The sequence below is a fragment of the Suncus etruscus genome, chromosome 16, assembly GCF_024139225.1.
Source record: "Suncus etruscus isolate mSunEtr1 chromosome 16, mSunEtr1.pri.cur, whole genome shotgun sequence".
Taxonomy (NCBI): domain Eukaryota; kingdom Metazoa; phylum Chordata; class Mammalia; order Eulipotyphla; family Soricidae; genus Suncus; species Suncus etruscus.
This window is the reverse complement of record NC_064863.1, coordinates 11843271-11987449: the sequence shown is the minus strand read 5'-3', so window position 1 is coordinate 11987449 and position 144179 is coordinate 11843271. Positions and strand designations below refer to the sequence as shown.

Here is a 144179-nt window from a genome sequence, read left to right as displayed (position 1 = left end):
CCTTCCCTGCCTCTCCACTGTCCTGGGATTGGTAAACAGAAACAAGCTTCCAGCCTAGGAGATGTAGATCAAGTCCATATGCTCCAGGTGGGCAAGCAGGAGAGCTCTAAGGAACGGTGACAGAGAAATATCTGAGACCCTGAACGTAAGAGGACAGTGCTCAGTTGTGGATACCCCAGCTGTGACCTTTGCAGGCTGAGTAGAATATCTCAAAGGAGAGTGGTCACTACTGATGTCAATCATGTAGAAGAGGAGCATTCTGGAACCGGAAGTAGCTTGGAAGGCGGGCCTTAAACTGGTGAGGAGGTACCATCTTCTCTGTGGGTCTCCTATGTGGGATCTTGGATCTGGAGCTTGACAGACAGGGGTCCTAGGGGCTGTTGGTAGGGTGCTCAGGGGAGGTGGAAGAAGACAAGGGACCTAGAGCAGCCACCAAGGATGCTGTGGGAAGCCATACTGACAGTTGGCAGTTGTCCCTTTTGAAGTGCTCTCACTTTTTGTGCTCTCCCTTCTGGAAAATTTTGCACAACAGTCCAGACCTGGGCTGGGGCAATCGTATATGTGCTTGCCTTGCACGAAACTAACCTCATTTGATTCCTGGTATCTCATGTAGTCTCCCTAGCCCTTCCAGGAGTGACCCCTGAGTATCTCGGGGTGTGCCCACCCCACTCCCCAAATATATATTCTCAGCCAAACTAGGGAAAATGAGTGAGGGGGTAGTTCAGGTTTCGGTCAGGTGAATATGTGAGTCCAGGGCTCTGATGGTGTCAAGATATCCTTACTCCACCCAGTTCTACTGCCTCAGTTCCCCCAACCCCCTCCCAGCTTGGTTGCCAACTGTGGAAAAAGGGGTGCCTGCATGGGAATGCACTCCCCCAAATCCAGTCTCTGCTTTGGGTTTCGTGCCCAAAGTCAGTGTCCATAATTGGATAGGGAGTCGAGGGGCAGCATCAGGGGTCGAGGTATCTGTACAGATAAGGGGTCCCCTTATCTTTTTTTTTTTTTTTTTTTTGGTTTTTGGGCCACACCCGGTGACGCTCAGGGGTTACTCCTGGCTATGCGCTCAGAAGTCGCTCCTGGCTTGGGGGACCATATGGGACGCCGGGGGATCGAACCGCGGTCCGTCTCCTAGGCTAGCGCAGGTAAGGCAGGCACCTTACCTCCAGCGCCACCGCCCGGCCCCATGGGTCCCCTTATCTTGACCCCCAAACACTAGGAGAATCAACATGGGAGGGTGAGAGAGCAGAACCTGGAGCCTCACCTCTTCATACCACTGAGAGACCCCAGAAGCCCTGCAGCTTCGTGCAAGGTGGGGCCTATTTTCCTGGAACCCTTTTGCCATGTGTGCTTAACATTGTGGGCTCGATGCTCGTTTCTCCCCTCACAGAGGCACGTCTGAGAGCCCGGTGGTCAACAGCAGCCCCTTCTGTCTGTCCCCAACATGGTTTCTCTGCTCTGGTTTCTTGAATTTCATAAGATGTTTGTTTATTTGGTTCTGCATTGTTTGTCCTGGTAGAATATAAGCCCCAGCTAGGCATGAAACACCTTCTATGAACTTAGCTGATAGTCTGTGTAAGAGTTACTTATACAGAGGATAAGTAATAAGTAGTAATTAGTATAATAATTATAATAAGTAATAATTATACTCTGTATAATTAAGAGAAAATTAGCAGGAGTAAAACATGCTGAAAAGAGTGTAAAGCTTCCTGCTGTGGATACTTCTTTGGGTCACATGCCTATGTGGATTCTATACATTTTCAGTTTGGTTTCTGAGTTTGGGTATCATAATTTCAGTGTTGTTGACTTTGGGGTGTGGATATATCCATATGATATATATATACACACACATAATATATCTATTTGATATATCACACCCCACCCTATTGTTGTGCTTGAACTCACTGACCCCTGACCCTGTCCCACCTCTTCTTACTCACTCTTAATTTCTCTCTTTCCTTGTCCTTCTCATTTCTATAATCTAGGACCCATGGTAATCTAGTGTCCTCTGATATCTGGCATTCTTTTTTTTTTTTGGGGGGGGGTCACACCCGGCAGTGCTCAGGGGAAATTCCTGGCTCCATGCTCAGAAATTGCTCCTGGCAGGCAAGGGGGACCATATGGGACGCCGGGATTCGAACTGATGACCTTCTGCATGAAAGGCAAACGCCTTACCTCCATGCTATTTCTCCGGTCCGATATCTTGCATTCTTGTGTCCTATAACTAGATAAATGAAATCACCAGTATTCATCCTTCTTCTGACTGACTTCACTTCTTTCTTCCATGCAAGTCTCAGCATACACTTCTTTCTTAAAACAAAACAAAACAAAACAAAACAATGAGGAAAACAGATGTCTATGAAGAGCTGAAAAGAGGAAAGTGGTCTTGGGTTTTTAAAAACCAAGTTGTAAGGTGGGTATATGTGGTCTTCTTGGCCTGGATTCTCTGTCTCTGATGATGGGGCCTCTCTGCTGGCTGTTACAGGAAGGGTTGGCTCCCAGGGAATTTATCTGTTGTTGTCAGTGAGACAGAAGAGGCTCACAAAGTTCTTTGCACACCAGCTCTCTTTTAAGGAAGATTCACTCAAAAGAATAACCATAACAAAGTAGATTACTTGGTCATGGCTTATCTTGAACTCCACTAACTCCCACAGATTGAGCTGGGCACACAGTGAAACCTAGAAGGAATGTTTTTGTAGTAAATGAACTAGAAAGAACAAATGTCTACTTAGCATTGATTAGAGCTCTGAGAGTTGATTTATCAGTTTGACTCAAGAGGGGATCTTTGGAACTGTCTCCCCCATTTCTGTCTTATTTCTCATTTTTGCCCCCGCTTACCTATCTCTCTCATTCTCTCCCCTCTCTCCCTTCTTTTTTCTCTTCTCCTCTATGTCATCCTCCCATTTGGTCACCTCCCCTAAACATCCATTTTTGTCACGGTATTTTTCCTTATTTATGGGACATGTCCAGTTGTGCATAGGTGACCATGTGCAGGGATAAACACCAAGCCTTTTGCATCAAAGTGTTTGCTTAACATGGTCATAGTATTTCTTAATACATCTCACACTCATATCTATAACCTATTACTTCCTTATCACCCGTCATAGATGATAGATGATTGTAGAAAGAGCATTCATTTATATATCTATCTTGTATCTATATATCCATCATGGATCTAACATCTATTATCTCTCTGTTTGGTTTGTTTGTTTTGGGACTACTCCTGATAGTAATTAGGGACCACTTGTGGGGCTACTCGGGGGACCAAATGAAGTGCTAAGGATTGAACCTAGGTCAGCTGCTTACAAGGCAAATGCTCTACCTGCTGTACTATTGCTCTGGCCTTAGCTTTTAAAACAATACAAATAAAAAAAAGATGGACCCAGCATCTCTTCTTAATATTTTCTTTTTGTTCTTTTCATGTACCCCTTTCCCCTCTGGTTCTTGGTTAGTTGTCAGTGTCCGTGAGTTTTCTTCATGTCCAGTTTTATTTTCTAACATTGCATACATAATTAGAATCATTCAGTCCTTGTTTTTCCCCTGGGTTGCATATTTTTGGTCATAGCTTGTTTCATAGCTTCCTCTTGGTTATACTGTGCCTCCTACCCATTTTGTCCCAGCTCTGCCATCATGCCTTTGTTTGTCTCTAACAGTGTTCTTACTTTGGACTTTCTGCTTTTTTTTTTTTTTTCCAGGACAGGAATGGTTAAGCTTTAAGGGCCAACTAGGTTCTTGTAGTTTTTTGGAAGGGAATTTAAAAATCCTATCATATTATTTTTTCCTTAAATCCAGGAGTTCTTTCTGTCTCATTACAATTAAAGCAGTGTTCAAGTCAAAACCATAACAACATTATCAGGGTTCTGGCCTTTACATTTTTTTAAATTAGATCACTATGAGATTCAGAGTTAAAAAGTTACTGAGTTTCAATCATGCAATGTCCAACATCCATCCCTTTATCAGTGTTCATTTTCTGCCACCGTTTCCCCAGTTACCCTCCTGACCCTCCCCATCCCAGGCTGCCTCTATAGCAGACATTCTTTTTCTTTCTTTCTTTCTTTCTTTCTTTCTTTCTTTCTTTCTTTCTTTCTTTCTTTCTTTCTTTCTTTCTTTCTTTCTTTCTTTCTTTCTTTCTTTCTTTCTTTCTTTCTTTCTTTCTTTCTTTTCTTTCTTTCTTTCTTTCTTTCTTTCTTTCTTTCTTTCTTTCTTTCTTTCTTTCTTTCTTTCTTTCTTTCTCTTTCTTTCTTTCTTTCTTTCTTCTTTCTTTCTTTCTTTCTTTCTTTCTTTCTTTCTTTCTTTCTTTCTTTCTTTCTTTCTTTCTTTCTTTCTTTCTTTCTTTCTTTCTTTCTTTCTTTCTTTCTTTCTTTCTTTCTTTCTTTCTTCTTTCTTTCTTTCTTTCTTTCTTTCTTTCTTTCTTTCTTTCTTTCTTTCTTTCTTTCTTTCTTTCTTTCTTTCTTTCTTTCTTTCTTTCTTTCTTTCTTTCTTTCTTTCTTTCTTTCTTTCTTTCTTTCTTTCTTTCTTTCTTTCTTTCTTTCTTTCTTTCTTTCTTTCTTTCTTTCTTTCTTTCTTTCTTTCTTTCTTTCTTTCTTTCTTTCTTTCTCTCTCTCTCTTTCTCTCTCTCTGTCTCTCTCTCTGTATCTCTCTCTCCTTTCTTTCCTTTTATAATTTGCAATACTATTATTGAAGAGGTATCAAGCATATCACCTTACTTTCTTTCACTTCCCAGTATTGTTCAGAGGTCAGGAGTGATCATTTCCAACTATTATTGTTATAGTAGACACTGGCCTTTTTAAAAGATGCTGAAATTCTTGGCCAGGAATGTAATTGAATGATAGAGCACACACCTTGCATGTGTCAGACTCTACATTGATTCCTGACATCACACACACACACAAACACACACACACATTCTTAGAGGGGTTCAAATGTTGGCATGTTCAGTGCTTTTCATATAAGTGATCCATTAATATTTTCTTGCTTGGATAAAATTGACATCCTCCAAGAATAATCTGGAAAAAGGAAATAAATGTCAATGTGCACTGGGTATCATAATAATGGGTGCTAATAATGCCATCACAGTCTTTATTTTCTCTAGATTCTTCCTTCCCCAACCCAGAAATCAAACAGGATGTATATTGGAATCCCTGTTTCAGAAGAGAGGGTCAGAGTGATGGTAAAAGTTGCCCAGGGTCACACAGCACTTATTAGATTTTACATACATGCCCGTCCAAAATGAAACTAAGTTAGAGAACAGAAAACTGAGACTTGGGGACATTTTTGTTTGAGGTTCCAGAGCTATGGTCAGGGAGCGCCCACATCCTCTTGTTCTTGGATGGGGTTAGGTGGGCTTTATGAATCTGAGTGGGGCCAATTTGATCTACTCTGGAAATTTTCAGAGCTGGCTTCCCTTTGCTTTTGATTTTCGTAGTCTCTTATCTGAACTCGATACCCCGCTGCTCATCTCTCAGTGACTCCAGGCAGCTTGCTGCTTCCTGTATATGCTCAGTTGCAATACTTCAACTTTTCCTAATGATGTGCATCTTTTGGGCAATTTTAAGTCTGTCTCAGTTTCTCTTGTTATTTAGATCCGCAAAGCCGAACCAGGGTTTAAAGTCAGATAGATAGATGTTTAAAGACAAAATGGCTTACAGCCAGTGAAATTATTTTTACCCCTAAAAATTCATTACAGAGTTCTGGCAGATGACATAACCAGACAGAAACAGACATGGCTCTGTAAACCTGATCCTAACACACTAGCTGGTAAATAAAAACAATGTGTCTTTCCCCCACAGGGATAAACATAATTGTATCTGTCCTCTTTTTATTGTGGAAGGAAACTCTAAACTATGAAGAAAGCTGCCCCACTCCTATTACAATTATTGATTTGATGAGGTACCTGAGATGGTGGATGCACAAATGAACTCATTTTTGTTTCTGGAAAAACCAGTGTGGCTTGCCTGGGGCCTACAAAACCAAGAAAGGTATTTGTAGGAACAATAATAGCTGATTGCAAGTCTTTATATACCAATTAAATTTATTCTAGGAAATCTAATAGTTGCCGTAGTACTGTGGCTCTCACCTTGGGTCCACCGACTGAAGTCACAGTTTAAAATTGATGTTTTTTCAAGCCTCCATTGCTGCTAAGAATAGAAAAACAGGAGGGCTGTCCTGGCGAGGGTCCCAGGGCACACTTAGTTCACTGATTTTAGCTTAGTCCTTGAAGACATAAAATTTTACAACAATTTGAATTAAAAAAGAAACTCTCCATTAAAAAAAAAAGCCATCTTTCCAAAATATGTCCTCATTGTTTCATGGAGCTTAACAGAACATGAAAATTATTCTTTCAAATATTTCTGGGAATCCATAAACTACTAAGACTGAGAGCCAGTTATTTTTTTTTTTTTTAAAGATGCTTTGGATTTGACAACATGCCCAATGCAGCTCCTGCCTCAATCTTCAGGGCTCACTCCTGGAAGTGTTCCTGGAAGGAACTGTGAGGTGCAGGGGATCAAACCCAGGATACTCATAGGCAAAGCATGCGTCCCATCAGTTTATGCCCCTGTCTTTGGATTTTTTTTTTGGAGGGGGCCACACCCGGCGGTTCTCAGGGGTTACTCCTGGCTGTCTGCTCAGAAATAGCTCCTGGCAGGCACAGGGGACCATATGGGACACCGGGATTCGAACCAACCACCTTTGGTCCTGGATCGGCTGCTTGCAAGGCAAACACCGCTGTGCTATCTCTCCGGGCCCCTGTCTTTGGATTTACTGTCATTCAAACTTCTTTCCACAAAAGCTATCAAATTCTGATTTCTACAAACTTGAAAAATTGGAAAAGGCATCCCCCAATCTTGTACAAGAAGAATTAAATAGATATTTGAAAACAATAATTTTAGTTTATGGGGCTGGAGCAGTGGCACAAGCGGTAAGGCATTTGCCTTGCACATGCTAACCTAGGATGGACCTCGGTTCGATCCCCTGGTGTCCCATATGGTCCCCCAAACCAAGAGTGATTTCTGAGTGCATACCCAGAAGTAACCCTTGAGTTACCTGGTGTGGCTCAAAAAGCAAAAAAAAAAAAAGTTTTAGTTCATTTACTGATTTACATAGTTATTGGTAGATGAGTTTTAGGCATATAATATTTCAATACCAATCCCACCATCATTGTCAACTCCCATTACCGTTGCTCCCCTGCTCTACATGCCAGCCCCTAACTGCATCTGCCATCTTGATAGGCATATCACAAAGTATGATGGTTGTAGTTTAGATCTCATGCTGTCAGTGTTGAGTCTCTGCTTTGGCTATGTAGCTATTACCATTCTCTCACATCACCAATATGACTGAAGTCCAGACCCCTGTTCCCCCACTGTTTCCCTTTCTCATCTTCTTTTTTCTACCCTTGACTTCTTTTCTCTCTGTTCTTGTCCTTAAACTCTGATGTCAGGAGTGACCTATGCATCCTCCTTTACTACATTACATTGACTCAACCAGTTAATCTGTGTATGTGAGATCATCCCATGTTTGTTTTTCTTCTTCTGACTTACTTCACTCAACATATCTTCTGGTTCCAAACAGATAGCAACAGATTACATAGTTTCACTTTTCCTTGTAGCTGTGTTGTATTCCATTGTGCATACAGGCCATGTCTTTAAAATCTACTCATCTGTCATTGGACAACTAGGTTGATTCCACATCTTAGTTATTTACTAAGTGCAGCAATAAATTGTGGTATGCCTTTGTCCTTAAATGAATGTTTTTATGTCCTCTGGGTGGATGTCTAAAGTGAAATTACTGAATCATATGGCGGCTCAATTCTTTTTTTTATTTATAATATCTTTATTTAAGCAACTTGATTATAAATATGATTGTGATTAGGTTTCAGTCATGTAAAGAACACTCCCCTTCACCAGTGCAACATTCCCACCACCAATGTCCCAAATCTCCCTCCATCCCACCCCATCCCACCCCCACCTGTACTATAGACAGTCTTTCCAGTTCCCTCATTCATTCACATAGTTATGGTAGCTCTCAGTGTAGTTATTTCTATAACTGCACTCACCATTCTTTGTGGTGAGCTTCATGAAGTGAGCTGGAAGTTCCAGCCCTCCTCTCATTGTCTCAGGATTGTTGCAAAAATGACTTTTATTTTTCTTAAAACCCATAGATGAGTGAGACTATTCTGCATATCTCTCTCTCTCCTCTGACTTATTTCACTCAGCATGATAGATTCCATGTACATCCATGTATAGGAAAATTTCATGACTACATCTCTCCTGACGGCTGCATAATATTCCATTGTGTATATCACAGTTTCTTTAGCCATTTATCTGTTGAAGGGCATCTTGGTTGTTTCCAGAGCCTGGCTATTGTGAATAGTGCTGCATAAATATAGGTGTGAGGAAGGGGTTTTTGTATTGTATTCTTGTGTTCTTAGGGTATATCCCTAGGAGTGGAATAGCTTGGTCGAATGGGAGCTCAATTTTCAGATTTTGGAGGAATCTCTGTATCGCTTTCCATAAAGGTTGAACTAGATGGCATTCCCACCAGCAGTGGATAAGAGTTTCTTTCTCTCCACATCCCCACCAGCACTGCTTGTTCTCATTCTTTGTGATGTGTGCCAATTTCTGTGGCGTGAGATGGTACCTCATAGTTGTTTTGATTTGCATCTCCCTGATGATTAGTGGTGTGGAACAGTTTTCATGTGCCTTTTGGCCATATGTATTTCTTCTTTATCAAAGTGTCTGTTCATTTCTTCTCCCTATATTTTGATGGGGTTAGATGTTTTTTTCTTGTAAAGTTCTGTCAGTACCTTGTATATTTTGGAGATTAGCCCCTTATCTGATGGGTATTGGGTGAATAGTTTCTCCCACTCAGTGGGTGGTTCTTGTATCCTGGGCACTGTTTCTTTTGAGGTGCAGAAGCTTCTCAGCTTAATATATTCCTATCTGTTTATCTCTGCTTCCACCTGTTTGGAGAATGCAGTTTCCTCCTTGAAGATGTCTGTAGTCTCAATGTCATACCTTTCTCTGTTGATGATGTCATAAAGAGCAGGGGTCATTCCATGATTGGCTATAGACTCAGCCACAGTGCTTCTCAGGAATCCACTCTGTAGTCAGAGCTCACATTCCCTGGCTGTGCTTTGGCTGGGATTGGAGTGAGGCTCGAAATGGGAGACTGGAGAACTATGGGGTCACGTGCAGTGTGTGCAGTATCTCAGACCTTATAGAAGGTTCTGAAGACCCTGAGGCATTTTCTGCCCCACACTCCCCACAATTGTTTAAACAGTAGAAGAGAGAAATTGTGTCCTGTCATTCATCGAGGCATTGGTGGCTAATCTGCAATGTATTTCCTTTATCTTTGTTCTGGTTTGTTTGTTTTCTCTTAGCTTAGTTTCTATTGTTTCTGTGTTTTCTGGTATTTATTCTCCTCTCTTGTTTTATTCAAAACAGGACCAGGGACTGGGAGATGCAGACTTTGGGACAGCAGAGGACACAGCGGCCACCCACGCTGTAACCTGTGGTGAGTTTTTCTCTGATCCAGGTCAGATATTTGATATAGATCTGTTCTGAGAATCTGATAAAAAGCTTCCAATGTTTGTTCTAGAAGGTTCCCAGAAACCTAGGAGACCTTGTGTGCAGAATCTGGGCCTATGACCAAAGTTCCTAGCATCTAGAGCAACCCCCAAACTTTATATTTGATTTTATTTTACTTACTAATTAATTTGGGACCTGGTGGGGCTGGAGAGATAGCATAGAGGTAGGGCATTTGCCTTGCATACAGAAGGACAGTGGTTCGAATCCTGGCATCTCATATGGTCCCCTGAGCCTTCCAGGAGTGATTTCCGAGCTTAGAGCCAGGAATAAACCCTGTGCACTGCCGAGTGTCACCCAAAAACCAAAAAAAGAAAAAGAAAAAGTAATTTGGGACCTGGTGGTACTCAGAGACTGCTCCAGAATCCATGGGACCTGGGAGAAACAAGTGGACACAGATTTCCCTAGGGCTGGGAGGGCATTGACAAGAGGCACAGTAAGAAGGGAAGGAATTGAAGGAATCCTCAGGGACTTATTTATTTGGCATTTTGGCCACACCTGGAGGTGTTCAGGGCTTACTCTTAGCTTTGTGCTCAGGGATCATACCTAGCGGGGCTTAGGAGACCATATGTGGTGCTGGGGATTGAACCTGGGTTGGCCATATACAAGGCAAGTGCCCTCCCTGCTGTATTATCACTCCAGCACCCCTCAAGTGCTCTAACTTGAGGTGTGATAGGCTCTTGCTTAGGCAGGAGCAGGAGAGCAAGAGAGAAAGAACCAAGTGGGGGGGGTGTTTTCAGACTCTCATTTGCAGAGACACATGAGGTGGGAAGGCAGCTGGTGACCCCCATCTCCATCATTTCCCCTGGCCTTTAGGATAGAGTGTATGGAGCCAGAGTGATAGCACAGTGGGTAAGGAGTTTGCTTTGCACATGGCCGACTGGAGTTTGATCCCCAGCATCCTATATGGTCTCCAGAGCCTACCTGGAGTGATTTATGAGTGCAGAGCCCCTGGGTGTCACTGCTTGTAGCCCAGAAACAAAACAAATGAAAAAAGAGACCCTGTTTATGCTTCACTGATCATCTCCTCCTGAAAGGTCCTAGACTAGACTGTGGGAAAGAAAGTCGGGCCTAGACCTTTCCCAGCCTTTCAGATCTGCCACCTTTTTCTCAGAGAAGAATTTCAGAAGGAGATGATAAGTGAAGCATAAACAGGGTCTCTGTGTTCACTCTGGCTCCATAAAAGTGGATTATTTGGAAATTGAGAGTCAGAGACAAAGATATGTTTGAGAGTGGGAGAAAGAGTGAGAGAGGGACAGAGAGAGAGAGAGAGAGAGAGAGAGAGAGAGAGAGAGAGAGAGAGAGAGAGAGAGAGAGAGAGCGCTGAGTACATACCCTAGTGTGAGAGTATGAAAATCCACAGATCAAAAGGGGAAATGCAGGTCTCTGTTGTTCAGGCCACACAGCAGTGACATATGGACACAGCCCATGAGTGCGCAGGCTCCTTTGTTCAAATTGGATTATATAGGGTTTGTATAGGATTTCTCCCCACCTGCCCTCTGGGGGTCTTCTAACTAGACAAGAATCTGTTGCAAAGATGGTTACCTAGGGGAAGAGTTGGGCTCAGTTGATATCGTCTACTTTGACTTTCCTGTCTTTGTTCCTTCTGGAGCTTCTTTCCAAAGTTTCCTCCCTTCTCTAGGCCTGTAATGGCGCCAGGTAAAAGGTCTCCTCAGACCTTTGTGATGTCCCTAAGATTGGTTCTGGCAATCATGCTGTTAGCAACTTAGGGCCAGCGACACAGTAACTTCTGCAAATCCCATTTCTGGATTTTATTACATCCAAGAACTTTTATTACATCCCTGGAGCTTTTATAACGTCCCAAGAACATTTATGAAGTTCTTTATCTCAAGGACTCATTGCCATGAGGGCAAAGCCCGTCCCTATCTACCTGCCGACCTGCTTCATCATTGCTCTCCACACTCCTTCCTACGTCCTCCTTCAGACCCACATATACCCTGCCCACTTATTCACTGGGTTCAGACCAGTCACTCTCGAACAAGCCCTGTCTCTGGGGGCTGTCTCCTCTGTCTGGACTCCATACTGCACCTTTGGCAGGTCCTGCTCTTCGTGAGTCCCTCTCTCTACTCCCAAATCTGGACCTCAAGGAGTCGCTAGGTGCCCCTGGAGCACTTCAGCTGCTGCCATGCAGTGCCTGGTGAGCTTAGAACTAAGCATGCATGGAACACTCTGAGCCTTCCAGGAGGAAGATCAGGATTCAAGTTCAGCTTGCAACCTCCTCATAGTCCCAGGTCTCAGTTCAGTTCCAGCTTGAATAAGTCATTTTGCTTTTCCAAAAGTGGGTGGGAAATGACTGTCTTCAGTAGCCAGGATTCTTGCAATGTGCCACAAGGTCATCAGACTACAAGGAATTCCTGCACCCAGGGAGCTTCTGAAGAATATTATTTCTTCAGGAGTAATAGAGTAGTAATAATAATAATAATGATGATAGAGATGAAACGGCTGAAGGTGAGCACAGAGCTCACCCTGATTCCATCCCCAGCACTGTACACAATCCACCAAATACCTCCATGAGTGATCTCTGACCTTAGAGCTAGGAGTAAGTCTTCAGAACACCCAAGTGAGGCCTGATAACAGGGGGGAAAAAGAATATTTAGTCCAGAATTCTCTCCTAGCCACAGAATCACTTAGCTAGAAGGAGCCTGGGTATCTTGATTATTTGCTAGTTTATCAGCACATCTTCACACAGATCACATTTGATGGTGTCTTTTGCCTAGAGGAGGTCCCCCCAAAGAGTAAGGTCAACGGGAGAGAAAGAAAACTAAGGCCCAGAAGAGTTCAGCCATAACACCTGTTCCTCCTCAAGTGTCTCCACTCCTTTTAAAAAAGAAACTGCAACTGAAGGCCAATTTATATTTATGGGATTATTTTGGGGACCTAGCAGAAGGTTCTGAATTTCCATGAGAGAGAACCGTTTCCAGGACAAACTCTATATAGCACTGTCCTGACCAGCGTGACCAAGTTTGAAAGAAGGAAGGCTGGCAAAGAGCATAAACATATTATTCAGAAACATATGTTCTCAGAGGCCCAGGCAGAGCAGCAAAAGCCCAGAGAGGTGAAGCAACTTCCCTGAAGGCACTGAGCAGAAGGCAGCAAAGATGGCCCCACACCTGGGTTCTCTGCACCTTAATATGGTCTTTTCCCTTCTGAACCCTTCTGATTCCCTTCAGAATATGCTCAGTAAACTTGTATCCTGCACAGAAAACTGTGGCCCCAACATTTGAGAATAAGGTGTTCTGTCTCTGATCTATTCCTGACACACATAGCAGAGACAGTTTATTTTTTTTACAGTTGCTTTATTAGATGTTGTTGCATTAAGCCCTTATGATGGGTTTGGATGGTAGATGGAGGCCTTTGTCCTTAGGCCACGGCCACATGGTTCCATCCCCCATTAACTGGCAGGTCATCATTTTCAGGTGGTTCCAGCGGGAATCAGACTCACTTAGACAGGCTTCAGGATGTATCAGCTTTATTCATACACACATATTCATACACACATATTCCATCACATGTGTGGTCAATCTCAACCATTTACGCATGCTATCCCTAGCTTGCCCTGCGTCTTAGCTCTACCTCTCCATGCTGGCAAAAGACCTTAATCCTCTCTGGTCAAAGCCTTATCTAACCTTTCCAAGAACCCTCCCAGGAATGGGCGGGGGTCTTGCAGGTAAGATCAAGTTACCTGTAAATTCAGGGTGGAGTCACATCTCCCCCTTCTCTGAAAAATAAATGAAGCTTTTGTAATCCTGATGCCGCCTTTAGCCAAGGCGGGTAATATTTCCAAAGCAACAATATAATAAAGTGAAAATTAACATACCAGCCCTTTTAAAAAACATAACATTTCTGCAAAATATACCATACACCTGTAACTTAAAATTCTCTTAATGCTTTTTTTACCAGCTATCCCGGAACTTCTTTTCATTCCTATACCTTTAAACTATTTTGGTGCAGAGATGGCTGAGAGACAAGTACAATGCAGGGCTGAATAGATATACAGCATAAATGGTTATGATATAGGCCATATATGTGGACCAGGGACAATAAAGATGTTATCTCTCTGGAAGCCTGCTTGTGAGTGAGATTTCTACCCACCACTTTCCTGAACCCAGATACCCGCCGGCTGAAAAGGGTTGCAGAGCCACGTGGCCTGGGATGGCAGAGAAAGGTCCCTCCATGCGTCTACCACCATCCAAGCCCATCATAAGGGCTGTTTTACTACAGATGTTAGCATGCATAAGTATATCACATATTTTTATACATACAGATATACACAAATTCATGTAAGTTGTGAGAATATTAGAGCATGAACACAAGATCATCTGGTATTATATCTAGGAGTCGGTACCTATAAGTCATCTATCTACTCTACAAATTGAACCACATCCCTAGTCTCCTCCTCTTCCTCCTCCTCCTCTTTTCTTTACTCTTCTTTTTTCTCCTCCTCCTCTTCGTCTTTTATCTCAGCAAAGACAGTTTAACCCTGACCAAACGCACAGTCTCTCATCAACCCAGTCTGGAAATGGAACCATTTCCTTCTCGGCCTTATTGGAGTCAGTCTATACTCTATAGAATGTACAAGACTGGTTCCTGCAAGTTAGAAAGAGCTACATGTGAGATTTCCAGACTAGCTGGGACCAGAGGGAGTTTACAGAACTCAAAGTGTGTGTCTTATCTGTGGCTGGTCCTGGTCTACCCCACCCATCCCCTTTTGCACTGCACAGTCCACTGAAAATCTCCAGGTGAGGTCTTGCAAATCCCTGAGTATTTCTAGGGTGGTCTTTATCATCTTTAGCACCACAGGACCCAAGCAGCTCTGCATCTTTAGGCCGTAGCATCGAACCACTGGTCTGGTTGGCTAAAATTCCCCGAGAGGTTTTTGGGCTTCCTGAGCAAGGCTTGGGACTCCCAAGACCCCCTTCAAAAAATGCTATTCTGTGAGATGATACAAATGGCAGATGATCTGTTCTCACTCTGCCATTTTACCTCTTAAACCGTAGTTCTCTCATCTGGAAAATAGGAATGAAGTTTCAGTCGTTGTGTTGTTGGTGATACTTAGATGATCTATTGTGAAGTGCCTCATGTTGGTTAAATAAAAGTGAAGTGTCTGTGTTGGCTAAATAAAAAAAGAAAACTGTATGAGAGAAAGGATATGACTTGTAATACCCGGGACTTTGAATCTGTCCTCTCTCTTCTCTCCCCACCTCTTGTTCATCTTTTAAAATGTAAAGTAACTATCTGTAGCTAGACTTTCCCTGAAAGGAGAAATAAATGGTAGATAGTGGAAATGTGTCCAAAGTCTTTATACTAATACAGGCAAAAATATGCAACAAGAATCCTCACAGAAATCATTTACACTGAATGACATTTTACGAACTATGTAGAAATTTGCCTGCAAGTGCTAGACACCCAAAATAAAAAGAGCTTAGGCTCACAAAGTTTTGTTGCTTGTGATTGCAGCTGCAGAGGGAAGCCAGTACAGGGCTGGTATGGTATTCTATGCTGTGCCCTGCTATTCATGACATCTTTCAAGTTCAACTCAGGACACAAGGTGGCTGCAGCAGCTCCAGGCATCCATCAAAGTTCTGACCAACAGGGAGGAGGAAATATTAGATGCTGTCTCCATCTGTGAAAGTGAATTTTCTATGTCAGCTTACCTGGGTAAAAAGGTACCCGATTAAACATGGTCTCTAGGTGTGTCTGTCAATTTATCCAGATACACTGACATTTGTTTGAATCAGTGGACCCAATAAAGTCAATGAACTTCCCCAGAGCTGTTGGACATGGTCCAGTCTATGGCAGCTTGACTAGAACTATAGGTGTTCTCTATATGAGCTGTAATAACTCACTTTTCATCTTGGCCAGGGCTGGCATTTATATGGCAGCCCCCACAGCGCCCTTCTTGGGCTTTTGCATACAAACTGAAGGGCATAACAAGGGGTCCAAGGCTCCAGGCTGCAGATGGCATTGCCCAGGACTTCTCTGCCTCCAACATCTTGCAGAAGACCAACCTTCATGACATCTAAATTTCTGTACAGATTTCCTTTCATTTTGATTCTCTGGAGAATCCTGACCAATCAATACTTATTCTCGTCCATTACCTGGGGGATTTTCTTAGTACTTCTTAATTCTTCTTGGTCAGAAAAATTTAGTGATGTGGGGAAGGCTGAGACTGTGTCTAAGAGGAGTCCTCAGACTCATGCTTATTGGTAAACACGAGCTATGCTGGATACTATGCCATTATTTCTATGCTATATGAATTCTAGGCCAGGGCAGGGATTTTTTTTTAGGTCAATTATTTTAAAATGTTGCATTGGAGGCAAACAGGATACTTCTCTCTCTCTCTCTCTCTCTCTCTCTCTCTCTCTCTCTCTCTCTCTCTCTCTCCTCTCTCCCCTTCTCTGTCTTACCCTCTCTTTCTTCTTCTTCTTCTTCTTCTTCTTCTTCTTCTTCTTCTTCTTCTTCTTCTTCTTCTTCTTCTTCTTCTTCTTCTTCTTCTTCTTCTTCTTCTTCTTCTTCTTTGCCTTTCCCTCTGTCCCTCTCCTTCCTCTCTCTCCTCTCTCTTCCCCTCCTTCTGTCTTTCCCTCTCTCATCCTTTGTCTCTCCCTCTGTCCCTCTCTTTTCTCTCCCTCTCCTCTCTTATATCTCTCTCTTTCTCTATCTCTCTCATCAAGCTGAGTGGTGTTCAAGGCTTATTCCTGGCTGTGTGTTGAGGGGTCATTACTGGTGGAGCTTGGCGGACCATTTGAGGTACAGAGTATTGGACCTCTATTAGTGCATGCAAGAAAGATGCTTTACTTGCTGCACTATCTCTTTGGACCCAGATGCTTATTTCTTAAAATGTTGTTGTTGTTATTGTTGGGCCTCACCTGGTGGTGACTGGGGCCTACTTCTGGCTCTGTTCTCAGGAATTACTGTCAGCAGGGATAGCCTATAGAGTGCCAGGATCAAACCTGGTTGGCCGTATGTAAGACAAGCACCTTACCCACTTACTATCACTGCAGTCCCAGCGATATCTTATTTTAAAACTTAATGTATATAACTGACCTGTGGACTTTATTCCCCTGGTGTGTTTACACCACATCCACAAAATAAGGGCCCCTGTGTAGCATGGTGAGACAAGACTCATCTAATACCACTGTCCTAGAAAGTTTGGATCACATACTCTTCAAGAAGAGGTTTTTGGTAGGGAAGGAAAAACGGACTTTCTATCAAGTATACATATTCTAGCTCTTTTTACTCACAGAAACTGAGGCTCAGAAAATAACAAAGTATACCTGAGATCACAGAAGCAGCTTACCCAAACACTGACCCCTTTCTCTTCCCCATGCTGCCTCATGGATTTGATGATAGGGTATAGTTTGGGCTTTTTCCAATGCTCTGCCACACATCCAGAGATATTTTGTGTTTATGTGCAGATCACCACGATAAAAGAATCACATGCATGATTTTTATTTCCTGGTGCATATAAAAGTTATGTTTACACATACCATAGTTATTGAACATGCAATGGAATCAGTTAGAGAGTAAAACTCATGTTTTTTTCATTTAAAAATAGTTTATGGCATAAAGAAGTTAACCATCATCTGGGCGTTTGGCAAGTTTTAATCTTTTTGCTGGTATAAAAAATTATTCATATATCTTCAAAGCACAATAGAAGGAGATATTTCTGCATTTCTTCCCATTTGATGAGGTTGAAGGACAAAACCATGGGCTCAAGGAATCCTTTGTGGTCTTCTAATCTGCCACTTCTGCTGCCTGCAATGGGGGCCAAGTGAGAGGGGGAATTATGGAAAGAAAGGCTGGGGATAAGGGAGTATGGGCTGCATTGAATGGATGCAGGAAGTCCTTCAGTTCAGAGTCTGTCCCTCCATGGCTGTCCCCATCAGGCAGAACAGTTAAGCAGTGGGTATAAGCTGGAGCAGTGTCTGAAATGCTGCTACATGATAAGGCAGACCCCACGACGAGCAGGGAGACTCAGTCTTGTGTGAATTACATGAATTTCACCAGTGCACTTCCCAGTGATGGGAACCCAGTAGACTCCATGGATCAGATGCCTTATGTGAGTTTCATGTCCTTACTTTGTCCTGAGCAATAGGGGTGCCCACATGGGTAGGGAGTCTTTCCATGTAGTTTTTCTTGGAACAGGCCTGTGGGTGACCTCATAGCATGGAACTTAACAAGATAATTGGTGAGTGGCTTCTAGTTGACTCTGAATTCAGGGACCAAGAGAATCTTAAAACCATTAGTTTTCTCTTTACACTGGCAAATCAGCACCAATCCTTGGTCTGGTAGATGCCGTGTACTGGTTTGTTTATTTATTTATTTATTTATTTATTTATTTATATATTTTTTGGCCCAAATGAGAAGATTTCTTATAAGAAGTTCAGGGAGCTCAGGGCAGGACATGGAACTAGACCCAGGGGGAAAGTTGAACTCAGGGATAACATACATTTAGACATCTCTTTCTAATTTTTCTTTTCATTTCTCTGTCCATCTTCTTATCTTCTATCCTCTTCAGGTCAGACTTTTATACTTTACTTTTCATGTGGCAGAAGATAGATTTAGCAGCACCCAACCAAGGTTTATGCTTGTGGCCCACTGACCCCAATGTTCATTGTTTCTCCTCAATATTATTTAGGCACCAAGATTGACAATAACATTTATGATAGTGTTTCAAGCATACAATGTTCCCATACCACACCCACCTCCAGTGTCAGTGTCCCTTACATGTCTCAATGTCTTCCCCTCCTCTTGAACAAACATAGTTATGCAGGCTGGATCTCAGGGTCTGTTCCCATTGGCCAGTTGCTATTTGCTTACTCTCTTTCTACTTCGTTCATGAAAGAGATGGGTTCTCTCTGTATTTGTCCCTCTGCCTATGCCTAACTTCACTCAGTAAAATCCCCTTTTGTTCCACATAACGGTAAATTGATGGATGAAATTCATGACTATAAACCACACCAAGAAATAGCAGCAAAACCCTTGATCCAGAGGAGGGAGAAATACTAAGTAAGGAGAGATCTAATGTAAAAGCTGATTACACACCACGGACCTCAAACCTAAAGAAATCATTCTTCCAGTAACAAGGAGTTATATCCCAGTTATATAAAGAACATATGTAGCCAAATACCAAGAACAACCGGATTTTAAAAATGGGCGAAAAACCGGAACAAATTCCACTTCAAAGAAGATACAGATAGCCAAAAGGCACATGGAAAAATAGTTATTATCATCTATTATGAGGAAGACAAAAACCAAAACAGTAATGCAGTATTAACTTATTTTCTATAGATAGAATTTATAATAGGCTATATAAAACTAACCAGAACCAAAAATTATTGTTGAGGGTATAGAGAAAAAATGAGCCCTCATATCCTGTTGGTGGAAATATATGCTGGTGGGGCTTCTATGGAAAATGAGTGTATGGTTATCTCAAAGTATTAAAAATAAATCTATCTGTAGCTTGGTAGTAGAGTACTTGTATGCATGATTCTCTGGCAAAACAAACAAATGAATGAATGAATAAAAATAACTAAAAATTGAGCTAGCAAACAATCTAGCAATTCTACTCACAGGTACATAGCCAGAGACCATAGGTATACTAATTCAAGATGACACATTCCCCTTTATTTTCTTTATTTTTAGTATAGTGATGCTATTTACAAGAACAAGGTCTGAAAACTCCCCAAGTATTCATTATAGGTGAGTGAATAAAAAATATATGGTTTACAAATTGAACAATATACCCAAGTATTATATACCATGATCAAAGGCAAAGATGGTTCAATATATGCAAATAAATTAATGAACCATGTTGACAAAAGGAAAAATTAAAATTATATGACTAGACCAAATTCTAAAGAGAATTTGGCAGATACATCATCCATTCATGATTTAAAAAAAAACTATCCTTAAAATAGGAATAAAAGAAACTTACCTCAAGGTACTAATGGCAATCTACAACAAACAGCCAATATCATCTCAATGTTAAAAAATCAAAGCCGGCTGGTCTGATGGCAGTGGTTTATCAGAACTTATTAACATTAGTATCACAAAAGTTGGTATATAACTCCCCACTGCTCAATTTGACAGGCTTAGAAAAAGAAAAAAAAAATGAAAGCCTTTCTCTTAAGATCAGGCACAATGCAAGGATATCCACTTTCACTACTTTTACTCATCCTACTTTTAGAAGTCTTTGCCATAGTAATCAGACAAGAAAAATCAAATTAGAAAAGAAGTTAAACTATTACTATTTTCAGATGGCAAGCTAATTGTCATACAAAACCCTAGACTTTACCCCAAAATGCTTCTCAGAAAGAATAAACTAATATATCAAGCAGCAAAACAAATATAAAAAAGTAGCAAGGTAAAAACTAAAAACACAGAAATAAACATATCAAAATTTGCATTATACATGCAAAAATGAATTAAAAGAGAAAGAAATAAGAAAAATAGGAAATAGAGGCCCTTATGCAAACAAATGCCACTTTAATACCGTTTTTTACTATGTTCCCTTGACTCCAATCCTTAAGAAAAACAATCCACTAAAACTTTTGAGGCTAACTTAAACTAGTAAGCATGTGCATGGAACTAGAGAAATGTACTTTGCCCTCAATGTTTAAGGAGTTACATAAGTCTAATGTCTTTAGATTATATTGTGTGCTGCTAAGAAATAGTATGTACTACAACTGGGGATTTGAGGGACAAAGTAATTATATTGTACATGGGTTCAGTTTTGTTTTTCTTAATGTTCTTTGGCTGAAAATTCAAGGCTGGGATATCATCAATGGGACTACTGAGAATTCTGTTTATGGGTGATTGGGCTTCCACTGTAACTTTACCCTGTCCTCTTTCTTTGCATCTTTGTTGTCATAATTTAAAAAAAAAAAAGAAATAGAGGCCCTTTTATGATAGTTCCAAAAATATCAATTATTTAGGAATCAACAAAGAGTAAAAGAATTATGCATTGAAAACTATAATCACTACTGAAAGGAATAAATAAAACCAGGAAATGGAAGAATATTCCCTTTTTATGGATTGGAAGAATTAATATTGTCAAATGACCTTTCTACCCAAAGCAATATACAGATTCAATGCAATAAACCTATTAAAATTCCAATGGTGTTCTTCAAGGACTTGGGGAAAAACTGCTAAAATTGTTTGAAACTACAAAACTGCCCAAATAGTCAAGGGACCTCTAAGAAAAGAAAGAAGACAGGGGACATTGCATTTCCCAACTTTAAGTTGTACTACAAAGCTAAAATAATCAAAATGGGGCCGGGCGGTGGTGCTAAAGGTAAGGTGCCTGCCTTGCCTGCGCTAGCCTTGGATGGACCGCGGTTCGATCCCCCGGTGTCCCATATGGTCCCTCAAGCCAGGAGCAACTTCTGAGCACATAGACAGGAGTAACCCCTGAGCGTTGCCGGGTGTGGCCCAAAAACCAAAAAAAAAAAAAAATCAAAATGGCATGGTACTGAATAGACTTTTAGGCACAATAAACAGCCTTGACAGTCTTGAGTTAAACCTTTAGATTTATGGGTAGTTAATCTCTAACAAAGGAGCCAATACATGAAGTAGAGTAAAGAAAGTCTTCAACAGTGGTATAGGGAAAACTAAATAAATACATGTATAAAATGAAACTGAAGTCATATCTCACACCATTCACAAAATTTAAAAGGGGTGAAAGACCTTAAGATTAGACCAGAATCCATTAAATACATTGAAGAAAACATAGGCATAACTCTCCAGGCAATGGACCAGAATGAGATGACTGCAGAGGCAAAGACAACAACAAATGCAAAAACAAAAAACCACCACCTTAATAGGACTACATAAAATTTAAAAGGTTTTGCCTGACCAAAAAAAAAAACTCAAGCTAAAATGGAAAGATACCCTACTGAATGAGAGAAAATATTTCTATGCAAAACAGATAAAAGGCCAATATTCAAGATTTATAAACCACTCAAGAATCTTAACAATAAAATAAATCCAGTAACCTAATCATAAATGGGGAGAGAATGGATACTTTCTCAAAGAAGACATACAGATGGCTAGTAGGCATGTGAAAAAGTGATATTCTCTACTTATTACGGAAATGCAATTCAAAACAACAATTGAATACCATCTCACATCAATGAGAATGACATCTATGAAACTTCTGGAAACAACCAGTGGTTAGTGGGAATGTGGTGAGAAAGGAGCCCTCAATCATTGTTAGTAGGAATGTTGGTTGGTTCATCATCTATAAAAAACAATATGAAGATTTCTCAAAAAAGTAAGCTAGAGCTCCCATAAAACCTTGAAAAACCACTTCTTGGCATCTACTCCCCAAACACAAAAATATTAACTCAAAAGGTTAAGTTTATACCTATTTTCGTTGTAGTGCTGAGTACAAGAAATGGATCAGGAAATTGATTTACATCCTGCAATACTGTAAAGCTACAAGATGATGATGAAATCATGTAATTTGTAACTACATGGATAAACTAGAGGATGTCATGCTGAGTGAGATCATTTGGAAGAAAGGAACAGCTACAAAATGATTTCTCTAATATGTGGGATATCAAGATACGCAATAAGAAAGCAACACATGGTCAAGACAAGACAGCAGAACTGGAGAGTTGATCCACAGAACTAAATTGACAGGATGGGGAGAGGGAAGTGGAGATGGTGGGTGGAAAGACCCTTCCTTGATCCTTGGAGTCATTGGTGAAGGTGAGACATTCTGATGGCAGTTGTGGTGCTGGAACTATGTATGCATGAAACTATCATCAACAGTATTGAAAATAACATGTAGTATGTTTTTCTTTTGGGGGGCCTATATCCAGTGGCGCTTAGGTACTATTCCTGGCTCTGTGCTCAGAAATCACTCCTGGCTTGTTTGAGGCACCATATGGGATGCTGGGGATCAAACCCAGGTCAGCTGTGTTCAAGGAAAAAACTCTAACCTACTGTGTAAATCTCTGGCCCCCAATAGCATGTAATATGAAAAAGAAAAGTGGGGGTCAATATACCCAATGAAATATTACTCAGCTAGGTAATATCACTGAGTAATACCTAAAAAGGATGAAATCTGGTCTTTTTCAGCGACTTTGATGGAACTTGAGGGGATTGTGCTCAGTGAAACAAATTGGGAGGAAAAAGACACATACCACATGTTTTCGCTAAAATGTGAGATTATAAGCAAAACTGGGACTGGAGAGTTGGAATACCATCACGTTCTCAGACCCTCCATGGGACCACCAACAAAATTGATTAATTAATTAAGCATCAAATTAATTGAGCATCGTCAGGAATATCTCTGAGCACCATTCTGGAAACCCCCTCCAAAGAAAGAAGCAAAATAAAGGAACAAAGCTAGATTAAACCCTTTTATTATAACTGTTAAATAAAATAAAGGTTATCTGGAAGAGAGGAGGAAGGAAACAAAAGGTTGAGGTTTCCAAAGGACTGTGGTGGCAGGTTATTGGTGCATTGGTGGTGGGTGTGCTGTGATAAAATATATTTGAAGAGGTGTGAACCTGTGCTCATAAAAATATATAGTATTGTAAAGCAACGCCAACAAATGGAAAAAAAAAGAAACAAAGAACAAAGAGAGGTCTATTTACCTGCTGGGCTGGCTGGTGAGGAAAGGAGGGAGAACAGTGGAGGCAGGGGGAGTCTGGGCCTCTTTCCTGCCCACTCCCATGGTGGGTTGGAAAGTTGGAACCTTCTGTTCAGAGAGACAATACCAGGAAGCTGACGCAACAGCGCACAGGACTTTTAACTCTCTAGGAACACTCATAACTGTTTTCGGTTTCACATTATGGCCTGGGTGTTGGAACCGAGGTCATTTTCATCTCTGCAGTCTCCTCAGAGCTCCATATTTTGAAGGCCCTGGAAGAAATGAACAGTCTTTCCTTACTGTTCTCTAAATGTTTTAAGCTCAATATTCTCAGTTATATGTGAAATTTTGCCAAGGGCTAGACTGTGCATAGAATCTATTCCTAGAACCCTTGTTGACTGTTCCCAGGGAAAAATATAAGTAAATATAAGTAAATAACCCACTTTGCAATTCTTCTGGGGCAGGCTGTGGAGGGGATGGATGTAGAATCAATGTGGGAACTCACTCCCTGGAGTTAGGTAGGCACCAGAAGAAGGAGGTCATGTGCCTTGGCTGTGTGAAAATATATGATTACAATCCATAATCTTTAGCAGTTGTCAACTGATACCAGCATATCTGAGTGTATCTGCCAGGCTCAGTTGTTTCTCTAGTGGCTTTTTATTACAAAGGGGAACTTGAGTTTTGAACATTTGGGTGTGTCATAACTTGGTTCAGAGCTATTGAACATCCAGGTAGAGCAAGGACAGCCCCACAATGGAGAACGATGGAGCTCTGGATGTTGACAATGCCAAGGTTAACAATAACAATGTAGACCTAACTTCTCCCTTCCTTTGGCATCACTCTTCCTTTCATGATGCTGTGGAAATCTCCCTCTGATTCACAGATTATGGAGGGGATTGGCCATCTTGCTAGTTTATCCTATTTCCAAGCACATTTCTGGCAGTAATGCCCAACAGTCCATACTTCTGTGATGCTCTCCAATTTTGATGGATTGCTCTTCCATTTCAACACTGAGGATGGAGAGGAAAAGGACCTATTTTCCTGCTACTTTCCTCCATCATTATGAATTCCAAGCCTCTGTATTTCCAGTGATCAAATAGAGATTATTACAATATAAATGAAAATATTTCTCTTTGTTCTTAGCAGTTCTTTGGGAGTCTTGAGTCAAAGATTGCTTAAAATGGATTACTGTGAGAGAGGATTGGAAGAAAAGTTATTAAAAAGATTTGAGATTTGCAGCATTTTTAGTCCCCCCAAAGACATTGTCATTACAATATTAGAGTTTGTTGAATGATTTAATGGTAACTACCCACTTTGGTTTTCCAACATTTATCTACATTTTAATTAAAAAACTAATGTTTACATTTTGTTATTTTCCTTTCAACGATCATAAGCTCCATCAGAGATGCTAAATTGATTTCCAAGGAATTAAACAAATAGATCTTATTCACTACAGAGTGAAAATATGTGAGAGATTTTATTCAACTCATTAATTAACAACTTATGGCCAGTTCAATGGATACTTCAAAAAGACATTTATATAGGCAATTGGGACATTGAAATGAGTATTTGCCAAAAGTTGCAAAACTAGTCATTATTCACAATAAAATATTATGTTTGGGATCATCTTCTCTACAGGATAAACATAAAATTATTCTTCTGGAAATACTTGTTTGCATTGTCACTAGTTTTAATAATTCTATGTCTATGCTTATTGAATTGTAACACATCCTAATTAACAGAGCTACACTCAAAGGCACACTCTTCCATAGAATCCAGCCATAGATCCTATTCCTCACTTCACCAGTACTTACACCTTGGACAATTTCTTCAGACTTCCTAAGTATACTACCTATAGAATGAATATTTTGTCTATGGAGTTAGTAGTTTTGTACTCCTAATATAAGAAATTGGACATTTAGATGGAAATAGAGATGAGAGAGAGAAAGATTAGCAATGAAATCAAAAGTACAGAAATAATATCCCCCATTTATTGCAAACTTAGTGACTGGTATGTTACATACATCAACATAAAACCTTTGCAAGACCTCTTCTTGTCAGTAAGAAAAGTGAGAAAAATTTCAATAAGGTACTCACTGTTACTTTGTGAGTATAGCTATAGATTTAGCCACTTGTTACACACTCTAAGGAGTCACTCTGGAAAGACAAGATCTCCTTTATTTTATTCTCTGACTCATCTCCCTGTTGGTGTCAACAAAGGAACTCAAACATTTGTTGACTCTATGAATAAGTAACTGAACAAATGCACGAATGGATGGAGTAGCAGAGCAGGGACTTGCTCTCAGATCCATTTGACCTCAATATCCTTTGCTTTCCCCACTATCCCAGAAGAAGTTCTTTTGCACTTCCTAGTACAAGTAACTGGATGGAACTATAATTTAACACCTAATTGCTTAGGAAAAGGAGCAAAGTGTTTTAATTAGAAGAAACTTTACTGTGTTTAAAATAAGTATCTCATTATCGCTTAGGGAGCAGACAAAGTATGAAGTGAAAGAGAATTGCTTTTTTAAAAAGCTTCCCAATCACAGAGGACTATTATCCAGCCACAAAATGGATGCCTTGCCTTTGGAAACAACAGAGATGCATCTTGAGGACACTATGCTAAGTGAAATGAGTCCTGTACAGAAAGACAAATTTTTGATTCATGCCACTTCACTTATAGGTAGGACCTAAAATAAAAAATGACAATAAAATGATCAAGAAGGAAAACTAGAGACATATCCAGAAAACATGGCAAAATAGATCAGATCAGGAACATTTTTTCTTCAAGCACAATCAATGGAAAATTAAATACCTTGTACAATTTGTAGCAGGTTATTGATGGGACTAATCATGTCGGACTAGTCCCATGCACTGCATGTTTGAAGGTCAGTGATCAAAAGGTCATGGAAGGTATTTGTGGGATTGGGAGGGGAGACTGTAGCTCCTATTATCTTCTGACATTCAGTAGCCATAGTAGTAAATAGCATGGACCAAACATGGAAAGAGCTAAGACTCTGGAAAGGACCAGGTGTCCTGTTCTCTGGAACTCGTTTGTGCTCTCCCAAAGTAGAGAAAGACCCACATGGCCTTCAAAACCATGTGCTTTGGCTTGATGCTAAGTTTTCCAGAACTTTCAGCAGGCATAGCATAGGAGGCTGAGCCTTGCCTTCTTATATCCTGCTCTTAAGTGAGCCAGGGGAGACTCAGCCTTCAGACACAGGCCTTTACCATACTTTGCTACAGCATCCTGCACCATGGCTCAAGTGCATCAGAGGTGAAAGCCACAGTAATAGAGTTTGTGGCCCAAGAGATAGAAGGATCAAGACTTAAGGCCCATCATGACAGTAATTCTGTGAAGGAAAGCAATATCCATCTGTCTGCCAAAAATAGTTGCCACAGGAAATGTATTAATTTATCTAGTATGTGGGTATGTGGGGTACAACTGTTGGTGCTCAGGAGACCAAATGGTACTGAGGGTTAAACTCAGGCACCTTGCATGCAAAGCCTTAGTTCATCCCACTGAGCTTCTCTCTGGTCCTCACAGTAGTTTTGGCAGCATTGGCATGGCAGATCTCATCACCTCCACAACCCGTGGAAGTCCAGCAGAGTCTGTACTTGTAGCATAACTCCACTGGCCACTGATACCTGTATCTGGACTCAGATCTAGAACTTGTGCTTAGATAAGAAATGGATCTTGCTGTGGGGGTGCGAATAGTCATAGTCAGCTGCAGCAGGACCCCAAGACAATGATGACCAAAGGAAACCTTGGTCAGGTTGACCTCTCCCCATATACCCAAGATCCTGCAAAACAAAACAAAGACTCCAAAACTAAGCCATCGTGCTTCCTATTGGAATAAAATCTAAACTGGTTAAGTTTTGAATCCAATGAAAAATAAATAAATATAAATATAGGAAGAAATAAAATAAAATAAAGGGATAAAGATGGGGAGGATTTAAATGTGGAGGGTAGGAAGAAAACCAGGGATATTGGTGTTGGAAATGTTCCTGACTGAAAGGTGGTGTACATTGTAAGACTAAAACCCAATAATGAACAACATTGTAATCAAAGTGTTTAAAATGAAAGATAATAAAGATTATAATTTGATCTCTTCATCAGTGAAGTTCAAGTAAGCCTAACAAGGCAAGTCTTTTATAAGTAGCAGAAGAAATGGTTTTTGTTTTCTGATCCAAACTACAACTCTGTGTCATTTTTCTTAGTCAGTTCTACTCATTCAAATTTATTGAACTTCTTGATGTAAATTTTTTTCCTTCACTTTTCAATACATAGTCTGGTTGCTTTTCAGTCTGTCTATCTTTGTTCTTTTACTTTCTACTTCAACTTTGATATTCTTTTTCTGTAGAGATCAGGTGCTATATTCTTCTTCTTGCTTGTTTCTTCTAAATAAATGTTTGCTTTGTAATTATCATGATGTTTATATCTAGATTTGTGAGCTTATTTCCCATTATTATTTAAGAAAGCAAATCTCAACTTTATTCTAAGGAACTTCACCATCCTTCTGTCCACATTTTGTGTTTAAGTCATGACACGAGGAGTCTTTGCATTTAAAAGAATATTCTTTAATATTTTTACATAGACAATTTATTGGCCCTGAATGCCTTTATCTATTTTTTCAATAAATGTTTTATCTGTTATTTAAAAAGACTAATTATTATAAATCAGTTTTAACATAGAAAACATGGAGAGGGTCTAACAAATAGTAACTTTTAATTAACTGTAATGAAAATCAACAAACTACCTCCCATGCACTCTATACAAATGGAAACATTGAAGGAATAATAAGGTGAATGTAGAATTAGTTCTCCACCAAGGAGACTGAAGCTGTAAAAAGAAATAATAGTTCTCAAAAGAGATGCTGGATATGAAAAACACAATGAATGAGATGAATACTGCCATAGAAAACTGCAAGTATGCTCAATATTGCAGGGGGGAGAAAAGCAGCAAACCTGAAAAGAAAATACCAGTAATGTTTCAAATGAATGAGGACAGAGAAATGAAAAATTCCTATGAAAATTATCAGACTCCATTAGAAGAGAAAAACATGATAATGGGCATAGGAGAAGGAAATAGATCCTATTCTAAGACATCTGGGCTGAAGAAATAGCTTAAGGACTAAGTGCATGCTTTGCATATAGGAGTCTTGGATTTAATCCTATGCACCACCTGGTCCCACCAAGCACCATGAAGTGTGGTCTGACCCTCCTCCTCCCCCATCCAAAAAAATATTGAGAAGTTCCCAAACTTCAGAAAAGAACTAACCACAGAAATTCAGGAAGCTAACATCCAAATTTATAAATGCAAAAGACGTACAGCAAGACAAAATATTGCTAATTCATCAAAATCAATGTTAAAGAAAAATATTGAAGGCTGCTGGGGGGGGGGAAATAAACATATCAAACAAAGGAACCCAATTCAGGCTATCATCTTAGCAGAAATTCTATATATCAGGAGGGAATAGAATGACACTCATAATTCTAAAAGACAAAAAGTACTAGCCAAGGGTACGCTACCCTGAAAAAGAATCATCTAAACATGATGGATAAATAAAAACTTTCGTGGTAGACAAAAATAAACAAAGTTTATCACAGCCTGTAGGAACGTTGAAAAGTTCTTGTATATGAAAACAAATAGAAGAATAGAGCTGTAAGGGAAATGATCAATAATAACATATAACAGGTATAAATAAGAATGAAGTGATATAATTACAAAGCATTAATGGTGAGATAGATAAATCTGTTTACTCTCAAAATAAGTGTTTGAGTTACATTCAGCTCAGGGCTTATTATTTTCATTGCTTGCTCTGCACCCAGAGCCAGGGAGACCATATATGTAGTCAAAGATCAAACCCAGGTCAGCTATACATAAGACAGGTGCCTTCCTTGCTGCATTGTCTCTCTGACACACACACACACACACACACACACACACACACACACACACACACACACACACACACATGGCTATTTTAGACTTTAAAAACTAATACAATCTTCATGGCAGACACACATAGTAAGAAAAAAACCTGAAGTAGAGATATATAGAAAAATAATGAGGAAATGGAATTATCAGGGAAAACCACCTAAATAAAAAGATAAATCTCATGGCAAAAGCAACACACATAAAAAGCAATTGGGAAATAAACGATTCAAGGGCAATAGTTAAGATTCAAAGATCAATAAGCACCCTAAATACAAAACTTCTGAACTCAATAATCAAAAAAAAAAAAAAGGATGGCCAAATAGATGTAAAAGGGTGGACAGGATCCATTTATACTATCTATACATAAGAGACCCATTATAGTCATGGTAATAGGCTGGAGTAAGATATTTTAAACCAGTTATTGGGAAAAGGGCAGGGACTACTAGTTTCTTATTTAATAAGACAGACTTTTAGGATTTGAGAGATAGTGTAGTGGGAAACGCTGGGTCTGATCCCCAGCACAGCATATGGATCCCAATTCCCATCAGGAATAATCCCTGAGCACAGCTGGGAATAGCGCTCAAAGCAAAAGCAACAAAAACCTTCAATCAAGAATCAAAGATAGATACTATATAAAAGAGGAGGAAAACAATCCTTAAGACCTGCAATTAGTATATATGCAGCCCATAGTATTTAAATACATAAGACATTGCTATTCCTAAAGGAGGATCTTTTTGATACCAACACAGTAATAGTAAGTGAATTTAAAAATGATATCAGGGCCTGGGAGATGGCTCAAAGGGCTGAAGTGCATGTTTTGCAAATGGGCAACCCATGATCAAGCCCTGACATTGCATGATTTCCCTAAGCACCACTGGGTCTGGCCCAAACATAACAAAAGTATTTTAGAGGTAAAGGCAATGGTGAAAATGGTTCTACAGAGACCTAATTCTTTATTTGAATGTGTTACCAGAAAACAGATTCAGCACGTAAAATGTAAAACCACTTATGGGGTGAAATGTCCTGACTCCCCAGGAATCATGTTCTGAATTCAAGCTCAGAGCCATTTTTCTTGGATGGGCCTCCCTCTCTTCTACCTTTGTCCAAACTGGACAAAGTGGGCTTTGACGCTTGTTATAAATTTACCTGAAGGTTCTCCAAGAATGAGAATGTTTTTTTGCCTTTAGGCTATTACACACCAATAGTGCTGCTGTTGGTATCAAAGTCAGACACAAAGGGGAGAGGGAGATAAATGGGAAATCATGAAGTAAAATCAGAGGAGAATTCCGGCATGCTTAGGTAATTTCTTTTGAAAGTGTGCTAATATATAGGTGATTTCCTTCAAAGTAAGTGGCTCTCTACATATAGCTTCTCTCTCACCCTCCTCTCTCCCTCTGTTCCTTTCTCTCTGTCTGTCTGTCTGTTTCTCTCTCTCTCTCTCTCTCTCTCTCTCTCTCTCTCTCTCTCTCTCTCTCTCTCACACACACACACACACACACACACACACACCTTCTGTTCCTCTCCTTCGATGTCTAGTTTTGTTTTGTTTGGGGGCCTTTCTGATGGTGCTCAAGGCTTACCATTGACTCCATGTAAGGGATCGCTTCAGGAACTATAAGTGGAACCAGGTCTCAAACCTGAGCTGGTCATGTCCAAGGCAACCACCGTACTATTTCTCCAGTTCCTTCTTGATATCTTTGACATTAACTTCAGTCTTCAGAAGGCTGTCTGTCTCAACAGAACGGAATGTGGCATACCAATACTACCACCATGTTTATTGATCTTCCAGGCACATATATTTTTCCCATCTAGTAATTGATGATTGAAATTATTGGGTTTCTTAAAATAATATATTTACTAATGCAACTGTTGTGCTTCATTCTTAATGATCCAGAGAAGGAATAGTCAGTCTATCTAAGAATGTATTTTCAAAGATTGAGGATTACTGAATAATCGAGTAGAAACAGTTAAGTGATGTCAATTGAGATCATTTCTAACCATTTTTATTTGCTTGCTTTTGGAGCCATACCTGGCTGTAGTCAGGGTTTACTCCTGGCTCTGCACTCAGGAATCACTTCTGATCATCCGCAGACTATAGGGGATACTGGGGATAAAAGTGGCACATACAAAACAAACACTTTGGGGCCATAGAGATAGCATCGAGGTAAGGCGTTTGCCTTGCAAGCCGAAGGTCGATGGTTCGAATCCCGGCATCCCATATGGTTCCCCGAGCCTGCCAGGAGGGATTTCTGAGCATAGAGCCAGGAGTAACTCCTGAGTGCTGCTGAGTGTGAACCCCCCCCCCAAATAAAAGCAAACACCTTACCCGCTGTCCTATCTCTCTAGTCTCTAGCCCCTCATTTCTGGTTAACTTTTGTTGATATTTAAGTTTTTCTTTTCAGTTTTTCTTTTCCAGCCCTTTTAGAAATTTTTCTTTGCTGTGATTCACTATTGAATCTAATGCTCCTCAATGGACCTTTCTGTGATATAGAAATGTTCTCTGTCTGAGCTGTGGAAAATGGGACTCTGGCCTCACGTGAACATCAAGCTACTGCGATGACACAGGGGTTCACACAACTCACCCAGGGGCCACTGTGGCAGAATCTGAATGAAATCTCTAGTTCTTACTCAAATGCCTCGTGTTTAGATTGCATTCAGGCAGGCAAAACAAGGATCGATTTCTTGACAGAGAGAACTAGTGTTTTCCAACTAATAACTGAGAGGGTGTCTGGGAATAATGTCTCCCCTCTGGCCTTGCCTATAATAGATGACTTAGAAATTCACTTGTGGGGACCGAAGAGATAGCATGGAGACAAGGCATTTGCCTTTCATGCAGGAGGTCATCGGTTCGAATCCCGGTGTCCCATACAGTCCCCCGTGCCTGCCAGGAGAAATTTCTGAGCCTGGAGCCAGGAATAACCCCTGAGCACTGCTGGGTGTGACCCAAAAACCACAAAAAAAAAAAAAAGAAAAGAAAAGAAAAGAAAAAGAAATTCACTTATACTAAGTATCATGGTTACTGGAGAAATAAAAGAGAGAATGTGCTGGTCCTCTGCTCTATGTCCGTATTGGAGAAAGAATTTAAGGGAAAGACAGTGTAGACCAGCATGCCTCATCTGTGTACACAGGCATTTCCAACTCTTTCCTGCATTCAGGTCTACAGACTGGCTATTAAAACCAAGGCAATACCGGTAGTAACTATCCCTGTGCACTGCCATTAGTCCCTGAGCTGTAGATGAAGAGAGTGCTGGTGTAGCGGGTAGAGAGATTTATTAAAGAAATAGCATATTGCTGGCTTCTGGGTGCAGATGCTCTTAAGAGTAAGTCACACATGGGATTCAGGGGCAAGTGCTTTTATGAGGCGTATACAAAGTGGGGGATTAATTTATGTGTGGCCACAGCAGAAAAGCTTCCCAATTAGGAGGCCCAGGTGTCTTTCTGTATTTATCCTTGCTCCCATCTGATTTCCTGCCCACACAAAGAACAGAATTATGGGATTAGGGGTCCCCATCACATTGGACAGAATACTTCAATTAGGACCCCTCACTCTCTGCCTTTGGCTGCTTGGCGATAATCTTGCTATCGAGCTCTAGTGCTCATTCACTCAGTGAACACCTAGGATGGTCCAGATGGAGCAGAGTAGAAGAGGGGGGAGGGATCAGAAAGAAAAAAGGATTAAGAACAACAAGAAAAAAAGAGTTGAGCACCTCCAGGAAGACAGATGGCTGGCCACATGGATCCAGAGCTGAAGTGCCCAGGGTGGCTCTGAATTATAGCACTTGCCTTGTAGGCTGGAAATCCTTAAGTTTAATTCTGGGCAGCATCATACATGCCAAGTGTGATCTGGGGAACCACAACAAGCATGTGGCCACTGATCATTACAACCACAGCACAGAGAAAAGGGGTGGAATAAGTTAAGTTCTCCAAATCAGAGATAGCATACTGGGTAGAGTGATTTCCTTGCACACAGTTGACTCAGGTTTGACTCTGTGGTCTCCCAACCACTGCCAAGAACAATCCCTGAATGCAGGCCAGGAATAAGCCCTGAATACTTTTGGGTGTAGCCAAACAATAGTAAATAAATAAAAATGTAAAAGCAAAGCCTTTGGTGAATCAAGTGCTTTTTATTCCCCGTGGTGTGCTGGTGTGTCAGGAAAATACCTCCCAGTGCACTGGGGACACCAAGTCAATATTTACACACTGATCTTTGGGCTGAGGGACTGAGGTTTCTCTCTCTTACAGCTTTCTTCTCTTTTCTCTTGTTTTTATTTGGGAGCCATACACCGCAGTACTTAGGGGTTATTTCTATCGGTGCTCAGGAAGATCATAAGGGATGCTGGGGATGGAACTTCTGGTCAGCACATGCAAGGCAAATACTCACCCTGATTTACCTCCTTCTCTGTTTTATTTTATTTTTTAAAAATAGTTTATTGATTGGTTTTTGGGCCACACCTGGTGCTCAGGGGTTACTCCTGGCTTTGCACTCAGAAATTGCTCCTGGCAGGTTTGGGAAGGGGGGGGGAACCAGATGGGATGCCAGGAATCGAACCTGGGTCCTTCCCAGGGGGGCCACGTGCAATGCCCTACCACTGTGCTCTCTCTCCGGCCCGCCCCTGCTTCTCTCTTAATCTTCTCTCTCTCTCTTTCTCTCTCTCTCTCTCTCTCTTTCTCTCTCTCTCTCTCTCTCTCTCTCGTAATTTTATTAAGACCGTTGTGAATTACAAGTCTTTCACAGTTATATTTAAGGTACATAGTGACAGTGAATTAGATCCATTTCCACCACCAGTGCTGACCTCCCTTCATCCCTGTTCCTGCATGCTTCCTCTGTCTCCACCCTTAGCCCTCAGACTGCTAGTGGAACAAGTCCCTTTTGTGTATAGCTTGTTGTAGTTTGGGTTTCTTGATTCTATTGTCGTTGACTTTAATCTTCTCTTCAAGCCATCAAAGCATCCACTTGGCCTAGGGCCTCATTCCTTTCCAGAGTCACAGGAACAACTCTAATCACTACTGCATGGTTGACATCATGGCTCTTCAGAGGAGCAAACTCAAATGGCGTGAGGCATCACCGTCTTTCTACTAAGTTCCAGCAAGGAGGCTTATGCAGGCAGGTCATAGTGATGCCAAGGGGCCAGGGGAGGCCAGAGAGATAGAACAGTGGTAGGGCTTTTGCCTTGCACGCAGCCCATACAGGACAGATGGTGGTCTGTATTCCTGCATCCCATATGGTCCCCAGTGCCTGCCAGGAGCGATTTCTGAGCACAGAGCCCGGAGTAACCCCTGTGCACCGGGTATGACCCAAAAACCAAAAAAAGGGAGGGGGGGCGCAATGGGGACTCAGGAGACAGCACCCGCATAGAACAGCTGCATTTGAGAGAGGTGGGGGTCTCGGGGACTTTTGGGGAAATTCAAGCAGAGCCTCCTACCAGCAGGGGCTGCATAAGTTTGTAAAGACACAAGTTCTGATCAGATGTGTCCAGCACTACCTCATCATTGCCGTGTCTGTTGCATGATTTTCCAACTTCCATGTATTGTCCTGGAAGCCACGCATTGGAGATCAACTTGGATCAAAGGATGCTTTGGCAGTATCAACTTGCGTGCTAGGTTCCGGGATAAGAAAGAGAGTTTATTTTCCTGCCCATTCCTCATCCTGTTCTGTACCAGCCAGCCCTTCCTTGCATGCATCTACCTGTCCCCCATCTCCTAAACGTGAACCCTGCTCTGTCTGTGACAGGCTGTGCTCGGAAGGGGCTTGACTCCCTGGACTTGAATTTTTTTTCCCCGACAGGTCTGAACTCATTTGTGAAGCATGAGAGGGCAAGCGGGGGAGGGACAGTTCAGAGTGGGACGCCAGAACCTTGGTGACATTTTGTGAACTTGGTGAAAAGAAGTTCAGCAGTTTAAGGGGTCAGGGGAAGAAAAGAACTGGCGATAGCAAATAAGGCTCAGCTGGCGACCCAAGGCTAAATGGGTCATTAAAATGTCCTGGGCTTCCTGCTCTGCGTCCATAGGCGCATGTATGCGCACAAGTAGGCGTGTGTGTGCGCAAGGCTGCACCTCTGGGCCGCGCGTTTTGAGTCGTGGCCACATGCGTTGTGATCCGGACACATCTAGAAACCAAGTGAGACGGGTTGGGCTTGCTTTTCGCTTGGTTAGATCCTCACCCACGTTTGTCGGGGGGTTGGTTCTCGGTGCCTAAAGTCCGTTTTTACACGTGGAAGGACGGGGCGGAGTTTTGAAGCGGGTCCCGCCGGCTTTCTCAGTCAGGGTGCTTCTTTCTCCTGGCTCTCCAAGACTTGGGTGCTCAGTCCAAGGTCTGCAGGGCTGTGAGCCTGTCAGCCTTTAAAATACCGGACAGATCCCCGCTTTGCTCTCTGGGCCTCCCCAGCACCGGGGAGTAAGTCCGAGGCAGTTTGCCCAATAACAACGGCAGTTCCCCCAGGAAATCCTGTGCGCGCTGCGCCCCGAACCCCGCAGCGCGCGTCTCCGGATTTGGGAACCGGCGCCTCTCCTGGGTCTGCAGAGTCCTGGCGTAGGGGGGGACAGCTGCCAGCCCCGGAGCCTCGCGGGGGGTCCTGGAAACCCGCATGAATCATTCATGAGTTTTGGGGGTGAGTGGGTTTTGCCAGGGGCGGGTTGGGGAGCCGCACGCGGTGTCCTAGCCAGCAGCCGGGAAGGCGCGCAGAGGAGCGCACCCGCGTCCAGACAGCGGGTAGCAAGGGGATACTTCTCCGCCAGCCCGAACCTCTTGCGACAGGTGGGAAGAACCCCCCAAAAGCGGCCCAGAGCCAAAGAGGGGGGTGCGGAGAGCTATTGGGTCGCCCCCAGCCAGACCGGAGCGTGCATTCGAAATGAAGGCGCGATGCAAACTTTGCGCGCCCCTTGCTGCGCTTCTTCCCAGCCACTCTCGGAGACCCAGGTTTCCTGGAGCGAGTCCGTAGTGGGAACCCCAAATTAGGGGGCCTTCCTGAAATGCGCAGGTCAGTTCTTCCCGGAGACTAGACCCGTTCTGAGAAACAGCTCTGTGGTATAGGTAGGCGGCAGGGTAGCTGGGGGTAGGTGGATGAGCGTGGCATTGGGGTCTTTGGGGTTCGGTCCGTTCCCTCTGGTTTCTGAGCGTTCTGGAGTGGAGCAGAAGGGGACCCGCTGTGAGTGCGATGGGAAGTAGAATAGTGGAGTGGCCAGGGTCCGAGGGAGCGAGCACAGCGGGCTAGGAGCACCTCTCCCCGGCTGGCTGCGTCTTCATGGAGTCGTGGGTTGGAAAAGTGGGTGCTTGCAGGGGAAAACGGGGGGCGCAACCTGCAACCTTGTCTGCCTGCTTGCCTGTGCGCGCCGACCGGGACAACAAAGGGAAGTGTGGACTGCGAGAGCAGAGCTCAGAGGGGTGTGTGTGTGTGTGTGTGTGTGTGTGTGTGTGTGTAAGAGAGAGATGGGGGCTTTAGGGGGTTCATGGGGTACACAACTTCCCCAGATGACTGTCCCCCGCATTCCACCCCGCGCGCACCTTCCCCAGAGACCCTGGTCCTCCCCCAGCCTGGGGCCGCTGCAGGGGCCGCTGCGCTCCTCCAGGCCGCCGAGTTACTCGGCAACCCCCTTCCCCCAGCACCCCCTTTCTCTGGATTCCTCTACTCTGGGCTTCCCGCGCCCGCCCGCCCTCCCAGCTGCCTGTTCTTTTGTGTCCCGCAGCCCGGGAGAGGCGTCCGCAGACCCGTGAAGCGAAGGAGAGCAGGATCTGGGACGCTCGGAGATGGGTTGGAGGCAAGGGCTGGTAAGGGGGGACAGGGCCCCCAGCAGATGGGGGTGGCTGGGGGACAGCAGGAGCCCTGCAAGGTTCCTTCAGCAACAGGTTGTCTATCCTGTAAACCTTTTCTTCTCCAGGTGTTGGAGAAAGATTTTTCCCCCCAGGTCTTGGGAGTCAAACTGAGCTTTAAGAGAAACAGGTGTATGATTGGGGTTTATTGGGGTTCTTCCATTCAGGCTCTCTGTATCGCTTCCCCCACCCCCAAAGACTTAGCTGCAGCTCTAGATTAGGCTTTGATCCTTAGGAAATTGCTCTCTCTCTCTCTCTCTCTCTCTCTCTCTCTCTCTCTCTCTCTCTCTCTCTCTCTCTCCTCTCTCTCTCTCTCCACTTGAATAACAGCACTTCCATATAATTCGGTAAGCCAAATGAGTTCTGTTCTTTTCTCAGTCATATTCGAGTTTCTTCTGAATAGGAGGATAAAGCTGGGCACTAAGGTATGTGTGAGGCCCGGGGTTCCATCCCTGAACTGGGAGATAAATAAGTGGCTGTTTACACTGCCTGTTCTCAGAGCTGTCCAGATTGGATGGTAGGGTTGGAGCCAAGCCCAGGGGAGGTGAGTGGGTCGGGGATTGCCCCCAGATATCACAGAGGAGTAAGGAAGAGGGGCTCTTTTTAGTCCCAAGCCCTTTTAGTCTCCAAGACTGTTCATTCCCTCTTAGTCTGTGCGACCTGTCCTTGAGTTTTCTTTCCTGCAAGGATGCCATTATATTTTATAAATCAGCTTGCTCCTGGTCTCCCGTTGGACTCTTCCTGTGTGTTCTTGATGCAGCGAAGTGCAGACACGCATCAAAGGGCAGGTTGGAAAGAAGAAAACCAGAAACCAAATCCTGTTTTCAAATGGGAAGGAAGCTGGATTTGCGGGGGAGTCCACAGCTATCTCTGAAGCCCTGGCCCATGGTCACGGGGCTTTGAAAGAACAGAGGCCAGAGCTGAGAGATTTTACCAAAAAAGGGGACAGAGAGGGGAGTAAAGGTGAAGGGTGATGGTGGGCAACCAGGTGTTGGTGAAAAGTGGCCTGAAGACTATCTCATTCATTCACTATGGTAGGGGGCCCCTAGGGAGCAAGATGAGGCTGGCCACTGCCTGGTTGGGTGTGAGTCTGACCACCATCCTGGGTGGCCACATGTAGTTTTACTGTTGCTAGAATGAATTAGATGACTCAGGGAACATGGCTTCAGGGTAGAGCACTTGGCTGGCATGTAGAAGCCAGAGGTTCCATTCCCAGCATTGCTAAAGGAAACTCATTCAATCCATAAAAGAAAAATGGTCTCTCCTTGGGGCCCGAGAAATAGTACAGTGGGGAAGGCTTGTGACTTGCACGTGGCTAACAGGGGATCTATCACTGGCATTACATATGGTTCTCTGAGCCCTGCTAAAACTCAACCCTGGGGGCTGGAGAGAGAGAGCATATCAGTTGAGCATTTGCTTTGCACGTTGCTAACTTGGGACGGACTCTGGTTTAATTCCCAGCATCCCATATGGTCCCTCAAGCCTAGCAGGAGCAATGATTTCTGATCACAGAGCCAGGACTAACCCCTGAGTGACTTCAGGTGTGACCCCAAACCAAAATAAATAAATAAATAAATAAATAAATAAATAAATAAATAAATAAATAAATAAAAGTCAGCCCTGAGCACCGCTGGGTGTACTCCCCATACCCCCACACAACTACCACTAATAATAATAATAATAATAATAATAATAATAATAATAATAATAATAATAATAATGCTTCAGGCCTAGGAACCAGTATCTGACTTATTTGAAACAGTTTGGACATGCTAGTGAGAATCATGGCTGCCTCCCACAGACTTCCCTCTTACGGGACTGAAATAGTGTGCAGCTTTTGTTTCACACCGTCATCCTGCTTCTTCCACTCCCCCTTGGAAGTACAGGTGGCAATCATGTACTACAAAGATCCTTTTTGAGAGTCGTAGCACTGTAAGTTGAAGGCAGGAAGCCGCCCACCACCGCCCTTGCCTTCACACCTGTGTCTTGCAAAAGTGCCCGTCTCTGGTCATGATCATGGAGGGGTTTTGCTCCCAAGTCACCTGCTTGGGTTCCTTCTCCCAACTTGAAGTGGGTGTCTTGGGAACAGTAACCCAAAATCTTCAAGCACCCCTCCACCTCCAGGTGAGAAAAATAGCAAGAGTACCTTAGTGAGCATTGAGTGCCCATGTAAGATGATGCAGGTGCCTCCAGAGAAAAGATCTCCCTCATCTGTGGAACTAAGGGTCCTGTCAAAAGTGACAGGCATAGGAGGCTGTTTCTTGTGCTACATGGTTGAGCCCTGGAAGAGGCCTTGGCCAGTGCCCAAGAAACTTTCTCCACCAGGAGATCTGCACTGCCAACACGCAATCGATCGATCGTAGTTGCAAATCAGCAGAAAAAGGCTCTTTGGTGGCCTTCTGCTCTCTCTTTCCTGACCCTTCTTCATTCTATCTGGCCCTTTACTGTATGTCTGCCATGTGCCAGCTCCAGGGCCCAGCGACAATAAATCAGGCATCCCACGGGACAGTTCTGCTTGAGGAGTTGAGGAGTTCTGTGTTATTTAAAAAGTATGTTCTGGAAGCTTTGGGTTCTCTCTGCCCTGCTGTGCACTTTGGGAAGCTGAAGGGAGGGTGTGTGTGTGTGTGTGTGTGTGTGTGTGTGTGTGTGTGTGTGTGTGTGTGTGTGTGTGTTATTTTGGAAAAGTGGCCTGAGAGAGCCCAACCAAGTGCTGAGGATCCCTCCCTGAGGCTTCTCACTTGGATTATCTCAAGACTAAGTCACAGCAAGATCAAGAGAAAAATGAAAGAAGTGGGCCCCCTTCCCAGAAACAGGTCAGCATATCTACATTTTGTTTAGTCCAAGGACCACTCCTGGCTGTAGTTATCGGCTATTCTGTGTACAGCCAGCAAGGGTCACCCTCAGAGGTGCTCTGGGACAGACCCTATGGTGGCCGGGAGTGGAAATCTGGCTCTAGTCCCAGAAACATGTTCACTGGCCCTTTTGGGTTCTCTTGTAGACCTGGGAATCAGCATGTTTTATGCCACTCTATGCTTCTGTTGGCCCAGGAGAGCTTGCCTGGGTTTGGACAGTTTTCAGTCCTGCCCTCTCTCCCTTGCTGTATAGTGGGGTCTGGCAAGGGGGTACCCAGACTTTCTTTGGCTCCAACAGCTCAAGGGTGAGGAAGGCTGATCATCTCCTTGTTATGGATGATGAGGACTGAGGGAGTAGTGCTTAAATGGCTCATATAATTTATTGGGGAGTGAGATGTATATAGAATTGCAGCCCTTAGGATGGGCTTGGATGCTGATGGATGGATAGAGATGGAGGGACCTTTCTCTGCCATCTCAGGCCACTGGCTCTACAACCCCCTTCAGCAGGCGGGTATCTGGGTCCAGGAGAGCTGCGGGTAGAAATCTCACACACAAGCAGGCTTCAGGAAGTATCAGCTTTATTCATGTCCTATCCACCACATGTGTGGTCAATTTTAACCATTTACGCATGCTATCCTTAGCTTGCCCTGAGTCTTAGCCTTTTCCAGTCATGTCTCCTCTTGTTACCTCTCCATGCTGGCCAAGTCCTAAATCCCCCTTTGCCCTTCAGGTCAAAGGCCTTATCTCACCTCCCCAAGACCCCTCCCAGGGATGGAGGGGTCTTGCAGGTAAGATCAAGTTACACAGGAAGAATGGGGGGAATGGGGCCACAATGTACACCAGCGACCTTCCTAGATGGTGTTGGGGGATCCTAGAGCAGATCTGAGCTCTGGAAATGCAAAGCAGAACTGCTGGGGTTTGAGCTCCAGCATCCCTCAAAGCTCCTCCTTTCTTAGTTCCCTAGTTAGGGGTCTCTTTGACTTGTCCTGGAAATAAACTGTCCATGTGACATCCACTTGGGAGAGGTCAAGCAATCTGGCCACTTGGCCCAGGGCACTGAGGAATGCGATGGGAGGCCCAGCCCTGTGCCCTAGAAGCAGACAGAGTCCCCAGGAGGTGCTCCTTCCCGACCCTTCTCCCAAGGAAGTTTAGGGTATTTGTCTATTCAGAGCCCTTCTTGGGGTGGCCTCCAGCCATGCTTCCACCAGGGCCTTCTTTCCTGGCATTATCAGGAACTTGGCCTAGCTCAGCAGCTGAGCCTTTAATCCCTCCAGCTGCTCCGCTCCATGCCTGTCCTTGAGCAGAAAGCCGGCAGAGGTGAGCGTGTTGTGTGTGTATGTGTGCATATCTGTGTGTGTGTGTGTGTGTGTGTGTGTGTGTATGGCTGGGGTGGTGTTTGCCTGTGGTGGTTGTAGAGATGTGACATGTATGTGGACCCGTGGGCCATGTCGATGCAGTGGATAGTGTGTATTAGCCCCTGTGTGTGTGGAGTGTGTTCAGGCATATGTGTAGAGCGTGTCAGAATCATGGGTTTTATTTCTCTTTGGGTGGTGTGGGGTGAGTTCATGTGTGATGTGTGTGTGCCTGGCATAGGTTAGAACCTGTTGGCGTGTGTCCTCACCCACCACCGTCCCCTCCTTTGCTCCCTTTGACCCTGTGCCCAGCCGGTGTCTTGCAAATGTGGCCCTTTTGGGTGCCCTTCTTGCTCCTTCACTCTGGAGAGAAATGCTCAAGCTAGCTCGGGTTTGAATGTGTGCTGTAGTCACTTCCTCTGACTGGAGCCCAGTAGCCTGAGTAGCGGGGGCAGAAGCTGGCAATAGGCATCCATCCTGAAAATAGTTCTTGGGGGGTCTTGGGGATGAAGAGTATCACATTGGAAACGGATGCTGAGTGAGCTGCATCCTGCTAGCCACTGGGATGCTGAGTGGCCTTTGGTTTGATGAAGGGATGTTGCCGGCCAGCTGAGTCAGGCAGCACTGAGAGGGGCTTCAGGGTTACTCGACTGAAGGATGGAGCTAAAAATCAGCAAAGAGTGGGGGAACTCAGAGACCAGACACACTCAAGAATAGTCGGAACTGAGAACAGTTTATTTGAAGTTCTACCTCATATTTAAGCAAAAATGATCAATAGTAAGAACTTGGGTAGTTCAAACTGTGACATGATTTTATGCTTAGTTCCAGGGATAGGAATTGGGGATGACACAGTCCTCTTGCCCTCAGCTGGACGCCAGCCTGCTGGTCCCTGCTTCCTGCTCTCTGTTTCTCCTTGTGGATGGGTGTCTCTTTGCCATGTCACTAACTTCTAAACCCCCTGTCATTCAGGAGCTGGCTTGAGATGAACCATGCCATCTGTTGGCCTGGTGAGCTTGTAACAAAGACCAGCAGCCCCCATGTTGCTGTCAGCTTCTAAGTTTCTATCCCCACCTTTGGTCTCTTCTTGTTATAGCTGTGTGAATTGTGGAGTGAGCATGGGATAAGATCAGTGAGAAAAATGATTGAAAAAAAAAAAAAAAAGAGCAAACAGGGACCGGAGTGATACACAGTAGCGAGGGTGTTTGCCTTGCAAGCAGCTAATGGAGGAAGAGTTAGATCCAGTATCCCAGGTGGTCTCCCCCACTTCGAACTAGTCAGGAGTAATTTCTGAGTGCAGAGCCAAGAGTTCTGCCAGGTACAGCCTAAAAACCAACCAAACAAACAAACAACTGGAACTAGAGGCCAAGAAAGAGATTCAGGTTCAAGGCACCAACATGGAGAAGCAACCGGAGAAGAGAGAGAAGTGTGGGTTCTAAGGCTAACGGGTGGGTCCACTCTGCTCTTGGATGGATTGGCTTTTCTTTCAGGCACTACGAACCCCATTCTCTGTGCCTGTTTCATGCTGGGTAGAGCAGAATGACAACCTCACTGTAGAAAGACCCTGGAAAGCAGCCTGGAGACTGAGTCCAGAGTAGAGTTTAGAGCCCTATCTACCAACAATCATACCTTGATTTGTGTGTGGTGTTCTTTATACCTCTGGGATTTCTGATATACTCACATGGAGGCTGGTCCATGGCAGAGGGAGTCAGCTCTGAAACAGGTCATGGTGTGTGAATTCTAAAACATACACACACACACACACACACACACACACACACACACACACACACACTGGCACATTGTCACTCACTCGTGTGTGCACCCTGAATGGGGAACTAAAGTCTTGCTCTAAGTTTAGCTGCCAACATGCCTAACCAACTCTTCTTCTCTCCCTGCAGGGATGGTGCTCTGAGTAACTGAGCTCCCTGAAGAAGGCTGCCTGCCATCCCTCGCTGCATGCCAGCCCAGGCAGAAAACGGGGAACACAACTGATTCAACGGTGGCAGAGCCACTGTCCTGCAGAAACACAAGCTCCTGCTGCCCAGCGGTGTCCAGGATTCTAGGACAAGAGGCCCCCACTTCTACCTCATGTCTAGGGGCGTTCGCTAGCCATGGCCTTTCCCCCTGGCTTCCTGCTATTGCTGCTGTTCTGGCTGGCAGGTGGCACCGTTTCCAGACATATTTCTGGAGATTTGGAATACGTGTTGCCCACCCCACACTATGAGACCGAGGAGGAGATCGTTGCATCAGGGAAGACCCTGAGTGGGCTGGCCTGGCTGCCACATGCCTTCCTCAGCCTGGTGGTGCCACAAGCTTTTCCCCAAGGTAAGTGTGGGCACTGGGCCACCATGCACAGGGCTGGATGTCCTGCGCCTGTCTCATAGTCTGTGTCTTTCATACTTTTGATAAGGGAATCAACACATGCCTGCTGCCCAACAGGTGGCATGGGGTGCCCTGGGAGCAGGAAGTATTCACCCTACACCAGCTTACAAAGCTTATTGGGAATGTTGTGGGCAGAGATGGTGCCACAGGTCGGGAAGGTACTCTGAGTAACTTCACCATGTATGTTCTCTGGAGCCCAACCAAGGCAGGGGTCACTCCTGAGCACCGAGCCAGGAGTTGCCTCAGAGCACCACCAGGTATTCTCTACTCCACTCTATCTCACCCCTGCACACAATACACACACCACACAGACCACACACACGTTCTCTCTCTCTCTCTCTCTCTCTCTCTCTCTCTCTCTCTCTCTCTCTCTCTCTCTCTCTCTCTCTCTCACACACACACACACCACACCAAAAAAAGAAGTCAAATCAAATTCTTTTGCTGATGTTGACTTTCTAGTCATTTGTCTTCCTCTTTCTTTTCATCAAAAGTAAAAATGAGGGTTAAAGATATTAATTCTAGGGGCTGGAGAGATAATATAGTGAGTAAGACATTTGCTTTGTATGTTGTTAAAATAGGTTTGATCCTTGGCACCACATATAGTCCCCCCCAGCCTACGAGGGGTGATTCCTGAGTGCAGAACCAGGAGTATTAAGTCCTGAGCACAGCTGGGTGTTGCTCAAAACCAAACCAAACCAAAATAGAAAATGTTAATTCTGGGCCCGGAGAGATAGTAGAGCACTTTTCTTGCAGGCAGTTGACTTGACCTGGGTTTAGGCCCTGGAGTCTCATATGGTTCTCCAAGTCCACCAGAAATGATCCCTGAATACAGAGCTAGGAGTCAGCCCTGAGCCCTGTGACCTACCTGCGCTCCAAGTGCTAATTCCCTGTTGTGAAATGAGAAGCTTAAATAAAAAAGACCTCTCCTGTCTGATCCAGCTAAAGTCTCCCATCCCCACTGCAAAATTAGAAAATCCTCTTTGGCATTGCTTAAGGCAAGGACTAAACATACCCGTTTTCCTGAGATTGATACGTTTTCACGTGTGTTTTTGTCTGGACTTAACACCAGTTTACACTTTTTTCTTTTTGGTTTTGGGGTCACACCCAGCAGTGCTCAGGGTGGTGGGCTCGGGGGAACCATATGTTATGCTGAGAATTGAACCTGAGTCAGTGGCATGATGGCAAATGCCCTACACATTGCGTTATCACTCTGGCCCCCACTAGTGTACATTGTTGTGGATGTAACAGTTGATGCTGTTATATATATAAAAGACCCCTTTGTAAGGCCAAAACAATAACAGTTGGTAGAGCATTTGCCTTGCACTTGGTAGACCTGGGTTCAGTATCTTGCATCCCATATGCATCCCCCTCCCCACCCATGAGCCTGCCAGGAGTAATTTCTGAGTGCAGAGTCAGGAGTAATCACTGAGAGCCACCTCTCAGGGTTTTTGTGTCCCAAAAACAAACAAACAAAAAAATCCCTCTCATCCCCCATCCCCCCTGCACTTCCAAGGTCCCTGTGATAAGAGTCACAGTTGTCATCTGGTCTAGGCTTTAGTTATCTTGCTGTGGCTTATCTTTATGCTCCCCTCTGAGGTCTCCTCCTCAGCTGCTCTCTCTCTCACCTATCTCTTTCCCACACAGGCTGCCTGCTCACAACCTTGACCGAACCCACTGCCTTAGAATCTCTGGGAATGAGCTTTCACAAGGGTCTCTCTGTTCTCACTGTTTTTCTCTGGAAAGGGTCTTCTCTGAAACCTCAGAAGCTAGTGTAATGTATTAAGTCTGTCCTAGACTTGTACTCTCAGCTACTCAGATTCAAGTGCTGTCTCTCATCACTGAGAATGACATGCTAGTAAGCACCTTTGTTATTTCCTTTTTTTTTTTTAAAAGCAGTTTATTTATTAATTGATTGGTTTTTTTGGTCCACACCCAGAGATACTCAGGGAGTTATTTATGGTTCTGTGCTCAGAAATCACCCCTGGCAAGTCCGGGGGACCACATGGGATGCCAGGAATCAAACCAAGTCCATCCCGGGTTGGCTACATGCAAGTCAAATATCGCTGTGCTATCTCTCCGGCCCTCATTCCTTTTCTTTTTTTAAAGTTAGTCAGCTCTTGTTCTTAAGAGGCTTGTTTGTGTGTGTGTGTGTAGAGGGAAGGGTAAAGAGAAAATATATCAAGTGAACTTTAGTGCTTGTTTACACAGTGGACAGTTTATATAGATTTTCATTAACACTTGTACTGAATTTGTTGGCTACTTCAATTCAGCAATTGTAACAGTCTGAAAGCGTACTTCTCAATTTTCTGTTGGTTTTCTGAGTCCATAGATTTATTGAAGAGAGCCATGAATGGGGTTGCTTACTGTTAAGCCACTGGTTAAAACACTGAGTCTGAGCACCCAGGGGATAGAGATGGAAACAAATCCTGTTTAGTTTTCAGGGTTGAACGCAGAGTCGATGTTCTTGCCAGGTCACGATGAGTTTGCTTATTGGTGAATGTGATATAATATACTTATGGGATAAACACATGCTTACAACTGTCTTTAGTCTTGGCTTCTTCTCAATGACATTTTTTTAAAACGTAAAACCATGTGCAATATGGATTCACTTTAACTATTTCAAAAAGATTGTGAAGCGTCGTGCGCCATCATGTGTGGTATCATGTCCATATATTGGTTTGTTTTACTTCCCCTAAAATCCACAAGAAGCTTCAGGTTATGGACTGGCCTTCTGGGCCTTGTCTCTACTATCTTTGTATAGTACTACCAATAAAGTATATTTTTAAAAAGAAAGAAAAATGTCAAGTTCTCAGGAAGGTTTCCTCAGACTTAATTCATAAGAGAAAGCATGTTTTCCTTCAATTTTTATTTATTTATTTATTTATTTATTTATTTATTTATTTATTTATTTATTGGTTTTTGGGTCACACCCGGCAGTGCTCAGGGGTTACTCCTGGCTGTCTGCTCAGAAATAGCTCCTGGCAGGCATGGGGGACCATATGGGGCACCGGGATTCGAACCAACCACCTTTGGTCCTGGATTGGCTGTTTTCAAGGCAAACACCGCTGTGCTATCTCTCCGGGCCCTCAATTTTATTTTTAAATCTTCTTCCAAATGTTCAGTTTAAAGTCTGCATGTAGTTACAAAACTTCCAAATGCGTCCTGCAGGTTTGCAATGCGACCTCCTTAAGTTTTGATCCCGACCTTTGAGGAATTGATTCGAATTTTAATGTCATCTGAGTGTTAGAAATACTTGCCCCTTGATCTTCAGCCTTGCTTCTCATCTTGGAGAAAGAAGTTCTCCAAGTCTCAGTAATAGGCTTGAGGAGAGCAGCACAAATCTTTTCAAAATTAATGATTAGCTTGCTCCAAGAATTGAGAATTGAATTCAGTGTATGACATTTTGGAGTATTGGCATTCTTCCATTCACTTTTGCATTATTTGTATTCTTTCTCCGTGACTAGATTTCATCATTAGTCTCTGACTAGCCTATTAAGGGTTTTGTAGCATACAAGGTATATACAAAGCAAGCATGATCCAATCATTAGAGAGAGAGAGAGAGAAAGAAAGAGATTCCTGTTTGTTAGCTCTCAAGAATATGCCATCAAAATAGAAGTCTTTATATGGTATACTTTCTTTATGAAGGTACCATATCATAGGTGAGAACATATCACTCTTTCACACAGGTAGTATATCACACAGGTAGCATATTGCTCTTTCATTTAAAAGAGTAAGGCACCTCAGAGCAAGATCAGAGAGGAAGGAGCACCTATAATATGGAGCTCTTCGTGCTAGGGGACTGAAATTTCCCAGTTGCGCATCCTTGGCCTAGCAGAGCAGAGCATTGCACGTTAGAATGCTCCAAAGACACTCCTGTGGTCTTTATAAACACATGATGCAAGGTCTCTTTTATCCTGTACTTGCCACAAACCTTTATCTGGGCAGAGGGAAAAACTAGCTTGGATCACACCAGGTAACTCTTTTTTGTTTGTTTGTTTTTTCGGGCTACACCGTTTGATGCTCAGGGGATACTCCTGGCTAAGCGCTCAGAAATTGCCCCTGGCTTGGGGGGACCATATGGGACACCGAGGGATCAAACCGCGGTTGCGATCTTTCTTTGGCTAGCCCTTGCAAGGCAGACACCTTACCTCTAGTGCCACCTCACCGGCCCCTACCAGGTAACTCTTGACTGTAGTGAGCACATTCTTGAACCTGGGCATTTTCTAACTTTCCCCAAAGGGTCAGAGTGATAAGCTGTGCTGGGCATGCTCAGTGGGGAAACAAGGACACCTTCCTGGGGAGCAGTTCTGGGTTCATTCATTTGACCTGATAATGGTAATGGGACTGATTGATGGAAGAAGGTTGACCCCAGAGAATCAGGTAAGGATGTTCCAGGTGGAGAGGAGAAAAGAGGATGGGAGAAAAGAGGAAGGGAAGAAAGATCTGGGTATTCAGAGGATATATGTCAGCCAAGGTGAGGGGAGCCAGAGTTGGAGTGCCCTGATTAGGAGCTAGGAGGGAGTTAAACATGCTCCAGCAGGGTTTCCAGGCACTTCACAATCCTTTATTATTGGAAAGTCCTTTCTTTCTGGACACCTTGATGGGTGATGGCGATCCAGATTTTGAGAAAAGAATTGCTGCAGGAGCAGTCACTTGGCTCTCTATGTTGGTCCATGCTTCCCAGGGTCCTCAGAGTTCCTCAGACTCAAAGTTTGAAGGTAGAAAAGTTTATTGGAAAGTTGAGGAGGGAGGAGAAGGAACTCCCCATGTGGGCAGAACTTAACATAGGACTAAGTTAAGTCTGACACATTTTGGGGTGGGATTTCATAGGAAAATGACGTCTTTTTTGGGCCTTAAAAGACTCTTTGCATTTCTTATCAACTGATAAGAATGTTACCAAGAATGCTAGTATCTAGTAGTCTGGCTGATCTGAGTCTTTTGAATTTGACTATTTGTCTTAGGCCTTGCCTAGGATCTTGTCTCCTAGTGAGCTGAAGCTTAGAGGCAAAATTCTGTGGTCTTGGGGAATTACAGGAATGTTTAAAAATCTAGGAAGGAGGCATTTAAAACTAGAACTCCTCACAGTAGCTGGTCAGGGGAAACAGGCTTCCTCTTTCAGATTCACAAAGTGACAGGTCTGTGGTCCACAGAGTGGCAAAGGCCACTGGGAATAACAGAACCCCATTTCTGATTGAAATCTTCTCTCTGCTGGGTGTTTTTGGCCAAGTTTGTTTCATATTCAAAGATACAGATTTCACAGATGCAAAATGACTATCAATGTCATCCACTTGACCTCTCATTTGTGAGGTATACATGAGGCAATGGGTGGAGCGCTGAAGAGTGCCCCCAGAAGGCCTGGCTGCTCTTTCTGTCAGGACTTGAGAAACACTCGCCATATTTGATGCCAAGATTGGTGAAGAAACATAAGATTCAGAAGGTGTCTCAGGGCTGGAACAGTACAGTTGGAAGAGCCTTATGTGTGGCCAACCTGGGGTGCTTTTTGCCCCCCATTCTGGCATCCCACATGGTTTCCTGAGCCCACTAAGAGTGATTCTTGAGTGCAAAGCCAAAAATAAGTCCTGAAAAACCCTAGGTGTGACCCCCAAATAAAAACGAACAAGCAAAGAATATGTCCCTAAGAGGAATCATTGAAATTCCCTTGTTGTCATACATACCTTTAGAAACATTCTTTTTTTGGTGAAGGGTGAGAGGGCAGATACACTTGGCAGTTCTTAGGAATTATTCCTGGTTTTGTGCTCAATACTCCTAGGAGGCTTGGGGGGCCGTATACAGTGCTAGGGATCAAACCCAGAACAGTTGCAATCAAGGCCAGTGCTTTACCCATTGTTCTCTCTCTCCAGTCTTGCCCTTGGAACTTTCCATGGGATCCTCCCATTAGTTCCATTGTTGAGGAAGTTGTATGTACTGGGTCTTCCCTGTCAGCCTCCCAAGCAGCAGAACTGGGTTGTGAAAACATATGGCTGTGTGCCAACCTCCCTCCCACAAAAATATCTTTTGGATTCATTCCTTTCTCGGTTCCTTGGTTCTTTTCAGCCCTCCCTGGAACCTGCTGGCTTTCAGTCATACTTTGCTGGGTTTTAGCTCGTTTGAGTCTCCCAGCAGGTTTGGGAGGCAGATAATAGGAGGAGCTGGTGCTTTTAGTTGCATGAATTCTCCCTTTTCCGCATTGGATTTGGAAGTCAGTGTAAGATTATTTGTCCAAGGCATAGGCTGGTTCTGTTGTCTGTTCCATAGCTTACCTAGAGGGCAGTTCATTTCTCTGTTATTTACCCTCAGGTTGCTATGGAAAATAGTGACTTTTGCACACTAAGAACATGCCTTTCTGAAGGGTAGCTGGTGGGCAAGGAGCATGGATGGAGCCTCTCCCAGTTTCCCTGGTCTGTGATGAATCTGACACAGATCACAACCCTCGGTCAGAACTGTTCTAATGGAGTGAACAGAAAGAAAGAAAAAGCCTCTCATGACTCTATTTTTGGAATCTTTCTCTACACTGATTCTCCATCCTGTTTTGGTACAGTTTTGAAAATTAGATTTCAGGATGGTTGACCTATTTTTAAGAACAGTTGAGGCAAATTGAATTTGCTTCTAGGCCCCAGTGGGGAGGGGGTTGGCAAAAGTTGGCAGATGCTGGGAGAGAAAAGTTCGCTCCCAGAAGGGTTTCTGGCTCCTCCAGAATATTCCAGAGGCAGGAGCTTTCACCATTGTAGGTAATAGATACGATCAGCTCAGAGGGTTCAAAACATGATAGTCACCCAGAGCACTGAGGCCTTGTGGAAAAGGGGCAGCCTCCCTTCAGACCCTCTTGATCTTTTCAGGGCCCTTCTCCATGTCCTCACTTTGTTTTGCATCCCCCATTCCTGCAGTCCAGGCCAGAGCAACTGGCTGCCAAACCACCGGCTTTATGCCAGCTTCCTGGAGAGCGACTGGCTGTTCCTTCTCTGGGTCCCAAGTCCCAGTTCCAGCCACACCTGCCTTGGCCATTCAGCCATGGCCTAGTGAGTTACCATGGCCAAGGTTTCACTTTATGCTTTTGGCACATGAGCCTGTCCAACCCCCAGGTCCACACAGGGAGATAGTTTCTGGGCATGGGGTGGCCAGGCAGACAGCCCAGGCGTGAGTGCCCTTGTGCCCATGTCCGCCTAGATTCCAGGGGCTAGATGCAATTCAGCATTGTTCTCCCATCACCCAGGCTGGCTCTTCCAGGTCTGCTGACTCAGGTCACATATGATGCTTCCAGAATCTCCCCCCATCCACATCAGGGGGCAAGGCATCTGCTGCACTCATCTCTTGGTGGCCATTGGGACAGCAAGCAGCTACAGAGGGAAGGGGCTGCTATATGGGTTCTGAGAAGCCCAGCATGACTTTGTGCAAGCTTTATAGTTCACTCTCTGTTAGTAGAAAAGAAATAGAAGCCCAGAGAGCACAACTTGCCAGAGGCAGGATTGGAACTCACACACTAGATCCAAATCCAAGCTTGGGTCTTTCTGTGCTATGTGAGCAACATCCCCTGTGCTGAGGGTGCAGTGACCAATTTGGGGTTGCACCCTAGCCTCAGCCCTTGCTGGACATGCTTCCTTGCATGTGGCCCTGTGTTCCCATGGTCTGTGAATTTATGCACATATATGAGTATTTGTGTGTGTGTGACCTCAGATTCTATTAACATTCTTTTCATCTTTCTGGTGTAACCAAGTAAGCACCCACCAACCTCATGGCATTAGGAGCCAAGCTGAAGGATTCCATCTCATTCCTCTAACTTGATCTTGGGGACACTACTGAAATGCAGCCCCTTGCTCTTTCCACAAACCAGTAACTCAAGCACTTCTGGGAAACATGTCCTGCCCTGCCAAGACAGGGGGAAGTTTTGTGCTCATTGCTTTGGTCTGGGCTGTACTAGGAGGCCTTCAAATCCTTGCAGGAAATAGTAGATTAAGTAGGAAGCTAAATAACAAGGGTCCCAGCCTAATCCCAGCAGCTGCGGGACTCAGCTCAATGGCATTAACTGCTGCTTGTCCAGGGGGCCCTGCAGAAGAGAAGCACTAGCATTAGAACTGACAGGCAGCCAATGGAATGTGTGGGTTTGTAGGGTAGAGCTTCATGGATGAGGCAGCAGAGATGCCTGCTGGTAGGCTTGTCAGGGACTGAGATTCAGGAGTGAGGCCAGCACTGGGCTAAGGCAATGAGCCCATGCTCAGTGCTCCTGCCTTATCTCATCTTTCACCAGTTCTGTGATTTTTGCAAGTGACTTTGACTCTAGCTTCCAGACTTTTCCTGTCCATACACAGACATCATCACTTCTGGGCTTGTCTTCACATGTAAAAACCTTGAGTGAAGAGTCATCACCCTCTGCAATTGCCTTGATGTGGGGGCTGCTGGTTCACACTCACTCTCAGGCGAATGTGATGTTTCTTGCCTTCCAGCAGAGAGGGAGTGACTATTGATGAGACAATCCAAAAGAGCTTCCTGGAGTAAGTGGCATTTGGACTGAGCTGTGAGGGTTTATAGGGGCTCGGGAAGCAGAAGAGAGCACTCTGGCTGTTCTCCAAGCAGGAGTCAGAGTGATGCTGGTTGAGACAGGGCCTCACTGACTGTGTTAGTGAACATGTGGCCTGAGGCTACTGAGGTTGAGTCTTATCTATTCTGGAGAAACCAGGCCATGAACTTGAAGTAGCTGGTGGACAGGGGACAGACCAGCTCTGGAATGTCATGGCCGCCATCTATCTGAAGCACTGCAGAGAGTGCAGCATGGACATCACTCAGTAATCCTCTCAGCCTAGTCTAGAAACCCCTGGAGGCTTTTCTGAAAATGCTCAGGGACATTTGGGTTCCAATGTTTCTGTTGGTGTTTCCCTCTTTGGGTGGTCTTAGGACCAACAGTATCTGTGTCACCTGGATCCATAATAGAAATGCAGATTCTTGCAGTCTCTTAGAAATGGAACATGAGGTAAGTCATTTGCCTTGCATGAAGGCTGATATTAGATTGTGTCCCCTGTCTTATATGATTCCCTAAGCATCTCCAGGGGTCATGCCTGGACTCAAAGCCAGGAATAGAGAGCCTGGTTACCATCAGGTTATGACCACAATCACCACCAGAATAAAATGTGGATTCTTGACATTTTGTTTTCTTTTGCTTTGGGGTCAAACCCACAGCATTCTGGCTCTCTGCTCAGAAATCACACCTGGCAGGCAAGAAGGACTATTTGAGATGCCAGGGATCAAACCCAGATCAGTCGCATAAAAGGCAAATGTTATACCGCTGTATTATTGCTCCATCCCCAAAATGCAGATTCTTGAGCCCACCTACTAATCAGAAACTCCTGACTCCTTTTGTTGGTTTTTTTAATTAAAAATATGTAAAACATATATGTTGAAATAGAATATGCCAGCAGCCCTACTCAATGAACCCCAGCACAACCCATAGAAAAAAAGACTCACTACAACTATGACAATGGGTAAACAACTCAGGCATCTATCATGCATAGAGAATGAAGATGGCAGCTCTAAAGACCTGAAAAGTACTGACCACTTATTTAGCCTCTCAAACAAGGACTTTAGAGAAGAAATATGGAGAATCTTCATAGAACTTAAAGGAAGTATGGAATAATTAGAATGAACCATAAATAAGAATCAAGAGGATATAAAGATAGAAATGAGAACACTCCAAACTGAAATAACAGGACTGAAAAACTTGGTAGATCAAATAAAAACCTCACTGGAAAGCCTCTTCAACAGAGTAATAGCAACTGAGGACTTAATCAATGAGCTGGAAGATGAGATGCAAAACAACTCCATACAACAGAACAGACTGGAAAAGAGTCTTAAAAACAAATGATCGGACAATGGAAAAAAATTCTCAAAGAATGTGAACAGATGAAAATAGAAGTCCTTGATAAAGTCAACAGAAACAACATAAGAATCATTTGAGTCCCAGTGACCCAGGAAGAAAATCCCCGTGAAGAATCAATAGTCAAGGACATCATTGCGAAGAAACTCCCAGACCTAGAGGGTGCATGCAACTATATCCTGCATGTCCAAAGAGTAACACCTAAAGGAGATCTAAAGAAAAGCACTCCAAGACACATTCCAGTTACAATGATGAATCTCACAGATAGGGAGAGAGTACTGAAAGCAGCAAGATTAAAAAGTGAAATTACATACAAAGGAGCATCCTTAAGATTTACAGCATATCTGTCACAAGAAATTCTCAAAGCCTGAAGGCAGTGGTGGGATATAATGACAAAATTCAATGGAATGAATATTTCACCTAGAATAATTCACCCAGAAAACTCACATTCAGGTTTGACGGAAGCATACATACATAGTTTTATGGATAAACAACAGCTCAGAAACTTTACAGATGCAAAACCAGTCTTTTTTTTTTTTTTTTTTTGGGCCACACCTGGTGGTGCTCAGCGGTTACTCCTGGCTGTCTGCTCAGAAATAGCTCCTGGCAGGCACGAGGGACCATATGGGACACCGGGATTTGAACCAACCACTTTTGGTCCTGGATCGGCTGCTTGCAAGGCAAACGCCGCTGTGCTATCTCTCTGGCCCCGCAAAACCAGTCTTAAAAGACAAACTGATGGGGTGTAGCAATAGCAGACTGGTAGGGCATTTGCCTTGTATGCGGCCAACTGGGACAGACCTGTTTTCAAGAGAACCTGAAAGAAATGGATACATTCTTGGATTCAGATAATCTTCCATGGTTGAACCAGGATGATCTAGCATATGTAAACAGAGCATCACTATTGAGGAAATTAAAATGGTAATCAAAAGTCTCCCCCCAAACAAAAAAGCCCAGTACCAAATGTATTCACTAACAAATGCTTTCAAATCTTTCTTTTTTTTTTTTTTTTTTTTTTTTTGGTTTTTGGGCCACACCCGGCTGTGCTCAGGGGTTACTCCTGGCTGTCTGCTCAGAAATAGCTCCTGGCAGGCACGAGGGACCATATGGGACACCGGGATTTGAACCAACCACTTTTGGTCCTGGATCGGCTGCTTGCAACTTTCAAATCTTTCAAGAGGACCTACTACCAATCCTTTTCAGGCTCTTTCAGGAAATTGAAGAAACAGAAACACTCCCAAATAGTTTTTTGTTGTTGTTGTTGTTGTTGTTTTTTACAAAGCTAACATTACCCTGATACCAAAAGCAGACAGAGATGCTGAAAAAAAGAGAAAACTACAGATGAATAACCCTGATGAGTTAACACAGGTACAAAGATTGTCAACAAAATCCAAGTGACATTCTCTGCCATCTTCAAGTGTGTGGTGTCTCATGCCCAGTGCATCCTCTTTTGTTTCATACTCCTTGGGTGCCATGTTTTGCAAGTTTCTTCTGTATTGTTTACCCACTGGGGTCTGCCGTTCTGTCACATCACTGCAACATACAGTTCCTACCCTCTGGACAGGCACACAAAAGGCTGTTTATTATTGGCTTCTATTTGAGTCACCCTGATCTGCCTTGTAAAAATAGAGCTCAGATGATTTCCGCAACACTGATTCGCCAGGTCAAGGCCAAGAGCACTGGCTGATTTGGCTTCTGGCAAGGGTTGCATTCCTGGTCTTTGGATGGTCACCTTTTTGTAGCTTCCCATGGCCTGAAAAGTAACTGCCTTAGTTTCTGGCTCTTGTCACCAGGCCACAATATATCAGGCTACGATCCCACGATTTGAGAATCCCACATGGCCGCCTTCCTAATCCTATCACATTCTGCGTTTTGGAGCCAATATAGAGAAGTGGGTGGAGGGGATTTGGCAAGCATTTAGTCCTCTTAGGTCCACTATTAAAGACTTGTTGTACATGTCCATTGGTGAGATGCACTTCAGGATATGTTTCTTGGAGTAAATTGGTGGATCAGAGAATAGACTTTTTTTTTCACTTTGGAGTATGACTCTTCTAATCAAACATTTTTTTTAAATTTATAATGGAGAATTCCAAATATGTATATTGGTACAGAAGTCAGTAAGCTCTTGTTTACTCATCACTCAACTTCAACTTCCAACTTCAGACCAGTTTTATTCTGTTTTTACTGAACCCACTTCCTTGTTTTTACCCCTTTCCCTTTGAAGCAAAATTTAGCATTTTATCTGTCACCATCTCAGTTCATATCTCCAAAAAACAAAGACACAACACTACTCACAGAATTAATGATTCTTCGGTATAACCAAATGTTCAGGAAATGTTCTGATTTCTTGATAGGCTTACAAAGGCAATTGTTTCTTAGTTTAAAAAATAAAATAGTTGTTTTGTTTTTTTGCCATACCTGACAATGATCAAGGCTTACTCTTGGCTCTAGGCTCAGTCCGGGATTACTTGTGGGAGTGCTTCCTTATCATAACGTGTACCAGGGATTGAACCTTTAAGGCCTCATGAATCAGGTGTCCTGTCTAACGTACTATTTGTCTAGACTGAAAGGCAATTTTTTTTTTTTTGGTTTTTTGGTCATAGCTGGCAGTGCTCAGGGGTTACTCCTGGCTCTATGCCCAGAAATCGTCCCTGGCAGGCTCAGGAGACCATATGGTATGCTGGGATTCAAACCACCGACCTTCTGCATGCAAGGCAAATGCCTTACCTCCATGCCATCTCTCTGGCCTAAAGGCAATTTTAATTGTTTGTTTGAATCAGTCCCTAAATCATAATCTGCTCTCTTCTCATTGATGAGCTAACCATCATGTCTGCTTTCCCTCTTGCCAGTTTCCCTTTTGAAGAATCCACTTCTTTTCTTTCTTTGTTGTGGACTGGACTTGGCTGAGTCCATCTACACCCCAGAACTGCTTTCTTTGGTCTCTACCTTTCCTCTGTGCCACTTACAAAGGTCAGATTCAGATTTATTTGGGGGGCAAAACTAGTTTTTAGATAGGACCATATATTGGCATCAGGAGGGAGAGAGGAGAGAGAGAGAAAGAGAGAAAATCTGGTTGTCTCTGTGATTTTAGCTGATCTGTGGAACTTTCTAAATACTTAAAAGGTCTGATCCCTTCCAAATGTTTGCATAGAGGTTTTCAAATATACTACACCTTGTAAGAATAAGTGGGATATTTTCATCTTCCGTAACTGACTATTTCCTTTACTATGATCATTAAGAGCATCTTTTTAAATTCTGTGTGTCACTTTAAATGAAAAGGTTTTGTAAGTAAAGAACTCAAAACATTGATTGACTACTCTTTTGATGTAAGGCCAAGGCTTACATTTTTTTATTATGAGTTAATTGTTTGAAGTTGTATGATTAGTGTTTTCTATAAAAAGAGAGCACCCAACATGCATCCTCTTTAATTCCTGCTTTCTTTGTTTTGACTTCTTTGAAGTGAAGAAAACAGCTGGGGTTTAGAGTCCAAGACTTTTTGTTTGTTTATTTTTGTGTGTCCCCTCATTTGACAGTGGTGCCACAGGCAATTTCATCCAATTGACTGGCCTTTACCCTGCTTCTAGAGAATTCTTTGTCTTAGTGGCTAGTTTCCTTTTTTTTTCCCTCCTTTTACTCGTGTTTTTCATTTTATGTAAGATGTATTCACTCATTTTCATTATTATACATCATTGTATGTTCAAGGAATCTTAAGAGTAGTATTGGCACCTGCATCACAGGTTGAGTAGTTTCCTCCACCAACATTCATGTGTTGAAGGCCTGACTCTCAGGAAGACTCCTAGACTGAACAGAAAAGAAAGGATCTAGAAGGAGCACTGGACCAGAGAGCCACTGTAATGTGAAGGTTTGGAAATCACACATAGCTCACTCAGGGCTCACTGCCACTCAGATGATTCACATGATCAGGGTCTGGCATTCAGAGGTCATCCCTGGTGGGGCACAGGCGACCATGTGAAGTATAAAGGAATGAACCTGGGTCAGTTGTATGCGAGGCAAGTGCCTTTCCACTGTATTATCTCTCCATCCCTCCAACTTGAGGACCATCTCAGATGAGTCAAGTGATTCCTTCAGGAAATGAGAGGGAATCTGGGAGTACTTGAATTGAGAAGGTAGGAGGACCGGTCTAGATCTGGTATAAATCCAAATTATCAAATGAGTCTAATTCTTTCATGCTTGATATTTAAGAAAAATAATTCCTAACAAATTATTTTTTTTTTCAAATTAGAAAATTTCATGGAATTTGGAACACATTCCAGAACTCTCAAAGTCACTCCAAGCAATGGTGGGGTACCACGCAATGTTGAGAATCAGACCTCAACCTCTCACATACTTAAGCATGTACACCAACCTATGGAGCCAGCTCCTAACACAGCACAGTTGGAGCCAGTACTTTTACTTTTAAATATAGAAGCAATATCTGTTCATAGAAAGCATATGGCCTTCAATGAAGGACAATGCAGTGTGATGCTTTTCTCCACTCACATATTTCGGAATATGCTACCTTCTTCGCAGGCAACTGCTGCATCTATGTGTGTCTTTCCAGACATGTTTTCTACATACACAAGCAAATGTTTGTGTGTTGTGTGTTTGTTTGGTTTTCTGAATCAGTTGACACCTAAAATGTAGATATTGTCTGGAATCTATGCATTCCTGGTGACAGTGCTCACTGAAAGTCACACACTTTTATGGTGGGGATGGAGATTCCAAAGGTCTTTGCCACTAGTTGCCACTTGCCTCTGAAGCTGTGCTGGGGATTGAACTCACCCTTCTCTGCCAACAGACAGTCGACCACTAGAATATATCTGGACCCCTTGCTTTCTTTTTGAGCACATATATAGGCAGGGGAATGGCTTAAAGGACTGGAGATCATATTGCACATGTAGAAAGCTTAGATTAGCTCTCCCAGGCAATATCAGGAATTAAACCCGTTACTAATCTGGGGAGTGAACCCCAAACCCCTCTAGCTATAGCTCAAACACACACATCATTATGTATTATAGTACATAAAGATATTCCCCTTTATAAAAATTGTAAACTAGCTCACCCCCTACAAACTCATTTCCACTGTTTTGATGTTATAAATATTTGGAAACAACATTAGTCATTTCATAAACATGCCCGTAGGATAAACCCCTGGAAATAAACTTGCCAGGTCAATTGGCAGCTATGTAAATTTACACTTTGGATAGAAGTGAGTGAATGGCACTCTTTAAGGGTTGAACCAATCCAGCGACATTGAAACTACTCAGGGAGTGTTGTCCCATCTCCCATGAGCTGGACACTGTCATGACCATGAGAACATAAGCTCAGAGAGGGATTTAGTTGGTGAACTGGCAGAGGAAGAATTTGAACTCAGGTTCAGAATTTTGCTCTTGTCCCTCATTCAGCCTCTAAACAATTACCCTTACTTGCTCCAGCAATGCTGCACAGGGGAAATTACTCTGAATTCCTCCTCCTTTCTGCAAGTCTAGAAAGAAAAGACCAGTCTAATGCTGTCAAACATTTAATATGAGATTCAATTACTGGGGTATAGAGAATTTCAGAGGTGCCTGCTTAGACGTTGCACCAGCCACATTCTGAGTAGATTTTTCCTGGGCAGCACACTTGGACTTCAGGACTAAGAGCTGGACCTCATCATCCCCCATCATACCTTCACTGTGAAAAATCAACTTTGTTACAGTCACTTTATCCTTAGCAATTCTTTCCACCCACTTTAGAAGTCTTTTTAATATCGTTGGGATACGCTAACTCGACTTTGGAAGTATATTTGGAAATCCTGTTTAGTTTTCATTTGGCCTTTTCAGTTAGGTATGTATTTCATTTTTATTTTTATTTCCAAATTTGGCTGTGCTCTTCAATAAAACCTCAAATGAAATGTTGGCTCTATCCTGTGGATTTGAAAAGGGGTGTTTTCATGTGTAGGTTTCTAAGAGGAATCCCACTTCAGTTTTGACTGTTGGCCTCTCCCTTGTCTTGCTGATACTGACTGATTCACTGGGACCCTTGTGGACAGGAAGAAATGACAGGACTTTGGGGAGGTGGAGTTGGTATGTAGAAGGAAAGATCCCCAAGGCCTCAACCACTTTTCTCTGCCTTAGTCTGAGCCAGGAACCAAAAACCTCAAGGTACTGAGAATGAATAAAAGTAAAATAGGAATAAAAGTACCACATCCTATCAGCCAAACCTTTACTGAGTGGAATTTGGGGATGGGGGTAGCAGGGGAGGACTAGCTAAGTTAAAGCCAAGGAAGAGAGACTGCCAGGGAACCTGCAGGCTTGGAAGCAGAATCTTAGTCCCCAAGGATGAGGAATCTGCTTACAGAAAGCCACTTGAGAAAACAGGTTTCTCTTTGAAAATCTGTGGGCACAAAGTGTTTTCTGGGACCAGGAGATAGTAGGAATCTTGCTAATGTCCTTTCTCTCTTTATCCTTTCTTTCTTTCTTTCTTTCTTTCTTTCTTTCTTTCTTTCTTTCTTTCTTTCTTTCTTTCTTTCTTTCTTTCTTTCTTTCTTTCTTTCTTTCTTTCTTTTTTTCTGTCTGTCTGTCTGTCTGTCTGTCTGTCTTTCTGTCTGTCTGTCTTTCTTTCTTTCTTTCTTTCTTTCTTTCTTTCTTTCTTTCTTTCTTTCTTTCTTTCTTTCTTTCTTTCTTTCTTTCTATCTCTCTTTCTTTGTTTCTGTCTTTGTTTCTTTCTCTCTCTATCTCTATTTCTTTATTTCTTTCTTTCTTTCTTTCTTTCTTTCTTTCTTTCTTTCTTTCTTTCTTTCTTTCTTTCTTTCTTTCTTTCTTTCTTTCTTTCTTTCTTTCTCTAAGTATATATGTTTTTCTTTCTGTTCTTTCTTATTTTCTTTATTATTTCCTTTCTTTTTCTTTGTTCTTTTTTCTTTTATTGTTCCTTCTTCGGTGACAACCAAAAGTGTTCTATGCATCATGGTGCTGGGGATCAAACCAATGCTTTACCCCCCCACCCCTTCTCTTACTCTTGCTCTGGCCCTGGGCATTTCTAGAACAAGTGTAATCACTTTCTAGAATCTATGAATTCCTGGCTTAAAGCTTTAAGAACCTATTTAATGAAAAATTCACTGATGAGGTTTCCTAGCACTGAAGACTCTCTTTGTACCTGATGAAGGTGAATCACTCTGGATCTTGGGATGAGGAGGGCCGCTACATCCTAATATTTTCTTGGCCCTCAGCTGATAACTGATGCTCAGCCTGAGGAGATGTGGGCTGCGGGTGGCAAAGCTGGGGGCAGGCATGACTGTGCCTGCTAAAGGTAACAGAGTCAACAGAGCTGGCAACGACTCAGTGCCAACTGTCTGCCTTGGACCTAATTGCATTTCTTTAAAGAGCCTTTACCAACAGAGCCTGGGCAGTGCAGGGGAAGCTAAGTGGGAATGAGTGTGCAGTCTGAAAGGCACATCTACTGGCCAGAGACCCTGTTGGCTCTGCTGTGGGAATGCATTTTCAGATCTGTGCTTTTTGAATTGTCCTTCCCTGGAGCTGAAGCTGCTACCCAGCACCTCCTGGCCCCCCAGATGATGGGGGGTAGCTTCCAAATTGAGTTCAAGATAATGGGGGCAGTGTATGTAGGTTTTGGTGTAACTGGTCTCCCCCAGTGGCTCTGTGCCTATCCAGATGTGCTGCCCCATGTCCTGCCTAAGCATGTCTATACCTTTGCTTCAGTCACATCCTCCCACCACCCTGTTTGGTCCTCACATGCCCTTGGCTTTGCATCAGATGGCACCATCAATACCATCTAATGGTCTGCTCCCTTCCCTGCCTTCCTTTGTGATTATCGCTGTAGCACATAGCCCAGTATTAGAGTGAATAGCCCAGAAGTAGAGTGATATTTGCTTCTGTGGCTCCCTGGACTCAGCCACCTTCAGAGGAAGGTCTTAGTTTACCAAGTGAGCTGTTTCCATCTGTATTCCCTGAAACAGTGCCTGCAGTGGAGTGAGTTCTCTGTAAATACGAACAATCCACACCAGTGGATCATACTTTTCTTTTTGGTGGACACTTTTTTTTTGCTCTTTGTTTTGTTTTGGGGTTGGGGAAGAACACCCAATGGTTCTCCTGGGCCACTCTGGCTTTGCACTTGGGACCATTCTTGGTGGTGCTTGGAGTGCCTTATGCAGTGCCAGGGATCAAACTCAGAGTAAGAAGCATGCAAGGCGAGTGTTTTTATTTTTATTATATTTTATTATTGTTTGTTTTTTGGTTTGGGGGCCACGCCTGATGGTGTTCAAGGGTTATTCCTGGCTCTGCACTCAGAAATATCTCCTGGCAGGCTTGGGGGACCATATGGGATGCTGGGTACCTAACCCAGGTCAGCCACCAGGCAAATGCCCTGCCTGCTGTGCTATTTCTCTGGACCCAAGAAGGCGAGTGTTTTAATTCCTGTGCTGTGTGTCTAACCCCTATACATATTTTAAAAATGAATTTCAGTTTTATTGTTATAGATTTAATTTTATATACTTATAATTTTTCCTTCCCACCACTTTCCTTTTGAGGGGCACATTCAGGACTTATTCCTGGCTCTGTGCTCAGGGATCATTGCTGTAGAGCTCAAGGGACCCTCTGGATTGCTGGGGATTGAACTAAGGCCAGCTGTGTGCAAGACAAGCACCCTGCCCACTGCCCTATCTCTCTGGCCCTTTCTTCCTGTTTCTTATGGCTGTGATCTCTAGGCCTTCTTTGTTGCTGGTTCTGTGCTCACATACTTGGCCACATAATTTGTGCACATTCTAATCCTTGTTTTTGTGAGGTTCACAGTGGATCCCACACACGGGCTGACCAGGGCTTACACACCTGACCATGAGGCTTTGAGTATTATATTGTCCAGCTGCAGTGCTCACTGGAAGTCGTACACTGGATTTGTGCTCACACATACTTGGCCAACTCCAATCTGTTAGGATACTGGGGAGGGTCAAAGAGAGTCGTTGAGACCATGGCTGGCACTACAGGTGGCACTGGGCATGGAAGCTGAGGCCTCAGTTGTACAATGGGTACAGTTCTCTACTGTGTCACAGCCATGTGGGCCTTTGTTCCCACTCGGTGAATCTGTGTGCCTTACTTCAGGCTGCTTTGTTAGTGTGTAGTTCTGGTTCCTTTGTGTCTTTCAGATCTCTTGACTGTTTACTCCTCTGATGATGGCTTTTACTCACCAATCACAGTGAGCTTCCTTCTAGCTTATCTTCCCAATAAGCAGCCCTGTTCTTACTCAGAGCCTCCCGTCTTCTTTGCTTTTGGAGCACCAATGGTCCACAGGTATTATCAATAATTACACTTACCAATCTCACCCCCATCGCGAGTCTCTTCTAGCCAATCCCAAATTTTTGGCATTATCTTTGGTGACTAAGTTTCTCATGCCTATGTTTTCTAGAAATGCAACCAATCAACCTCTAGAAAATGCAACCTCTAGGAAAGCTCTCAGAATGTCTGTGCACCTCCAAATGTTCAAGGACTTTCATACTCTCTTCGACTCTGGTTATTCCTCAGGAATTTTCCACTTCCCCAACTTTGTCTTCTCAGACTTCTAGCTGGGTCTCCACCTGGAATTTTTCCCTTGCACTTTTGAGGCAGCCAAGACCTCTTGCTTGATGCAGAAAATGAATGTGTGCCTTTTCCTGCCTATTTTTATGTTCAGTTTTCCATTTTTCCCCTAAGCTGAGTCATGCGTTGAGAATTATTTCCCTGAGCAGTTACTTCTTCACAGATAAGATTATTCTCAAAAGTTCTTGGAAGAACGGCCAGTTGGCCATTACATCCTAATGACTTCTGCCATTATTGGCTCTTTTCTGGGACTTTCAGAAATGGAATTAATAGCAAGGGACTTGATATCCCCTTACTTGAATATTCATTTCTGATTACTTGTGACATTGATCATTTTTCCATCTGTGTGTTTCCTTTTGCAGGAGTGGGTCTGTGAAATGTCTTTGTTTCATTGTGCTCAGGGCTTCATCCTGTTTCTGCACTCAGAGAGCACTCCTGGCAGTGCAGTTGGGGGAACCTCTGGGGTTCCAGGAATTAAACCTGGGTAGGTCATGCGCCAGACTAGTGCCCTATTTGCTGTATTATTTCTCCAGACCAGGAAAGTTGCCTGTTGTCTGATTATGTAGCAAAACCTTAGCTTTGTTAGTGTTTAGTCTTACACATCTCTCTTTGGACAGAAATCCTTGGCCTGGGGTTCACTGTGAATTGGCATCAGATCTTTTGGTTTTAGGGGACATGTCATTTACAAAAGGACTTTTGACTAGAACCAATCATCCACTTGAAGATTTCCTTTGCAAATGAGAACATGAAGACCCAGAGATGGGAAGGCACTGAGGGAAACCACATCTCTGCAGAGAAGCAAGCAGACAGAGGCTAGGGCAGGGATGCCCCCACCCTTTGCTGTCCAAAACTGGACTCCAGCCGTGCAGAGCAGAGTAAGGAATTCTGTTGAATAATTCCTTTATTACTAAGTGCTTTATTACTAAGGAAGGCAACTGTTTAATCACTTCTGTGCAGTGTCATTCGCTGAAAATACTTTGGATGGTATCTTTCCTTATTTTGCCATTACAATAGTCCATAGTCATATAAAATGCACAGAAATGGAAGTAATGGATAACATTCTGTCCAAAAACTTTTCTGTTTTTTCAGAATCCCTTCCTCCCCCAGACCAGGGTGGTTGTTGTGGCTACTATTCGGATGTAGCTGAAATCATACCAGGGTCTGAAAAGGTTACCTAGAATAAAACCAGAAGTGCAGTCAGATCACTTGGTCTTAAACCATTGTTCTTTGGTCTCCTGTGTTTGCAGGTTAGCTAGAACTGACCTTACTAGAGGGTTAATGATGTTTTTTTTTTTTTTTTTTGGTTTTTGGGTCACTTCCGGCAGTGCTCAGGGTTTACTCCTGGCTCTATGCTCAGAAATCGCTCCTGGTAGGCTCAGGGGACCATATGGGATGCCAGGATTCGAACCACCGACTTTCTGCATGCAAGGCAAACACCTTACCTCCATGCTCTCTCCGGCCCTGGTTAATGAGAATGTACGAGGAAAATAGAAAGCCTGTCTAGAGTACAGGCGGGGGTTGGGTGAAGAGGAGGGAGATTTGGGACATTGGTGATGGGAATGTTGCACTAGTGATGGGTGGTGTTCTTTACATGACTGAAACCCAAATACAATCATGTATACAATCAAGGTGTTTAAATAAAATATGTATTTAAAATGTTGACTTGGGCCCAGAGAGATAACCCAGAGGTAGGGCATTTGCCTTGCATGCAGAAGGATGGTGGTTCAACTCCTGGCATCCCAAATGGTCCCCCGAGCCTGTCAGGGGCAATTTCTGAGCCTAGAGCCGGGAGTAACCCCTGAGTGCTGCCGGGTGTGACCTGAAAACAAACAAACAAAAAAAAACAAAAACAAATTTAAAAGTTGACTTAAAAAAATGAATTACACAATAAAAAACTAGACTGAATTAAAACACTGGAAGGAAATTAGATTTCATCTGATACTTAATGTGCCATAAACATGGCTGGGGTTTTTGCATGTCAGCAGTAATGGTGATTTAGGATTTTATTTTTACTTTGGAAAAAGACTTTGATCTTTCCATCCTGCCCCCTTTGGAGCTTAGAAAAGAAAGCTACAGTGATGGCCACGTGGGAACATTGTCAAGCAAATCACATCAAAACTTCTAAGGGCCTTGATTACATTTTTAGATTTCTATTCAAGAGGAAATTCTTAGGAGGATGTTTTTTAGAACCTTGTTTCTTGTTTGGGGCATACATATTTTATTGAGCATTCAGCACTGGTATATAGCCTTGGTTTAGAAATTCTCAGGTTTTTGTGGGAGAAAGGCAATGTCATACCTTAAGGAATGAACAGCTTCTATTTGAGAAGTCCACTGGGTCACAGAGATTAATCTAGGAAACAGGTGGACAAGTTTATCTTTAATGTCACACATGAATCCTGAATTTTCAGTGATGTGGGATACAGCTGAGGAACTTCAGGTTATAACTTTGAGAATGAGGGTTTTGCTAAGAGAATCAGCATAGACCTCAGAGGAGTCATGAATAAAGTCTGTTTTCTTTTAGCCAACAGGGAAGAAAAATTGCTGAATTGAGTAGACGTGTCTTGTTTGGAGGGAAGCATAATTCTATCATCTGTCTTTTGATTGCTTGGTGCATGCTAGGAATCTTATTCATAGCTTTCTGTTTGCTTACATGACAGATATTATCAGTTCCTTTTTACAAAGAAGGTAACTGAGGTTAAAGTTATGGGTCATTTTTCAAGATCACATAGCATCAATTATATGTCAGGTGTGGGATTTGGACTCAGTGCCACCCTCACCCAAGGGGTCTCTCTTCCAGGTTCCTTTAAGAGTAAAAAGGCAGTGCAGCTAATGATTAGGCCAGGTCAACAGATATATATGACAATCTTTCTGGACAAACTAAGCTCTGATTGGCCATTGTAACTCCCAAACTATACACCTACTTTGATTTCACTAGAAGGTCAGGGCCACATTACAGATAATTTTAGAAAGAACTAGTGAATTGTCTATGATCCTTGTGATGCCCCCTCAAGCCCTATCATGGAGGCCTTGGTTGGTAGTTCTTTGCCACTCAGGTTCTGAATTCCACCATATCATAATGTACCAACTAGTTGACCTGACTGGCTGAGAATTGCAGAGAGTGAGCCCCCAAGGGACCTGAGTCTAGTTTGAGAGGCCCCTTTCCAAATAATTAGTGCAGCCTGCATGAAGGGACTCTAGGTTAATTGACTTCATAATACTGTATAGAGTGGAATTGAGTTGAAGAGAATGAGATGCCAAGGACTTATTAATAGGTGACTTTATCAGGATTAAATGTGATAAGGATCAGAATTGGTCTGATGGAGTTTGATGGAAGTAAGACTGCATATGAATATGTAATAGAAAATTTCAAACCTATCTAAACTAGAAAGCTGACACCCAGCTATTAACCCAAAACAAAGGCATTCCCCATCTTCCTCTCTTCCCTTATATCTCTCCTTTGATATGTAAAAGCCCACCTGGATTGGTACTTCTCTCTTTCTCTCTCTCTCTCTCTCTCTCTCTCTCTCTCTCTCTCTCTCTCTCTCTCTCTCTCTCTCTCTCTTTCTCTCAACCTTCTTCTCTCCTGGTGAATTGGTATTGGTTTAATAAAGAAAGGTTATTGGCTTAGCAGACTTAGATACCATGAGGCAAAACGGAAACCGACTCCAAGGCTCTTTCCTTACTGGTTTGGTTTATTAATTCTTTGCTGCTGCCCTTCTTTGGACCCGTCTATCTTGGGGTGGAAGTGTGGTATGTAGGGTGATTTTATAATTTGTGATTTATTTTACAAGAAAGAATGATGCAAGGAGTTTTCATATGATGATTTTATCTGATTTTGTCTATTTGTTTATCCCTTTTAATTAATTACACATACAACCCCCCCCCAATCACCACTAGTTTTCTTTGCTAGAACATTTAAAGCAAACCCAGATGTAAGATTAATTTACCTTACATCAAAATGTATATTTCGCAAGAGTATTGACATTTCCCATTATCCCTCTGGCATTATCAAAACTAGTAAGAATTCTACTTTGTAGTATTAATTCTCATGATCACTTAATACCCATGTTTCCCAAATTATCTTTCTATTGATACCTTTCCTTTTTTGAGAGAGAATCCTAACAAGGAAGGAACAATAAAACGGAGATCTCTAAGCTTATCTGGATTACTATCCTCTGTTCTGAAAAATAAAGTCACTCAATACCTCCTAGAAACCTACATTTTTGAAGGAGTGAATAAACAAAACCCCCACAACCTCACCCAAGACATGCATTCCCCATTCACCCTCCCACTCATCATTCCAATACTCTCTAGGGAGAAAGCCCCCCCCCCCAACTGGGAAATAGTGTAATGCATCATGACTCCACAAAATGCAATAAAAACCTTTCCTTAATAGACAAGAAAGTAGGCTAATTGGCTATTTGCATTATTGGAAGTAGAGTTTGGAAAAAGGAGAAAGTGATTGCACAGGAAGATGAGCACTATCTAAGAATATTTTCACTCCCAGATATTTGGAATAATTTCAAATTTCATTTGTTATAAGAATAGTACTGAAGTACTAAAGTACTGAAGTAGAAAGCCTGTCTAGAGTACAGGCCTGTGTGGGGTGGGGAGGAAGGACACTTGGGATATTGGTCATGGGAATGTTGCACTGGTGAAGGATTATACATACATACATACATACATACATACATACATACATACATACATATATATATATATTAAAAAATCAAAAAAAGAAAAGATAAGGCCCCCCAATTCTTACCACAGGCTGTGTCCTTTACACTGACTGTATAAAAAGAGAAGGTACAGTAAATGCACCCCATATACACCTCTACCCAGGCCCTTTGCCTGGTCTGTATTGTGAATTGGGGGACAAAAAAAAAAAAGAATTGTACTGAAGAATAATTCTACATTCTTGATCCAGGTTCTTTCATTGCTATTATTACTGCTATGATACTAACTACTTTATTATGCATCTCCTAAGAAGTTGTTTTCCTGCATATCCACTGGAAAGTATGATGTTCAGAACATTTAGCATTGTTTTCTTCATTTTTTTTTTTAAGTTTCTGGATTTTGGACCACACCCAGTGGTGCACGGGGGGTTACTCCTGGCTCTGCACTCAGAAATCACCCCTGACAGGCTCAGGGGATCATATGAGATGCTGGGGATCAAACCCAGGCTGGTCCTGGGTTCAAGGCAAACACCCTACCTATTGTGTTCTGGCCCCAAATATTTAGCAGTGTTAATAATAACAATTTGGGAAGGGGCCACTCTTCTTTCCAGATTGCAGGGAAAAGTCTGTGTGACTGGTACCTCGTGCCTTCTTTAGTGTTTTTGATTAAATCATCATTTGTATTTGCTCGTTTTATAGGTGAAGTTGAGGCCAAGGGAACTTCTGTAATATGACACATATTCCAATCTATCACATAAATTGAAGTTCTAGAAGCAAGACTGGGGGCTTGCTCTGAATCAGATCTGATTCCTCACAGCCCTACTCTCTTGGACTGCGAGGCTGCCTGATCAGCTCAGCCCAGGAGGGAATTCAGACTTCCAACAAATATTCTCTTCTTTCCTCTCCCTTCTCTCTAAAGTACTCAAAAGGACTGGAGAAACAGGTTGGCGGGGTTGAGCTCATACTCTGCATGCAGTAAGCCCAGGGTTGAGCCTCAGCACCACATGAAATCTCAGCACATCAGGGAGTGTATCTGGAGCACAAAGCTTGGAGTTGTACCCTAGCACCATCAGGTGTAGCCTAACCACTAACCCCCCAAACTAGTGTACTCCAAAAAAAAAATAGTTAGAATGTGAGACATAGGGGTATCAAACTAGTTAGAAACTAGAACTAAGCAGGAAAGGTTTTCACAATTCTTAGAAAATGAAGTACTTACTGGACTTGGGCCCAGAGTGATAGCACAGCTGGGAAAGCACTTGCCTCACATGCAGCCAACCTAGGTTTGAACCTCAATACCCCATATGGTCCCTGAGCACTGCCAGAAGTGATTCCTGATTACAGAGCCTGAGGTAATGCTTTAGCTCACCTGATGTGCCCCACCCTCAAAAAATAGAAATTAAAAAAAAAAAAAGAATTCACTGGACTGATAGAAGATGAAGAAATTTGTGTTATTTTTAGAGTCCTCTTATTCAACTTGACAATGACTGGTTAGGTTTAGAGAATAAGGGGTTAAATTAATGCCTCTAAATTAATCAGGGATTCAATTTAGTAAATATGGGAAATTCTAAACACTCCCTTTTTATTTTACTCTGAGTTATAAACATAAGGTCCCTCAACTGCCCTTTTATTATTACTTCTTTATGCTTTTAAATTCCTGTCTGAAAGTTCTAACATCTGGATTACCTCTAGGTCTCTTTCTCCCTCGGTTAATGGGTCATTCCCCACCCCCACTCCTATATTTTTTCCCACTCCTATTTTTTAAATGTCTTGTAATTTTTGGCTGAACAATGGACAACATCTGTAGAGCCTTTGAGAATGTGCTGCATTATCTCTAGACCTGGATGTGGACATTTATCTTCATATGCCAGTACTGAGAATGGGGCACGAATCTAGTTATAAGTTCAGCCTGTGTGTTGCTGCCGCCGCCACCTCCAATGTTCCAGCTTTCAACTCCTCCATGGTAGACAGCTGTTCCCATGTGTCTAAAGTGAGGTTGGTATACTAGAAGTTTTACCATATGCTCCTGATCCATCCTGAGCTTCCAACAATCCTGCTTCTCAGGGCCCATGGGCTAGGCCCCTTTATCCAGTTCTTGTCCCCATGTTCATGGTAGAGGTGCTTGTTAGTTGGTACCTAGCTCCAGCTTTGGTTTTGTGAGGGGAGGATTTTCTCGGTGCCCCTGTAGCCCCTTCCCATGCCAGCCCAACTTTTACCTTGACTCTTATTTGGTCTTGCGATGGTGACCTATCTGTCCTGGCCTCAAAGGGCAACTTCCTACAGATGTTTTCCTTCCCCTGAGCAGCAAAGCTCTGCTGACCCTCTTACCCTAGGACTAGTAGCTTCTGCCCTCTCCCTCAGAGGCAGCTGCTTTTACTCTCACCAATACAGTGGTTCTTGGGGCCTGGACTGTAGTAGGCCCCTCACCTTCCCCAGCAGCTGTCAGGCAGGCCAGGGAATTGGATGGAGTTCATGCCTCTTCCTACAATCCCATGTCACTGAGGACACTTTCTTCAGTCCCCTACCTTTCCTCAGTCCCTCTCAGAGACACTCACAGGAGACTTGAAGCAAAGCATTTTCTCTGAACTTTCTGGGTATGGTACCTGGACACAGCAGCCCTACTCAAATTGGTGATTTCTCCCTCTCTGCTTCAAAGTGTTTCTGTCCCTCCACCGAGGGAGTTGGCGCTTCATGGAATTGATGCATTTACTGTCTCAGCACTCCAAGGGTCCCAGTAAAGTTGTGATGTCCAATGTAATCAGACTTGCTCTTTTCACTGAAGGGATGGATGGGGGCTGGCATATTTCCTGCAGCCTAAGTCTCCACTGAACAATCTTAATGTCATGGGTGTCTCCAGACTGCAATTTCCTCAGTGACATGAATTTTATGATCTCTGGTTTGGATTGTATTCAAGTAACAGGAATATGTGCTGCAAATACAATGTTGGAGTTTTTTCTTACTTTTTTCCTAAGATTTTATAATTGGCTCTCCTATATTGAATTTAATAGCTCTTTCTTTCTTCTTTCCTTCTTCCTTCCTTTCTTCCTTCCTTCTTCCTTCCTTCCTTCCTTCCTTCCTTCCTTCTTTCTTTCTTTCTTTCTTTCTTTCTTTCTTTCTTTCTTTCTTTCTTTCTTTCTTTCTTTCTTTCTTTCTTTCTTTCTTTCTTTCTTTCTTTCTTTCTTTCTTTCTTCTTCTTCTTCTTCTTCTTCTTCTTCTTCCTTCCTTCCTTCCTTCCTTCCTTCCTTCCTTCCTTCCTTCCTTCCTTCCTTCCTTCCTTCCTTCCTTCCTTCCTTCCTTCCTTCTTTCTTTCTTTCTTTCTTTCTTCTTTTTTTAATTCTTTATATAACTCCACTTCACTGAATTTTTACCAACTTACCACTTAGAGCTTATGTCAGCAGCAACGTGTATTGTTTACATAGTACAACAAAGTTTGTACTCATGCTTTTATCCGTTTACATGATATTTAATTAACTTCATAATTAAATCAACAAGCACAAACAAAATGCATCACATGTATTGGAGACAAACATGAGGTTGGGGGCAGTGAAAAGCTCAGCTGGCATAAGCAGACAATTGGGATACTTCACGTCCCAAAAGAGAATGGATTCTGATACATTATCAACACAGCATGGGAAGAGTATATTTTGCCTGAAGCAAGCACTTGTTAGGACAAACTGCACTCTTCATGATCTTGAATATTTCATTATTTCTTTTCCAGTGATTATTTTTCAGACACCTCTTAAAGTTTCAGACTTTAACTTCCTTTCTATTAGGGTGTTGGCAACTACCCAGGATGTCTGTTCAAATTCCATAAACATGGCTTTAGCCCTCCTCTCTGCTACCAGAGAAAGTGAAATCTGATGGACACATACAGGAACTGGAATTTTGAACTGGATGGTTGAGAGCTGTGTCTTTCTATCTAGCTTGTTTTTCTGTGGATAGTCGAGGGAGAGGTAGACATTTGTCCATGAAAGTACGTTGCTTTAAAAGTTTTTAATGTTCCTTTATCAGTACTGTGCTTATTATTAGGAAAATACAAATCAAAACTTCATCAAGATATCACCTCAGGGCTAAGGGGAGAAAGGCCTATAACACAAAGATCTTAATAAGCACGTATTGCTGATGTGGAGTAAAAAATGGCTCCCACCACATACACTGTTGAGGGGAATGTAAATTGGTTCAGTCCCTGGGAAATGTAGTCTGAAGGCTTATAAGGATGCTAGAGAAAGACATACCATAGGATCCAGCCACTCATTCCACTTCTCAGGAGCTGTCTAAACACTATAAAAACATTAAATTTTAAAAAAGGATATAGTTACTCCTCTATGTATTGCTCTGCTTTAACAGTAGCCAAGATTTGGAAACAGCCAAATTGACTAACAACAGAAGTGTGGATAAAGGTGTGGAATATACATATGATGGAATGTAATATGTGGATATGATATATGGACTATTATAGAATATGTGGAATATATCTATATATGGAATGTAATATATCTTGAATATATAATAATACTTGATATATTATATATGTTCCATATATCAATTTCACATATTATATGTCATATGTATCCCATATAGTATATATGGAATCAAATATGGACATATAAAATTTTATATGGAATATAATATGATAAAATACTCAGCTATAAGAAAAGATAAAGTCCAACAACTTGCTCTTCAGTCAGTGAGAACTATTCCTGAAACATTTGCTGCATTACACTAATAAGGAAGAATATTTCAGGGAATATTCCACAGGATACTTTGGAAAAGAAATCTTCCTTTCACTCTGCTTCCTGCCCTCAGATTCTGCCCCCCACCCTTGTCCATTCCCAAGGCTTTTGTCACAAAAGGCTGGGGGGGGGGGGCCGGGCGGTGGCGCTGGAGGTAAGGTGCCTGCCTTACCTGCGCTAGCCTAGGAGACGGACCGCGGTTCGATCCCCCGGCGTCCCATATGGTCCCCCAAGCCAGGAGCGACTTCTGAGCGCATAGCCAGGAGTAACCCCTGAGCGTTACCGGGTGTGGCCCAAAAACCAAAAAAAAAAAAAAAACAACAAAAAAAAACAAAAGGCTGGGGGACACTCTCTTTCGAGTGGTTGGGACGTGGGTTGTGGGACCCTCCTTGTGGTCTGCACTCCTTATTGACTCCCATTTCCTGCAAAATCTTCAGAGCAAACTTTGCCCATTGACAGCAGCTGTAAATGGAATTGCATGATGCTTTCATGGAGAACAGGAACCAACTAAGAGGGCACTGCCTTCGTATTTGGACCTTTGTTATGACTCCCCATAGTCACCCATGGTGAAAATACAGCTGTTCCCCCAGTCCCAAATCTGGTGACCCACCCCAGCATCATTCAAAGGCTCTTCGCTCCCAAGTCCTTTACCAACACTCAGCTTTGTCAGGAACTCGGAGCAACTGAAGACCTCAAAATCTCTCTGCACTCATGTACCCCAAGTGCCTGCTTCCTCAGAAGGGAGTGGGTTAAGAAGGGAGTGATTTAAGGACAAAACTATCCCATCACAGCCTGGCTGCATGCCCCCAGGACCTAGAGCACACCTAGGTGAAGGATTGGGGCCTCCCAGATTATTCAATGCCAGGATCTTTCCAAGATCAGCTTCTTGGTCTACAGCTTCGTTCTAGGATTTGGCAGCATCAGTTCCAGTAAAAGCTGATTTGTTTCTGAGCTTCCAGGAGGAGCTGTTTCAGCCCACAGGTGGGGGCTCTACAGACTCACAAATTGTGTGGTGACAATGAAGGCAAAGCATGCCCAGGGTGTTTGATAGGTTTTTGCTTGTTCTTTGTGCCAAATCTGAGACTTGGGGCTTGGGGCTACCCCGACTCAATAATCAGGGTTCACCCTGGTCATGCAGGGGACTATGCAGAGCTGGTGAGCAAACATGGATCCCTGCATGCAATGCTTATTCTTGGCCCCTTAAGCTCTACAACCCCCCATATGGTACTTTTTCCCAGGGGGCCTCCCAAACAGAGCTCATAGTGGCCAACGGCCAACTAAACTGGCAGTTTGATGCAAGGGTGTTGCAAAGATTCTCTGTGCTGAGGATTACTCAGGCTTACCTGGTTCTGCTCTGAAAACCTCCAGGGGTCTACTCAGCAGTGCTTAGGGTTGAATCCTTCAATGTTCAGAAGATTAAGTGGTGACAAGAATTAAACTATTTTGGGCAAAGGCTAATCAGTGCCCTAACCACTAGACTATCTCCCTAGCCTCAGGTATTTGAAGTCAAGGAGAGAGGAGTCCGCCTTAGGAGTACTTCATTATGTAACAGAGGGCAGGGAACACATTTAATTCATTCTAAGATCCCTGGCATGGCTTTGAAATGCCTGAAATGTCCTTCCTTTCACCAAGAAACAAACCACTGGCTGCAGATTTGATGGGTATAATGACATGCTTGGTGAAACAAGAGTCCAACGTCAGGTTGATACTCCAGCACCAAATTCCCAGGGACTAGCTGTTGCTATAGTTTCTGCAACTCCAGGGCCTGACTTGCTTGCAGTGTTGGACTCTCTCAAATCACTTATTTGGACTCAGGCTCACACCACAGACAGACCAGGCAAATGCGAGCTGAGGAGTGCACAGATCATGCTCCTTCTGACATCCGAGGTCAGCAAACACACAGCTGCTGTACAACAAGGGTGTTCCTCAGAAAAGCCACATACGTAGCCTTGTGAGGCCACACATAAGATTTGAGTTCTGTCCTTGTCTATGGAAATCTTTTCAAAAGATACCCGTGTGCTTGCATTTTAATTCAGCACATAGCAAATGAATTTACCCTTTTGGAGAATGTTTAAGGGCTGTGGTTCAGGGTTATTTCTCCACTGTTATGGCTTGTCTCCAGCTCTCACTAGGTCCCCTGTGTGACCTCCCAGCTTGGATTGGGGGCTCACTCTCTGTACTATTTATCCGGCCCTTCCCTTGATAAGATGCTAATCTAAGTGTTGCTGTGTCCCTTGTAGCTATCAACCACCTTTTGTAGAGGTCAACACCTGTAGTTGGTGGACTTTGAGGGCAAGATTCCTTTGATTATGTGAGTGAATACCATGCTGTGGGTTGAAAGTTTTTGTTTTTCTGTAAAAGTTCTGTTTAGTAGCAATGACATGTTAGTTTTGCAATAGTTGAATTAAAAGAGCAGGGGCTGGAGAGATGGCGCAGCAGTAGGGCATTTGCCTTGCATGCCTGCTGATCTAGGATAGACTTCAGTCCAATCCCCCGGTGTCCAATATGGTCCCCCAAGCCAGGAGTGATTTCTGAGCACATAGCCAGGAGTAGCCCCTGAGCATCACCGGGTGAGCCCCCCCCCCCAAAAAAAAATAAAATAAAAAAAAGTTTTTCAGAGCAAGCACTAAAATTCCCAGAGAAGGGAGAAACTGCCTCTAAACCATAACATTAACCTGGGATTCTTGCCAGTCTTTCAGTCCCTTAGTTCCTTCAGCAAGCATCTCTTTTTCCCTCTCTGTGCATCTCCCTGTTGCTGCCCCTCTCACCTCCTACTGGCCCCGTTTGGCAAATGCTAACTAATATCCTGGTTCTGGCAGTTATTCTGACAGTATTATAGGGTTGTTTTTGCAGAAAAGCCTAGTGCCCCACCCCAGCTCCCCCATTCTGTTATCCTTCTTTATTAATTCCCAATTACTTGATTTGGGGGAGAACATTTATAAATGATGTTTTGGAAACTTTTTTCTCTTGTACCTTGCTGTTTGTTTATAGAAATGTACCGAATTTCTTTGTGATGATTATGAAGACTGCTATCTTATTGCGTGACTAGTTGTCTCTGGAGTTTTGGGTGAACTCTGACCCTGTCATTTCCCCTTTTTTAATGATGGTTTTATTTTGGGAACCAGGACTGGCCTCCTAGAAACTGTTTGGAAGAATTCCTGTTCCTTCAATTTTTATTTATTTATAATCTGGGAATAGGAAGTATGTCCCCTTTGAAAGTTCACGAAAATTCACTATTGAACCCATCTAGACCTCAAGCTTATGTTTGGGGGAGACTTGATTCCTGTTTTAATCTTTCTGCTAGTCTGTTCAGGTGTTCTACATTCTTGTGATTGAGTTTTGTGAGACTGTAGGATTGTCTAAAATTTTATTCACTTCTAGGTTCCCTGAGTTCAGGATATAAACTTGTTCATTGTATTCTCATAGGTTGGAAATAAAAAAAAACTCTCTTTTGAATTTCTGTGGTGTCTGTTGTGATGTCTCTCCACTTCTGTTTGGATTTATTGGTTCTCTCTCTTTTGGAGGTTGGGGGATACTACCAAGTAGTTTTCACAGCAGTGGAAGCTGGGTCTCCCATCTAAGAATGTTCTCCAGCACACTAAACTATCTCTTTATTCCTCAGTTCCTTTTTCTAAAGGCAGCCACCATGCTTGTTTGTGTGCCTTCCATTCTCTTACACATAACAACAAACAAAATGACAACCACTCACCATTGATAATTAACAAAATAATGGCTCTAGCACCTCATCAGGAATATCTGTAAGTTTAACTGACTTGTTATTTTCCATGAGCTTATGGCAAAGAGTGAATGTAAATGATTATTTTATGATCAATGCTAATTCTATGCCACCACTGCTTTGCACTGTTAGGTCAGTTCTTAACCTAATTGTTACCCCAATCTGGGGGAGGAATGCTCATTCTAAGACTCTCAATTATATCTGAAACCACTTGTAAGCCTGAGACCAGTAAAGTCTTTCATCTGTACAGACAGAAATGTGATAAAGTATAATTGGCTAATTATGAACTGTAAGAGTAACAACAATCATACTAAGGTAGTGCAATTGTGACAATATTTTTTGGGGGGGCACACCTGGTGATGCTTAGGGATTATTCCTGGCTATGTGGTCAGAAATCGCTCCTGGCTCGAGGAACCATATGGGATGCTGGGGTATTGAACAGCATTCTTTCCTAGGTTAGCACGTGCAAGGCAAATGCCCTCCTGCCTCCGCCACTGCTCTGGCCCCATAACAATATTTTTTTTTTACTGAAACTATGGGAATCCTATGTCCCTCTCAAATCTTCTTGAACATAGATACTTGATAACCTGGACCCTACTAATAGGTACTAGATGATAAGATCCTATAAAGTTAAATATTAATTTGTAGAAACCGTCAATGATTTTTGGTCAGTAAATATGTTAACAATCTAACAATATTTCATTGATTGAAATCTCAAATAAAATTTTAATCTCTCAACCAGACCAACAAAGCAATTGGCAAAGTAGTTAATAAAAAATAGCCACAAACATAGTACAGCAGGGGTGGGAGGGGCACTTGCTTTGCATCTTGATGTCCTGGGGTTTGATCCCCAACACATCATATCATTCCTTGACCCCCCACCAGTAGTGATCCCTGCCTGAACACAGTGGCAGATGCCTTGTGCACAGCTGGATATGGTCCCCCCAAACAAACAAAACCCCAAAGAGATTTTTTCTTAAAATATAGAGGGATCCTTATTCCCTCAGTAATTTGTTTACATTAATAAATAAGAATAAAATGACAAGAAAACTAAAGAGCAGGCCGGAGAGATAGCATGGAGGAAAGGCGTTTGCCTTTCATGCAGGAGGTCATCGGTTCGAATCCTGGCATCCCATATGGTCCCCCGTGCCTGCCAGGAGCAATTTCTGAGCCTGGAGCCAGGAATAACCCCTGAGCACTGCCGGGTGTGACCCAAAAACCACAAAAAAAAAAAAAAAAAAAAAGAAAAGAAAAGAAAAGAAAAGAAAGAAAAAAAGAAAACTAAAGAGCAGAACAGTGATTGAGAGCATATATTTGATAGACCTTTATTTCTAAATATGCAGTTTTATTTTTACTGAAAAAAATCTTATTAACATTTTGCTTTTTTTCTTCTCTCCTAGATATTATGAGAGAAATTATAAAGAACAAATTTGGATTCAAATCAACTAATCTTAACCAGGTAATTTTTATTGACATTTGTTATATTTAAAAATATGAAGAAAACTTTGGGTTAACTTAGAAGAAAATCTTTGAACAATTGGTTTTTTAATTTAGTAATCTTTTTTTCACTAACAGCTGTTATGGAATATTGAATGCCTTTGTAAATCACATTTGAACTACAGAAGAAATTTCAGAAGTGATATTTGAAGGGATTTTCATCTTGCTAAGCTGTTACTTAAAAATTGTCTTAAAAGAAATATGCTATTTATCTTTTTAGCCAAGTGAGAAGAACTCAAGAGAGGTGTGAAGAGTCCTCAAAAACAGGAATGTGACTTTGATTACAATAACTTTTTTTTGGGGGGGGGCACACCCGGTAACGCTCAGGGATTACTCCTGGCTATGCGCTCAGAAGTCGCTCCTGACTTGTGGGACCATATGGGACGCCGGGGGATCGAACTGCGGTCCGTCCTAGGCTAGCGCTGGCAAGGCAGACACCTGACCTTTAGAGCCACCACGCCGGCCCAAACAAAAAAATTTTTTTTTGGTTTGGTCACACCCGGCAGTGCTCAGGGGTTCCTCCTGGCTCCACTCTCAGAAATCGTTCCTGGCAGACACAGGGAACCATATGGGATGCCGGGATTCAAACCACCGCCCTTCTGCATGAAAGGCAATTGCCTTACCTTCATGCTATCTATCGAGCCCCTTGATTACAATAACTTTTTATTGGTATGTGTGCGCACTTGATGAGAATTGGCAAGGACATGAAGATGTGGAGACCTAAGGACTAAATCGCAGAGACTGTTTCTAAGAAGACCTTTGCTTCTATGTTGATAATAAAATTAGCACATTGGGTCCATAGAGCTAATTTAGTGGTGAAGCCACATATCTGCTATGCAACCAATGCTGGTTCGAACCTCAGCACCACATGGTCCCCTGAGCACTGCAGGAAACAACCCTTGAGCTCTGTTGCATGTGGCCCAAATTCCCCATTCCAAAATGAGTGTGTCGCTTGCTCTGTGCTCAGAAGGCCAGCCAGTCTAACCAAGCCTGGGTGGAGGTAAGGGTGCTCGTTTGGATTCAGGTCTCAGGATGGGAGGACCCAGAGGTTCCCCTGAACAGGGTGACAATTGTGATCTGGAGTTGTCATTTGTCATCTGCAAAGGCTTTTTCATCTCATCAATCCTGGTGGTTGGTTTGGTAGTCAACGTGGAGTCTCTATAAAACTGAGTGTCTCTGCTTTCCTACTTTTTTCCAATAGAAAGAAAAACAGTCTCCTTGTTCCTCTTCCCCTCTTTTTCCTTCTCCCTCTCTCTTTTCTCCTCCCTCTCCCTCCCCCACCCCTCTCTCTGTCTGTCTCTCATGCTACTTTAAGACCTCCAAAAAAAAAAGAGAGAGAGAGAGAGAGAAAGAAAGAAAGAAAGAAAGAAAGAAAGAAAGAAAGAAAGAAAGAAAGAAAGAAAGAAAGAAAGAAAGAAAGAAAGAAAGAAAGAAAGAAAGAAAGAAAGAGAAAGAGAGAGAGAAAGGAAGGAAGGAAGAAAAGGAAGAAAGAGAGAAAGGAAGGAAGAAAAGGAAGGAAGAAGGAAGGAAGGAGGTAGGGAAGGAGGAAGGGAGGGAGGAAGGAAGGAAGGAAGGAAAAGGAAAGAAGGAAGGAAGGAAGGAAAAGAAAGAAAAGAAAGAAAAAGAAAAACAGACAAAATGCACAGGGGTCAGAGTGCAAGGGAATCCCAGGAATGAACCAAATCCTGTGCCCCATGTGGAACTGAGGGCTATTCCTTCTAGTTACCTAAAGATAAGAGGTTCAATCAAGAAAAGGCCCCATAGTATTAGATGAATTTGGGAGGGGGACTTTGTGATCATTGGGTAAACATTGGGGGGGTATATTAGTCCAGGATGTCCCCTGAGCGGGGAAGTAGGGAGATGCTAGCTAGGGCCCAGGGTGTGGGCCAAACCACCTGCCATATAGGCCTATGAGATTCATTCCACAGGGAAGAGGGCCACAGAATCCACCTGCTTAGCCCTTGACAAGAGGAATACATTTGGGCTATCAAAGATGAAAGAGGGCTGGGTAAGGACACTTGGGGGACGTCAATCCCTCTGAGCATCAGACCTTCAGTGACTCTGGGAGATGCCTCTGGGCAGAGTCAAAGGTCCCAGGAATTAGATGCTGAGGAGGCACCATGAGGCTCTGAGGAAATTTTCAGAGCACAATGCTCTGAAGGTAGACATGAACGGTAGAGGTTAGGAAGGAAAGGCTCTAACATCTAGAAACAGAATAGCTTCCCAATAAACAGTCATTGGGTCAAAATGAAAAATTAGAAATCAAAATGTGCGTGGTAGCCCCATTTTCCAATTATTAAACCATCCCCGATACTGTTCCATCATATCTGTGGAGATGTAACATCTGAGGTAGAGTTTTCCAGACTTGGTTTTCCTGGCCAGGCTTGGCAGTATAATTAGATTTTATTTTTACCAGAGAACATTTGGAAAGTCCATTCTAAGGCTCCCAAATTTTTCTGTCTCCCTTCCTACTCACAGCACCTCTCTCTTTCGGCCAGGGCTAGGGTCAACATGATGAAATTTGGCTTCACGGGAAATGGGGGATGCTTGGTCTCAGGCTACAGGCCACTCCCTCCCTCAGTTTATCCACTTACCTTATTCTGGTTGGACATGTGTGGTTTGCCAGGCCCAAGACCTAGCATTTGGGAGAGTCGACCATGTCAAGTCATGGCTTCATGGGGCAGGTGGAGAGATCTGTGGAAGCACGAGGAGGTGGGATACACCCCAGACCTGCACGCTGCTGGTATCAAGGCTGGTTTCCTGGAAGAAGCACACCCATTTCTAGACTTGGGTTTTCATTGGGAAAAGTGACTGGAAGAATGTTCTCCACAGGAAGACAAGAAGACAACAGCATAAGAGGGCTCACATTCTATAGGGAGGGTAAGCGGTGCTTTCTGAAAGTGAGAAAGAGAAAGAGATATGAAGAGAGAAAGCCAGATTAATTAATACAGAAATACATTAAGAAACATGAATTGGGGGCCAGAGATATATAGCACAGTTTGCTTTGCAAGCAGCCGGTCCAGAATGGACAGTGATTTGAATCCCAGCATCCCATACAGTCCCCCGTGCCTGCCAGGAGCGATTTCTAAGTGCAGAGCCAGGAGTAACTCCTGAGTGCTACAGGGTGTGACCCCCAAAACAAACGAACAAGCAAAAAAAAAAAAAAGAAAGAAAGAAACATGAATTGGTCCCACAGAGGGCACAGCAGTAGGGCATTTGCTTTGCATGTGCAAGGAGGCCCTGAATTAGATTTTGCCAGCACCACAACCAAATTGAACTGCAATTGATAGAAATCCTTGGAATTTTTTAATTTTTATTTATTTATTTATTTATTTATTTATTTATTTATTTATTTATTTATTTATTTATTTATTTATTGCATTTTGGGACACACCTGGCAGTGCTCAGGGGTTAAAGCTGGATCTGCACTCAGAAATCTCTCCTGGTGGGCTCAAGGGACTTTATGGGATGTCAAGATTGAACGTGGGTTGGCCAAGTGCAAGGCAAATACCCTTCCTACTGTACTATCACTCCAACCCCTGAATTCTTGGACTTTTATTAAGCCTGGAATGATATCACCAAGATTTTATTTTAGAAATGATCTTTGGGAGAATGCTGACTCTCTGACTCTGGGATCCTGTGCACCCACTCAATCTATTTCATGGGGTTCACTTGCTTTTGGTGCATCAACATCTATAACCTTCATCCTTGAGTTTCCCTGATTCACAAACTGAAGGAAAATTTCTCAGGAAATCCAGTGTCAGCCCGAATTGTAATTCCAGAGCTTGACTCCGTCCAAAGGGCTGTTTCTCTAATCAGTGCTCAAGTTTCATAGCCCTCTCTTGGGCCAGCCCTGTGCTCGCTCGCATGTCTCACTGTGGAAAATTCTGTTTTCTCTGTCATGGCTAATGAGACCCTTTCTGTTTTTGGATTCCATGCTATCTCTGCTTGCACAAACTCCTGCAACTCCTCTGACCTCCGCAGCCAGAAACTGCATTCTTGATTCTAAAGGTAAAACCTGAGTCTGCCGTGTTGTTTCCCTTTGTCTAGAGCCAGAGAGCCAGTAGTGATCTGCTTCTTTCTGATCCTGATGGAAGTTCATTTGTTCTTTTTTGCATGTTTTTGAATTGAGGGGACTTGAGTGTGAATGCCTCTGTGTTCCCACATGTGCCTCTTTCACGCCCACCACCATTTGCCCATTACTTTCCCCTAAGGAGACACTGGGCCAGACATTTCTTCTTCATATTCATCTTCTCCACCATTAAAAGGGTGATTTTAATTTTGGTTTGTTTCTTTGTTTGGGGGCCACACTCAGTGATGGTCTCAAGGTCTATTCCTGGCTCTGTGCATGGGAGAATGGGAAATGGGGGAGCACTCCTAGAAGTGACCAGGAGAAGTTATTATTCCAGGGGTCAAATCCAGACTTCCTCCAGATAAAGCATGCTCTCATGCCTTCTCAGCTATCTCCTGACACCCCCCAACACAGCTTTTGAAAATACATTTTGGTCTTCTCCTTCTATGTAATCCATCACTGATATATCCAGTATATCAATATAATATATCCAATAATTTACTACCCTGTCATAATATCCAATAATTTACATCCCTGTCAGACAATTAAAGTAACTCTCAGCATGACACAGCTGGTATTTGATGTAATATTTAAGTAACCCTGCAAAGGCCCTATATCCAACATAAAGCTTTGAAGTGGAAGTCAGGGCCCTGAAAATGCTTCAGTCTGTGTCCTCCACTGAATTTGGATTCAGTGTCTGCTGGAATTCAGACAGGTGTTTACATCCTTTTAAGAATAGTAAATAGGAGACTGGAGAGACAGCACAGCAGGAAAAATATTTGCTTGCTTGTGGCTGAACCACAAAAAAATAGTAACTAAGGGCCAGAGCAATAGTACAGTTGTTAGGGCATTTGCCTTGCATGCCACTGAGCTGGGTTCATTCTCATTTGGGATCCCATATGGTCTCTGAGCCTCACCAGGAGGAATTCCTGAGCAATGAATTATGAGTAACCCCTGAACACCACTATGTATGGCCCTAAAACAAAGCAAAAAGAATAATGAGTAACAGGCTGAAGAGTTAGTACAGCAGGTCACACTCTTGTTTTGCATGCAGCTGATTTATGTTCAATCATATAGAGTACCCCATATGATACCCTAAGCCTGACAGGAATGATCCCAGAGCACAGAGCAAGGAATAGGTCTCAACTCTCACTGGTGGGATCCAAAACAGACAAAGAAATAAAGGATAGTACCTAACAGTCTGGGAAGATTGTTCAAATGTTTGAGTGCACTAATTATGTGTGAGCAGCCCCAGTACCCCCACACTCCAGAATGGTCAAGCATGACTTTCATAAGAATAAAACATTTGTTGATGAGTCATCGCAAAATATGGATAAGTAAGATTTGGGGATTATGTGTCTGGCACTGATTTTTTTCAATTTGTCTATTGTGGAATGAAAATAGGGATCCAGGTGGTCAGGGGGTGGGGCTCAGAGTCAGTGGGGTGACTTGAGTGGGGGGAGCTGCAGCCATTTCTTTCGCCTGTGTTGTCCTGTTGAGTGTCTCTGCTATACAATTTCCATGTGTACCAGCTCGACGCTCATATGCATTTGCCCCCAGAGTTCTTTGCTTTTGGCTGTATGCGCACTGTGTGCCTGGCACCTGGCCAAGGTTTTCTGCCTTAATGTAGGCCATTATCTTCCCTTCTCCTCATGCTTCTGTGGCCAATGCTAATGTGTCATTTCTCCACTGTAGGGAACAAGAGGCCCCTGCTGGGATTTAAAGTGGATCCTCTGATTCTGAGCCCAGTGCTCTTTTCTCTAGACATCTCGTTTGAGCCAAGGAATGAGATATGTTTGGTCTGACTCTGCTCAGTGAGCCTTCCGAATGTCATTGCTCTCTGGCTCTCCCATTGCTTGGTTGCCAGCAGCTGATCTGCCATTTTCTCACACCCTCTGATAAAAGCTTGCCCTTTTTGTTACTCTGGCACATGCATGACTTGGAGCACTTGTGATTTTCATCTTCTAGTTGTATGCTTTCTGCATTCCATCCCAAAGAAAGCAAGTCAGGACCAGAAACATGGGCTTTGGGGTTTATGATTATGGAGAGCTGGCCCATAGAAACTTTTTTTTATAAATAAATTATTTTACAGCTTTAATAATTTTTATATATTTTATTTAAACACCTTGATTACATACATGATTGTGTTTGGGTTTCAGTCATGTAAAGAACACCACCCATCACCAGTGCAACATTCCCATCACCAATGTCCTAAATCTCCCTCCTCCCCACCCAACCCCTGCCTGTACTCTAGACAGGCTTTCTATAACCCTCATATGTTCTCATTATTACGATAGTTCAAAATGTAGTTATTTCTCTAAATAAACTCATCCCTGTTTGTGGTGAGCTTCATGAGGTGAGCTGGAACTTCCAGCCCTTCTCTCTTTTGTGTCTGAAAATTATTATTGCAAGAATGTCTTTCATTTTTCTTAAAACGCATAGATGAGTGAGACCATTCTGCATTTTTTTCTCTCTCTCTCTGACTTATTTCACTCAGCATAATAGATTCCATGTGCATCCATGTATAGTAAAATTTCATGACTTCATCTCTCCTGACAGCTGCATAATATTCCATTGTGTATATGTACCACAGTTTCTTTAGCCATTCATCTGTTGAAGGGCATCTAGGTTGTTTCCAGAGTCTTGCTATGATAAATAGTGCTGCAATGAATATAGGTGTAAGGAAGGGATTTTTGTATTGTGTTTTTGTGTTCCTAGGGTATATTCCTAGGAGTGGTATAGCTGGATCATATGGGAGCTCGATTGGCCCATAGAAACTTAAGGGCTGTCCAATTCACGTGTCGCCATGCCCAGTCTTGTGGACACATAGTAGGAGGTGCCACTTATGAAGTTACTCTGTCACAGTCACTCATCATACAAGATCTACAGTTTATATTAATAACCTTATTAGTCTTACACGTGTCATAATAACCTTATAAATTATGCACCATTATTTCCAGCATCTGATGGGGGGAAACCCAAACCTCTTATCCAGAAAGACCTCTTATCCAGAAAGTCTTAACTTTCGGGGAGAGTGTGTGTGTGTTTTCAGATCTATCCCTGAGGCTCTTGTACTTAACTATGAATTTTTCATGTATTGTTTCCATCCAAATTGCTTTTAACTCTTCCTGTCTGAGCAAGACATACTGTGCTAAAATTCAGACCTTCTCCTGTCATCCTATGTTCCTGGGAGGAAAGTACCTTAAGTGTGGATAGTTCGATAAGCAAATACTTCTGCCAACCTTGGTGATGCCATTTGAAAGCAAGCAAAATACCTCTGAGGTCTGAAGTGACCCATGTGCAATTTGGCCCTGCATTTTGATGTTTTTCCTTGAGAGTCGAAGGAAGTTAGTCCAACCCCTGACTCCGATTCTAATGAATCACATCTTTGTTTCTCAAAAGAGTTTCAAAACGGGAAATGATCAACACATTGAAATTCAGTTCACGAAGTCAAATATCTTATTGAAAATGAAGTGTATGCCCTGGGTGAAGGTGTCATTTGGTATGACATGTAACCAGCTGTGTCCCCCTCTACCCCCATTCACTCTCTTGCAGGTTGTTCACTATGAGCTCGGGATCCTTATTTGTGCCATCCTGGGACTGATCTTCATCATCCTCATGCCTATAGTGGGGTTTTGCTTTTGTGTGTGTCGCGTCTGTAACAAGTGTGGTGGGAAAATGCACCAGCGGGAGAAAGAGCAAGGACCGTACCTGCGACGCAACTATGCCATCTCCCTCTTAGTGCTCTCCATCATCATAAGGCAAGTAGAACTTTGGACGCGCATTGGTCGTATGTCAGGTTGATGAGGAATATGCCGTGTCTCACCCCTAAGTCCTGGAGTGAAAAAAAAAAAGAGCAACAACCATGGCCCCTACAGAGCAAAAAGAGGGAGAGCAGATGTGTTGGTCCATTTCCCTCAAAGGTGTCTCCATTGTCAGAGTTCATGGTTCCCCCAAGTGAGTTAGCTAGCATCTCACTTCCATGATAACCCAACCCTCTGTCCTGTGTTGATTCTTGAAGAGCAGTAGTCTCTCCTTCCTTGGTTTTGCTCTCAGGTAACTCCTAGGAAGCCTATGGGAAGATTTAGCAAGTATTTATTAGTTAATTGGTATCTAAGGGGATCTTGAGAAATAGGAACAATCCCTGACCTATGGGAGCTGAGAATCCAATCATATAAATGATACCACAGCCAGTATTCTTGAATTTGCCATGAAGACTCTACCTTTTCATGAAGTTTTCAAATATACTTTATGATTCGGGATGATAATGTGCCTCATATGTCATGATATTGGCCCCTGAATATGACCTGTGGTCTTTGCTCTATGTCTCCTCCTTCATTCACTCATTTATTCAGTTAGTGGATGTCAGTCATTCTAGTGGCAAAAGTGAAGTGCTTGAGACAGGAGGGTTGGGCAGTTGCCTTAACATTTTCTTTGCCACTTTCTCCAGTCAGATCATTGAATTTGTGGTCATATGCTTTTAAAATGTTTTTCTACATTTACTGGTACAAGAATTTAATGAGAAACCAGAGCACAGTAGATAGGGTGTTTGCCTTGCACACAGCAGACCCCAGTTCAGTCCTCTATATCCCGAGTACTGCTAGGAGTAATTTCTGAGTGTAGAGCCAGGAATAGTCCTTGAGTATCACCAGGTATGGCCCCAAAACAAAATAAAACAAAACAAAAAAGGACAAAACAAAAAATGAATTTAAGAAGAAAACAATCCAACAACATGTAAGCAGGTCTCCCCTCTGAGTTTTTAGCTATGAGCCCAAGAGGATAAGCCAACAGTGAAGGTATGTATAACTGAGAGTTTGGTATGAAAGGTCACTGGAATGTGGTTTGCTCTCTGGGCAGCCCTAGGAAAGAGCCCTGGGGAGAGACAAGGTGATAAAGGCAGGTTACAGGCTATCTTGTAGAACCAACTGAGAGCCTATGACAAAAAAAAAAAAAAAGAAATTCCAGAACAGAGAGACCCAAACCCTGGGCATCTATTACATGGCTCCCCTCAGGCTGGTCTGGCCATGTTTGTGCCACAATGATGCCACCAGGAAGGAAGATGACTGCTTGGTCTGAACATAGAAGGAATTCTTGGGATCCTTGCTCAAGAAAGTTTGTGCCTGATGTCGGCAGAAATGAAAGCAGAGCTTCAAACACTCAGAAATAAAGTTCCATCTTATGTCTTTATTCTAGCCTCTCTTCTCTGGGCTAGAGCAGAAGACTTATACAAAAATTTTTGGCAAGGCATCATAATTGCATATACAACCATTTAGTTTTCTCACTGGGCCCTAGACATAATGCCCTGGACAAACTACATGTTTATCTTTACCGACTGAGTTACCGACCAAGGGCAAGGCATAGCCCCCAGCCTCCATGATCCTCCAGCAAGGTCAGTTCCCAGAGACTGACTATAGTTTTGGCCTTGTTTCAGTTCATGTATTGAGAACTGAGGCTTGAAATATTAATCTTGATATGACTGCATGTAGGCTAACAGCAAAGCTAGATTTGAGAGTGTAATTATTCCGTAAGACTTTAAATAAAGAGTACTTAAATCTACACAAATGTTCCTAAAAAGGTGTGCTTATATAAATCTGAGTAATCTTTAAGAGAAGCTCTAAGAAAAGTTTTTAGAATGTTACTGAAGTTATATCTTAAATAATATTTATGCTACATCCCCCTTCTTCCTGAGTGCCTCATGGACAGGCGACCAAGGTTTTTCATACCTGTGAGTACAAGATTACTCTCCTAACGTCCTCCCCTACAGGTGCTACTTTTCAAACTCCCTCTCTGTGAGTACAGGCAGCTTTGAAAAGATCCTGCACTAGTCGACAGCTTTGAAAAGACCCTCCTAGGTCTCAGGGTCAGTTTACATGGGGGGATGAGGTAGAAGATGACAGTTGTGGGGTGGGGAAGGAAAATCTTGGCTACCTGCTGAAAGACTGGTCTCGTTGGAATTAGCACCACCATTGGGAATTTTGATTATCTGTTCACTGTACAACAGCACCCCCCAGCTATATTAAGGGCTTACTCCTGGTGTGTGCCCAGGAATTACTCCTGGCAGCACTTGGGAGTATAAGAGGTGCTGGGGTTCCAAACAGGCTCAGCTGCAAGGCAAGTTTGCCTTAACTACTGTGCTATCTCTCCCACTCACATGCCACTATTTAGAACTACCTACAGAATTACTCATACTCAAGGTTAAACTCAAACAGCTTGCCCACTTCCACCCAGGGCAAGGTGTTGCCAACTTCACTATAGCCATCACTATTTTCTTTTGAACAGACACCTTTGCCGAAAATAGAATAATAGTCCTCAATAATATGTGGATGATGGGGCTATAGTGAAAGAATTAGCTGATTTCATGGACTCGGGAAAACTGTGTTTGCTCTGAGCTAGTGCTTGGAGCAACTGGCCATCTTTTCCCTTTGTCTCTTTGACTCTGTATCTCTCAAACTTTATTTCTCTCTCTCAAGCTCTTTGCTGTCTTCTTCCTTTGTCTTTGACTCTGACCACCCCACCCACTCACCTCATCTTAATTGGACTGTTCCTTTACACTGGATTCTGATGTGCAGTCAGTAGCAATCCCAGTTGCCCTGTCTCTGTCCCGAGTCTTTTCAGGAATACACAGACCTGTAGCTGCAGGGGCACTTACATACTCATCATTTGCAGAAAGATGTCAGCTATAGCTGAAGGAACCATGTGACCCCACAGGGATCCTAGTGCACTTCTTGTGATCCATGATTCTCCTTCCCCCAACTCCCTCACAGACTGCAAAAAAGAGGTTCGGGATTGAGGTTTCTTTTAGCCTGATAACTTATCAAGTTATTAATTTGAACTGGATCTGATACATGCAATATAATTTCAGGAAATGCGTTTTACCTAAATAAATGTTTCCATAATTATATTTTCCATTTATAATGCATTCCTTAAATAATATGGGCTTTCTGGGGCCAGAGTGGTGGTGCAAGGGGAAAGGTGACTGCCTTACCTATGCTAGCCTAGGATGAACCGCGGTTTGATCCCCTGGCGTCCCATATGGTTCCCCAAGCCAGGAGCAATTTCTGAGCACATAGTCAGGAGTAACCCCTGAGTATCACTGAGTGTGGCCCAAAAACCAAATAATAATAATAATATGGGCTTTCAAGCTTTTTTAAATGAGTATATCCTGTAATGGGTTTCTCGTTTTAAAAATGGTCTGTTATTTGCACTGTCTACAACACTTACCATAGGCTTTATGTGTTATATGCATTATAGCTTATGCCAAGAAATGTTTATGTTATTTATAAAGTCACAAAACCATGCAAGGGCTTCCATGTTACTGTTGTGTCCATGGTTAGAATCCTTAGCACTACATATGGTCCCCTGACTACCAGGCGTCACTCCTGAGCACAGAGCCAGAAATGGCCCCTGAGGTGTGCTCTCAGATTCTCCCCCCCTCTCCCCACCAAACCAAAGTCAGTATATATTGTATATAAAATGAAGACTGGCTGGAGAGACAGTACAGTGCAGAGAGTGCTTGCTTTGCATGTGGCCAACCCACATTCTATCCCCAGATCTCAGATGATTCCTCAAGTACCTCAAGGAATAGTCCCTGAGTACAGAGCCAGAAGTAATCTCTGAACATTTCCAGATGTGGCCCGCAAACCAAAACAAACAAAAAAATGAAGTCTATAATTCTTTTTGAGAACTGAGCCATCCAGAAATTTTCAGTATATATATATATATATATATATATATATATATATACATATATATATACATATATATATATGTATATATATATCTTGGAGGAGGGCCACACCTGGTGATGCTCAGAAGTTACTCCTGACTATGCACTCAGATATAGCTCCTGGCTTTGGGGAACCATATGGGACACTGGGGATCGAACCAGGTCCATCCTGGGTCAGCCAAGTACAAGGCAAATGGCCTACTGCTGTGCTATTTCTCTGGCCCCCTAAAAAATATTATTATTTAGATTTTTTTTTAGAGTACAATGGATCTATAACCTCCTACACTTTTAGTTGCCATTTCTTTCTCCAGCCAGGCAAAACTGTCTAATTTGTAAATCACAATGTTAAATTTCAACAGAATTAAACCAAAGTCGAGCACTTCTTTGAGGATGAGTAAGTGCCAGATTTAGGACCAATTTATTTCCCATGACTTTAAGTGAATCTCAAAGAGATCTAAATAAGTGGCAGCCTCTGAGCCTGTTTTATTAACTCAAAACTCAGAGCAGAAGTTTAAAATTCTTTGCTTGGCTTTTTAAATGTAGGGTAGCTAATTAGATATCTTACTTTCGAAGTCTCCATTGGTTGTCAAGTACTTTCAACGTCATAAGTAGAATTAGAGGGCTTACAAGAAATCCACATTAACCAAGAAGGCCACCATATTTTTCATACCATATGACGCACTTTCTTCCCCAAAAGAGATGGGAGAGGGGGAATGTCTGTGCATCTTAGGGAGCGAATGCTGCCTGGAGCTGAAGCCTGATTGCAGGGGAGGAAAGCATCTAAAAACTATGTACATCTTATGGTCAGGTGCATCTTAGAGAGCAAAAAATATGGTAAAAATCAAGGGAAAAGAAAGATTTCTGTAACGTGATTAGATAGGAAAAAGGATAAATTATGTCCACAAAATCAGAAGAATAGATAAATTGGGAATGGGAACAAAATTAGAAAAGAAAAAGAAAAGGAAGACCCAAGTAAATGGATATCATAGATAAGAAGTATTTGTGAATGATATATATATATATATTTTTTGGGGGGTTTTGGGCCACACCTGGCATTGCTCAGGGGTTCCTCCTGGCTGTCTGCTCAGAAATAGCTCCTGGCAGGCACGGGAGACCATATGGGACACCGGGATTCGAACCAACCACCTTTGGTCCTGGATCGGCTGCTTGCAAGGCAAACACCACTGTGCTATCTCTCTGGGCCCATGAATGATATTTTTAAATTCTTCCAAAGACCTTGTACAATCGATTTGCTTTTGATGGGATCGATTTTATTATCTGTTGTTTTATATCAAGTGTCACAGTAAAAAATAAAGTTGCTTTTAGAGACTAGAGAGATAGCACAGCAGGTAGAGTGCTTGCTTGCATGTGGTCAACCTGGGCTCGATCCTCAGCATCTCTTATGGTCCCCCAAACACCACCAGGAGTAATCCCTGAGTGTAAAGCCAGGAGTAACCCCTGAGGGTCACTGTGTGTGCCTCCCAATAAAAAACAGTTGGTTTTTGTTTTTGTATTTATTGTTATTTTCTTTTTTTAGTTTAGAGGTCAAACCCAAGACCAAAAATATGCAAAGCAAATGCTCTACCACTAAACTACCTTCTGGTCTACGAAGTTGGCTTATATGTGGGTTTGTTGTTGTTGTTGTTGTTGTTGTTGTTGTTGTTGTTGTTGTTTTGGGGTCACATCAGCGGCACTCAGGGGTTACTCCATTCCCTGCACTCAGAAATCACCCCTGGCAAGCTTGAGGCTCATATGGGATGCCGAGAACTGAACCACCATCAGTCCTAGGTCAGCTGCATGCAAGGCAAACGCCCTACCTCTGTGCGATTTCTCCAGCCCTGTTGGTTTATATGTTTGGTTTTTTATTTTCCTTTTGGAGGCACACGTGGAGGTACTCATGGCTTACTCTTCCCTGGCTCTGAGCTCAGAAATTACTCCTGGTGGTATTCAGGAACCATATGAAGTGACAGGGATTGAAGGGAAATGTCTTACCCTACCATTGTGCTATTTATTTGGTCCCTGAAGTAGGTTTCTGAATTAGTCCTGAGTGCACTGATTTTTTTCATCCATTTTTTTATTAAAAAAAATATATATATATATTTTTTTTTGTTTTTGGGCCACACCCATTTGACGCTCAGGGGTTACTCCTGGCTATGTGCTCAGAAATTGCCCCTGGCTTGGGGGGTACCATTTGGGATGCCGGGGGATCGAACCGTGTTCCGTCCTATGCTAGCACTTGCAAGGCAGACACCTTACCTCTAGTGCCACCTTCCCGGCCCCCTAAAATATATTTTTATTTTTAATTGAGAAATGCAGAGGTGTTAAGGAGAAAAATTGTCCAAGGCTATGTGGAATATATGCTCCTCTCCTCGCTCTTTTTCAACTATCCCACAGACAGCTGGGGGGTGTTAGAATTTTCCAGACTCCAACATATGTTTATAAAAGCCTTGTTTGACCTCAGCAGAAGACTAAATTTTCACCCCTTACTGTAGACCATTTAAGCAGATGTGACTAACTCCAGAAAAGCAAGTTTCCCCCCTCCTCCTTTCTTTGCTTTGCACTTGTCAACACCCCATTTTTCAGCATTCCGAAAAGGCCATAAACAACAACAAAAAAACTCCAACAGAGACCAGCCAGACCCTTATTTCTGAGTTTCCAAATCGAATAAGTCAGTTTCTGCCAATTATAGTAGTGAAAATTGAATCCCAGTCATTCGCAGGAAGACAGCTGTGTGCAAAGTTCATTTTTCACTGTCAAATCTTGGCTAAGATACCATAGGCTCTGTAAAAGGAATGGAGGTTAGAAGACTAAAAAACACAAGACTTTCTTTCTCTTTCTTGGGGATGGGATGGGGTGAAGGATGGGGAAATGTTGTGGGTTGGTCCCACCCAGGGGTGCCAGAGTATCAATTTTCACAGGGCTCAGAGACCTGTGGTGCCTAGGAGTTGACAGGTGTTGACATGTGCAAGGCAAGCTCCTTAATCCTCAACTCTTCAGTCCTAAGAAACTTTCTTTCTCCTTAATTATTTTAGTGCTCTATTTACAAATATTTTTAGTATAGTGGCTGTGTAACTAGAGAATTATTCAGGATTGGGTTTCAGGCATGCAATTTTTCAACACTGACCCCTTTACCTGATATCCATGTTCTTCCACCTATTCCTCCCCACTAGCTTTTCCTACAAGAAATTAATTTATTTAAACACCATGATTATAAGATTGTTCATAATACAGTTGTATAAATTGTAATTTATAAATAGGACTTATACAATTTCATAATATCGTTTTTATAGTTAGAGTTGTTCATGATTGAGTTTCAGTTAATATCCAACACTCTTCATTCACCATTGCTTGTTTCCCTCCACCAGTGTCCTCAATTTTCCTATCACCCTCCTCCCTACCCTCTCCCCTGCTGGAAGAAACCTTTTTTTTTTTACTATCAATTTTTGCTCTTTGGATAACAGTGCTGTTACTCAGAGGATTTTCTACATGATACTTTACCCTCCTCAGCACCACCTTTTCCTCCTCCTGGTTGACCATTTTCCTCCACCATAAGCATTTCTCACCCCTCCACCCCCAATTCTATCCTCCAGTCCCAAGAGATTTGTTTCTTACTAAATACCAGATTTGAAGCACTTTCCTTATTTATTTATTTGTTTATTTATTTTTGGTTTGGGGCCACACCTGGCAGTGCTCAGGGTTTATTCCTAGCTCTGCACTCAGGAATCATTCCCTGAGAATCAGGGGACCATATGAGGTGCCAGGAACCAAACTGGGTCAGCCACATGCAAGGCAAGTATTATCACTCCAGTCCCATGTGAAGTAGAAGACTAGTCATTTCAGCTAAGAATGTTCTCTAATAAATAAATAAATAAATACCAGTTAAAGTCTGGAAACATTTATTTGGCTTTTATTGCCTAATTTTATTGAGTCAGCAGATATTGGTAGGAAAAAATTGCCTTACATTTAAAAAGTTTAGGGGCCGGGCGGTGGCGCTAATGGTAAGGTGCCTGCCTTGCCTGCGCTAGCCTCGGACGGACCGCGGTTCGATCCCCCGGCGTCCCATATGGTCCCCCAAGCCAGGAGCGACTTCTGAGCGCATAGCCAGGAGTAACCCCTGAGCATCACCGGGTGTGGCCCAAAAAAAAAAAACCAAAAAAAAAAAAAAAATTTAAAAAGTTTAGCTTTACTCTTTAAAAGTTTCAAGTGTTTACTTTTATTTTAAAAAAATAATTTATTTTGGTCTAAAGTGATAGCACAGAGGTAGGCATTTGCCTTGCATGCGGCTGACCCAGGACAGACCTGGGTTTGATCCCTGGCATCCCATATGATTCCCCGAGCCAGGAGCGATTTCTGAGTGCATAGCCAGGAGTAAGCCCTGAGCATCACTGAGTATGGCCCCAAAACAAACAAACAAAAACTTTATTTAAGCAAGGTTGTTCAAGGTTCAAGGTTGTTCATAATACAATTTTCCCCCCACAGTTACAAAATTCTTCTTCTTTTTTTAAAAAAATAAATTCTCTATTTAAGCACCCTGATTACAAGCATGATTGTAGTTGGGTTTCAGTCATAAACAGAACACCCTCCTTTACCAGTGCAACATTCCTACCACCAGTGCCCCCACTTCATCCTTCCCCTCCCCTGCCTGTATTCAAGACAGGCACAACATTCTTCTTGATTGAGTTTTAGTTATATAGTTTATAACACCCTTCTCCAGTGCACATTTCCCACCACTACTGTCCTGTTTCCCTCCCACCAAGTGTTTACTTTGAAAGCATACACATTACACTTGACATACACTTAAAGACTTAAGAATATGCAAGAAATTTATTCAATCCATTGTAAGACATAAATGTTTTTTTTTTTGTTGTTTTGTTTTGTTTTTGGGCCACACCCGGTGTTGCTCAGGGGTTATTCCTGGCTGTCTGCTCAGAAATAGCTCCTGGCAGGCACGGGGGACCATATGGGACACCAGGATTTGAACCAACCACCTTTGGTCCTGGATCGGCTGCTTGCAAGGCAAACGCTGCTGTGCTATCTCTCCGGGCCCTGTAAAACATAAATGTATATGTCAATAAACAAGCATTTGTGCTATAGAAATGCATTTCTATCATATACTCCAAAGTTCAAGAAATATTATCATACCACATAAAAGTTCCTATTTTTAATCAAATGTGGGGAACTTCAGACCATTGAAGCATTATTCCTCTTTTAGTCTCTTGTTTTCTCACATACTCATAGCTGAGGACTGAGTGTTAAAAAAGCATATCAATTCTTTGATTTTTCTTACTTCAAATTATTAAGGAATGAAGTAGTGGAGATAGTTCAGTTAGCACAGTAGGCGTGTACAGATAGTACAGTAGGGCTCTTGTCTGACAAGTTGCTGACCTGGATTCAATCTGTGGCAACATATATTGTCCTGTGAGCCCCACCAAAAGTGATCTGTGAGTACAGCAGCTTTGGTCCAAAAAAAAAAAAAAATTTAAGGAATGTTTAAAAGGTGTAACTTCTTTATTTTCTATATGTGTTTAAATGTAAGTTTTAAGTTAGAGATTGCAGGTGTATGGTGAGGCATATCTGGCAGTGCTTAGGGCTTACTCTTGTCTCTGTGGCTGGGGGTCACTCCTAGCAGGCATGAGGACCCTATGGTTTGCAGGGATTGAACCCCAGTCGGCCATGTGCAAGGCAAATACCCTTCCTACTGCACTTTCGCTCTGGCCCCACAGATTGCAAATGGACAGCATCCGTTGAACCTACGTAGCATTTTAAGTTTGGGAGCAGAGAAAGAGCAGGAAGTAAATAGGCTACATGCATGCTTTGCACACAGGGGTCCCCTCTCCCTGCATTCAGCTGCTTAGGATTTGGAGCATAAAGCCAGAATAGCATCACCAGACGTGAACCCCAAAACAATAATGTTTTTTATTCCTTGATTAGTCATTGATATTCCAGGATGGCAGGTTTTGCATCAGGACCCAAATGTCCAGGTTTTAGTGACTAGATAGACGATCTGATAATACAGATTTGCCATAAAGATGAGACTTATGGGGCCAGAGCAATAGCACAGCAGCAGGGCTTTTGCCTTGCATACTGCCAACACAGGACGCACCCAGGTTCGAATCCCTGCATCTCATATGGTCTCCCAAGCCTGCCAGAGGTGAGTTCTGAGCACAGAGTCAAGAGTAACTCCTGAGTGCCGCCAGCTGTGACCCAAAAACAAAAGAAAAAAGAAGATGAAAATTTGCTAAAAGAGCCAGTCCCACCCAACCCAGCCATCCAGCCCAGTCCTAAGCTCTCTCTGCCTCATTTAGCCCCTCTTGTGTTTTTTCCTGCCCCTGTTGGAATTTGCACTCACCATCCTCAATTTGAATACAAAAGTCCCAAGGGGTTTGGAGGTGAGCTTTGAAAATGGGTGAATTGTATGCCCCAGTTCTGTTCAGTAGGGATCAATACTTTTTATTTTAGGTGCCTCTCAACTTGAATAGCAAAAGTAGAAGTTGTTGGATCTTTTAAAATAGTCAACTTTTAACTGTAAAGTGATGATGTCCGTCATTCTAAACTATGATGTCAACAACCCCAAAGAAATGAATGTTAAATGAGTCGATCAAGCATGTGGCATTTAAAATTCAGCGACAGACATAGAGTTGGAAATAGACCCTGAGCACTGCCAAGTGTGGTTCAAAGACAGGGATGGGAAGAGGAGGAAAAGGAAGAGAAGGGGAGGGGAAGAGAGGCAGAGGGAGGGGAAGTAAAGGATAGGGAAGGATTATGTGAGGTTATTGAATGGCAAATTCCTTTTTCTGCTCACAAATTCTCTGGGTCATTTAGTCAATCAAGGAACACCGATAGTTTTTGGACTCAACTCTTCAAACCTGGCCAAATGGATTCAAGGTGTCAGCCTGACCATTTAACCTACCTGCAGGAGCACTTGCCATGGACAGGAGACCGCTGTCTTTTACAAAACTGACAGAAAAACAGCGTCCACCCTTCATAGTGAAATGAGATACCATCAGAACAGAGCAGGGTTCAGTACTCACTTAGCAGAGCTTAAGGACAAATCCTCTGTCCCAAACTCTCCAGACTCAGAATTCTCCAGTGGTTCGCGTTGGACCTGCTTTGCTCCCCAGGTTTGCTTTGGCTCTTATTGAACAGAACTAGTCAGTAGCTGGATAAAAGACCAATAATTTGGACAGGTTGTGGGGAGAGTGAGGGCCCCAGGGTGAGAGCGTGTGAGGCCCAGGAGTATTCAGGTGTTGATCCTGTCTCATCTTGCTGCGCAAGTGTGAAATCTGGCTGCTAGAGAAGGCTCCAGCTGCATGCATTAAGGATCAACATGGCCCCCCACTTCTGTGCTCATTGAACCAATCATTAGCTGGGCACCTTGGTTGTCCTCAATGGGCATGAATGTACTATCTACTAGTGAGTATTGCTATGGTCAAGCTCTGTTCCAGCAGCTGGAGAGAGAGCACAGAGATTAAGACTCTTGCCTTGCAAGTGCCCCAGACCCTGATTTGATTGCCAGCACTGTTTGGTCATCTCCAAGCACTGCCAGGAGTAAACCCCTGAGCACAGAGCCAGAAATACCTGCTTGGCACCACTGGGAGTGGGCCCCAAACCTCCCAAAATCTCATCCCCACCAAAACTGCCTCATATATACTAGTTCAGGCTTAAGAGACATTAAAAATTGGATTTAGGAGAGGTGTAACAATATCTTTCTGACACTGGTATTACAGTATAAGCAAGCCCATGGGATCTCAATACTAATAATTAAAATATTTAAATGACAAAACCAATATAATCTGCATATTTTCTGCAGATGGTGTTGCTAGAATTTTGCTTTTAATAGATCACATCAGTGTCAACATGGAAAGGAATTTTTGAGCATGAGTAAATGCCAGGATTCTCCTTCTCTACAGCGCCACAAACTCTTGCCCCATTTTCACTTCTGCAGCATGAAGGGAAGCCCCCAAAAGAAAGGATCTTTTTTGTTTGTTTCTTTGACCATGCCTGTCAGTGCTCAGAGTTTAGTCCTGGCTCTGTGCTTAGCTATCACTCCTGGCAGTGCTCAGGGGATCATATGGGAGAAAAGCAAATCAAACCCAGGTCAGCAGTGTCTTCCATTGGCAGGCATTTGCCCTGCCTATTTTATTGTGTCTCTGGCTCAGAAAGGGGCTTTGTGATACTCACACAGGACAAGGAAGTGGCAGTGGTGAGGGGGGAAATTGGATTTTTTTTATTTTTGTTCTTGGGTCACAGCCTGTGGCACTCAGAGGTGTGTCTTGGCTCTGTGCTCAGAATCACTGCAGGCAGACTTAAGGAACCATATGGGATGCCAGGGATCGGACCCAGGTCAGCTGCATGTAAGGCAAATGCCCTCCCTGCTATGCTATCGCTGAATTGGGGCCCCTCATTCTGGTCTAGCCTATCGTGCTCTGGAGCTGGCAAGTCAGGCCTCGGGGTGCGTCAGGAAACCCCAGAAATCCACATAGCTCTTTGGGGGAAAAGTGATTTAGGGGTGACCAGTGGGGAGCCTGCAATTCTTGAAATAAAAGCTAGAATGTCAGTGGGGGTAGAGGCGTGTAGAGAGATAGTACAGCCGGTAAGGCATTTGCCTCACATGTGACCAGCCCAGGTTCAATCCCCAGCACCCCTAGAACTGATCCCCTGAGCAAGGCCATGAGAGACCCCTGAGAGCAGAGACAGATGTAAGTAAGCTTTGAGGAGCATAGCACATATGCCCCCAAAATGCCAACAATAAATAAGTTAAAGAGCCAATGATGTGAACAATTAAGTAATTGTCTCCATATGTCCAGGCCTGAGAGATTTCTTAGAAATATGGACCTTTTAAGGCTACTTTAACCTTTTAACCTTTAACCTTTCAAGGCTACTTACGAGGGATTAGTTGGACAGCAAAACAGGCCATTGCCCAGGCTTTGCCTGCAAGAGTGCCATCCCCAGCACTGCTCCTTCCCCTTGAGCATGATTAGGAAGGGAAACCTGAACACCTCCCACTGTGGTTATAAAAGAAATAAAAGGTTTGTGAAAGGAAAAGGGACCCTCAGCCACTCTCCCTACAATGCCACACATGTTACAGCTGAGGATGCAGACTCATAGTGCTTATTTTCTGCTTCAGAATCTCCCCTTGTCCCATCATCCTCCATGTTGCCCGCAGAATGCTCTGCTAGAAACATAGCCACAGCTCCCATAGAAACTTAACCATTTTAGTTACAACTTGGTGTGGTTTTACAAAAATCCAGTTTTCTGAGTTTATGTGTTTCCTTGCTGCCACCTAGTGGTCAGATCCAGCAAAAACCATAAATTCATAACCGGAAGTGTGATCTATTGACTATAAAAGTAAAGGTCAAATGAGATGATTCAAGTCAAGTCATAAAGTTAAGAGGTAGACATTTTAGATGTCTAGAAAAGAGTTTATTATTGTCTCATAGAGCAGCTTTTCTCACAAAACGCCTTTGGGATAGAACTTTCGAAACTGTTGGAATATAGTCCCCATTGGAGAAAAGTGTCCATATCATTAAGAATACATGCATGGATTTCCATGAGGCAAATAAATGCTGCCATCAGGGTAAATCTTCTGTCCCCGACTATGACCACTGACTAGTTTTTGTTCAGTGCAATAACTCCCTGTGAGACAGTATGTTCCCTGGAACTTGGGCCTGCTTTGTGAAACTCTGCTCCTCCATCAAGTTGCATCTGATCAAGAATTTTAATGCTAAGGAACTTTTGAAGACCTTTTATTAATTTTGGGACCTCACTCAATGGTGCTCAATTCCTACTCCTGCTTCTGTGCTCAGAGATCTCTGCTGGTGGTCATTAGGGGATCATATGAGATGTAAGGAATCAGACTGCAGTTTGCCACGTGCAAGAAAAGCACCTTAGGGGTCAGAGTGGTAGCACAGCAGATAAGGCATTCGCCTTGCAAGAGGCTGACTCGGGTTCTATCCCTGGCATGCCATGTGGTCTCCAGAGCCCAGCAGGATTGATCCCTGAATATGGTTTGGTGTACCCCAAAGACAAAAAACAAAAAATGACAAGCACCTTAACCTCTGTAATATCTCTCCAGTTCCTCACAGCTGGCAGGGGGGAAAAATTGTAACAAGGACAATATGAAAAACCCAAAGAATTAGATAGATATATTTTTGTGGCTGAACTATGTAGATAGGTATTAACCTTCATGCACATGCATATGGGAATGAGACTCTCTCTTGTTCTTGTTCTTGTTCTCTCCTCTCTCTCTCTCTCTCTCTCTCTCTCTCTCTCTCTCACACACACACACACACACACACACACACACACACACACACACACACACACACACATATATATATATATATATATATATATATATAAAAGTTTTCAACTTTTCCTCTACATGTTACTGTGCAAACCATTTCAGATCTTAGCCTGGATACATACCCTTAAACTGCAATGTGCAGGCACAAGTCTAGGTGTTAAGTGATGGCATGTTGGTGAAAGCAATGGAAGCAGATGAGACTGGCTGGGACAAGGGTCTTCTTGCCTGAGGCTGTGACTGGGGAGTCCCACATCTTCTTAATGAGATGCCGCCTCATATCCAGGCAAAGCCCTTGGTTACACCATTAATACTCTTTCTCCTCTTCTTCCCCACAGTTTTGGTATTATCTGTGGCTTTTTGGCAAACCGTCACCTCACGAATGTGTCCACAAAAGCCATGAGGCTTGCAGAGAGCAACATAAAGGACTTAAGAACCTTTCTGAACATCACTCCAGCGGTAAAGACTGGTCCCCTAAAGGAGGCTTCCCCTTGGGGTGTCCCAGGGTTCCGTTGTGTCTTTGGGATCTGCATTGATCCAGTAGATCTATGTAGCTGCACGCTCATTTTTGCCATCCTCACTGCGTAAATAAACTGCAACATGTGTGGCTTCCAAAAGTATACAGCGTTTTCAGAACTGGCTCTTTCTGCCTTATTTTATGGAGCCAACACGTCAAATGAGAGTGTCTGTCATAAAAGAGCATGACCATTTTATGAGCCACAGAGTGCTTGAGGAAGTCTCAAGAGAGTCTTCCTAGCCCTGGAGGAAACATCAGTGCTGGGTAGGAAGCTGCTGTTGTGACCAAACTTTTCTGCCCTGTGAACACTCAGATTTGTTCCTATCTCTGTGGCTAGATGTGTAGAATTCCTGGGAAGGGGAAACCAAGAGGTGAGGGAGGACAACAAGGCTGCTGTTTGTCTCCCAGAAGCTTTGGAGGGGATGTCTTGTCTCTTTGTTGGGTGGTGATAATGGAGGTACCCAAGGGTGCTCAGAGAATATTCCTGACTCTGTACTCAGGAGTGACCCCTGGCTGTACTCAGGGGATCATATGTGGGGATTACAGTCCTGATAGCAGCCACTGCAGCTACATGCAAGGCCTTTTATGAGATGCAAGGCCTTGTATTCTGTGCTATTTCCTCGTCCTGACTGGCCTTTGAGAATATGGCTATTAACAGTGATGCCAGAGGGCTGGGAAGATAGTACAAGCGTTAATCTACCCAACCCAACTTTGATCCCTGGCACCATATACCTTCCCTAATCTCACTAAATGCAGGCCCTGGAGCTCAACTCCCTGCCATGAACACCATTGAGGTGGTCCTGGTGGTCCTCAACATCAGGGGGTTTAGTCAGCATCATATCATGAGTTCTAGCCTAGAGCTTCTGTTTCAGCTGACCAAGTATCAATGGGAATGGCCCAGAACCCCAGAGAAGGGCTTGGAGGCCCCCTCACCCCAAAGAACAGGAAAAGAAATAATACCTGAGCCCACACAGTAGTTCTCACCAACTGACTTCACCAACAGCCTCTGCTCCCCGCCCCCCAGAACCCAAGGGTCTTATTAGAGCAGGACATCATCCTCCCAGATATTAGAGTTTCAGATAGCGGCAGAATTTTTTTTTTTTTAGCGGCAGAATTTTAAGCCTTGAGAAGGACAAGAAATGGGACCTTTGTTTATTTTTTTTTTTCAGTATTGACAGAAGGTGATTTGGTCCTTACAGCCTATCCGCAGAGGCAAATATTTTGTTTCTCTGAATCTGTAGAAGAATATTGTTTTTAGTTTTTATTTTTTTAAATACCTGTTCTAAAGAGTCTAAATAATTCCAGCTGGTGAGGATGGTGTCATTTTTCCTGATTTGTGGTGGCTTTGAGGGAAATGTATTGTTGGTCTTTGGGACAAATACAAATTTCAAAGAAAGTCCAGCACAGAGGTGCATTTGCCTTGCACATGGCTGACCCAGGTTCACCAGTTTCTATCCCCAATATCCTACACGGTGTCTCCCCGAGCCTGCCAGGAGTGACTCCTGAGTGCAGAACCAGGAGTATCCCCCCCAGCACTATCACGTGTGCACCCCCAAAGAAAGAAATCAGCCCAGAAAGGGAGGAGTCAATTTGCGGAACTACTCTTGAGCATAAAAAGGCAGTTAGAAGACCTTTAATCATTATAGAAATGAACAACTTAAATAGTGACCCTCATTCCCACTGAAACTATGGGGCTTCTGGAGGGAGAATTAGGACATAGAAACTCTAGTATGGTGCATTATTGAGGGGAAAAATCGGGCACAGAAATGCTTCCCAGGAGCATGAGAGGCTCCTTTGCAGGCTGGCCAGAATTTCAACTCTGCATCAGATGTCTTCAGGTGGAAGGTTTCAGATGGTCTTGCATTTTTTGTACTTCCACCAGCTGGAGGCGACACATCCTGTCTGCCCCTGGCTGGTCTGCCCAAGTCTTACTTGGCGGGACAGAAGGCAGTGGGCAGGCCAGCAGCTCGGGTCCACCCCAAATCCCCACAACCAATCTACAGAAGCATGAGAAATCTTCTCTCTTAGGCCGCACAGAACTCTGCCATGGAGTTCTGAAATCTGGCTCTGCAGCAAGAGAAATCACTCTAAAACTCTGCCAGCCTCTGAAAGTATAGTCGTTCAGAAAGATGTTTGCATGTCAGGCTTGTGGCTTTGAATGTCTGTCACCTGATGTGGTGTCATGTTTTGTCTGTCTTACTTTCCTCAGCAAATCGATTTCGTGTTGGACAAGTATAATCCTACGAAGGAAAAAGCGTTCTCGGATCTGGACAGTGAGTGCAATGTAGCATGACCGCCAACTTGTTTGCCTGGACTGAAAGATGAGAGGGCCACAAAACACGGAGAAATGAGGGGTGCTGTTTGTCTGCATGACGGTAGCATGAACAGGAGAGAAACCCCCCCCAGAGCTGGCGACATTGGCCATTTGCTACTTAATGAGTAAAACCTGGTGTTTCTTGTAAGGGGGCTTTTTCTCTCTGGGGAGATCATATTGCTTGGTCTTCATTCTCTAGGTAAGCAAGAAAATAGGATATTTTTTGTTTGTGTGTTTAGAGGGAGAGGTGTGGGGTTTGGGGGTTACACCAAGCAGGACTCAGTGGCTACTCCCAATTCTGTGCTCAGGTGTTACTCTTTGCAGTATTCGGGGGACCTTGGAAACCCGAGGATCAAACTGAGGTCAGCCACATACAAAGGGAATTGCCTTAACCCCTGAACTATTTCCTTGGCCAGTGTTTGTCCACATTTGGAGATGCTTTTGAGGGGGAAGAAAGTTGAACCAGCATTAAGTGTTTGGGACAGGAATGCTGCTAACACCCTACAATGCACACACACACACACACACAGAGACACACACACCACCACCACCACCACCACCACCACCACCACCACCACCACCACCACCACCACCACCACCACAAAGAATAGCCTTGTCCCTCCAGTGTTAACTATGTCATGATTGAGAAACCCTGTTGAGATGGGGAGCACTCACAGTTTCAGTGCAAAATGGGCCACACCAGGCCCAGCTGAAAACTCAGGCTCAGTGAAAATCCTAGTCTGCAGTGGTAATTTCCCACCAAGGCCCCGTCCATACTGTGTCTTTGATGAATATGAAGTAACCTTCATTCAAAACCCAGTAATCATTCTCGAAAGCTCGTACTCCGTTTTTAAAAATAAGTGTTTCATTTTTATTATGTTTTTATTTTGTGATGTATATTTGGTATTGGGCTGTGCCTTCCCTATACCACCTCTTGAAATACTCTTTCTTCTTGAAAGAAGGCAAAGAAATATGTTTGGAAATAATCAAACTGTATGAAATGACAGGGAATGGAGAACAGAGTATGTAAATCCCAGCTTCATGAGATTACTTTCTAATACTGCTTTTTGGACTGAAATTGTGGCTAACCTGGTCTTTGAATGTTAATGTTTAGCTAGTTGGGTCATTGCTTAAAGCAGTTCTTCTTGTCCTGTCAACAGTACTTTCTAACACATATACTACTGTGTTACCACAGAGAAAAAAATTATTGGAGAGAATCTCCATTTTATATGTAGGTTTAGGTACTGATGGTGATGTTTTTAATGTGCTGTTTTGGACATAATAAAGAATTACTTCTCCAAAAAAAAAAAATAAAATAAAACAAAAAAAAACCCTAATCTGAAGGCACTTCTTTGAAGAAAAATAGACAGCCATGTTTGCCACAGGAACTTAGAGTTAATAAATTCAAAGTCCCCACAGCAAGGCTAAGAAAGAGAAGCACCAGGCTGTTTCCACTTGATGGGAATGTTGAAATGCTACCACATGGGCATATCTTGAGGCGGTTGATGCTTAGTGAAATAAGGCAGTTGAGAAAACACAAAGGCTGGAAGATCCCTCTCAGAGATGGCAGGTCAGAAGCAAGGCAAATGAAGAGACAAAACAAGCTCTCAGAGTCTAAGTGGCCCCCAGAAATGAGGGAAGTGGGAGGCGAGCCATGGGGGTCCTAGCCTGATGCTGGAAACAAGCTGGAGTTCTGACAGATGGTGGATAATGCTGAGGTCTGTGTCGTGTTTTTAAACCTAAGTTGCTTTGCACAAACAAGTCCCCAAGCCCTGCTAGAGGTTCTAGAATGCACACTGAGATCTCGCTGCAGGGAAGACTGAGACAGACTCATTTCCAGGCCAGCCCTGCTCTGCAGTGGGGAGTCGTGGCTGCAGAGAAACAAGGCGTCTGTCACACACTCACCGGCCCTGTGCTTGCTTCTAGATATCAAATCACTGCTTGGAGTCAGAATCCACCAGGCGCTGAAGCCCCAAGTACTCCCTGTACTCAGCAATGTCCTGTCCATGGCACTGGGTGAGTGCTGTATTGGGTGAAACCCAGGGTGTCCCCGGTGGTCCCAAGCCCACCAGTGACCCTCTGGGTCTTGGAGGCCGGGGGTAGGGATATTTGCTTAGCAATTCCATCTTCGGGAAAGAAAAAAGCTAGCTCAGACGCATTTCATGTGTGATGTTGCTCTGGATTGAAGGTGCTAATTCATCTGGCCGGGCCAGGAAGGCCAGGTGGCACTGTTTCCTGCCATCACAACCAATCAGTGCTGTCCCCAAGCATCCTGATTTGTCCCAGGCCTATTGCCCTGTTTCTGCTTTGAAGAAACCCCAAGTAGGAAGTCCTGGTGGGCTGGCTGGTTGGCTACACCTCTCTGGTCCTCTACCACCGCCCTGCCCACAGTTGCCCTCATTAGCACCTGCAAGTGCATTGTGAACTCCTGAAGGGTCCTTACCAGAGACAAGGAAGGATCTTGCCAGGTCCCTGATGAGGCTGATGGGTGCCTCTCTGTCTCTGTAGTAATCAGAAGGACCAAAGAAAGCTTGATGTATGTGAACCAGAACTTGACCGAGCTGCGAATAGCAAGCCAGCAACTCAGCTCCAGCCTGCAGCAGGTCAGAAATAACCTGGAGCAAACCCTCAACAGCAACGACTGCAAGAATAAGCCCAGTTGTGAAAGCATCCTCTCCTCCCTGAGTGACTTGGACAACAATAATAATCTGGCACAGGTGAGGGAGGCCACCCTGTTCACCAACAGGGTCTCTGGAACAGCAGGGTGGAAGTCAAAGGGGATGCTCTCTGGAATACCGTGTCTGCCTCCTCAACTGTTACCACACTAGAAAGGTGGAGGGAGCAGGGGAGAAGGAACAATGGAAAACTATTTCTAAAGGGTTTTAGGCTATTGACCTAATGGAACACAACAGAATGAATTCAGCTTTACAAAGGAAAGGGAAGGCATATTGCATTTTGTTTAGATCTTGAACAATTAAAATAACTTTATTTTATTTTTTAAACTTTTGATTGATTGATTGATTGATTGATTTCTGGGCTACATCAAGCGGCGCTCAAGGGTTACTATTGTCTCTGTACTTAGAAATCACCCCTGGTAAGCTGGGGGACCATATGCGATTCCGGAATTGAACCAAGTCACTCCCAGGTCAGCAGCATGCAAAGCAAATGCCTACCGCTGTGCTATTTATCCAGCCTCTAAAATTGTATTCTTTTTTTTTTTTTTTTGGTTTTTGGGCCACACCCGTTTGACGCTCAGGGGTTACTCCTGGCTATGTGCTCAGAAATCGCCCCTGGCTTGGGGGGGCCATATGGGACGCCGGGGGATCGAACCGTGGTCCTTCCTTGGCTGGCGCTTGCAAGGCAGACACCTTACCTCCAGCGCCACCTACCCGGCCCCTAAAATTGTATTCTTAAAGGTCTGTTGATTAAAAATATTAAATATATAGTGTACCGTCCATATGTTAGGTGAGGCCATCCTAGGCACCATGTTTCTAGTCCCTCAAGTGGATGGGTCTGATGAAGAAGGGTAATGGCAGAGAAATAATTCACAACAGTCAAAGTTTCATTGGAGTCAGCTTGCTTTATTCCAAGGCTCTGTCCGCCATATGCATATCCTCACATCTGTTTCTCTAAGCTTTCTTTTCCAAGCAGCTTTTCGCTGCTTCTCTTCTGGCTTTCTGCCTTTTGCTGCTCCTCTTTTGCTTCCTCTCCTACCTTCCCCCCAGGCAGACATTTTATTCTTCATTTAAAATAGTCCACCCCATCCCAGGTGAGGGTGGGTCTGACCATCCAGGTGGACTTTTATATACTAAAAGAAGATGTTAGAGAAATGGGAAGTTGGCAGGCTTACATTTTCAAGTAGGCGTTAGATTAAGCCATTCATCTTGTTTATGAACCATCCAGTCCTTGCCCTTCCAGGGATATTAGTAGTTTTCTGATCTAATTCCAGCACTCAGTGGACCTGGATTGTTCTGTTTTCCTAGGTTTAGGCTCAAACTGTATATGGCACCACTCTGATTACTTTCACACGCTTTTCTAGTAACAATGAGGTCATCAGACCAAATCCTCAGGATCCTCAGGATCTCATTACCATAAGCATTATGGTGTCTTTCCTATTAAAAACAAAACACACTATCCTATTTAAAATGCAGAGTCCATTGTTATACTAGCAATCCAGGGGCTAAGAGTGGAGGAATGGAAGGCATGCTGGGAAGAGTGGCGGCGTCGGAGGGAGGTCAACACTGGTGGTGGGAATGGCCTTAATTCACTGTTACTCTTTACCTTAAATATAACTGTGAAAGACTTATAATTTACATTAGTCTCAATAAAAATTATTAAAAAAATGTGGGGCCCAATCATAAGCAAGCTGATTAGTAAGCAAATAGGGGCCAATAAAGACTAGTCAGGTAGGTAAAATGTCCTTTTAAAGTTGAAGCCATTCAACCTCAAATCTTTCCATGTTCTTTCTAGCTTGACATAACTGTCATGTGATCATTCTAAACTAGGACACACCCCATGCAACCATCTGACTTATAGTTCATACGCAAATGTTGCTCATTTCTCTAAGACCTGCTCTTTGGGGGCTAGAGAAACAGTACGTGAGGTAAGATGCTTGCCTCACATGTGACCTACCCCTGTTCAATTCCTGGCACCATATATGGTCCTACCAAGCACCCCCAGGGCTTATTGCTGATCACAGGCAGGTACAGACCTTGGAGTTTCACACCACCCTTCACCCACTGATCAAATAAATAATACAACTATTATTTACATCATATTATTATTTATTATTATTTATCTGCTCTTTAAAACTATTTTCGTCTTTTGGGGGAATTTAGGCCACACCCAGTGGTACTCAGGAGTTACTCCTGGCTCTGCACTCAGAAATCGCTTATGGTGGGCCAGAGGACAATATAGAATGCCAGGGATCGAACCCAGGTTGGTCCTGGATCAGCTTCTTGCAAACTTCCACTCACTGTGCTATCACTCCAGCCCCCTATTTTTGTCTTTTTTTCCCTCATCTGTGTTCCATCCAGGATCATACACTATCTCTAACTTCTCAAGTCTTTTGACTCTTTTGTTCTGTCTCCAGTTCTTTTTCTTTTGTGATGTAGGTTTCAGGACTAACAATTAAGTATACAGAGTCAGCTTCCATTTAGCTTTACCTGGTGGCTCCCTCCTGATTAGATTTGCACTTGGCCTCTTTGTCAGGAACATCACCAAGGGGTTATGTTCTTTCTCTACACCCCACTGCAAGAGATCTCTGATATCTGCCAAAGATTGAGAAAAGATAAAGTTGTATAAGTAAACATTCCACCTTGCAAAGGGAAGAATAGTTTTGAGACCACTTGCCAGTTTAACCAACCATTGGGCTGCTTGTCAGTGTGAATTGTTATGGAAAGCTGTTCACAGTATGTCCCACAAGATTCTATATCTGAACATCGTGAGGGAGCACATGAATATTTGATCCATAGTCCATTTCTTCTCCTCAGTTTTAGCTGATTGCAACTAGCCAATATATACAAATGACTACTTTAGGAGGCTTTTTTTTCCCCAAGCAATATTCTCTTAGTTGAGTAAAATGTAGACCCCGTCATCTAGAGACTGAATTGGAATCAAGATACCTCTTCAAGGGACCAGAGCAGTAGTGCAATGGGTAAGGCCTTGCACATAGCCAACCCAGATTTGATTCCAGGCATTCCATATAGTCCCCTGAGCCATCGAGGAGTGATTTCTTTTTCTTTTCTCCTGATTAAATGAATTTATTTTTTAAGAACCATTTAAAAAATAAAAGTTTGGGCTAAAAGAAAACATTTTTCATCTTTATTTAAACACTGTGATTACAAATATAATTGTAGTTGTATGATTTCAGTCATATAAAGAACACTCCCCTTCACCAGCGCAATATTCCCCTCCTCCCTACCCCATCCCCGCCTTTACTGGAGACAGGCTTTCTACTTCCCTCATTCCTTCATATTGTTAGTATAGTTCTCAATGTAGTTATTTTGAGGAGTGATTTCTGAGTGCAGAGACAGGAGTAACCTCTGAACACCGCTGTGTGTGGCCCCCAAACAAACAACAATAAAAATAAAGATACCTTTTCTTTTTTGGGGGTAACCAACTCATTTTACTCCCCTCCCCATAATTTTCAGCTTCCATCTCTGGACGACAAAGTTCATAGTATTGATGAAGTCGATAAAATCAATTTGCTCCTCCTGGTTGAAAAGGTATGTTTTCTTCTTTTGTGTTTCATTGTTAAAGGAGAGTAACTTGGTGTATGTGGCTAACTCAGGTTTGATTCCTGGCACACATGACCCCCTGAGCACACCAAGAGTAATTTCTGATAGCCAGAGTAATCTCTGAGCATCACCAGGTATGGCTTAAAACCACTCCCCCTACCCCCATAAAAAGGCAAATACAAATTAAAAATCAATAAGCCAGGAATTGGATTTTGCTTCCCTGCAGGCTGATATTTTACAGGGCTGGGGGCTGGACCTGTGCCAGTTTGATACAAGATGCTGTACCTCTTGGTCCAGGAAGCATTCTGGACATAAACTGAAAGGATAAAGAAATTTGAATATAAATTAATAAATATTTAACATGATCAACAGATACAATTGGTAGAAAGTCCTTGCAAAAGATTGCTTTAACTTCTAACGACCCTGTAAGTGATTGTTCCAGCCTAAAACAAGAATGGTATGTTTTCATTTTGCTGCTCTAGGACACACAACACTGGGAGAAAAAACAAAATGCATGATGGGAATTCGTTCTTCCATTTACTGTTTAATTTATTTGGAAATGTTTTCTAGGGCAATGCAACCTTTAACGATATCCCTGAGATGGTGCAAAGTCAAACCCAAAACTTCATAGCAGGTGAGACTCACAGTTTGGCATTACTTGGCATTTTTCCTTTGTTGAGATTGATTAGTTGGTACAAAGAAATGTGGAGGATTGTGTTCTTTTCCCTCATACTATATGGTCCCTGGGGCTGGAGTGATGCTACAGTGGGTAGGGTGTTTGCCTTACGCACAGCTAACCCAGGTTCAATCCCCAACATCCCCATTTCAGCCCACCAAGAGTTAGCCCTAAGTACTGTCAGGTGTGACCCCCAAACAAACAAATAAAAACAAAAATGTCCTCATATAGGAACTTTGAGAATAAGTCTCTTTTCTGTTGAAACACATTTACACATTTAGAGAACAATTTATTAGGAGCTGGAGAGATAGTATAGTGGGGTAAGGCACCTGCCTTGCAAGCAGTTGACCCAGTTTCAGCCTTATGCACCACATATGAGCTCGCCAGGAATGATCTCTGAATGCAGTCGGGAGAACAGCCTAAGTACTGCCAATGTGCCCTCTCCCCAAAAAACAAAACCAGTAAGTTACCCCCCCCTTTTTGAACCCCTCCAACTGCCCAGAAGCTGCTTGGCAAGGACTAGGGAGGGAGGAAGGAAGAGAGAGAGGGAGAGAGAGAGGGAGGGAGAGAGAGAGGGGGAGAGAGGGGGAGAGAGAAAGAGAGGAAGAGAGAGGGAGAGGGGAAAGAGAGGAAGAGGGGGGACAGAGGGAGAGGGGGAGGGAGAGAGGGAGAGGGGAGAGAGAAACAGGGGGGAAGAGAAGGGGGAGTGGGAGAGAGGGGGAGAGAGAGAGGAAGAGAGAGGGAGAGGGGAGAGAGAGGAAGAGGGGGGACAGAGGGAGAGGGGGAGGGAGAGAGGGAGAGGGGAGAGAGAAAGAGGGGGGAAGAGAAGGGGGAGTGGGAGAGAGGGGGAGAGAGAAAGGAAGAGAGAGGGAGAGGGGAGAGAGAGGAAGAGGGGGGACAGAGGGAGAGGGGGAGGGAGAGAGGGAGAGGGGAGAAAGAGGGGGAGTGGGAGAGAGGGGGAGAGAGAGAAGGAGAGAGGGGAGAGAGGGGGAGAGGGAGAGAGGGAGAAGGGAGAGAGGGGGAGAGAGAGAAGGGGGAGGAGGGAGAGAGAGGGGGGAGGGGGAAGGAGAGGGGGGAAGGGGAGAGAGGGGGGAGGGGAGAGAGAGGGGGAAGGGGAGAGAGGGGGGAGGGGGGAGAGGGGGAGGGGGGGAGAGAGGGGGGAGGGGGAGAGAGAGAAGGGAGGGAGGAGAGAGAGGGGAAGGAGGAGAGAGGGGGAGGGGGAGAGAGAGAAGGGAGGGAGGAGAGAGGGGAAGGAGGAGAGAGAGAGGGGAGGGAAGAGAGAGAGGGGGGAGGGGGAGAGAGAGAGGGGAGGGGGAGAGAGGGGAGGGAGGAGAGAGAGAGGGGAGGGGGGAGAGAGAGGGAGGAGAGAGAGGGGAGGGGGAGAGGGGGGAGGGGGGAAAGAGAAGGGAGAGAGAGTAAAATGGGCATGGAACTTGTCTTGCACAATGTCAACCTAGCTTTGATCCCTGGTGCCCCATATGGAGCACCTCCAGGGGTAATCCCTGAGCACAGACCTGAAGTAAGCCCCGAGCACCATCAGGTGGTACTCCCAAACAAATAAACAACAAACAGAAAAGAAGCAGATTGGCACTTGGAGAAGTTAAAGGGAGGTACCCCAGTTTATTTCCACCTACTGATTCCACTCCACCATCACCCAAAATAGTGATGCTTTGAGTTCATTTTACCCAGACCTCACAGGCTGCAGTGCTTCATTTAACTAACAAACACAGGGTTGCGAACTTACAGGCAGCCATTGGAGCAGTTAGTGATGGATACATTGGCTCTGACTTCCATGCAGACATTTCCACATTGTACTTATTGGCAGTGCCGGAACAGACTTGCTCCCTTGCCCGTCTTTGTTGTCTCCTTGTGATTTTTGATCTGTTTGTCATTGCCTGGTCCCAAGAATGGGTCACTCGAGCTCCTACCTCTGGTTTTCTGCCCAGTTCCAGTTGACATCTATTGGCCAATAATTTTTTTTTCACTATGGGAGATAAAAACTACCTGTCTGTCATTACAAGCTTCTTGGCTTTTTTTTTTTTTTTTTGGGGGGGGGGGCACACCCGGAACTCTATGTTCAGGATTCATTCCTGGCACATTCAGGAAACCATATGGGATGCAGGGAATCGAACCCGGGTCAGTATGTGCAAAGCAAATACCCTACCCACCCTATTATCTCTCTGGCCCTGTTATTACAATCTTAGCACTAATTTTCTTTTTAGAAAGGAATGTTATTTATCAAGATTTATTTTGTCTACTGGTGCTGATATAAAGGCTATTTTATGTACTTAAGGTGGTTTACAATTTAAGTGACAGAATAACGAAATCCCCTTGTATCCTGGTTATAGATTTTGGCTATGGGCACAGAGAAAGGATATGAGACAGTTCTCCATGTAGAAAGGAGCTAAGCCTGGGCTTGTTACTAATATAAGACTCTCTTATGTTTTGATTTCTTTAGAAAAAGTGAGCTCTACTGGGTGGGCATGAGAGGACAGTGGGGGAGAATGCTTACTTTAAACAGGACTGACCCAGATTCAATCCCTAGCATTGTATAGGGTACCCTGAGTCTTGCCAGGAGTGATTCCTGAATATGGAGCCAGGAGTAACCCCAAAGGATCACAGGAAGTGCCCCCCCCAACAAAACAAGAAAGTTATTTTCTCAGTGTTTCTCTTTCACTTGTGAGTCAAGACATTTTAAAACTGTAAGAGTTATTTGATTTTTGTTTTCCTACTGGGGTTCTTTTAACCCATTAAAGCTCTGGGTTTTAAAAGACGGGAGAGCAGTATTTTATCCTGTTACATGTGTCTTAGATGCTCTGTGTGTTCCCTACGGTTTAACGTGAAAGACCAGCTCCTTCCTGGTGCTAGCATGGAACAGCTATGCTGTCCACTGCTGACTAATCTGTTCCTGTCTCTTCCCTCCTCCTGGACCTCTTTCTGCCAACCCATGCAGTTCTCCACTGTAAGTCTAGCCAAAGGAGCTGTACAATTCTGCATGAGCCAGCCTTGCCTCTTTTCCCACTCCCCACACTCCATCTCTGTCCCTACCTCACCCCGAGTTATTGCCTAAACACAAGCCAGAGTTTTCCCAGGTCTATTGAGGCACAAGCTGCTCAGTCAGCCAAATTACCCACCACTCATTTCATATCGTTGCAGAAAAGTTAAAACCCCCGGGAGATGGGTTGGAGCAATGATAGCACAGCGGGTGGGGTGTTTGCCTTGTATGCGGCCGACCAGATTCAACCCCAAGCATCCTACATGGTCCCCAGAACATTCCATAATGTTCCCCAAGCACCACCAGAAATAACCCCTGAGCACCATGGGGTATGGCCCAAAAGCCAAAAAATACACAAAATCATTGCTCTCTTGTTTACAGCCTTTAGTTGTGCCTACCTTCCGCCACTCAGACACACATCCTCAGAGCACCATGGCACTGCTGGGCCTGCGGGTGGGAATGAATCAGGCATGAGGCCAGCCCAACTTTCAGCTGAGTGTACACTTAGCTGGTCATCAAAATCTGGGGACATGCAGCAATGTGTCTGGAGGACCCCAGGAGAGGGGATCATAGAAGGTTCCCTGGAGGGGGGCACAGGCAGAACCACTGAAGGGGTCAGGCCAGGAATCTGAGTTAGAAGCAAGACAGTGGGAAGTGCCAGTTTAGAAATCTAGGGAACTCATCCCCAGAGTGCATTTCTTAGAACTACAGGCTTGTTAAGAATCCTGGGGCCTCAGCACTCATGGGAATTGGGCTCCAAGTACTGTGGAATAATGGGCTTGATGCCTCTAGCCTTTAGATTTGGGCAAACGGGCCCTTAGAAGAAGAGCCCATCATCCAGCCCCCCATGTGACAGAGTTTTGGACTCTGCCACACACACTCTCTCTCTCTCCCTCTCCCTCCCTCTCTCTCTCCCTCTCCCTCTCCCTTCTTCCTTCTCTCTCTTTCTCTCTCTCTCTCTCTCTCTCTCTCTCTCTCTCACACACACACACACACACACACAGTAGCCTAGAAATTCGGTTGGAGCGGGCTCACCTTTGCTTTCTTGCTGCTTGTCTTTTATTTGGGGCAGTTCATCTTGTTTCTGCTGCTATAGGCACATGTCCCCCTTTTCAGATACAGGGCATGAGTGCCCGGGGAGAATTTCTGAGGGTCCATGTCAAGAGCCATTTCTCATAAAGCCAACCATAGCCCACAATAGGCAACAATTGGGTGTGGTGATTTATCCTAGGGTACCTCATAGTATATCATTTTCCAAAAAGCTGAAGCTGCCCTTCTCTCCTCTCTAAAGGACTGGGGTGAATGTTCATAGCAGCTCTTGGACTACTGGGAAATTGTTGGTTTGGGGTGTGTGTGTGTGTGTGTGTGTGTGTGTGTGTGTGTGCGCGTGCATGCGTGCGTATGTGGATGCTCATACAAGACAGAGGCATAGTTTAAGCCTCAGTGTATATGATTCAAATAAGACTTGACCAGACTACTGTGTTCCTAACATTGTTTAAATAGGGGAACTCCTATGTTATTAATTTTTCTTTTGCCCAATACTACACAAGAGTTAGATAAAACCCAATTCTATCCCATTCCTGGTGTTTTCTGCAGCAAAGATATTCCAGAGAGCACTTATCTCCTTGACCCTTAGCATTGCTCATTTGAATTGAGCAAAACAGGAACTGAGAATCCCTTCTTAGGCCCCACCATGGCTCACAGAGGCAAGATGCTTGCCTGCCATGTGCCAGGCCCAAGTTCAGTGCCCAATATCACACACCCATCCTCCAAATACCACCATATATGGCCCCATATTCCCTAGCAAAACTGGGTCCTCAGCATCCCAGCACCCAATGCCAGTTAGGTACCACTCCACCTGTTACTGTTGAGACAATCTCCAACCTGCCAATCTCTTTCCCAGTGGAATACATGACACTTATAAAATTCAGCTTTTTATTTATTTTTTTATTTTAAGACCATATCCAGCAGTACTCAGGGGTCGTTCCTGGCTCAGTGCTCAGGAATTATTCCTGGTTGGCTCAGAGGACCATATGGAATGCCAAGGATCAAACGCAGGTCAACCATGCACAAGACAAAGGCTCTATCACTCCATCCCTCAAAAAAATTCAGCATTTTAATTTTTTTAATTCAACATTTTTAATAAGAACATAACACTTAGAAAAATGTCTTCCCTACAGAAGCACAATGTGACTTTTTATCACTGAACCCATTTCTTTAAATGTGAAAAGAAGAAAACTCTGGCTTGATATCAGCACTGAAACATGCATGTTAGCACTCGTAGCTTGATGCTTTCTGAAATAGTCTCTTTTTCGCTGGCCTGGGCTCCATTTGTGCTTGTAGTAGAAGCTTTTCTTTATTGTAGACATGTGCAGCACCCAAGAGAAAGCAAGATGGATCAAGTTTTTCTGCATTTTTCTCACACCAGGTTTTGGGTTTTTTTGTTCGAGTTTGGAACAATATATCTGAGGTATTTTTGCTTTCAGATATCAAAAAGAGACTGAATTCCACTGGTTCTCAACTTGAAAACATAACTAAAGATCTGCCTATTCAGGATATGATAGCCAATTTTACGAGGAACATTGATGACTTTGAAAGTAGCATTGACCCTTATTTCACCTTAATGGAGAAGTATGACCTGTACGGGTGAGTAATGCCTTGGTGATGGGAAAACAGAGCTGGGGATGAAATTGGGATAAAGGTGTGTCTCTGGGAATCAGGTTAGCTCCAACAAAACCCTTCCTATTCTCTTTGAACTTTTGTTTAAGTGTTCTAAGAAATTGGGAGCCATGGGCTGAAGAGATAGTACAGCTAGTAGAGTACTTGCCTTGCATGTGGCAGACCCATGTTCAATCCTTGCCATCCTATGATCCCCTGAGACCCACCAGGAGTGATACCTAAGTGCAAAGCCAAGAGTAACTCCTGAGCATCACTGGGTATGGTCCTCCCTCCCCCAAATACTCCCCCATAAATGGTTTAAAAAAGAAGAAGAAATTTGGAGCTAGGGAGATAATATAGGAGTAAATCTGGGTTTGATCCAACCCAGATTGGATCTCTGGTACCACATGTCCTCTTGCCCTCAAAACCGGAAGGATTTTGGCATAACAGGACCTGGACACCATTTCTTGAGTCCCAATGCCCTGCCAACTTGTCCCTGAGCCACTCTGAGCACTTCTGGGGAGAGCCACATTCCCTCCACTAAAGACCAAAAACATGAAAGAAATCAGAAGTGTTTGTGTTGGTAGCACATAGGCTATAACTGTAAGAGTGCAGAGAGGATTTTTACAGAGATGCTGTGCAAATTCAGGAACGTTCCCTCATAGGCATGTCCATTTCTGAGCATAAAGACTGCCAAAGACTAACACCGTGTATGAAGGTAAAATTCAAATGGATTAAAGACCTTGATATCATACCTGAAACCATAATGTATATAGAACAACACGTATGGAAAACACTCCATGACATTGAGACTAAAGATATCTTTAAGGAGGAAACAGCACTCTTCATACAAGTGGATGCAGAGTAAACAGATGGGAATATATTAAGCTGAGAAGCTTCTGCACCTCAAAGGAATACAAGGATAAATACAGGATACAAGAGCCACCCACTGAGTGGAAGAAACTATTCACCCAATACCCATCAAATAAGGGGCTAATATTCAAAATATACAAGGCACTGATAGAACTTTACAAAAAAAATCTAATCCCATCAAATATGAGGAGAATAAATGAACAGACAATTTGTCAAAGAAGAAATACAAATGACCAAAAGGCACATGACAAAATGCTCCACATCTCTAATCATCAGGGCGATGCAAATCAAAACAACTATGAGGTACCATCTCATGCCACAGAGATGCCACATCACAAAGAATGAGAACAAGCAGTGCTGGCAGGAATGTGGAGAGAAAGGAACTCTTATTCACTGCTGGTGGGAATGCTGTCTAGTCCAACCTTTATGGAAAGCGATATGGTGATTCCTCCCAAACTTGGAAATTGAGCTCCCATACGATCCAGCTATACCACTCCTAGGGATATACCTGAGGAACACAAAAATACAATACAAAAATCCCTTCCTCACACCTATATTCATTGCAGCACGATTTACAATAGCCAGACTCTGGAAACAACCAAAATGCCCTTTAATAGATGAATGGCTAAAGAAACTGTGGTACACATACACAATGGAATATTATGCAGCTCAGGAGAGATGAAGTCATGAAGTTCTCCTATACATGGATGTTCATGGAATCCATTATGCTGAGTGAAATAAGCCAGAGAGAGAGATAGAAGCATAATAGTCTCACTGAACTATGGGTTTTAAGAAAAATGAAAGACTTTTTTGCAATAAGTGTCAGAGACAAAAGAGAGGAGGGCTGGAAGTTCCAGCTCACAACATGAAGCTCACCACAAAGAGTGATGAGTGCAGTTAGAGAAATAACTACACTGAGAACTATCATAAAAATGTAAATGAATGAGGGAAGTAGAAAGCCTGTCTAGAGTATAGGTGGGGGTGGGATGGGGAGGAAGTTAGATTTGGGACATTGGTGATGGGAATGTTTCACTGGTGAAGGGGGTGTTCTTTACATGACTGAAACCCAACTACAATCATATTTGTAATCAAGGTGTTTAAATAAACATATCCAATAATAAGAAAGTATACAATATACTGGCACATAAAAATTAAAAAAAAAAAAGACTGCCAAAGAGTTCTGTGTATACAGTTCTGATGACCTTAGTGGCTTCTATTTTTTGTTTTGGTTTGGTTTTGGGTCACACCCAGCAGTGCTCAGGGGTTACTCCTGGCTTTATGCTGAGAAATTGCTCCTGGCAGGCTTGGGAGACCACATGGGATGCCAGGATTCGAACCACTGACCTTCTGCATGCAAGGCAAACACTTTAACTCCATGCTATCTCTCCGCCCTTCTTAGTGGCTTCTAAGCATCTGAGTTATACTTGGACCCCAATCAAAGCCTAATTGTATCTGAAAGGACCATTTGAGTATTAGCCATTTTTGTTGCCTTATGAAGGAAATCAAAGAAGATGGATTCTCACTGTGGGAAGGGCATCCTTGGAACTAGCCTCTGCCATTGCTCCTACTATTGGCAGTGAGGGTGACCCAAAAATATTCAATGATCCTGGACACAACAGGCATTATCTCACACAGGAAAGGGGGAAGGAGGGAAAGACACAGAGGACCCTCAGGTCCACTGTCCCACCCTTTGATCTATCCTTGGTATCCCTGTCACTGTCCAAACCAATACATGCCCCCAGAGAGGTTCATTCTTAATGGGTCACATCATGCAAGAATACAAAATAAGTTTTTTTTAAAGTAAGTTAATTCTTTAATTGAATCATCATGAGATAGTTACAAAGTTGTTCACAACTGGACTTCAGTCAAACAGTGTTTGACACCCATCTCCTAAATTCTGGTTGTTGTTGACATTGAGGTCATGCTTTTGGTAACCATAGAAACCCTCAACACTGTTCCCTGTTTCACACCAAAAGAAACTGAGGGACAGGGAAGGGAGGCAGCTTCAGTTCAGGAACAAGATAAGTAATGTTGAAGTTTCAAGGGCCTTCTATTTGTGACTGTTCAGAAATCAGTAAGTTGGGGTTCATCCTCCCTTCCAGCAAGTAGCTGATGGACACCTCACAGCTTCTTCCTCAGTGAACTTCCAATCACCTCAGAGAGGACTTTTATCACTTGTAGAAGAAATGGACGCCTCCTTCCTTCAACTGACCCAGCCCTGAAAGGATGTGCTTGTCTTAAACAAACATTGGGAGGTCTGATTAACTGGAACAGATTTCTGACTCCTGCTCCTCGACTTATCTCATTTTACTTTCTCTGTCTCTGTTAAAAACAAACAAACAAAAAACACCACCCAATGGGAGCCGGATGCTTTTACAATTGTTCTTCATGCAACAAAAAGCTTTAATAGCAATCTTTTGTCACAGAAGCAATATAAATATAAATATAAAATATATATAATATATATAAATATAAAATACATCATTTATATTAGCATTTTTATACCTACATATTTATATATATGAATGTATATTAACACCTTAAAGCTTGGGAAGAATTTTTCCCCTTGGTTGTTCTTCCACTGCTGGAAATTATTTGTTCCCAAAAAAACAAAACAAAAAAAACCAAAAAAATTATTTGTTCCTAGGAAAGCTATAAAAACAGATTAGGAGAAGACCTACTGGTGCCAGAGCCATAGTACAGAGCATAGTACATAGAGCCATAGTACATAGAACATTTGCCTTCCATTCAGCTGACCCAGGTTTGATCTCTGGTGTCCCAGGCATTCCCTTGGCACTCCCCAAGTATACCCTGAGTGATTTCTGAGCTCAGAGCCAGGAATAAACCCTGAGCACTATCAGGAGTGACTGAAAACCCAAAAAAGAAAGAGATAGAGAAGATAGATTGTCCTACGTATATCAAGGGCTAGTACCAAATGGAAGTTTGCCTCCTACTGTAATTACATTTCATGTGTTTGCAAAATTATGAACGATCCAATGTGCACATGCTAGATAATGAGCAATTTTTTGCCTCATTAAGGAATCCAACCCTATTCCTCTGAGTGACCTGTTGAGTATAATCAGGGAGAAGAGCTTGTTTCGTCTTCATCTGTTGTCTGCTCCTGCTCTCTGACTGTCTGACAACATCAAGTACCCCTGAGATCAGTCCAAGTCTTAGCAGTTATCAAGAGCCTTGGGGAAATTGAGCAAAGTCTCCTTTTTAGCCCTGCAGGTAGGAAGCAGAAGAAATTAGATCAGGTCAAAGCCAAGACTGATGTGAAGGTCTCTTGTTGGTTGAGTGGGAGGACTTGGAGGAAGGAGAAGAATCATCAATCTGGTATTTGGTTACCAGCTCTTCCTGCCCTTAAAGCCCTGAGCTGGGCCTTTTTAGTGTAATGCTGATATAACTCTTGTCTTGCACTAACACCCCAATTTTCGTGCTTTCTTCACCTTTAGGTGGGTCATTAAGTTGGTTCTCTGCTTCCTGCTCACCATCATAGTGACTTTCTATTTCCTCGGCTTACTATGTGGTACAATTGGCTACAGCAAGAGGGCCACCCCAACCACCCGGGGCTGTGTCTCCAACACCGGTGGCATCTTCCTCATGGTGTGAGTGTTTGCGTATCTTCGCTACATGGCGAGAGGCCGTGTGGGGAGGAGGGCGGCTGGTGATGCCTTTGCCAAGTTCGGTGGCCTCAGGCCTGGGTACTCTGTGTGCCAAAAGAGTGTCCATTTAGTATGAGAAGTAAAGGAAGGCTCTGAATAGACTGTTCTTTGATTCGCAAGCTTAAATGCACTGGTTATATATTATGAGTTCCTCTTTAAAGCAGTGATAGGAATTATTGGTGGGGAGGAATTACATCAGTGGTCGCTTCTTCTCTACCTATCCATCTATCTATCCATCTACCCAGCCATCCTCAACCACTCATCTATTGACACCATTGCTTCCATTACCCATTCATCCACCCATCCACCCATCATCCCATTCACCCATCCACCCATTCATCCATCACCCATTTATTAATCATCCATCATTCATATATCCATCTATTTAGCCATCTGTCCACCCATCTATTTGTTACCCCATCCATCTGACCTTCCACTTACCAATTACATGTTGAAAACTGATTCACTATCAGGTTCTATTCCATATGAACAACATTGTCTGTAGCTTGTTCATGAAAACTCTAAAACAGCTTTGGGTTTTCAAGGAGTGGTCAGCCTGCAGTAGACTGAAACGATTGTCCCTACCTACCCCGAAGACATTGATACCTGAGTGCATGTCTGAGGAAAGCCCTTATTCTACCAGAGTGTAAAAGAGCAGGGGAGGTGGGGTTTGTGGGAAGCAGGAGCTGGATGTGACTGGAAGTGGAGGTGAGTGTTAATTAGATGCAGGGGTACAGAGAGGAAGCTATGCAGACTCCAAGCTCAGACCCTTTTTTTAAGAGGCTCATTGAATCAGTGATAAAGAGTATTATGGGCTCCAGGCGTTTGGGATAAGCCTATTGGATACTGGAGATTCAGACCTCGACCGCATGTACTCATGGCCTCCTCTGTCACTTGCATGTAGTTGGGAGAGTTTGGAGAGCCAATGATATACATTCAATTGCTTGGTTAATAACAGAATTGGTATTTGCTTTTGGTTTTGTTTTGGGGCCACATCATGTGGTGCTCCTAGCTCTGCATCAGGGATCTGTCCTGGTTTGTTCAGGGGACCATATGGGATGTCCAGGGATTGCAACCAGGTCGACTGTGCATAAGGCAAGCATCCAACCCACTGTAATATCCAATCTTGCCCTTAAGAATTTTTAAACACTCATGCAGTACAACAAATTACCTCAGATGTCTCCCAAGTTATGATTCCAAGATCTTGTCCTGAAATCTTTCTAAAATCAAGCCTTCATTTGTTTATTAAAATGTTTTTGGGTCACACCCAGTGATGCTCAGGAGTTACTTCTGGCTATGCACTCATAAATTGCTCCTGGCTTGGGGGACCACATGGGACACCGGGGAATCGAACCGAGCTCCATCCTGGGTCAGCCATGTGCAAGGCAAATGCCCTACTGCTGTGCTATTGCTTCAGCCCCTTATTTTAATAAATTATTTAGTAAATTATTTACTTAATAGATTTAATTATTTAATATACTTACATTATTTATTAGAGGTGTTTGTCTTCTTCCTCTTCCCATTCCCATATTTCCATCTCCAGTGTTTAAATATGTAATTTCCTCCCACATCCTGAAAAATAAAATCAGGGATCTGTGGAAATAAACTGTAAGGGATAGAGTATTCCTTGCATAGTCAAGATCCTGAGTTCACTCCTTCAGGAGTTATTTCTAAGTGTTGAGCCAGGAGTAAACTTTGAACACTTATGAGTGTGGCCCCAAAACCAACAACAATAACAAAAGAAACTTCCACTCATCCATCTATCTCTTCATCTCACTCCAACAATCTAATAATTACCCTCTATCTTCCCCTTGTGCAGACATCTTTGGAGAAAGATCTATATGGGTTCCTTCACCCCCAATCTGCAGCTCTGATCCCTCTCCCATCCGTCCATTTCTTCCAGTCCACAGTGACCTCTGTGTCTTGAGAAAGCACACTTCTGTATGTCAGCCTTTCTCAATCTTCAGCTGCCCTCAGATATCCCTTTATACTCCCTGACCCTTCATGGAGACTACTTTGCTGGCTGGCATGCCTACACCTGCTCTATATCTGAGGTCCTCACATTCTAGCCTGGGGAACTCCTGATCCTTCCTGAGTTGCCAACACCCAAACGCATACCCATCGCTGACTCCTGTCTAGCACGTCATCTATAGGTTCATAGGCAGTGGACTTAGCACTCATATACTCTGCCTTCCCAGAGCATCAGGGTGTCTATCACTAGCCCCTGTCTCCTCAGTGGGTCCCCTCAGGTACAATCTTTAGCACCACACAGTCCTCTGAGCATCATCAGGTATGTGCAACCCCACCAAAAAAAAGAATTATTGGGTATATTTACTGGGCTGAGGAGAAAGATTAAGAGTCAAGAAGGCCTGCTCTGCACCTCATAGTCCAGTATCATGCCTAGGATCAACCTGGAATACCACTGTGGGGTGTCTTAAAAGTAACCAAAGGTTCCTTTTTAGCAAAATTAGAGTGCATCCTACCTGTGCTCATCATCTTTGTTCATACTTCCCTTCTGGGTCCCCTACCTTGTTCTCCAGTTGCTTTTCTTGCTGCGCTCAGTCCCACCCAATACAAAGCCAACTTGGTCCATTTCCCATGTCTGAGAGTAACTATGTGAACTATCTACTTCAGAGCCTGCCACGAGTTCTGTGGTCTTGGTGCAAAGTATGGTTCACAGGGCTGCCTCTGAGCATGCCTGGCCTGTGAAAAGATCAGACACCAAGTCATGTGGGTCCCTAGACAGGTCTAGGACTGAAAGAGCCTAAAACTTACTCACGTCTGTGCCCCATACCCGATAGCCAATCAGATCTACCTGCTCAAAGCCCAAGATGGGCAAGTCTGCCTGCCCCACTAAGCAGAAACTGTATGTGCATGTGGAGAAGACGAAGTCCTGGCTAAGAGAAACTCTCAATTTCTTTCCTTTTTCCCCAGTGGCGTTGGGTTCAGTTTCCTCGTAGGCTGGATAATCATGTTCTTCGTGGTCCTTATGTTCGTCGTAGGAGGCAACGTGGAGAAACTGGTCTGTGAGCCCTACCAGAACCAGAAGTTGTTGCAGGTTAGTGTGGCATTTTTGTGGCCAGCTCTCAGAGTCAATGACCTATTTTGCTCCCACTTACGATATGTTTGTTTTACTAAAATGAAATGTTCCTAAACTTTTTTGAAGTCATTTGAGTAATTCTCATTAGTGTTACCCTGTAGTCAATTGCTTTGTTCCATGCTGCAGGCGTCTTGCGTCTCAGTATTTTCTACTGGAGATGAAATCCTTCACTAAAAGAAAGCAGCGGGCACAAGAATGGATGAATATGAAATATGAAATAATGATACCACACACAGAGTATGTGGGTCAACACATCTTCTGGCAGGACTGTGACAAGTTTGATGTTTTAAGCAGGGGGATGTATAGGGGTAAAGCCAGCCATAGGTATAGAGAAGAATAATTACAATCACAAAGCAAAGTTTAACAGTAAACATAGTTATGCTATGGGTGTGAACTATAAGGATTCTGAGTTACAAAGGAGAAGGTTATAACTCAAGATAGCTCTTTGCAAGCTTACTACAAATGCAAAATCAGGGATTATTAGGAAGTAGAAATTATTTAGGAGCATGGTCTATGCTGAGCTGTGCTCTATAGTTTTAGAGGTCAAGTAAAGGAAGGACCCAAACCCCCTTAGGTGTGATTAGGTGTGGTTTCCCTTTTTCTAAGGAGAGTCTATAGCCCAGGGTCTGCTTTCTGTCTTTGCCCTTGATTACCAGAAACTGCAGCTGTGAGGACATATTTGAAAAAGAGAAAAAACATTGTTTTTGCTTTTAGGGCTAAATATTATACAGAAAAGGGGTTCTCGTAGTAATTTTTGATTGTTTGTTTGTTTTTGGTTTTGGTTTTGGTTTTTGGGCCACACCCGGCGGTGCTCAGGGGTTACTCCTGGCTGTCTGTTCAGAAATAGCTCCTGGCAGGCACGGGGGACCATATGGGACACTGGGATTCAAACCAACCACCTTTGGTCCTGGATCAGCTGCTTGCAAGGCAAACGCCGCTGTGCCATCTCTCCAGGCCCAAAATATTTTCTCTCTTTTTTTTTTGGTTTTTGGGCCACACACGGCGGTGCTCAGGGGTTTCTCCTGGCTGTCTGCTCAGAAATAGCTCCTGGCAGGCACGGGGGACCATATGGGACACCGGGATTCGAACCAACCACCTTTGGTCCTAGATCGGCTGCTTGCAAGGCAAATGCCGCTGTGCTATCTCTCCGGGCCCCTCTTAGTAATTTTTGGTGCTAGAATTTCTGAGCCAAATTATTTGATAGAGGGCACAATTTTGCCTGAGATTTACAAAGGAGAGATAGCCAAATACTGACCAAAAAATGTAATGCCAAGCATCTCTTCGGAAATTCCTCAACCATCCACACAGCGGGCCTTTTGAGGAACCCCAAGGGGGTTATTTTAGTTCTCCCCACCAGGAAAATCTGAGGATACATCTGGTGGGCTGAGCTCCCCTAAAAGTTTATGTATGCCGTGGCAGTTCCAGCCACACATTATTATTGAAAATCATGATCTGAAAAGCCCAAGGATGTAGTGTAAGAGAATATTCGTTCTATTCTATGCCTGTATTTAGTGTGAAACAGCTATTCTCTCATTTGTTTCAGATCTTAGACACGCCATATTTGCTGAATGGGCAATGGAAATACTATCTCTCTGGCCTTATATTAGATGATCCAGAAGTGGTTCTCACTATTGAAGAGGCTTACAAGTATGAATAAGTGAATTCATAAATGTATTAATAAGCATGAATACGTGTATTAGTTGCTCAAAACTATTCTTCAGAAGAGAATTTTGCTTCCCAAGTATCTCTAATCTTAAGAGGGTGTCCCATTTCCTTCTCTTGTCTTAGCAAAGGGATGGAGACATCAAACAATGACCCTACCCCGGAAATCCTTCTAGGACACAGAGCAAAGATGTCTTCTGTCTAGAAATCACCAGGACTCCCTGGGGGGAGGTGACTCTAATGCACTGTCAGGGGATTTTCAAAAACACTCTTATTCAAACATTGCTCTGTCCTCATCACTGACCATAAGAGATCAACTATAGTACTGGGCTATGCTGCCAGTGACCCTAATCAGGAGCCCACCTGCCCACACTCACTGGAAGCACATATATTACAGGATGGACATTAGCGAGAAACCCAGTTGATTGTCAGATTGAAATGAATAGGCTGAAAGATCCTAGTGAAGCTGTGGCCCGAATGGGACTTTCAGGCAAGCTGGGGATGAGGATGGGTCGGGTGACATTCAGCAAATTCCCTGAGGAACCCCTGAAATTTTCTGGGCTCAAGGGTGGAAGGAAGGTAAACAGCCTTCAAAGTGGTAAAGGGGGGGCTGCACTGCTGATTATGGTCTCTGTCCTTCCCACAGTCGCTGCAAAGATAATCAAGCCCTTTATACTGTATTTAAGATGGACACGAAGTACAACATTAGTGAGAAACTCAACATTAAGAAGGTAAGTAAGTCAGTGGAACCATGCTTGAGATGGGCATTTTTTGGGGGGAGTGTAGTTTTGCTTTTGAGACTACACTTGATGATGCTCAGTGGTCACTCTTGGCTCTGCACTCAGAAATTACTCCTGGTAGGCTCAAGGGACCCCACAGGGTGGCAGGAATTGAATCCGGGTTGTCTTTATGCACAGCAGATGGTCTCCCTGCTGTACTATCATTCTGGCCCATAAAGAATATATTTCTTAGCTAAGTTCACTTGTCTTTTTTTCCCCCAACCCTACCCCAGCATTGCTAAGGGCTTACTCCTGGCTCAGGGATTATACCTGGCATTCAGGTATAATATTAATGGTGGAGTTTGATGGGCAGCTCTACAGGGTGCTAGGGATTGAACCCAGGTTAGCAGTGTGCAAATATCAGCCTTGCCCACTATACTATCTCACTGATCTCAAAGAAACACTTATTTATTTTAGTTTGGGGGGAGTTATTTTTGGCTTTTGGAGACATGCCTAGTGATGAAAAATGGTTACCCTTAGCTCTGCACTCAGGATAACTCTTAGTGGTTCTCAGGACACCTAATAGGATACGGAGGATTGAATTCAAGTTGGGCTCATGCAAGGCAAAATGCCTTACCCACTGTACTACTCCTGGGGCCCCTCAAGGAATTATTTTTAAATGGCATTTAGCACAGCCACAGGATGTATAATCAACCCTCATACCCTCTCTGTGTCCAACTCAAAAGAGTTTTAGCACTGGCAATGGAGAGATAGTATAAGGAACAAAGTTCCCATTGTGCATTGGACCATGTGATACTGGTTCAGCCCTGTCATGGCATATGGTCTCCTGAGCACCACCACAGTGATCCCAGAGCATCGAGCCAGGAGTGACACAAACAAATAAAAACCTGTACCTTCAAGCCATGTTAACCCTGAGGCCTGAGTTTCTCAAGCAGATGCCACCAGCTTTCCAAAAGGACCTCACAGGAAAGGACTTGGTCTTCCTGTATGTCTGGTCTCCCAACTGGGCCATGGCTGCTGGTTCTCTGGGAGACTACACTCTAGGACTTGCCGCATTTACAGGCCAGACCCCTTAGGAAGGAGGGCAACACCCAGATCTGTGGCCCAAGCCCTCATTCTGCCCAATTCAGAGTGACCGGTCCCTGGAGTGGCTCACCCAATGATGGAAAGAGGCCTCCGCCATCCACTCTCTTTAGTCCCCACGTTCTTTGTGGGCTCCCACTATGGGATACAAATGAATAGGGAGACATGGTTCACTCAGCTTCTGCCCACAACTGGCCCATAGAGATCCCATCAGGTCATGCTGTTCTCAAAGGTGACAGGGGCATTTGAGGGCCCTCCACAATGCTCACTTCCTAATATTTCTTGCACGCCTACATACCTTGCACACCTATATATACATACAAACACACAAAAAAAGGTAACTTCAGGAGCCAGAGTGATAGTACAGCAGGTAGAGCATTTGTCTTGTACAAGGCCAACCAAGATTCAATCCACGGCATCCCATGGGGTCCCCCATTTACTACCAGGATTAAAAAAAAAATTTTTTTTTGTTTTTGGACCACACCCAGTGATGCTCAGGGGTTACTCCTAGCTACGTGCTCAGAAATTGCTCCTGGCGTGGGGGGCCCTATGGGATGTGGGGGGATCAAAATGCAGAACGTCCTACGTTAGTACGTGCAAGGCAAAAATGCCCTACTGCTATGCCACCACTCTGGTCCCCAGGATTAATTTTTGATCGCAGAGCCAGGAGTAATCCCTGAGCACCACCAGGAGTGGTAGAAATCGATAAAACGGTGGGGCAATTGATATTGTTGTGGATTTGCTCTTGGCTTGCAGTGCCAGATCCACTTTAGGGGCTAACTCCTCATCCTTTCCTATGCCCAGAAGATTCTCTGCACCACTGGCACCCAGATTCTAGTGCCATCTACCATCAGATTGTCCCCCTTCTTTCTTCCTTCCCTGTCCCTCTCTTCCTGGGGGACATCATATGCCAGAGGAATAGGAGGCAGAGTCATTGTTCAATGCTCTACTCTGTCCAGCTCCAATGCCACTTGTATACAGCCAACAACTGATCAACCACCCTGTTATCAAGCCCTCATGCCCTCTTTCTGAGCCCAGAATGTCCTGCCTCTTTTCCTGGGACCTTTGTTTCTGCTGCACAATGCCCAGGTCCTTGATTTTCCTCCCTACATCCCTCCCTCAAGGTCTTTTTATGTCCCTGGCATCCTGGCACAGCCCCTGTACTACTAGGACATACCTCCCTCCCTGCCAGCTCTGAGCATGGGACTACCATGCCATGTTTTCCTGCACACCTCATCTCCCCATGTCATCGTGTGAGGCTTTGGAGAAATGTATTAAGGGGGGCAGAGTATTCAGGGTACTGCATCCCAGGGCCCATGGAGTTGATGGTTAGGTTCTGTGTCATGTAGTTGCTCATCTCGAGTCTTAAGTTCTTGCAGGGTTACGAGCCTCTCTTGAAACTTCCTTTCCATCTCACAGCTGACCACCCAGATAAACCAAGAGTTTGACAACATGAAAATAGACCTTAGCAACGTCGTCGTACTGGATGAGAAAGGAAAACAAGGCCTTAAAGAATTCAGTGCTGCTGGGGTTCAAAACCTGCATTATGACATTTTCTTGACTGAGGTAAGCAGCCACCACTATGTTTCCAGTCTTCAGGAAACCTGGAATATTGTATCTATCGGGTTCTTGGTTTTGATTGGGGTTGTAATTATTTTAGATTTTTATGGCTGTGCTGTGTAAAATCAAGCACTTTAAATTGAGTTGTTTCTGGGGCCTGAGCAATAGCACAATGGGTATGGCATTTTTCTTGCATGTGGCCTACCTGGGTTTGATCCCGCAAATCCCATAGGGTTCCCATGCCTGCCAGGAATAACTTCTGGGTACAGAACCAAGAATAACCCCCAAGTGCCATCAGGTATGGCTGAAAACACACACACACACACACACACACACACACACACACACACCCCAAAAAAGTAAGCCATTCCTGGGCCAGATGGATCAAATAGTGGTAGGACATGTTCCTTGCACACAATTGACCCAAGTTCAATGCCAAGCATCCGTAATGGTCCCCTAAGCACTACTGGGCATGATTTCTGAGTGCAGAGAAAGAACTATCTCCTGACCATCGCTGGGTGTAGTCCAAACCACCATTATCACCACCACCACCACAAAAAATGGTAAAAAATAAAAAAATAAGTAATTAAGTAAAGTGTATATTCTCTGAAAGTATCATCATATATGGTCTAACTCTCATCTCTACTGGGTTTCAAAGCATCTTTCTGACTTCATAAAAGCTCCCAGCCCATGGGGCATTCAACTCCACTCCTCATCTCAGCCAACCCTTCTCTGCTCTGATTCTGTGAGGTCGTCTGTCCTGGGTATTTATGCTCAATGGAATCAGACAAGCTGGACCTTTGGTATCTGATGAACTGACTAGTCCCTTTCTTGAGACCCAATGTTTTAAAGATGCAAATACATTATATGTATCAACACTTCATGTGCTTTTATATTTGAATTTTTTGTTACATGAAAACCTTGTTTTTTTGGGGGGTATGATACACCCTGCATTGCCCTCAGGAATCACTTCTGGCAAGGCTCAGGGACCATATGGGATGCAGAGGATGGTACCTGGGTTAAGCCTTTGCAAGGCAGGTTTCCTCCCCACTGTTTTATCCTTTGACTCTGAAAACCATGAGTGTTTTAATGTAGAAATAATGCAGGTGTTACTGCACTGGGGACTTTCCAAACTCCATTCACCGTGGCTCTTGTTATATTTGAAAACTTCCATAACAGTTCGGGGGGGTTGTCTTCTTTTTTCTTCTCTTGTAGATAAATAAACCTCCCACGAGAGGGGACCTTCTATTATTTGCAAAGAAGGTAGAAAGAGAAGCCAACAACTTGGTGAGTTCCACAAGTGGCGCTTAAATAAGGGCTATAGAACCAGTTGACAGTGCTGACGTGACGCCAGCCCCCCACAGACATCCATGTGTATTGCAGAGCCTGCCCCCCACACCCCAACAGTCATGACCCCAGAGCCTGAAAGTCTCAAGAATGGCCGTGCAGTTTCTGGGGGGTGGTGATGCTCCTGGCCAATGCTCTAAGCACTTGGGTCCTCCTTGCTTTCACCTCACCTGGAGCCATTTTGGCTCCTCTAGCATCTCTAATGTCAAAAAGTGTGTACCTGAGTGTGTGTGAACTCTTGTGTGTATACAACACACACACACACACACACACACACACACACACACACACACACCTTGCAGTGAGGAAGCTTCTGCTTTCTACTCTTCTTTGCCACCCTCGGTGGATAAGAGAAGACAGAGAAACCAGCCACAATACCGACCTTCCACTCTATTCACTTTTCTTCCTGCTGGTGGGACTCAAGTGGCCTTTGCAGGAAGCTGCAGGGTCTGGAAGAAGGGGCCCAGTTCTGGAGGAGGGTGGTATGTGTGTCCCAATTCAGACTCCCAGTGGCAGTCTCTGTGCCTCTGTCTCCTCATCATCAGCAAAGTAAGGCCCATCCACATCCTGATCATGGGTCACCCACAACTCCTGAGATTTCTGCTCTGTCCATGGGGGACTCATATCTAGACCCTGTGGTGAGGTTGAAAAAGGACCCTTTGCTGGGACCACTGCTGAGAGCTCGTGGTTCTACAGTTTGAAGTGGGGTGTCTTTTGAAACGGGGTGTTTCAGTACTCACCCTCCCAGGGTCTCCCTCCCACCCCTACTACATACCTCAGTCTCCACTCGATGTACACAGTGAGTGCACCTGGGGACAGGGAGTGTACACTAAGTCAGGTCAGAGCTGCTGACTTTGTATCTTGGCCTCTTGGTAGCCCACACAAGGGGCAGCACAGATGGACCTGCTGAGGGAAGCCCAGAGCATCAAATACATCTACCAGGACAAGCTGGTCCCTCTGCAAGAAATCGTGGTGAGCACCTATAGCCCCTACGGCAGTTTTCTTGTGACCTGCACTGGACTCACCTCCTTAAGGGGTCTTCCAGGGGTCCTACACCCTTCATGTGCATCCACATTGGTGGAAGCCTATCACTGTGTATATAACATGGTGTGATGGCAACAGTGCCATTGGCCACTCATTGATGCTCCATCCGTGGCTGCATTTGGGCAGCCAAGTAGAGTTGCACTGTTGGCACAGGGGATAGCCTTCTGTCTGAATTGTTCCCCATCTGCCTTAACCCACTGTTGAATAAAATAATAAAGAGGCCCTTTGGATGGAGCTGGATGGTGATGGGATGAATGGAGGGGCCTTTCATTGCTGTCCCAGGCCACGTGGCTTCAACCCCCATCAGCCAGTGGGTCTGCAAGTTCAGGTGAGCGGTGGGTAGAAAACTCACTCACAGTCAGGCTTCTTCAGGAGATAACGTCTTTATTTGCCCTGGCCAACATGTGTGGCCTATCATAACCATTTACACTGGATCCTTATTCAGCCCTGCATCCTAACTTGTCTTTCAGCCATTTCTCCTCTTCCTCCTTCTCCAACTACCATCCATGCAAATCCCCTTTTGCCCCTGAGACCAAACCTTTTATAACCTCCCCAAGACCCCTCCCAGAAATGGGAGGGTCTTTCTTATGGTAAGGTTACACAGGAAGAATGGGGAGATGGGGTTACATCTGCCCCCTTTTTAAATAAAAACAAAAGTGCATAAGTTGTTCTTTGTTTTCCTGGCTTCTCTCTTATAGCTAAAGGTGAGAAATATTCCCATAGCAATAAGGTTTAAAGTGAAAATTAACATATTAGCCTTTTCCAAAAACATAACTTTTCTGCAAAATACACCTTACACCTGTAACTTAAAATTTTCTTAATAGTACCAAGCACTATCCTGGAACTTTCTAGTTCCTATACCTCTTAATGCTATATATAATCAAGCATTTTATCTTGGAACTTTCATGTTCCTATTATGCCATTTACCCATTTTTCTGGAACTTTTATGTTCCTATATAACCTTTACCTACACACAATTACAAGATTATTTATACAAAACATACATTTTAAAAACAGGCTACTACATCAAAATACACAGTAAAACAAATTTGCAATTGAGAACATTAACTATGGAAAACAATAAAGCACATTTAAATGAGCAAGAAAATGACTAAGATTAAGAGATACACCTGAAGCAAAGTTAGATGCAGGTGGTTATAACTTATGCTCTTTTGTTTTTATTTAAAAAAGGGGGGGGCAGATGTAGCCCCATCCCCCCATTTTTCCTGTGTAAACTTACTTACAAGAAAGACCCTCCCATTGATGGGAGGGGTCTTTGGTAGGTAACAAAAAGGTTTGGCCTCAGGGGCAAAAGGTGATTTTGCATGGATGGAGGTTGGAGAAGGAGCAGGAGAGATGGCTGAAAGACAAGTTAAAATGCAGGCTGAATAAGGATCCAGCGTAAAGGTTTATAGGCCACACATGTGGTGGCTAGGGCATGAATAAATATCTCCTGGAATCTGTCTGTGGATGATTTCTTTGCCTCTACCTGAACCTGCTGACCCAAAGGCTGGAGGGAGTTGGAGACATGTGGTGCTGGGATGGCAGCATCCCATCACCATCCAGCTCCATCCAAAGGGCCTCTTTATTATTTAATACTACACAAACCATTCCTGCGAGCCCAGTGATCACATATGCAGATCCAGGTCCAGCTCCTGGCACTGCATGGTCTTTATTACTGGAGCCCCCCAAAACTGGATGATGTGTTGGTGGGCTCTCCTGGGGAAGGTCTCCAAACTTCCTGAGAATCCTTAGGAGCTCCCCTCACTACACCCCAGATGGCACCTGGCTTTTCAAATAAATCCCATTCAGGAGCATGCTGGAACTTCTTGCCAAAGATGCCCCACCTTTTGCAGCCCTAATGCACGTGACCAGACTTTTTCTGTCCACATCTCTAATATCTGTGGCACAGAAGGGGCAGGGCTCATGGTATCAGCTGCTTCCCAGAAATGCATCACTGGGTGTGGAAAAGAGTAAGGAACCCAGGGTTCTCAATGTTTCCTCCCAAAACACAAACCTGACATCTCTGTTTGTCCACCAGAGCCAAGCAGACGTAAGCCTGCGGGAATTGCAGCAAACGACCAACAACTTGGGGGTAAGGCTTTATGTTGCTCTCTCATGGGGACTGAACATAAAAAAAACCAAAACTGACCAGGAGTTCAGAGATGAGGAAGTTTGGAGTCCTATTTGCTCTAAGTAATTAGACTCAAGTAACACCTTTTTACCTACATCTCTGATCTTGAAAACACCCTGGTCTTGTAAATTTCTACCACCTCAGTTATAGCTGACTGGTATGCAGGGGAGGCGCCATAGCAGTAGTTCAGCGGGGAGGGCACTTGCCTTGCCTGTGGCTGACCCAGGTTCAATCCCTGGCATGAATAAACCCTGAGTACTGTTGTTCATGACCCTAAAACAAAATAAACTAAAGCTTAAGGGGCTCTGGTATATGTCACATTGCATTGTGTTTGGACACCAGGTCGCTGTTTATAGTTTCATATCAGTGTCTGTGTATAGTCACTGACATGGCTGCTAGAGTTTGACCAATCCCCACTGCTTTCCTCTGACTCCCCGCTTCCCCCCAGTCAGCTCTGATGGCCTTGAGATTTCTCTTGGTCTCCTTTAGTTTATTCATGACTCTTACTTTCTTTTCTCCTACCTGTGAGCCATATCAGGGCTGCTATGATTCTCTCTGCCTGTCTGGCTAACTTCACCTACCTCAATGTGGTCTTATTTGAACTGCCACGCAGTGTTCCCTCCTACCCATGTACCAGACCTTCCTTTTTTTTTTTTTTTTTTTTTGGTTTTTGGGCCACACCCGGTGACGCTCAGGGGTTACTCCTGGCTATGCGCTCAGAAGTCGCTCCTGGCTTGGGGGACCATATGGGATGCCGGGGGATCGAACCGCGGTCCGTCCTAGGCTAGCGCAGGTAAGGCAGGCACCTTACCTTTAGCGCCACCGCCCGGCCCCTCAGACCTTCCTTATTTCCTTGTCTGGTGATGGGCAGGAAGGTCATGTAACTTTTGGCTACCATGAAGAGTTTTACAGTACATATGGGGTGTGTTTAAAAGATGTGGAATTCTTTGTTTTGGGTGGGAGACACGTCCAGAGATACTCAGGAGTTTCTTCTGGCTTTGCACTCAAGAATTACTTCTGGCAAGCTCAGGGGATACCAGGGATCAAACCCAGGTTGGTCACTTGCAAGGAAAATGTCCTCCCTGTTGTACTATTGCTCTGGCCCTAAGATGTGGAATTCCTTATACTTTTTAATTGTTTAGTTTTGGGAGTTTAGGAACACTTGTTGGTTCCCAGGGCTGACTCCTGGAGCTGTTATTGGGGATCCCTTCTGGAGAATGCATAGAAACCATATATAATGCCAAGGACTGAATCCAGGTCTGCTGCACCCTAATCCATCATACTATGGCTCCTGCCCATATGTGGGTTTCTAAAGGTGCTTTAAGTATAAAAAGGGTTGACCCAGTTACTGCTTATTTTATTTATTTATTTTTGTTTTGTTTGGATTGTTTTGTTTTGTTTGCCACAGCTGGCAGTGCTTCAGGGTTTACTCTTGGCTCCGTGTTCAGGAATCACTCCTGGCAGGCTTGGGACCATGTGGGATGCTGGGATTGAACCTAGGTTAGGTGCATGCAAGGTAAACTCTTTGACTCTCATGGCTCACTTTAAATCCCACAGTATGCTCTTTTCCATGGTCTCTCGTGTCACTCTGTCAATGCCAGTCTCTTGGTATGCTCAGCATTTTACTGAGTGTCAGCCCCATGGGCACAAGTGCATGTTTAAAAAGTCCCTTCATCCTTCTCTGAGTCAACTACCTCAAAGTCTCTGAGTCTGCCCAACCCAAACTTGAGTTCTTTAAGTCATGGGGTCACAAGTGCCTGAGAACAGATAAAGTGGATAAAGAAACTATGTATGGTACATCTACCCAATGGAATACTATGCAGTTACTAGGAAAATAAAGTCATGAAATTTGCTTGCACATGGATGGATTTGGAGAATATTATGCTGAGAAAAATGATGCCAAAGAAGAGGGATAGACAGAATGATTCCACTCATTTGCGGGATATTAAATAAAAAGATAGTATGATATTAATATCCAAAGGCAATAGATATGAGAGCTACGAGGACAAGTCCATGGTATGAAGTTTGCCACAAAGAGCAGGGAAGTGAACTTAGGACAGAGAAGGGACCACTCTGGCAATTAGAGTTGGAAATGATCACTCTGAACAAGAACTGGCTTGTTCTTGATCGCTGACTCAAAGGTGGTGAAGTGATATGCAGGATACCCCTTCAGTAACAATATTACAAACCACAGTGTCTAAAAGGGGAGAGGGAGAGAGAGAGAGGTAGAGAGAGAGAGGTGGAGAGAGAGAGAGAGAGAGAGAGAGAGAGAGAGAGAGAGAGAGAGAGAACAGGACAGATGTAGGGCTCAGCTGTGGTGGTACTGGAGGTGGGCAGCAAGCAATCTTGGGGGGCACCAGCTCTCAGTGAGAGTTGAACGAGGCCATTCACACACAGGACCTCATCCTCATCAGCCTGACATCAGGGCTCTGCGGACCTCAATTCCTACTGCTTTTCCAGGGGGCTTGACTGAGAGCAACCCCCAATCAACCCTGGACCAATGAGTGAGGATGACATGGGGGTGAGTGAAAGTCCTGCTTCTAAGTGCAATGTGTTTGACTAACTGATTTCTCTTTCCCTGTCACCCACTCCTGTGGTGCCCAGGAGCGAGTGGACCATCTCATCTCCAGCCTGGAGTCTGCACAGGGCTTCCTCACCACCAACGGCTCCATTGTCATCCGCGAGGTACGTTTCTTTTATTATTGTTGTTCTCTTCCGCTGTTTGGGCCACACTCAGGATTGCTCAGGACTGACTCCTAGCTCTGTGCTTAGGAGTTTCTTCAGGCAGGCTTGGAGAAATATATGTACTGCCAAAAATTGAGCCCTGGGTCAGCTGATTGCAAGGCAAGGACCCTCCCTACAGTCCTGTGCATCCAGTACCAAGTACTTAGTTGGGTTTGTTTGTTTGGTTGGTTGGTTTTTGGTTTTTAGGCCACACCTGGTGGTGTTCAAGGGTTACTGCTAGCTCTATGCTCAGAAATTATTATTGGCAGGCTCAGGGGACCATATGGAGTACTGGGGATCAAATCTGGGTCTGTTGTGTGCAAAGCAAATGCCATGCCGTCCTTTATTCTGTCACTCCAGCACCAAATTTTTTTTTGATACTAATTTCTTGGCGGTGGGGTGGGGAGTTGGTGCAATTGGTGCTAGAGACTCCTCATTTTCCATTCATGGCACTGCTCAGTGTGACCCTGGCTTAGACCTTAGCAGCAGACCATCAGGTCATCATAGCTGGGTCAGGCATCACTGGGAGTGGTCCTTTGGCACTTCAGGGTATATTTCTGGGTGGAATACATGGATTTGATTCCCAGCAATGCGGGGTGTGACCCAAGGTCAAAGCAGCAGCATCCCTAACTTGTTGATACATGTGTGTAAGTGTTTGAGTGGATGTGTGTGAGTGTGTGTAAATATCTAAGTGTACATGTGAGGGTTTCTGGGTATCAGGTTGAGTGTATATGTATGTGGATATATGTGTGTCTGAATGCATGTGTGCAAGTGTGTGATTATATATAGTGTGTTTTTGTTCTTGAAAAGGGGAGGCTGTAGTCACATAGATGCTTTGTCCCTTTTCACCCACTCCAGGAAAGTAGGGAATATGCAAACTCTATCATATGGAACTTTGAACACTATCTGAAGTGGGTCGAGAAAGTGGTAAGTGGTCGGTCTCTGTCCTGGGTGTGCTTCTAAAGGTTGGGATTTGGCCACTCACTTTCTGAGATCAAACCTCCAGGAAGTGAGGGGTTTAGGAAATAAAATAAAACCCAACACTTCATAGGAGATGAGTTACTGGACCTTGAATGTGGCGCTGGGGGAAGGAGTGTTAGACTCAGCATACCATGGTCCAGTAGGTATCGAGGGTACAACTTCAGAGTGCTCCCTAGAGAGTCACCTCAGAATTGATTGTGTGTGTTCTTCATCAGAGCCACAAGGTGAATCTTGAAAGAGAGGGTAAGACATACTAGACTTATATACTTGCTTTGTATGCAACTGACCCAGGTTTGATCCCTGGCACTCCATATGGTTTTCCTAGCCACTCCAGGAGTGATCCTTAAGAGCAGAGCCAGAAGTAAGCTCTGAACAGTTTCGAGTATGGTTCAAAACCAAGAAAAAGAAAGGAAACATGTGAGGCCAAAAATTCAGGCTATGCAGGGGAGTGTAGGTAGGGCAGAGAAGGGAGCACTATGATAATGATAGGTTGGAAATGATCACTCTGGTCAAGAATTGGGTGCTGAAAGGAGATAAAGTGATAAGCATGATACCCCTTTAACAGCATTGCAAACCACAGTGCATAAAAAAAAAAAAAAAACAAAAAAGGAAGAGAGAGAGACAGAGAGCGGGGAGGCGGGAGGGAAACTGGGGACATTGTTGGTGGAAAATGTGCACTGCTGAAGGGTGTTGTACATTGTATGTCTAAAATTCAAACATGAACACTTTGTTACTGTGGAAAAAAACTCGAGTTACCACAGAGTTTAAATCAAGTAACTTTAAAAAGAAATAATAAGATTCATTATGATAAGATAGACTAAAAACTAAACAGAAAAAAAGAAAGAAGTTGAGGCTAATATGCCATGTTGGGCACATACTCTTTATTCTTTAATACTTTGCAAAAGGCCTGGAGAATAAGTGTTCTGTTCTAAATAAGTGGGGACCCTGGAAATGGTCCAAGAAACGGGGTCTTGCTTTCCCATATAGACTTGGCTCAGATATAAAAATCAGCAGCCCCTTTCCAAGATCTGGCCATTCTCTCATGACAGTAGTCCAAAGGAGAAATGGCAGACCTAGTTTCTCTTGGTATGGGGCCATAACTCAGAGTGCATCTGTGCTTTTTCCCCACACAGATCACCGAGGAGGTTGCGACCTGCAAGCCCATGGCCACTGCTCTCGACTCGACTGTCAAAGTGTTTCTATGCAGCTACATCATAAACCCCATCGTAAGAAGCCCAACTTACAAAATGAGTTCAGGGATCAACCGCACCCCCTTCACTATATAATAGTTGTCTGCATCTCTCTGCTATGTTGTAGGATGCGAGACAAACAGTCCCATGCAGATGGATGCGTCATAATTCTCTGCAAACTGGGAAGTTGAGGTGCCCAGCTGCATCCCTCCCCAAGGGGTCAGGTTTACAGGGGTTGAGGCATCCTAAGAGAACTCCCATCAGCCAAAGAGAACTCAGGGAACAGCCCTTGTGGGCAGATTGTTGGTGTTTTAAAGGCCCTCAGTGCAGCTCTCTATGTAGTATTTCTCTATGGCATGAATTCAGGGAAGTGCATGGATAGGTCTGTCTGGGCTCATGAAATGAAATGGTCACCACAAAGGTCAGTGATGTGGCCTGAGTACAGCTCTCCCCACCTCAACCTTTGCACCATGGAAGGAGGACCCAGCTCTCAGTGATTCATTATGTCGTCATGGGGAAAGAGGCAGCAGGAAGATGAAGTTGGCGGAGGGAAGTTGACAATGGACCATTGTATGTTAGCATTCAGATACCACACACAGAGAGAAAATTTTATCATTTGAGCATTCCATCACCTGCCAATCCTCGCTGCCATGTTGTTGGCTACCCAGGGGTGGGGAGCCCTTTCTGCCCCATTGGCTACCACTGTTCTTGTTCATTTACATGAAGGATATAGTTGAGGTGTGCAGGCATGCACAGTACCAGGCAGCACTTCCCACCATTGCTAGCTCAGGTTAATTTTGCAAATGGAGGGGCTGGAGTGATGATAGTGGAGTGGGGAAGGTGACTAACTTTCACCTGGTTAACCCAACTTCAATATCCAGGTGTCCCATATGGTCCTCCAAGCCAGAAGTGATTTCTGAGCACATAGCTAGGATTAACCCCTGAGTGTCACTGGTTGTGACAAAATATATGGTGTGACAAAACCAAATATAAATAAATAAATAAATAAAATAAAGTCTTAAAAAAAAAAGAAATGAATGCAAGGAACTCAAAATAATCACAGGGTACAGTTGTTCATCCCCCAGCATCCCCCACCCAAACACAGTTGGTTCCATTTCTCTATTTCAAGCCTCTTGGTTTGTTCCCTCTGTTCTTTCCTCTAGAATGTGTTTTGGTTCAGTCTCGGGAAAGCTACCTTTTTACTGCTTCCAGCTCTGATTCTTGCTGTCAAACTGGCAAAGTACTACCGGCGAATGCAGTCAGAGGATGTGTACTATGAGTAAGTACATCACTGGGACATCTAGGGTGGTCTAGGGAGGTGTCTGGGCTGGGGGAACTGCCTTTCCTGAGCTTCTGAAGACCAACTCATGTTTTTCAGTTCTAAGGCAGTGGAGGCAGCCCCACTCAACTGTCTTTATACCTATCTCCTGATGCCTAGCTTTCCTGTGTCCTCCCCTCTTGTGCTGGCTCCTTGGCCTCCTCCATCACCGGCTCCCTCTTTTTCATTTGCAGCTCTTCTGAGGGCGACACTTGGCACTACACTCTATAACCAGGCTTGCTCCTTTCATGGAGCTGCCCTCTGCCTTCCACGCTCTCCGGGAACTTGTCTGTTGGCTCTTGCTTTCTTCTCCTCTTCCCTGTCTTCTCCTGAGTGTGATAGCGGGAAACGGGTGGAGCAGCTGAGTGGTGAAGAAAGACTCGCAAAAGCTCTATTATGGAGGAAATTTTTGCATTCTATTGTGCTGAAACTACGCCCGTGAAAATATAACCTTAACAAAATTTATATTGGAGCCATACCTATTTGTATTCAGGGCTTATGTCTGGCCCTATGCTCAGGGATCACTGCTGGCAGTGCTTACAGTGAACATATCAGGTGCCAGGGAACAAACATGGGTTGGCCTCATCCTTGTAAGTCAGCACCTTACCCTCTATACTCTCTCTTTGGCTCCTCTTTTTTTTTTTGGAGGAGGGGTTGGTCTTTTGGGCCACACCCAGTGCTACTTGGGTTAGTCCTGGATCTACGCTCAGATATTGTTCTTGGCAGGCTCGGGGGATTATATGGGATGTTGGGGGATCAAACTTGGGTCTGTTCTGAGTCATCCGTGCACAAGTCAAACACCCTACAGCTGTGCTATTACTCTGACCCCATCTTTTTTACTTTCTTTTTCAACCCAAGTTTTTAAGATGAGATGGTAAATTCTTTATTATTATTTAGGGGACTTTTTGGGCAAAATTATTCACATCTGTAAAGCGTACACGCAGCACGTAATAATGTCGCCTCTTCAAAATGAAGACAGATATGCACAGCGTGTTAGGGAAATACTGGCTGAATGAAGGAAAATTGTGTATGTTAGATTATGTGTATATTGGTATATGAAATCTTTTTTTTATATTGGGATATTAGGAAACAAAAGGTAAAAGTTAATCTTTCACCCTTTGTTAGAAGTACCAAATTGCCCATCCTATTTATGACAATATCATTGTCTTGATAATCCATGATGTGAATGTTTCAACCCAGATAGCATATATGCTATTGTTTCTTGTTTCTTTGGTGTATGTATTTTTGTTACAGAGATAACATATACTCTGTTTTGTTTCTTTGATGTATGTATTTTTGTTACAGTAAGAGACATGCTATTTGGGGTTTGCATAGACATTATCCCATGTGGACAGTATGAACGGTTTCTAAACACATACAGATACACCAACTATGAATCTGCAGCCGCTTCCAGTAACGGGAAAGAAACCATCTCTTCCTGAATCCCCAGAGTTCTATGACTGCCCAGACCCCACACGGAGAAGCTGGCACACCGGTGTCTTAGGAGTTTTGTTCCAGTCCTTGGACTGTGAACGCTTCTATGTAGAAACCTCTGTGTTCATTTCCAAGTCAACCCCTGGAATACCACATGGATTGGGCACATCTAGAGTGAGTGGGACTTTAGAACTGTACACTTGAACAAGTAACAGATGTGTGTGAACAATAAAGAGCATATTTCCAAACACATGGTCCTTTTCATTTTGTTGGAAGAATGAACCAAAACTGGTCAGGGGTCAGGGAAGCCCATACGTGCTAAGAGCTGCTGGCAACACGTTTGGCAAACTCAGCAGCTGAAAACACATCTCGGGCAGGCCAGGAATACTGGTCCATGATAAGGGAGCTTGCCAAAGAGAGAGCAGGGGAGTACAATGGGGGGAAAATCTGAGAATATTGGTGGTGGGAAATGTACACTACTACTGAAGTAATGGGTGTGACACATTGTATGGACAACTTTGCAATGGTGTATCTCATACTGATTTAATTAAAAATTTGAGAAAGGGAGGGAGGGCCAGAACGAGGGAGGGAAACAGGGAGTTGGTGTCAGAGCCAGAAGTAGATTACATAGGCTATGGTGTGAGCCCAAGCCAGCCTTCTCAGAGTGCCGCCCTGGTGGTAGAAACCAATAGTCCATATTGGCAAACATGAACAAACACATGCTGGCAGGGAGCAGGGGAGGCTGTTGCCGAAAACTATTTTCAGAAACTGTAGGCCTACGTCATCTGCTTGGACATATTGACTACATCTGTTTCTCAGGAAGTGAGTGTCTGGCACCTGTGCCCTTATCTCATTCCATCTACATAGTCCAAACTAAGTGAAGTTATTGTATGCACAGAGAGGTGAGTGGGCCAAGATCATGCAAATCATGAGTGTGAGGGCTAGAAGTGGTACTAGATTTCCTCATCTTTGGGCTCCTGACACTCATTCAGTGTCATGATGCTTAGAACTATGGCACAAATTTCCCAACAAAATGGCCAATCCTGCCACAATGCAGCTAGCTGGTGTTTCCTCATTATGACATGCAATACCGCTCACAGTAAGGGATCAGCAGTTTAGGGGAGACCAGCCACCCTGGGAAAATGTCCCCTGCTGTCACCCCCAGACTCTGCCCGAGTCTACCTGAATCTGCCTGGATGGGGCTCTGTGATGGGTGTGACACCTTATCCACCATCATATACCCCCCAGTTCTTTATTTAGTGCTTTCCCTGCCATTTAAGAGAATCAGTGGTAGAAGAGTCTTCTAGTATGGCTAACTCTACAAAGTCATAATCATCTCTGTAGCCTAAAGCACCCCTTATCCATAACCCAAGTTGGGTCATGATAAAGAGAGCAGATTGGATGAGGTCATTCTCTTAATGAGACACTTAGGGTGCCTCGCTGATAAGAACAGTTGGTAGAGCACTTGCCTTGCAGGTACGTAGTCAACCTGGGTTCAATTTCTGGCATCCCATGTGGTCCTCTGAGCACTGCCAGGTGATCCATGAGCATAACTGAATGTGGACACTGTAAGGGTCTAAGTTGACACCAGAGTCAGCTCTGAGAATCAAAAACCACCTCCGATCATGCAAAGTGCAAAAGGGAATTTACTCAGCTAGCCAAGTCTCATCCAAACAGTGCAGTTGACCAGGACTCAGAGTCAAATCTTCAACCAGTTTACATAGACATATTAACAGTACAATCATTTCATGGTATAGACATCTTAATTTATCACTGACTTTTCTGCCTTAACTTTGGTTGTCTACAGATACTCAGATTTAAACTCTGGTTGTCAAGGGATACTCTAATTCAAACTTCTGTTGTCAAGGGAGCCTTATCAGATAGAACATTCCAAGCTCACTCAACCCTAGCCCACTCACTCAACTCCTGGAGGGCATCAACTTTGGTTTTATTTCTGAGTTAACTCTCTGCCTTAGCTCAGAGTGGAAAAGTACCTACACTTTTAACCTGTCTCAAGAACTATTTCACTGGGGTAAGTGACTGAACCCAAGAGGCCTTGGTTCTTACACTGCCTGCCCCTTGTCTTAGGATCACAGGGAGGGATCATTCTCCCTTATTCAAGGCCTGGGGGTTCTAGTTCAAATATAGCATAAGACAACAGTTATGGCGGGCTGTCAGCTCAGTGAAAGGTGATCAGGCGTCTCCAGATCCAGGATGCATGTGCCATTTGGCTATCTGTCCACTGCTGTTTAGCTGGACCTAGTCTTTTTATTTCAAAACTGTAGCTTGTAGCAGTTATTTAAGCAAACAGAGTGGTTTTATTGTACATAAACCAAAGCAATGTCATCTCTAAACAAAGGCACACTATATTCTAACAACACTTATGGTTGTTTTACCTCAAGCAACATTTATACCCCAGTAGTGGAAAATATTCTGCAGCACAATCAGAAACCAAGGTTGAGGGGAGGGATCCCCAGAGTGACAGTTTGACCCACAAACCCTCCATCCACAGTCTGGGAAATAGTTCAAGTACAGTCCACAAATAAATCAGATGTTCATTCTTGCCAGCCAACCTGCAGCCGCTGCCGCTGTCAGCTGGTACATCAGGATGATCTTTATTCTGCTCTGGTTCTGGAAATTGAGTCAGCTGAATGTGCAGAGGGTCCTTATAATTCTGCACCATAAAAAGAGAAGGTCCCTATAACTTAAATATCTGTTATTCTAGAGCCTTTTCCTGCTCTGGATCCAAGAGAAATGCCTCCCACACCTGGTATTAATCCTGGTATTTTTACCCTTAACATTTCTAGGAGAATTCATAATCTTTGCTCTTTCTTTGTTTTTGTTTTTGTTTTTGGGCCACACCAGGTGGTGCTCAGGGGTTACTCCTGGCTATCTGCTTAGAAATCGCTCCTGGCAGGCACGGGGGACCATATGGTGACCATATGGGACACCAGGATTCGAACCAACCATCTTAGGTCCTGGATTGACTGCAAGGCAATTGCCGCTGTGCTATCTCTCCAGCCCCATGGCTCTTTCTTTCCTTATAACCACCCACCCTCTTTAAATGTTAGTGTCCAGTTTCCCCTGGAAGCTTTCCAAATGATGTTCCTGTTTCATATTTTTTAAAGATGTTATTATCTTAGGAGTCATTAAAAGGGAGAGTGGGCCAAAGTCTTAGTAGAAAACTAGCATTTATTCTGTGGAATCTTTCAGAACCAGTGTTCACTTGCTCTCAGGCCAGTTTTGAATTGTAGCCACTTTACATGGCTGTCTGTCAGTGCATAGATCAGGCAGGCACCTCGAGTGTGCTTTATAGAGATTGGAAATACACAGGTTTATTTTCTCCAAATGGAATTTGTTTTTGGTTTTTGTCCCAAATTTAAGACATCCTGTCCTGATTGTGCATCTTGATGTTTCTTTTTAAATGGAAATTGATATTTCACTTGAAATATCTAGGTCAGAAGAGAGAATAGAGGGGAAAGTAGAGAAGGGAAGGAGAGAGGAGAAAACTCCCATTTTGGTGCCAGAGAGATAGCACAGCAATAGGGCCTTATACACAGCCAACCCAGGGCAGACTGCGATTCAAATTCTGGCATCCCATATGATTCTTGAGCCTGTCAGGAGTGATTTCTGAGGGCAGAGCCAGGAGTAATCCCTGAGAACTGCTGGACATGATCCAGATACCAAAAACAAAACAAACAAACAAAAAAAAAAAAAAAAGGAAAAGAAAACTTCCAGGTTGAGTGCATGCTTTGTTTGCAAGCAGGGCCTGGCTTGAATCCCAGGCATGGCATGGTCCCCAAACACAACTGGAGCTAACCCCAAATCTTATGGCATGGAACAACCTTTGAGAACCTAGATTTGACCCAAAACAAACAAACAAAAAAGATGTTACATTTGATAATATTTATAATACATCAAAAATTTCCATTATTACACCACCAGATATTTTGATCAATAACCATTGATGTGTGAGGTTATTACTATCATTTTTATGGCACCATAAATTGTGCCCCTTTTCAACAGGTAATTTAAAATAAATGCAATGTATGTTCTGATCACTCCACAAGCCAGCATCCCCGCCTCTCTCTTCCTCTTCTCTGGTTCCAGCTTCCCTGAGATAAGAAAATATGGAAATGAGGCCTCATCATAACCCACACTGGCCTCTGGGTATTTAAATAAAAGAATGTTTATCTTGCATTCATTAGCAAGTTTAAA

The 144179-nt window shown here is 43.5% G+C and overlaps 1 protein-coding gene and 1 non-coding gene across 2 annotated transcripts; both read left to right on the top strand.

Annotated features, from left to right (window-relative positions):
- Window positions 1–35638: 35638 nt before the first annotated feature.
- Window positions 35639–140209, top strand: PROM1 (prominin 1). Its single transcript, XM_049789976.1, has 24 exons — window positions 35639–35754; window positions 43056–43482; window positions 77510–77568; window positions 85234–85439; window positions 100046–100166; window positions 102434–102497; window positions 104465–104554; window positions 105047–105255; window positions 108691–108765; window positions 109348–109411; window positions 114935–115094; window positions 119435–119587; window positions 122579–122702; window positions 124288–124391; window positions 125053–125137; window positions 127649–127795; window positions 129005–129076; window positions 130013–130108; window positions 132222–132275; window positions 134919–134999; window positions 135897–135965; window positions 137153–137245; window positions 138373–138488; window positions 139909–140209. Exons 2-24 carry the CDS (start codon window positions 43269–43271, stop codon window positions 139967–139969), a joined length of 2517 nt encoding a protein of 838 aa, XP_049645933.1. The 5' UTR covers window positions 35639–35754; window positions 43056–43268; the 3' UTR covers window positions 139970–140209.
- LOC126032702 (small nucleolar RNA SNORA51) lies at window positions 67716–67848 on the top strand. Its single transcript, XR_007503924.1, has one exon. It is a non-coding gene; the product is annotated as a small nucleolar RNA SNORA51 (small nucleolar RNA).
- Window positions 140210–144179: the final 3970 nt, after the last annotated feature.

Excerpts from the sequence above, each read along its gene's own strand:
- PROM1 (XM_049789976.1), top strand. The coding sequence starts at position 43,269 with ATGGCCTTTCCCCCTGGCTTCCTGCTATTGCTGCTGTTCTGGCTGGCA. Across the intron at positions 127,796-129,004 it reads ATGACATTTTCTTGACTGAG|ATAAATAAACCTCCCACGAG; the intron begins GTAAGCAGCCAC and ends CTTCTCTTGTAG. Across the intron at positions 135,966-137,152 it reads TGAAGTGGGTCGAGAAAGTG|ATCACCGAGGAGGTTGCGAC; the intron begins GTAAGTGGTCGG and ends TTCCCCACACAG.